Here is a 121,896-nt window from a genome sequence, read left to right as displayed (position 1 = left end):
CGGGAAGGTCGGAGATGAGAACAGAAGGGCCCACAGGGGGGACTGAGGTGGCAGGGGCTGCTCTGGGGGGGGGGGACAGGTGCTGCTCACCCTCCCCAGCTCCGAGTATATACTTACCTTGACGGTCCCCCTGCACGCACCGAGCACCACATCAGATGGTGCTCTGCTTCAGCACAAACTCGAAGTACAGACACCCGTGAGGTGAGCCATGGTCTGTTAGGCACAGCTCTATTTTTAGCTGTTCTGTTGCTCCTTTTCCATTACTGAAGGTCCCAGCCTGCTGCTGTTGCCTGGTCTCTTCTGTCCGGGGCGCCGCGCCCCTGCTGTCGTTTTTGCTGACACGGAACATTTCGTGGGGTTGCGGGTCATCCTCGCACAAGGCCCCGTTGGGGTCCCTACCTGGCCTCTGTTGAGCTGCTCCTTTCCTGTTGGCCACAGAGTGGGCTTTCCTTGTTTTCGTCCCGGCCCCGCTGACGCCCCGAGCACCCCGCCTGGCACACAGGGGAGGGAAACGCAGATGCGCGGCGTTTTTAGAACCTGGATGATAGATTTCAATAATACGTCTACCATGTGTTGCCATTTAATGAGGTGGGTTTTTTCCCCTGGAAAAACAACCTTTAAGAAGAGTGGATTTCTCTGCATGGCTTCCCCGGCTGACCCCTAGGCTCGAGGTGGGCCAGAGGGCAGGTCGGTGTGGCACCTGGAGCCCCCGGGAGTCCCTCCTGGTGGGCGTGGGGCTCTGGTTCTGGAAGCTGCGCTCCCCAGCTTCCTGACACTCTGATGGCACGTACGGGATAGGATTTTCTCCTTTCAAGAAAAAGAGGCAGCAAGTGCATACACACACTTGCAGCTCCTTTATTTTTAACCTTTCCTTCTATTCTTAGCAGTTTTTGACGTTTACAGTAACAGCCTGTGTGTTGAGAGGTCAGATTTCGGTAACTTCCATTGGTTAGAAAGGCAGGGAACTGACTTAATTGGACTCAAACACTGTGAGAGATTTGGGGCCCATCCAGCCAGGAGGAATATACCAGAAGGGGATTCACTGTGTTGACGGAAGGGAAGATCGTCCAAAAGTTAACTCAGAAAGGGTCACTTCGCAGACCCAGAGAAAGGCCCGCAGGTCAGCAGGCTTCGGAGAGAAGCAGAGGCGAATGGCAGGTGAGGAGGAGGAAAGGTCCACTTTCAGGACCTCAGGGATGATGAGAGCCAGAGCTGAGCCGTGGGCTGGGTTAAGCAGGCATCCGGGAAGTCTCCCTGGCAACAGACCCCCTGATACTAAGAGTCTTAGGATTTGATAAACTCCAAGCAGATGAAATGAATGGTATCAGGAGAAGAGCACCCTGGTTCCAAGCCCCTCAGAAGGGGATGATGCAGGAAGCCTGGGGGAGACAGGACAGGGAGGAAGGGGAGTCCCTGGTGCAGACCTGTAGGTGGAGGCGGTGGACTGGGGGGTTTGTGGTGCAGGTGGTGGGCTAGGGGGGGTTTGTGGTGCAGGTGGTGGGTTGGGGGATGTTGTGTAGGTGGTGGGCTGAGAGTTCTGGAAGCCATCTTGGCTCACTTGTCTTGTGTTTCTTGCATGGAGGTGAGGGGGGACAGGCTGGGAGTCTGCCCACTCACATTGCATTCATGTCCCCTTGAGGCAAAAAGCCCTCCAGCAAGGTGGGACTGCATCCTCATTATGGATGTGGAGTCAGCCCGGGCAGGTCACTGCACATGACCGCCCAGACAGCCAGCAGTGGGACCAGGGCTCCTCCAGCCCCGTGGACCTGCCCGCCTCTGGACAGAGATGACCCAGAGAAGAGAGAAATAATGTGCTTAAACTCTCTTCAGTGTTCTGTGCTATAGGGGCAGCCCCTTGGTCTTTCTTTTGAGCCATGGATTCAACATGCAGAGAGGTCCAGGCTGGTAACTGAGAGGGTTGCAGGCTGCGAGGATTGCATAGGAGGAAGAGGGGCAGCAGCTGGAGACATCAGAGGGTTTTTACTGTGTGTTCCCCATACTGTTACAGAAGACGGTCTCCCCCTTTATATATTTTAGAAAGATTTGCATCCTCAAAGATGAAGGACAAAGTAGGTGGGTCCATTATTCACACTGGAAACATTTCCCCCCGTTATATAGCTCTTTTTGGATACATGAAAAAAGAGTCCATTTTCTGCTGAAAATATGAGAGCCTACAGCAGTAAAGTTCCCAGGAACCTGTTAGGAATGTCCAGCTAGTGTGAGAATGTGGACTTGTCCTTACAGAGGTGACGTCCTAGAGAGCGCTGTGTTGGAAGAGTAGAACACCCAATGTCACTTTTCTGCCATTCTATAACCATCCTACTCTATCCATGGGGTTAGCGTGGCACTGGTCCCACCTGGGCAGAGTGCCCGCCCTCTGGCCACAGTGATTGGCTTAGAATCTGGCCATCACTCATACCGGACCAATCATCATCTTCTCTGGAAAGTAAACTGGGAAAACCCATCATTCTTTCTGGAGGAAGATGGTTGAAAGGACCCCTTGAGTTAGGAGCCAAAGGACAGAGTCTGCCCCAGAATAAGGGCAAGAACAGCAGGTTGAGAGAGAGAGAGAGAGAGAGAGAGAGAGAGAGAGGGAGATGGAGTAGTGGTATCATTTGAACACCTGGATCCAGCCTTGCCTGATGTTGGAAACACCCCACCTGCTGAGGACTTCCCAGTCACCCGAGCCAACGCATTCCTCTATTTAAAAAAAAAAAAAAAAGGTTAATTTGAATTGGGTTTCTGTCACTTATAACTGAGCAACTCCTGATGAATATTGATAGTGTAAAACATAACCATTGTACCAGAGGGGGTGGGGTCTCAGCTGGGTTGCTCTTAAAGAGATTCCATTAGCAGACTAAACATACAATAAACCTTTCATGAAGACCCTATACTGCTCTTAAGAGCAGCGGGGCTGACTGGCTAGGGACACAATGCCTCTGACCGCTGGCTGACAGCAAGAGGGCCCCTGCCTGCAGAAGGGGTGCTGGGCACTGAACTGTGTCCTCAAAACTGTCTACACATTTGCTTGGTGTGGAGCAAGTGTCGGCAAGCTTTCTCTGTGAGGGGCCAGATGGTGAGTATTGCAGGTGTCACGGGCCACCCGGGCTGGTGTCACTAGGAAAGCGGCCATGGGCAACACGTCAGCAAGTGGGCATGGCTGCGTTCCAGTAAAACTTTATTTGTGGACAATGACATTTGGATTTAATTTGTATGTGTCATGAAATGGTACTCTTCTTTTGATTTTTCCCCCCTAATCATTTATTTTTATTTTTTTTAAAGATTTTATTTATTTATTTGACAGAGAGAGACACAGCGAGAGAGGGAACACAAGCAGAGGGAGTGGGAGAGGGAGAAGCAGGCTTCCCGCTGAGCAGGGAGCCCGATGCGGGGCTCGATCCCAGGACCCGGGGATCATGACCTGAGCCGAAGGCAGACGCTTAACTACTGAGCCACCCAGGCGCCCCCCCCCAATCATTTAAAAACATGAAAACCATTCTGTGACATCAAGAAGAGCCCAAGGAGGGGCGCCTGGGTGGCTCAGGCATTAAGCGTCTGCCTTCGGCTCGGGTCATGATCCCGGGGTCCTGGGATCGAGCCCCGCATCGGGCTCCCTGCTCAGCGGGAAGCCTGCTTCTCCCTCTCCCACTCCCCCTGCTTGTGTTCCCTCTCTCACTGTGTCTCTCTCTGTCAAATAAATAAATAAAATCTTTAAAAAAAAAAAAAGCAGAAACATTTAAAAGAAAAAGAAAAGAAGAGCCCAAGGAGACACGACGACTAAACCGAATACAGCAGCCTGGATGGGGTCCCAGGACAGAAAAAGGACATTAGGGAAAAACTGAGGAAATCTGAATAAAGTGTGGACTTTGGTTAATAATAAAGTATCAATATCGGTTCATTAATTGTGACAAATATACCATGCTAATGTGAGATGTTAATAACAAGAGTGGTGTGGGGTGTATGGGGACTCCGCCTTGCCTTTGCAATTTCTTTTGTAAATCAAAAACTGTTCTAAAATATAACATTTATTAAAGAACAACATTTTTAGCTTATGGATATACAAGAACAGATGACGAGCTGATTTTGGCCTAAGAACTATAGCTTGTCAACTGCTGGTATAAAGAGTAAGATGAACTGCTCTGACAATATGGTAGACCAGAAAGTCTTCTTGACTCTGTCAGTGAAAACAGCTAAAAGTAATGATTAATAATACAACATTCTTAAATCAATCAATGATCTGGAAACAAAATGTGGTTAATTTTGTCTCAGCCTGACGAGGCTTTGGTATACAGGTGTTTGGTCAACCCCTACTCTAATGCTGCTGTGAAGGTATTTTGCAGATAGGATTAACATTTACGGTTGGTTGACTGAGTAATGGACATTACCTTTGATGACATGGGTGGGCCTCATCCAATCAGTTGATGGCCTTAAGAGCGGAAACATCTCCTGCAGAAGAAGAATTCTGCCTCAAGACTGCAGTGTCAGCTCCTCTCTGAGTTTCCAGCATTCCCTACAGACTGCAGACTCACCAGCCCCCACGACTGCACGAGCCCATTCCTTACAGTGTGTTTCTATGTATCTACCTGGCTAGATATATTGTATAACACTATACATATTGTAGATGTATACCTCTTGGTTCGGGTGTTCTGGAGAACTCTGACTGATAACACAAAGTAAGGAATTGTAAGGACAAGAGGGAGTTGAAATGAGGACTCCAAAGAAGGAAGCTGGTTACTGAACCTCGCTCTCTTCCTGAGGGTGTTTGCTGGACCAGGTGTAAGGGCTAATAAGAGAACCTCCCACGTGGAGCTGGGATCCTGAAAGTCTGCTCTATCAGTGCAGGGGCGGCGTGGGAATAAACGTTCCCTAGCACTTGGTGAATACAAAGAGAATGGCCGGCATTCCCTTAGATGAGGAAAAAACCTCCCCAAACATTTGAACTACAAGCCAGTGTTCACATAGACATTCAGCTTGAAGTCCTACTGGGATGACATGAAATGCCTGGAATTTATTTTTGACTGGGTCTCTAATTGACAGCGCTCCCAGGCCACTTGTGGGAATAAACTCACACCCTTTCTGGAGAAACCTAAACCCTATCCCGAACATCAGAACACTCTCCTACTTGAAGTTAAGGAAAGAAGGGGAGCGGTCCTCAGCTAGAGCTCACGTAGAGAAAGAAAGAAGCTACCTTGGGTGGGACAGAAATAGGTCCCCGAAGTCCTCCAGTATTGGAATTTTTAGACACAGGATACAGAGTAACTACAATTAATACATTTAAATAAAATAAAAGGAAGTTTGAAAACAGAATAATGAACAAGGAACTATAGAGTGACCAGCGCGTCTTGACCTGCTAACTAACGTCAGCACCACTCGCCTCTCTCCGAGCACCAGCTGGAGCCGGAGGCCCGAGGTCCCGCGCCCGCCCCGCCCACGGCAGCTCCGCGTGTGGACGGTCCCCGGCCGCGCTGAGTAAAACGGGGAACTGGAAATCTCTTCCTTTCACATGTGGAAGGGCCACGACTTAGAAGGGAGACACAGGCTGTTCCGTGTCGTGCGTACCTGGTTCTCTTCCCTCGTGAAATATGAGTTTATCAGGTTGGATGCACGTCCTGAGGTGACTTCTGAGTGGCACAGAGGACCCAGGGCACAGGCAGAGCGCAGGGCGGGCTGACGAGGGATTCTCAGCTCCGCAGGCACACGTACCAGCCCCCAGGAGGAGCGGAGCGTCCCAGGACGGCGCCTCTTGCGCAGACTGGGATGGTTGGTCACCTGAGGGCCAAAGCCGCTCTTCTCCAAACCTTGCTTCCCTGCCATGTGTGGAGGGTGTAGGCGGGGTCCGGGTGTGGGCTGAATGCTGTGTCCCCAAACCCACCCCCAGTGGGCTGGGTGTCTGCAGGGGACCTTTGCGGGATAACTAGGGTAAGATGAGGTCATGAGGCTGGGGCCACGATGGGGGAAGAGACACCAGAGCCTGGCCCCCCCGGCTCCACCACGTGAGGACACGGCGAGGGGCCCTGTCTGCAAGCGGGATGAGCTCTCACCGGGTCCCCGCCACGCTGGCCTCCAATGAGAGATGAATGCCCATGTCCGCGCTGACCGAGAGGTCCGGAAGTAGCTGGGAAAGGGTTTCCTATGGGACCTCAGGAGACCCCGTCTTCACACCCTGCTGGTATGTCCCCAGCCACCCGGCCTTGCCCCGACCAGCTCGGCCGCCTGTCCTGGGATTCCCCAGCCCAGCCGGGGTGTGATTTGGCTGGTGCAGAGTGTTGCAGCTGGAACCTGGTTAGCACACCGTCTGCTGCCCGAGGAAGCGGTGGGGACTTAGAGGCTGGGGTTCAGCACGGCCATTCCGAATGGGGGGTGCCAGGTGGCTTGGACCAGCTCCTGAGTTCTTCCAGTTGTGCCGGGCCCATGCTGCGCGAGGTTCTCAAGCCCCGTTTTAGCCAAGGACAGCCACCTTGGTGCCATCAGAAAGGTCCTCCTCGCATGCAGAGCTCAAGAGCTAAAGAAAAGGGAATCAAGAAGCTTGGACCACTTCAAGGAATTATCACTTACAACAATAAAACTTACCCCCACAAATAAAACATTCAATCAAAATTGGCTTGATGGAAGATTCTGGATTCTGATCAGGATTCTGATGAAATGTTACAATCTGCCAGAATATAATTTCACAGACATTGAAAAGGAAACTTCAAAAATATTTTGATTTGCTTCATTTGGGGCTTTCTAAATATTTAATGTTTAAAATCTTTCAGATTATTGATTCAAAATGATGTTTATTTCCTACAACTTATGTTTGGTTTATATTTGGCATTTATAAACATTCAACAAAACCAGTCTCATGTGGCACTGGTAATTGCTATTATTGTTTTTCCTTAGAATTCTGGGGTTTAAGTCACAGGAGGGTGGTGAAAAGGAAGGCCAATGCGATCCAAAGAGCACAGAAGCTCAGAGGCGACCCCAGGAAATATCTACCCTTCTCCCTCCCATGGGGACGGCCTCTAACACTTTCTGCTGAATTCATTGTGAGGATAGGAGGGAAATGGCCCTAAATTAAATCTCAATATTCCAGCCAGCCCCACTGCTCAGGCTAACCGCATCTCAAAGTGCAGATAACTCGCTGATGCTCATGGGTCCCCCTTAGCAACTGGGTTGCCATGGAAACACATTGTCACTCGCTGAGAGGGAGCAAACAAGAGTTGGAGGAGTTTGCAGGAATTTCTCATTGAAATAATTACAGTAGTTCTCAGTGTGTTTAAGAAATGAATGCGCCGTGACTTTTTTTTTCATTTTCCTTTTCAAAGCATGTTTGTGACAAGTCTTGCATCTAAAGAGTTCAGCTCAAATGCTTGTTATTTTAAATCTTATATAATATTTCTTTTTTTTTTAAAGCCATGTTTGGGAGGCACTTGGTGGTCAGTTATTTGTTTTAGGGTACGGAATTTCGTATGCATTTAAGTATTTGTCCAGATGTGAAAATGCCATGGAGGGGCTTATGTATGTGAGGGGCAGAAAGGGTATGGGCGCAACCCATTTTAATAACAGGGTCATAACAGATTTGACCTGATTTTGTGTTAACTGAATGATTATGTGCCATTCACGCTTTTGTCCAATATTATTCATAATGAATTATCATTTATTTGGGTTGGATCGTATCGGCACTATAACCAGTACTGAGCCTTCTGAATGTCTGATCTTTTGGGAAATTTCTAGGGCTGCTATTAGAGATTCTGTTTCTATTTAGAACACATAATGTGCTTCTCTGAATCAGAACTGGTAAATCGTTCTCAATGATTCTTTGTAGTGAGGACCTGACTTTTATTTTAAAAAGTAGCCTTTTATTCTGGTGAAAAATAGCTCTGTGTTCCTGATAGGACTGTTAGAAATTATAGGGAAAAAATTATAGAAAAGCCCAGAGACAAATAGATTCTCCAGAAATCTCGCCTCTGAGAGAGACTCATCATCAAGGTTTGGCATCCTTCCTTGAAGTCTTTATTTTTAGGCGTTTTGGGTTGTTTTTCAGTTTAGCGATTGTAGTCAGGACAGTATTTAGGAGACATGCATTCAACCTACAAAGCAAAAAATGCTAAGCTCCTCAGCTGAGAAGAAAACCCAAAGCACAAACCACGCAGGTTACTTGACATACAGAGAGGTTCATTCTTTACTGGAGGAAGATGGTACTCCATGGAGAAATTAATTAGAGCGTTCACTATGGAAACACTATTTTAAAATCGATGCTGGCTGTCATGTTAACTTCTGAAGGCGATTTTGCAGGGCCCCTGTGCCCGGGGAGGCGGTTGCAGGCTGAGCTGGGCTCAGTTGGCTGGGGCGGGTTCCCTGTTCTGCCACGCCGGGGTTGGCACTGAGCCAGGAGCCCTGACACATCTCTGTGCTCATTTATTGACTTATAGTTTTCATCTATTTTGATGTGCAAAAGTCCAGATTTTTCTAAGGCAGAGGACCTTAGAACCAATACATTCTATGAAGACAGTAGTGAGTAAAGCATGTAACAAGGTAACCCCCTGTAATAATAGCGTCATTTACACTCTGTGCAGAAAATACCATTGGATCGAATTCCTCCCTCATCTAGGGATCCTGGGTGTGGGGCTTCTGTTCATTGCACTGACCAGAGCACGGCTAGTTGGCGGCGGACGCTGAGCAGTAGGCATACCAGAGGCTGAGGGTGTTACGTCCACTGGCTTCTATGGGCTCTGTCATCAGAATACAGGCCTCAGAACACAAAATAAGGAGACCCCAATCCAGAAACCAAGGCCTAGGAGAGAGCCCCACAAATCAGGTAATGATGAACCGTCACATTAATAAGAGCTTGGGGTCCTTTTTCTTTGAAGAAACGTTGGAAGTGGGTTGCATTGCTATGACATTTTATTGGAGAAAATCACTTAAGCCACTATGTGCCACAAGCAAAGTGTTCAGGCCACATCTCTTCTTGTCCCATGCTTACCAGCAACAAGACAAGGGAGGAACTGAAATATGTACTTTTTTATTGTGGTAAAATATACCTAACATGGAATCTGTCATTTTATCCATTTTTAAGTGTACAGTTAAAGTGGCGTAAGTATATCCACAATGTCGTGTATCCATCGGCACCATCCCTGTCCAGAACACTTTTATCCTCCCAAACATAACCTCTAATCCATTAAAACGAAGTCCTCACTCTCCTCTCCCCCCAGCCCCTGGCACCCACCATTCTACTCTCTGTTTTTATGAATGTGACTCCTCTGGGGACCACATGTAAGTGGAATTATAGAATATTTATCTTTTTGTGACTGGCTTACTTCACTTGGCAGAATGTCCTCAAGGTGCATCCATGCCGTAGCAGGAGTCAGAATGTCCATTCTTTTTAAGGCTGAGTAATATTCCATTATATGGATATGCCACATTCTCTTTATCCATTCCCCCACGGATGCACAGCTGAGTTGCTTCTACCCTCTGGCTAGAGCAAATAATGCTGCTATGAACATGGGCATACAAACATCTGCTCCCATCTTTGGGGGTATATACACCCAGCAGTGCAAGTGTGGGACCAAAATAGTAAATTTTGCTTAGTTTTTTGAGGAATCACCTACTTATGTCCCCCAGGCGATGCATGAGGTTTCCAAATGCTCTACATCCTGACCAACCTTGTCATTTTCCTTTTAAAATATTTTTTGTTGATAACGGCTGTCCTAATGGGTGTGACTTACCCTACCGGGTCATTGGAGCAGGGAGCCAATCAGCAGTGTGGCTTCACTCATGGGACCAGCTCTCACTTCCGCTGGGAACTGTGCTCCCTGGCGGGGGCAGGGGCGGGGGCAGGGGTGAGGGGCGAGGGGCGGACAGTCGCTGCTCTGAGGATGCACATCACCTCCGGTCCCACCCTCGGCCCCTTCGGGGAGGCCTCACCACCTTCCCTAAACACTGTGTGCTTTGCTGGTTTCATGAAACCCGTGAAGAAAGACAAACAGAATCAGTTTGTAATTCTGAGATGTTTACACAAAAATGATTCAGGTTTTTAAACAGATTCTTAGAAATGACTTTATAGTAGGTCATAGTGGATTGATATTGGGCACCAGTGCTCACTAATTGTGGAGCGAATTACTTCTCTCAACTTTACACCTCTGTGAAGGTCGTTCCACATTCGTGGGCTCCAGCACCCCCTCTAGATGAGACTCAGGGTCACTGCCCTTGACTGACCTTCGATGTTGACAAGTGCCCTAAGTTCTTTCATCGCAAGACTTAATGTCACGGGCACAACTCTTAGGAGGAAACAACGTACAGTATGCCCCATTTTGAAAACAGGCAAAATTCTCTTTTGCTAAAATTGCAGATCCTTTCTTTTGCTAGATATCCACTGTTTTGGCTGTTATGAATAGTGATGCTGCGAACATCTGTGAACATATAACTTCATTTCTCTGGGGTGGATTCTGAGGAGTGGGCTTGCTGGGTTGGCGAATAAGCTGCAGGTAACCTTGTAGGAAACCAGCCGGCTTGCATTCCTGCCTGATTACATTTCCATATGGGTGCGCTGTGTGCCCTCCTGCCTCAGCAAACGACAATGGACGGGCCCTGAGGATGGACGGGCACCGTGCAGGCTGCCCCAGGAGTGGCCCAAAGATGAGCCAAGCCGGTGACTGGCAGAACTACTTGGTACCGAGTGCCCTGAAACCAGCCATCCGCCCTGGTGGACACCCACGGTCACGGGAAATTTCGTCCCATGGGCCATTCGCTTCTATCACTGGAGGCCTATTTCGCAGCCAGGTCCTCTTGGCAGGACCATGAAGTTACAAAACTCTCAAAATCAGAGGCTTCGGGGTGCACACGTTTTTTTCCCGGTGGGGTTTCTGATCGCGACACTCGATCTACAAACCTGCGGGTGGAAGTTCCGTGGGCACGAAGCTCTGGAAGGCACGTCGGGAGACACGGCAGCCCCCCTCCCTCTTCCTGCTGCCCACACCTCAACAACAACGGGGGCCCCCTCCACCCCCTCCCTCCCTTCCTTTCTTGGTATCTTGTCTTATTTCACAGTTGCAAACCTTATCCCTTTGAGGATATTTTTAATAGATTTTTGGGGGTAATGTTTTCTTTTCTCTGTAGAGCCTGCTTCTCCAAGTTGTTTTTCCTGTTTGTTTCGATCCCATTTCACTGTCCGCCCCCATATCCTGCCTTTCCTTTTCCCTCTCGTGGGCTCCCGCTGAGCTCTGCCTTCAGACACATCTCTCCTCAAGGCCTGATAGGGTCTTGAGGCTTCTACACCTCGCCCCTGCCTCATGGATGGACCTGTTTCCATGATGCAGTTCAACAGACCCCCTTCTCTTGCTCCCCACCAGCTCCTGGCCTGGTACTGAGATGGAGAACTCGGGGAGCAGCCCCCCTCAGTCTTGAGCCTGGAACAGAGAGTCCTGTCTTTGCCAGAAATGCTCCACTCTTGCTGTGGGGGTTGCGGAGTTGTAACCTCCCCTCTGCTGATCGCTACACCCTGAGCCCGGCAGCGGGCTCCCACCCTGAGGTCTTGGGCCTGGAAGGGAGGTGGCCTCCCGTCCCTGACCCATGACCAGTAGCAGGCACGTGGTTCAGTCCCTGCCCCCAGCATCCCTGCCCTTGTCCTTGTCTGGCTTCCAGGCTCCACCCCTGACCCCAGCCCCAAGGTTGGTAAGGACCCAGATTCCAGGACAATCTCGCACAAAGGAAAGCTGGTGGGGCTTCTTAGAGTCTGTGGTGGCTCGGATCCTCACCCTATGATCATGATGATACTAACTGTAGGGCTCAGGCTTAATTGCATGGGAAAAGTTTCTCCCCTGGCTTTCCAGGGGAGTATTAGCTGGTGAGGGAGAGAGGGGAGAGAGGCGGCAGTATGCAGGGTCCCCAGAAGTGTCCCCCTGGTTTCCTCTTGGCCAGAGAACCTTACTGGAGCATTCTTGCGGGGAAAGAAAACAATGTCTCTGTAATGTATTAAATTTATTTTTAAAAATTAGCCATTGTTGTATTAGAGTATAAATGATAAAAATTTCTGAGCGTACCACTTAACTCCATCTCAAAAGAGATCAATTATATTTTCTTTTTCAATGATACACGCTCAGGAACAAAGTTGCTTTGACTCACGGCTTATGACGATGGTCGGGAAGTCCACTCTAGAGAAAACATCGCAATTGCCAGCTAAATGTCTTTATCGATAGACTGCGTATATTTTCAAATTTTAATGCAATATTTAAACAGAGAACAAAATGTAAATGGTTCACTTGTAAGATTAATATATAAATAATATTCACCAAAACTGCTTTGAAAAATGTGGTTTAATGACTCAAATTCAGTAAATGATTAGTCTCTTCAGTACCTTTCTCTTGCCGCTAATAGGAGAGAATCCAAACATTCTGTGAATATAACAAAAGTCTCCCATTTCTTGGTGTGTCCTGGGAAGCCTAATATTGCTTAGATTTGGAGAAGTGGTCCACGAAGGAGCTCACTGCGGAGCCCAGCACACGGAGCTCGAGGAACGCCAGCGCAGGGAGGGGCTCCCCTGCACCCACTGGCCTCAGGGACGGTCAGGTGCGGGTGGGGGTGGCTGAGGCAGCCTGACAGCCGGGAGCCCAAGTCGGGGGGAGGGAAGGGACCGGGCAGGTTAGGAAAAGCTCCGTGGGGTGTGGCGGTTCTCAGGACCTCTTCCAGGGACTTCACACTTCCGGCATCTTTCGCATCTATCTCTGGCTGGGAGTGTCGGGCTCTCTCTTCGTTCTGTTCTTGAACCACAGAAGTTAATTCGTCCAGCATCGAGTTGGCCCTCCCCACCTTTCTGTAAGCATCTGCAAGACTGGGTGTATTTAACGGCCCTTTCCCGCCTCTGGCATTCCCTAGAGACATCTCAGCCCCGCATACTCCTTCTTGGCCGCACAAAGCTTGTCAATGAGTTGGCATTTCTCCGCGATCTGTGCAGCCAGGGTTTTTGCAAGCTGCTTTTCACGTCTTACATAAAGGCGACTTCTAACGGACTGAATGAGTCTGAGCATAAATAGAAGACCCATCCATAAGCCCATGACAGGCGGACACATCCCAGTCTCCCACTGGAAGCTGTGCAAAGTGGGTTGTACACTCAGGTCCCTGGCAGCAGCTCTACCACCCCTTCACCCAGCTGCCCAAGGAGCAGCCCAGAGCCACGCTCCATGGAGGACAGCAGCTCCTCGGTGGCACGGCCCCACACAGGCTCTGCCCAGTCGCTGTGGAGTCAGCAGCCTCCACACACCCCGCAGAACACCCGACATTCCACCCGGAGCCCAACTGGCAACTGGCATCGCCGATAGGTCAGTCATCTGGTAGAGATCTACAAATAAATGTGGTCATCCCATTATGATGCAGAGACAATTCTTCTTCACCTCTTTGTCTATGTTTGTGCATCAATATAAAATTAAAATACAGTGAAAACCCGCAACTTAAGTGTATGACTTGACAAATTTTTGAAATGAATAACCCCTTACAATTTCCAAAAACTCTATCAATATACAAACTATATTCATTAACACAGAAAAGAGCCCTCTGTAAGATTTCAATTGAAGTGTGACCAGGCTGGGCCCTGGCAACCTGTTTTTTTGTTTGTTTTTGTTTTCATTTTTAGTTGCAGAGGTAGAATTTAGTGATGCATCAGTTGCATATAACACACAGTGTGCATTCCATCACATGCCGTCCTCAATGCCCATCCCCCAGTGACCCCACCCCCCCAGGAACCCTCAGTTTGTTTCCCAGCATCGAGAGTCTCTCATGGCTTGTCTCCCTCTCTGATTTTGTCTTATTTTATTTTTTCCTTCCCTTCCCCTATGTTCATCAGTCCACGTACTTAGTATATGTTCTTTGATCCTTTCCTTTGTACAGAGTTGTGTCTCAGTAACAGTTCCATCTTGGAACAATTCTATTGCAGTGAAAAGATCCCCCCGTTTCCCATGTGGGCTCCATTGGACACAGTCTGCCCGTCTCTCATTGGAATACGTCCATCACTTCATTTCCAGAGCAACGCACTCTACTGTGTTTACAATTGTATGCTTCGGTTTTGTTGCTGTGTGTGTAATCTTCTGGCCCCACTGGCCTTTCCTGTTCTGTTTTTCTCCCAAACCTCCCGACATCAGTTGTGACCCAGGATTTGGTCGTGGGACCACTTTCCTTCCTTAGCATCTCATCCCCTTGCTGAGTCACCTCATTAGTGTTGTGGCTTTAGACATCGAAACATCCTGACTCACATTCATTTGTCCTTTCCAAACCTTTCCATACAGTCCAGACTCACTCACACCCAGCCGCCTGCACGGCATCTCCATGGGACATCTGTCGTGCTGGAACCCAACCAGAATCGCCCCAGAACCTGCTGTCCCTCATCTGTCCCTTGCCGTGATGCGGCTCTGTTCTGACAGGGCAGCACTGAGGTCCCCCGGGAGCCGCCCCTCACTCACCGGGGCAGAAACTCTGGGCTGTGACACTGGTCCTCTGCATGGTGACAAGTCCACCAGAGGATCCTGGAGTCTGAGACCCCTGGACAGACATGGTGTGGCCGCTGGTGGATTTGCTTCCAGCCTTGAGAGATTGGAGGCCATTTGGGGTTCTAGTCGTCTTCGTATCGATGTCCCTGTGTTGTCACCGAGTGTCCACATGAAGGAGAAGCAATACATAGAATTCCTGTGCATAAATACTGCACCAACATAGGTTGGATAAATTGTCAGTATATCTAATTATGTACAAATCACAAGACAATGCATCCATTTGAAAGAGCCATAATACATATAATTAACATATATAAACATTATACAAATACAGGCTACATATTTATGTATAAATCAACACATACGCATATGAAAGGAACAGTACTTATAATTAATATATATCAATATTATACCAATAAAGGTTATAGAAGTATATTAGTATATATAATTATGTGTAAATCACAATGCATAATATAGTAGATAATATGTAAATAATTACATAATATAATATCCTACATAATTTTATATATGCTAAAATATTTTTGAAAACGGTTAAGATGGTAGACATTTGACTGGTACAGTGAAACCCACACGGAGTCTGGCAGAAAAAAAATCTAAGTTAAAAATAGCCAAAACTATCATGTGAGCCCTGAAGGATGAGTCTGAGGTTCCAAGTGAGCCTCTGAGGTAGAGGCACGGGCCGAGGTCTGCTCAGGCTCAAGTCCGCAGGCAGACCACCCCCACTGAGGTCTGGGCAAGTCTCACCACTTTCGGTGTGGAGCCAACCAATCAGATTGAAGGCAGAAGTCTGGTATGCTCTCCACCAATCTAGACCCAGATCCTCGAGGAGCCGTTTGCAAAGTACCAAAACCCAACACTGGTGAGACTGCTGTGAACCTGGTGTGCTCTTACTGATGGCAGCTGGCAGGGATCCCCAGGAAGCCACTTGGCCGTACCAGTCAAGAGCTCAGAAGTCCGCATTCCCTTGTGATTTCTACTGGGATGTAATTCAGGGAAACAAAAGGAGCTGGAGGTCCAAAGTCTCCCATCATGGCACTGTTCACAACATTCCTAAACTAGAAACAACCAGAGTCCATGGATGGGGGAGCCTGAGAGAATTACATCTTCTCAATTCCATGGAACATTATTCAGCCATGAAATGCATTTGTGGAGATCGTGTGATAAAATGAGATGTCTCTAAAAATACATTCTTTTGGGCGCCTGGGTGATTCAGTTAAGTGTCTGCCTTCGGCTCAGGTCATGATCTCAGGGTCCTGGGATCGAGCGCCACATTGGACTCCCTGCTCCACGGGGAATCTGCTTGTCCCTCTCCCTCTGCACCTAACCCCGCCTTTGCTATCTCTCTCTCTCTCAAATAAATAAATAAGTAAACAAATAAATAAATAAACTCTTTAAAAAAATAAAAATACATTCTTTTGAGGAAACATGAGCACGAAATAGTTTCCATGTAAAACCTGACATGCATATGGTCAAGGAATTGATGGGAATACAGAATCCACTGAAATTTTTCTGAATGAACGATTCTTCAGGAAAAGCTACAATTTATTCTACAAGTGAAGTAAGGCTCTCACATATTTTAATTGAGCGACTCTCTCCAGCCTGCGGTGGCCTCCCAGCCATCCCTTCGCATGCCAGTACCGGAAGCCCTCTCTCTCCCCCTTTCCCCGAGGCTCGGCCCCCAGACTCCTCTCTCTGAAGTGAGAGCTGGTTTGCTTTCTGCGGGGTCCATTTTCAGCATGCACTGAAGCCTTCCCGTTCCTGCCCCATCTCCCCCACCTGGGCCAGCACTTCCACGGCTTTCCCACCGAAGGAGAAGTTTGCTTCTTCCCCTCGCTGCATGTGCAGTAGATGGTGACCTGCCATTCTTACCTCGGCAGTAATAAAACACCTTGATCTAGCCCTGCATGGACTTGTGGTTTGCTGCCGGGTCACCATGGCAACGGTGCACTGTGTTCCTGTGCTCCTCCCACGGAGAGGGACTGAGCAGTGGCAGGGCTGGAATTAGGATCCCCTTGCCTCATTGTGGGATTGTGTTTGTGGGGTGCTGGGGTCAGACAGGCCTCCCTGCTCGCCTCCCACTAGCCAGGTCACCCCGTAAAGTCATGCAACCTCTCCTGGTTTCAGGGTCCTCACCTGTCAAATGGGGCAATAGTTGGATCTACAGGACAGGGTCATCAGGATTGGACGGACCCACATAAAGGGCCCTCGGTCCAAGGCCTGCTGCATCCACTGAGTGGCCCTCACCCCATTGCTCCCACGGGTGTGGGCGGCTGGAGCAGCCTGGATGGAGGGGCAACATTTGGGGCTTAGAAGTGAAGAGATAGCACTTGTGGAGAGATGCTGACGCCCTGAGAGCTTTTCGGGAGCTGGCCACCATGCAGCCTGCCTCTGGGACAGGAGCCTCTGGGACGGGAGCCTCTGGGACGGGAGCCGCGGCCAAGCTGGGGGGAACTGTCCGTAGTGCTGAACTGTTGGGTTCAACAGTTTGGGCACCTGGTTTCCACCCTCTGGGGACCTGTTACAGAGTACTCTCCTACCATAGACATTCCTACACCCAGCAGGTGGAGGGTGTGCACCTGAGGGTCCCTGCAGAGAGCACGTCTGCCACCTCAGGGACCCTCCCCAGGCTCTGGCGCCCAATGCTTCTACTAGTTCTAGGTGTGGCTTGCATTTCTTGCCAACTGAGCATCCCGTGCACTCATTCCCCTTTTCCCTAGTGTCTGGCTATCCACCCCTTTCCACATTGTCATCAGCAATAAACTCCCTTCCGTTTCCAGCCTCCTCACAGGATGACCCCAACCTCTGGCTTTAGTGAAGCTGAGACCCACCCCCTCCCCTGCCCTCTGGTGTGGCTGCTTCCTCTCCCCACCTATGCCTCAGGGGCACCACCGGGGGACCTGCTTCCATCCACCTCCCTGGGCTGTGCATCCCTAAGAATCCAGGCTGCCGCCTCCCCAGGCGTTTAAGGCCACTGGGCCTGCATTTTCTCCGCCTTTGGTGGCCATTTCCATCTCTGTCCTTCCTCTCTCCAGCCTCCTGCCCACCCCTGTTAGCCTGCCTTCCTCTTGCCCTCCCTCCCCCACCTGCATCCTTGGATGAGTCTCCGTCCAACGATTCACTTTGTTTCCAGCTCATGTGTAGGCAGATGTGCACTATCAGAGAAGACCAGCCCTCTGCCCTGAGGGACACCGCAGTTTTTGTTTTTTTTTTTTTTAAGATTTTTTTATTTATTTGTCAGAGAGAGAGCTTGCAAGCAGGGGGAGTGGCAGGCAGAATAAGCAGGCTCCCCGCCGAGCAATAAGCCCTATGCAGGACTCGATCCCAGGACCCTGGGATCATGACCTGAGCCAAAGACAGACGCTTAACTGACTGAGCCACCCAGGCGTCCCCCCTTCTCACGTTTTAAGTACAAACTTCACTTTCATGTTGTACAGAAAATCAGGTGTAATAACCAAATCAGGCATAAAGATCTTCTGGCTTCTTACCGTGGCCACAGAGAGATTTATCTTGGGTCCAGCTCCTCTTGCCCTGCCCAGCTCACCATTGCCAGGCTCCTGCACCTCTGGCTTCCCATGGGTTTGGCCAAGAGGGGGCACCTACAGGAGATGAGAGAGTGGGTTACAGAGATGGGGCATTTCCTCCCCGCTCCTTCCTATCACTGGTTCTGCCTTCCCATCAGCTCTCCTCCAAAATTCCAGCTAGAATTCCACTGGCTCCAGAGATTCCATTGTCCTCCATCAGTCCCAAAGGTGGGGATGGTAAGAACCCTTGGTGAGAAAGTAAGGTGAAGGGAAGGAATCCCGGTGCTCACCGTTCTTTGGACTCCCTCAACCCTGTCTCTGGAAGTGTCTGTTTACCCAGGTCTCTTCCTTAGAATACCTGTCTCCTACTCAACCCCGATGATCAGCTCCCCAGTTCCTCCCTCTCTCCCTTCCCCGCTCTGGGGTGACAGTTCTGCCCACCCTTCTGGCCCTCCCCCTTCCCTGGGTCTCCGTCTGTCCCATCCTGTTTTCCCCTAAACGCACCCTTCATTCTTCCATCACCCGCTCTACCCTCCGTGCTGTACCTCCAGCCATGGCCTCAGACCCTCCCTTGCATTTCACTCCACCTCCTGGAAAGCATGATTTTTTTTCATCCATTTTCTCATCTCCTGTGTGGTTGGCACCATCCTGTGACCTACGTCATAGCCCTTCCATTCTCCTTGCTAAAGTGTCATGGTTCTCAGTATACACCTGACTCAAGCTCTCTGAATTAGGTGAGGTTCTGGCCATAAACGTGGATTTGGAGTCAGGCCCCCTGGCCAGTTCCTAACCCTGTGTGCCCTGGCTCACTTCATAAACCCCTCTGATCCCCAGGTTCTCTCGTGCAGAATGGGATGTAGGTGCTATCCCACAGGCCACGGGAACTGAAGGGCATGACAGGTGTACACTGCTGAACACGGGATGCGTCAAGTAGTTACAATTGCCACTGGTGCTCATGTTAACCATTACTGATCTTCTCTTGAAACCAGGGTGGGTCCCCCGACCCCCCAATTCATATGTTGAAACTTAGCCCCCAGTGTGATGGTGCTTGCAAGCAGAGCCTTTGGCAGGTGAGTAGGTCAGGAGGGTCCACCCAGAAATGGGATTAGTTCCCTTATAAAAGGACCTCCGAGAGCCCCCTGGCCCCACATGAGAAGACAGTCCCCTAGGAACCAGGAGTGGACTTTCTCCAGACTCCCAATCTGCTGGAGCCTTGATCTTGGGCTTCCAGGCCCCTGAACTGGGAGGAATAAATGCTGTTGAAGCTGCCTGGTCTATAGCATTGTGTTATAGCAGCTGAGCTAAGACACCAGGCGTCCATCCAACCAGGCTTCCACACGTGCCTCCAGCTCCTGGTCATTTTTTCTCAGCTCCCATCCTGGACGCCTGGCATTTCCTTGGGATTCCTCCTCATCCCTCCTCCTTCCTAAATGTGCATCAGTCACCGAAGAGCTCAGCGCCACTTGCACGCCAACGGCCTTCAAGGTCCACTCCTCAGCGCTGAGTGGCTCTCCACGGATGTGCCACCACTCCCACACACCCAGAACCCAGCCCTCACCTTCCTTCCTCCACCTGCGCTCTGCATCCCAACGGATGAGACTCACTCAGCCTCACCGTCCAGTCAGAAGCATGGCCTTTGTTCTGCATCCCTCTCCCTGGGGGATGCAGAGGACCCTGCCCAGGCTCCTACACAGCAGTCCTCCTCCTCACCGCAGGGGTGTGGGGGTCTCCATGGCCCCCTCCCTCAAGAGCTCAGCTACAGAGGGGCTTGGTTGGAGGGCCACGGTCTCGGAGCTGCTGAGTGAGGATGAGTGAGGATCCAGGAAGCCAGGAGGGAGCTCTGCAGGCCCACCTCTCCCTCTGCCCAATCCTGTGGCCTTCCCTGCTTACCACGGGGCATCTGGCACCCCAAACTCTATCTCAGCTCTGCCTCCACACAAGCCGACCTGCTCACTTGCCCTCATCGACCCTTGACATGTAGATCATTTAACCTTCTGACCATATCTTGAGCCCACCCCCTCCTTTCCAGCCCACTGCCCTTGCCTTCCTTCAAGACCCCATCATGTTTCACTGTACTGTTACCTGCTACCCTCTCAAATCCCCAGAACACCCCATGTTACTGTTCAAGGTGTCCACATAAAATACAAACCTGCCCACACTATGCAGTCTCAAATCCCGCATCGCGAGGGAGACACCCTCCATGTCCAGCTGTCTTAGTGACCTGGCCTCCCAACATTGGGACCATCTACACGGGGCTCTGGAAACACTGCTCCTCACATAACCCCTCTTCCTGAGGTGTCTCTTCGCCTCCATGTAACTGGAAGAGCCCAGAAATCCCTCAAAACTCTGCTTCGGAGTCACCCCTGCTGAGGTGACATCCTTAGGCCAAGGTCAGTAGACTCCCCTGCGCAGGGTTTTATATCCCCCATATATTTAAATTGTTGCATAGCATACTGGGTTATTGTGATAATGTCAGATTTTCTGCTTCTCGGGGTAGAATGAAACCTCGGGAGCAAAGCCACTGTCCCCAGGGCCCATCTTCAGGCACTCGAGGCAGTAGCCTCTAGAAGCAGGAAAAGGCGAGGAGAGGGGTTCTCCCCTAGAAACTCCAGAAGGAACTGGCTGCCACCCACCCTGGGCTCTATCCCCGGGTGACCCATGCCAGACTTGTGCCTGCAACACTGGCAGATAACCCAGTTGGGTCATTTTAAACCACTAATCTTGGGATTATGACATCAATAGAAAACCAATACACTTTTAAGTTAATAGATTTAAAAAGGGGAAACCACAGTATTCTGGAAACCACGATATTCTGGAAAAGCTACTGTCGATGACCCCAGGCATTCTTGAGTCTGAAGCCTGATTTTATAGTGGTTTCCTTCCTTCGCTTTCCTTCTGTGCTACCAGACTACGAAAATCTCATCGGGCATCGATCTCTACACCATGACAGTCTGAGAGTGCCTAAACTAGGCAAGACAGGCCCTGGGTGAGGGCCCCGGGCATGATCTGGGAGGGAGGGCGTGGGTTTCCTGCTGGGCTTACAGAGTTCTTTGGTTACAGATCTCACATGCAGTACATTTATATTACTGTGATAGTTTAAAATGGCCAATTTCCCTCCCCTCGGCTCATGATAAGAGGAATAAAAAATCTCCTGTTGGCTAAAGGGTTAACTGTGGAGCTTGAATTTTTTTTTTTTTTTTTCCTCCTTGGAGACTCAACTTGCACGCATCTTTGATGATCCTTTCACAAAAAGAATCAAGGGCGAGATGCCTAGGGCTTGAATGTGCGTTTGCTGTACATTCATGATAAATGCTGAACCAAATGGCACATTCATGGCTGCTTCTTGCTTGTAAATGAACTGCTGAATGAAAGTTTTGGGGCACAGCTCACCTCCAACAGAGGCCGTCCTGTGCATACTGGGAGCTGACCAACGGTTTTTGAATTTTCTTGAAAAACTAGTTTTTCTGCTCTCCACGACAGCGGTGCCTTCCTCCTTGCATTTTGTAATCAGGCTGGCTTTTTTTTTTTTTCCCACACTGCCGTTGGAATAAAGATCCCGCCTTTGATTGAAATGGAATCTTCCACTATTGAGCAAGCCTTCTTCAATGAGTCATCGGGGCGGCCGCTCATTGGCTGAGGCCGCTGGAGCCAGGGGATTGCCTGGCACCGGCTTGCAGGGCCCGGCTTCATTCACAGAATCGCTGGCTCGCTGCTAGCCCTTCCATTCACACAAACAGCCTCTCATTCACATTTTGCTGTTTTTGTCTGCTTCTAATGAAGAGCGGGGTTTGGGAATGATAGGGCGTTTTTGCTTCAGATTTGGGGGGAGTTCCGCTCACCATCACCATCGTCGATGGGGTGTGCACTTGCTGTTGCTAAGCGAGCAAGGGGAAGGGCGAGAATGAGTGCCTGCGCCCAGGGAGGGCCGCTGCGGCCCCGCGCTCCTGCACCCGGGCGGCCGGCCTCACCTGCCGGCCAGGAGCCGCCCTCTGGCCACCTGGTCCATAAAGCTCTGCCAGGCGTGGTGCCCCCTGGGGCACATGCCTAGTCGTGGGAGGGAGAAGGCAGGGTGCTAGGGGTAAATTCATTTGCTTGCACAGAGCCTGGCCATTTGCACAGGGAGGTTTCTCTGTGTCAGGTGGGTTATCTCTATGCACGGCCCACCGTGCCAGGGCTCAGCGGGTTTGAGTCTCTGCCGACCTTCTGGGGGCCGCCAACGCCCGTGCCCCTGGCTGAGAGGAAGGAGGCCTGCGCCCGTCCCCTGCAGCCAAGTCTGACTCCTGAAACGGATCTGCTGTGTAACCAGAGCAGCGGCATGTTTTTCCTCCTTAATGCAGGGTTGAAAAGCAGCAACAGAAGGGACACTGAAATGTATTTGTGACGTGTGGTAGGCATTTTTCCAGACCTTGAGCACATTCAGTTGGGATAAAGCTTCAAGCCCAGCCCCCTTTTTGGAATGGATTTCTGGAGCCGGCTGCCATTCCTCAGAGAAGTCCTCTTCTTTTTTGGAAGTAGGTTCTCAACCTAACCCCGACTGAGGAAGGCTGTTGTCCTTAGCAGGGAACACATCCTCACTGGCTCTGTGCAGATCTTTCTTTCTTTCTTCTTCTTCTTTTTATTTATTTATTTTTTTGGAGGAACTGCATTGCCACAAAGACACTTGTCATGGCTGCTCTTTTGCCTTGAAAAAAAACACAGAAAAACCCAGGAGATTGGTATTTTATGTTCACCTGGGAGTAAATATTCTTTTCTGTTCTTTCTTTTCTTTTTTCCTGTTTTTGGCTGTTTACCAATTTCTGTCGCTTTCCAAATCAGAATTCATGAGGATCCGCTGAAGATCTTATTCTTAAAAAGCCTCCGTCACATTTTAACGCATGGCTATGAGACACTTAGGGGCTCCCACGGAGGGCTGAGCGGGGGGACAGGAAGCCCTAGCACAGAAGAAGGGGCTTCAGAAAGTTCATCTGGCCGTCCGAAGGGACTGGACTGACCTCTGGCACAGACGCTGAGTCGGGGGGATGGGGAGGCGAGCAACCCAAGGTTGGAAGGAAATCTCCGGGAAGGTAGAAAAAGGCAGTTTGAGAATTGATTGGCTCTAGTGAGCTGTCAGTGGGTGTATGTATTTTTTTTCTTTTTTCTTTCTTTCTTTTTCTTTCTTTCTTCCGTGTGTGTGCGTGTGTGTGTGTGTGTGCGCGCGTGTGTGCGCTACAGGAAGTGATTTGCAGTGCTCCCCGGGCCTTTGTTGAGAAGGGTCTCCTCTGGAGTGAGTCACGCTCTCGCTGTGCGCAGCCGGAGCCGCGGGGCGCTCCCCTTCGGAAGCGATGCCTGGAGCGGCGCGAGCGTGCAGCCCTCCGCAGCCGAGCGCGGGGCCGGGGCTGCGCGGCCGCGGCGGCGCGGGCCGCTAGCGGGGAGGCGGCGCCGCTGTCCCCCGCTGTCCCCCGCTGTCCCGGCCGCCGCGTCCCGCCGGGCCGCGCTCGCCCCTGCAGCGCCCGGGCGGATGCGGCCAGCCCACGGAGGGGCATGCTTCCACGCACCAAGTACAACCGCTTCAGGAATGACTCGGTGACATCGGTCGACGACCTTCTGCACAACCTGTCGGTGAGCGGCGGCGGCAAGGTCTCGGCGGCGCGCGCGGCCCCGGCGGCGGCCCCCTACCTGGTGTCCGGAGACGCGCTGCGCAGGGCGCCCGACGATGGGCCGGGCAGCCTGGGCCATCTGCTCCACAAGGTGTCCCACCTGAAACTCTCCAGCTCGGGCCTCCGCGGGCGCTCGGCGGCCAGGGCGCGGGCGGGCGCGCGGCTCTCGGGCAGCTGCAGCGCGCCCAGCCTGGCCGCCCCGGACGGCAGCGCGCCCCCCGGCCCCGGCGCCCCGGCCATGCGCGCCGCCAGGAAGGGCCGGCCCGGCGAGCAGCCGCCGCCGCGCGCCCCGCACGCCAGCGACCAGGTGCTGGGGGCCGGAGTCACCTACGTCGTCAAGGTGGGTGCGGGCGCGGGCGCGGGCGCGGGCCGAAGGGTGGGTCGCCGCGGAGGCCGGGAGGCGCGCGCTCCTCCTCGGCCGGCTCGCGGGGCCGCGGGGACGGGGCTCTGCGGACGCGCCCGCTGCGCACCCGTGGGGAAAAGCTTTGCCATGGGTGACCTCACTCTGGCCTGCTTTCTCCTTGGCTCCACTCCCCTGGCCGCTGGCTGTGCCATGTGTCCGGCCAGTGGCCCTCTGGGCATGGGCCGCTGTCCCTGGGAAGTGGGCATCAGGCCGACGCAGTGAACACACTTGGAAGGACTGGAAAGCCCTGCCCCGAGAAATGCAGGCGGGGTGGCTACTTCTAATGTGTCTGCCCCAAGAGGCAGGGTGGGTGGTTCGGTTCCCGCGGCTTCCAGCATGCAGGCCAAGCGCTGCCTTGCTTTATGTAAGCCGCTTGTACTTCCCACCCAGCAAGGTTTTCTCTGGTGTGTCTGCCTTTCCTTCCCTACCTGAGGGTTTTGGCTCACAGCAGCAGAGGAGAATTTAGGACTGCTTTTCCCTGGGGCTGTAGCCTTCCCTTTAAATAGGCTGAAAGGGGCTGAGCACGGGCCTGGAGCTGCCGGCTGGAAAGGAGGTTTTTCCTCCAACACAAAGAATTATACAATCATGCCCAGTGTGGTCCATAAAATTCCTCCTTTATACCAATATTTCATGATGTTTAAAGAGCCAGCACGCAGCTCCCGTCCACGGGCCTGCCCCACACTCCTGTCTTCCTGCCTCTTGGACAGTAGTGAGCTGTCCCTGGGCCCTGCGGCCGGGCAGACATGTGCCAGACAGGGGGAAGGGGTGGGAGCTCTATTATTTGTCAGGTCACTCCAAGGCATGGCGATGTGTTTAAAAAGAGATGAGACGCACACAGTATCCCCACTGCGCCGTCAAGCACGCTGAGAAGCCTGCAGGGCGTCTGGCCTCCACGGATTGGCTGCAGATTCAGTTTAGAAATTCAGCAGACACATCCTCAGGTGAAATGCTGTCTCTTGGCAGTGTGGGGACCAAGATATTAAAAGAAGCAGTTAACTGTGGATTATCTGTAACTGTCTAAACAGGACTGACAAAGGAATGTGATCCTCACTGTTAAAAATGGGGCCTCTCATCCGATGGAGGCTGCTTTCTAATTGAATCTTCATCTTATCTTCCGAAAATGGATTCATTTGTTTTACAGAAGGGACGGAGATGGGCATAAAACATGCACGTCTGCTTGAGTTTTTTATAAAAGAAAGTGAATATCCTTCCTGTGGTCCTGCTTTAAATTATATAACCAGGAGCCAAAACAAAAAGAAAAAAAAAAAAAAAAAACCAAGCAAAAACCCTGACAACTTTCAGGTGAAATCGTGGCACTGGAGTCGATGACTTCTAGTGTGCTAATATAACTGCTATCTCAAAAAAAAAAACAGAAAAAGAGCCTACGTTTAAAATAGACAGACCTTGGCAAAGCTCGCTCTCTATGCCTGTCATGTTGAACATAGGAGCTAGTTTTCAAATGGAGGGAGAATTCTCAAACTTACACCTTTAAAGTTTTCCTTTAGAAAAAACATCCCTCCCTTGGCTTAGAGCTTTGCTGTTGCTTTTCGAAGAGCGATCCAGTTTAAAGGTCAGTTGGGTTGGATTCAGAGCAGAGCGAAGCGAGTCAGCACTGCGGGGCCACCCTGTTGGTGTAAGGTTGTGAACCCGGGCAACAGCACAACTCATGAGGGCAGAAGCTGGGTCTGCCCGAGCCTCTGGGTTTGGGGGTCACATGATCGTGCCTCCAGTAAATGGTCGCTGTGCCCGGGGGGCACCTAGCGTGCCTGCTTAGCGTTCGGTGCCATGAATGGTGGTCAGGTGAACATCAGCTCAGGCTTCCCCAGAGAAGTGTGGAAGCACATAGCAAGGAGGTCGGACGCTGAGGCCAAGGTCTCGTGCACACGCTTGATTCCCCGGATCACACGGCGCTCTGTTGGTGTGCATTTCCGCGTTGCCCGTGTTGAGTTGAACATCATGGACTTATTCTCTGGGAAAATCACAAAACTGAAAAAAAAAAAAAGCAAGAAACCTCTTAACTTGGTATTATTTGCTGATCTGTGAATAGTTTTACTAGTATCTTGGCTTTTTTCTCTCTGGTAGAGAGAAAGAGGCAATGTTTATTACATGACTGTACATCAGCTGTCAATCTAAAGGCTGAGGGTTTGGGGAAGAACTAATTATTGCCTTGGATTTAAATTTATTTCTAAATTAAGGAGCCCCCCACAATGTTTTCCTATTTCTAAACTCATATGCTGTATAATTATAGGTTTTCCCCCTCGTAGAAATACCTGCTATGGCACTATGAGGACGCCGTCTGCAAGATTTTTATTGAAAAATATTTCAACTCCATCTGCTTACATGGGAGTAGAAACTGTGAAGTGCGGGAGTCTGGTGGGGTTTGCTCACCTAGGAAGCATCAAACTATTTGAACAGCAGGTTGTAATCTTAATTAACGAAGGATATGAAGTCTAGAGACGGAGAAGGCTCCTGAGCAACAGGAGAATTCTGAGCTCAGCGGGTTTGACTCATCCCACGTGCCACCAGCAAGTCTGCTCTGATAGGGCACCAGGGCCCTGGGCTCCCCCAGATGCAGATTCCAGGGCTGGATGAACGTCAGGAGCCCTTCCTGGCGGGACTTTTGTACCCTCGTAGTGTTGTGGGATTGCAGGGTTCTTGTCTCATGGAGCCGAAGAATGAATCTCACTGACACATAAGGGTGAAGTGAAGTGAAAGTTTATTAAGTGAAGGTGAGAACAGAAAGGAAAGAAAAAGCTCTCTAGAGTGAGCGGGGTCCCGAATGGGTGGCCACTGTGGGGTTTTAGGGCTGGTCTTTTACAGAAAACTAACTAGGGAACTTAAGTCTTCTTGAGGTCACCACCAGTAACACCATGATCACTGTCTCCTTTGGTTACTTTCAGTGGTCAGTTTGTAACTATCATGAAAATATCTTGTCTATGACATTTAAGACCAAGGAGGGGGTCTCCTTATGTTCCCTTGTCTCTGGCATTTCTCCACATCAGGGATTTCTGGGAGCCTGGTCCCCTCGCCCATTACCCATCTCTCGCCACCCAGCCCCTCCTGTCCCTTACTCACTAGGTATGCTTGACCCTCGTTTTTCTCTTTTGGTAACACAACCGCAAAGAACGATGAATATTTCCATGACAATTCCATCTCAAAACCACATTTGGACCTGGAAGGTGGGTAGAAATTGTTTTGATTATACTGCTGTCCACCTTGAAATTCATTTGCCTTAGAGTCCAAGGCGACTACACCCGAGTGTCCATGGGGGCTACGGCCAGTCTTCGGCGGGTTTTGAGGGCGATGTTGGGTGCTCCACGCACAGGCCCGCAGAGTGAACAGCTTAGGAAGGAGAGACAGGCATGGACATGCCACTGGCCGAGGTAGGAGGGCCATCTGAAGGCCGGCATGGCCTTGAGGTTCAGCCCTGACCCCGACGGATGGGCGCAGTAGTGTGGGGGCTGCTCGGGGTCCCACTGCTGGCCCCGGGGTCCCCAGAAGAAGGGCTTCTCCTAGAGCACATTACACCACAGACTCAAAACCGGCAAGGAGGTGACCTCATTTAGGGCTGACCCCAGCGCCCACAGCAAGAATTAGGAACCGAGTGAGGAGCGGTGACCTCGGGTGCTCACTGGTCCCTCTCAACACAGACAGGGGTGGTGACCTGCTGCTAAATACTGTGGTGGCCCCTTCGGACATCTGCAGATGGCCGTCTGCTCTTACCCCAGTCTCGGTTAGGGGCTATTTGCAGGAGATTCTATCAGAGAGCTACGGACTTTTCTCCTGATACGCTGGACTGTTTTTCTTTGGGAATGAAGTCTTCTTTTTACAAAAACTCTTTTAAAAATTATTTTGTTTCTCCCATTTGTGAATCTGATGATATTTGGGGTGGTATAAATTATTCGTTTTAATTATAAATGTTCTATTGCTCTTTATAGATGGTCTTTATAAACTGCACTTACTCTAAATATTATTTTAAATTGGTATTTTATCCGCTTGCCTCAGGTTCATTAAAAATACCTTCAATCCTCCGTGTCTTTAGTGTTGTATTCCTGTGACACCATGAGCAAAGGTCATTGCAGACTTATTCCGCCAGGAGACGTTATCATGATGGGATTGATTGAATTTTGTTTTTGTTCTGGATGAAAAAAATTGTTCTTTGATGTGGAGTGGAACTTGCAAAGTTGATTTAAATTTTTTTTTTGAAAAATCTCATAATGTGGGTGGCTTACGTGTAAATATTATCTAAATGGTTTGAAAAAGTTTAAGAAATTCTTTTGAGATTAATAGACAAAATTATTAGTTTAATCTGGAAAGTGTATCAGCTCTCTTTTTATGTGACACAGTAGAGCAAGTGTGTTAAATGTGTGTGCACTGTACACACACACACCACACACACACACACCACACACACACCACACACACACACGCACCACACACACCACACACACCACACACACACCACACACACACCACACACACCACACACACACGCACCACACACACCACACACACACACACGCACCACACACACACACGCACCACACACACACACACACACACGCACCACACACACCACACACACGCACCACACACACCACACACACACACACGCACCACACACACCACACACACACACACGCACCACACACACCACACACACACACACACACACCACACACACACACGCACCACACACACCACACACACCACACACACACCACACACACACCACACACACCACACACACCACACACACACACACGCACCACACACACACACGCACCACACACACACACACACACACACGCACCACACACACCACACACACACACACGCACCACACACACACACACGCACCACACACACCACACACACACACACGCACCACACACACCACACACACACACACACACACACATACCACACACACACACCACACACACACACACCACACACACACCACACACACACACACACCACACACACACACACGCACCACACACACACACGCACCACACACACACACACACACGCACCACACACACCACACACACACACACACACCACACACACACGCACCACACACACCACACACACACACACGCACCACACACACCACACACACACACACACACACACGCACCACACACACACACACGCACCACACACACCACACACACACACACACGCACCACACATGCACCACACACACACACGCACACACACACACACACACCACACACACACACACGCACCACACACACCACACACACCACACACACACGCACCACACACACACACGCACCACACACACCACACACACCACACACACACACCACACACACACACACCACACACACACACACACACCACACACACACACACGCACCACACACACCACACACACACACACACGCACCACACACACACGCACCACACACACCACACACACACACACACGCACCACACATGCACCACACACACACACACCACACACACACACACCACACACACACGCACCACACACACACACACACCACACACACACACACCACACACGCACCACACACACACACACACACACACACACACCACACACACCACACACACACACACACCACACATGCACCACACACACACACATACACACCACACACACACGCACCACACACACACACGCACCACACACACCACACACACCACACACACACACACCGCACACACGTGCAAACCCACGTGAGAGGCTGGCTTTCCAGCCAATAGGCTCGTCCCGAAGGTGTGCAAAGCCCACAGCCCTCGCTTGGATGTGGCGCCTCGGCGCGGGGACGTGGCCCAGCAGGGTGGCCTGTCTCTGGCGGTGGCTGGTGTCACGGCGGGACACCTCGTGCTCCCAACAGCCCCCCGGGGCTGGTGGAGAGGGGCCTGCTCTGCCGTGCCCGGGCCGTGCCGCTCAGGGTCAGGGCCAGACTGCACGGCGCTCCTGCCCGCGATGTTCGGTGGGTTCAGAGGAAGTACGGTGAGGACCCAGCCTGTTAAATGAAAATCGTCAAGGACTGATGAAGTCAAACGGAATTGTTTAATTCAGAAGTGAGATGGTTTCAGATGATATGGAAAGAAATGGCCAGTCATGCATATTTGTAAAGAACAGAAAGAAAAATTTGAATTTAGCAAAGAAGATCTACAGTATGCAGTGGATGAGGAGTGTCTTTATGGTGGGGGCACTGAGCATGGGGGTGGCCTCCTGAGTGGGTGGGCCTCACATGGGTACTGATTTTCAATTGTGCTAAAACCCCCACAGACCAAGCCGTGCCCGTGTGGTTTCACCTGCCCCCCTCCCCACCCCAGGGCTGGGCCCGCGGCCCGCCGATGTGCCCAGCTTGCCCCTCCCAGCACGAATACAGGTGGAACCCACGTCAAGAAATAATTCCTATAACCCTAGTTTTCAAAAAAAAAAAATTCTGAAATGGTTGTTGAATTTCTTCAAGGGCTTTTTCAGCATCTAGTGAGATAAATAGGTATTTTTCACCTTCTTCTGTTAATGTGGGTGAATCATTTATCTTTGTGACATACGTGTCTTGGCTTCCTGTTTGAACGCTCTCTGCTGCCGGCCTTTGCAGGCAGAGGTCTGTCCAGCTGCTCGTCAGGAGACACAGTCGTTCACGGTCTGGCCCTTGTCTTGTCCTCTGAGCCCCAACACTGTGGCCACAGGAAAGAGCTGGTTCCCCCCAGACCTGCTGCACTTCTGGCCTTCACTCACGTTCTCCCCATCTGGGCCCTTCTCTCTGCCCCGTCTTGGCCTTTATTCTAATAAAGCTCTGTGAGCTAAGGATCTCTCCGTAAGGGCCCTAGGCTCCCAGTTTGCCTTTGTAGTCATCACTTCCATCCCCAGCAGGTGCGTACTGCTGGGGCCCCTGAGAACCCAAGAGAAATCAAATGGCCCCCACTCTCAAGGAAGTCACTCCCTATGGGGGAAGTCATTCCTTGGGGGGGTTCCATGTGTGATGAGGCCAGGAGCTGTGGGGATGGTGGTCCTCCAGGTATTCCCAAGACCCCTCTGGGCGCAGAGCCTCGGGTAGGCAGACAGTGGCAGAGACCGGGGAGAGAGGCGGCTGAGGGCCAGGGGGGAACCGGACAGAGCAGAGGGGACCAGTCAGGGGGGTGACCTGGGGCCTACTTACATGTACTTGGCTGTTAAGAATGTAACTCCGAAGAGGCACATTTTGGATTCTTTTCTATTAAAAGATTGCTCGATAATTCCTCTTTCTGTGAACAGACATGTGTGCAGGGTCCAGCCAGAGTCCTCACAGGCTGTTCTGTAGATGGGAAGCATGATTAGCAGACCCACGAATTCTCTTTAAAGCTCATTATGGGAAGGTTTCGGTAAGAGAATCAGCTTTAATGAGAGCCGTGAGTGGTCATTATGAAGTTAAATATTGTATAGCCAGATTTCACCAGGACATTTCCACCCAGAAAGCTAACCTCCTGAGCACTTCCTGGTGCCCCCACCTCCAAGGAAAGCACCGGATTTATGAAAAAGATGAGGGAGGGTGAGTGGATGCAGGAAGTGTTTTGTGGGGCCATTAGTCCCCCGTGGAGGGGATTCTAGGTTGTGAAGGAGGTTCAGGACTATTTTCCAAAAGGAGTGCACGATCCCGTTGAGCAGGGAACGATGCTCCATTGGAAACACACAAGCAGGTTCATGTCCAGTAAGCTGCTGGTGGCCTGGGGAGGGTGGAGCGGGCTTGGAGCTGGCAGGAAGGCGTCACGGAGGGCTGGGCGGGTGCAGGTCCTGGGAGACGGTCAGGTCTGTGCGGGCGGGGGGCTGGCGGATGCTCCAGGCCGGGGAGTCAGTGCCGGAAACCCACTGGAGGAGCGAGCGGCCCGGCGTTCGCTCAGGGGTGGGGCCGACCTTCCACCGCGCTGGCCCGGCTCAGAGGGCAGCCAGGCATCAGCCGCCGTGTGTCAGTGGCTCAGGCTGCGGCGCCTCGGAGTCGGGGGAGGCTCCCCCTTTACTGGAGGGGCCCGTGTGCTGCTGTCCCCGGGGGATTGCCGGCGTTGGCAGGGCGGATCTCCTTCCTCACCAGGCGGGGTCCCCGAGGGTGTGTGTCCGCTCCTCAGCTTCTCTAAGCTAACGTTTCTTCCTCCGCCGCCGACAGACTCGACCTCACTGTTTCTTGGCTTCTCTGATCTGCTCCCATCCCAGCCTGTAGATTCCCATGTAAGATTCTACCCATACGAGGAACCTGGTCCAATCACCATTCAGGCTATCATTAGAGTTTTGCCCTGTCCTGAGGATAATCTGGGCCTTAGTTCATGTGCCCACACAACGGGGGGTGAGTTCCTCTTTGCCTGAGACCCAAGAAAGGGCGGTAGGGCTTTCCTTACAGCTGGCTCCTTGTGATCTCCAAGCAGCATTATCCATGATTCTCGGAGTCACGCTTCCTTTTATTGAAAGGCTCAATGCACACTCACCTCTGCCACCCACCCTCCACGCCCACTGCCTGCTGCAGGCCACGGGACTCCTACGGGCCTCCAGCCACAGCCTCTGCCATCGGGGCTCAGAATTGCAGTGGAGAAGGCCAGTGCAGTGGCCCCTGGGGATTGTGCCGCCTGTCCAGCAAAGCGAATGCCCCGTCCCAGACGGGGTGGGGGTGGGGTGGGCAGCGAGTTCTGATGCGTCCACACCCTGCGGCCGCGTGCAGCCATTTAAGACCGAGCCTGAGAGTCCTGCCATGGTTGACTGGAAGAGATCTTCACGAGGGATGGTCAGGCGAGCAGAGAGCATGATGCAATGATGTGTGTCATCGGCGCCCATTCTCGAGACGGGGACAAGCACAGTGCTGGTGGGAGCCTCCGGCAGCCTACCCTGAGCCGCCGCCGGGCTCTGTGCAGAAAATCAGCAGGGCCACACGGGACCGAGCGACACTCAACCCCACAAGCCAGGGCCACGCATAGAGTACCCGGTGAAGCCAAAGCAGAGGAAGTGGGTTTATCTGGTGCCCGTGCGGCGGCCGACAAGATAGACCCTAGCTGGAGCCGAAGAACGAGTCTAAGCAGAATGATTGAAACCCAGAATGGATTCAAATTAGAAATTCATGAAGAAAGACAACGGGAAAATCTCCAAACACTTGGAAATTAGGCAACATGCCTATAAATAACAAAGGACAAAGGCGACATCTCAAAGGAAATTTAAAAATACACAGAACTGAACATGAAGGCACCACATATCAAAGTATGCGGGACGCGATGGGACAGAGCAGGGAGGGACGTTCGCGGCACCAGGTGCTCGCACGGGAGAAGAGAACATTTCTCCCACCAATAATCTAAGTGTCTTTCTCAAGACGCTAAAAAGGAAGAACAAAATACATGGAAAGAAAGCAGCAGGAAGGAAATCACAAAGGTAAAGGCAGAAAGCAATGAAATGAAAAACAGAAAATCAATAGGATAAAAATCAATGAGATGGATAAACCCAGCAAGATGAAAAGAGAGAAGACAGAGATCAGCACGGCAGGAATGGGATGGGGGCTGTCTCGCAGATCCCGCCACGGCTCCCGGCCGGCCCCGTGCTCTCCAGAGCAGGCACAGCCCACGGCTGCTTCCTCGGGGCGAGGAGAGCCCGGCCGGCTCCGTGCAAAGGGCCTGTGGTGCAGAGCATGCTCCAGTGTGGCAGAGGTCCAGGACTGCGAGCGAGCGGGGCCCAGGCCAGCTTATTTTAGGGGGAAGGAGGGCTGAAGAAAAGCAGTGCTCAAGGGGACAGATGGCATTTTCTAAGACCAAGCAGCTAGTGCGGGGTCCGAGTGGGGACCCTGGTGGTAAATGGGGACACGCCTGAATAGAAAGGGCCGGCTAGCTCTGCGTCCTTCGCACATCAGCTGTGACGGGGCTTTAGCAGCAGCTCCGGTATGTGCTTCTGGAGTGTTGCTCCGCTCGCCCCCTTTGACTTTGAAGAACAGATGTGGCCTCTTGCACTGCTGTGATTTTCGGTTGAAACGGAGCTCAGTGGTTTCCTTTTACCCGAGCCCTGGCCGTCCTTCCTCCCTCTGACTCAGCGTCCCCGCCATACGTGAGGCGGATGACACACGCCACCAGCCAGCACTCACAAAGGCTTCCTGGTTGCTTTGATGAAAGCCGAGATGGCACTTGTGTTAATATAATCTTCTCCGTGAGATGAAAGACGGAGAGAGAAGGAAGCTTGGATGCAGGGTTTGCTGAGCCCAAATGGCCAGCTTCCTCCCTGTCTGGGAGCGGGAGGAAACCCGACAAAGAACACGGGCAAGCCGAAAGTGGGTCGTCACCTGTTTCGGTGGCCAGCCCTCGTGTCCCCCCAGGCTGTCCTGCGGTGCCGTGCCCACCGGTGGAGCGCGTGTCTGGCTCTGGGTGCCCCGGGCCTCTGGACAGGAGGACGGCTTTACTTAGCTCTTCGCCTTCCGCTTCCCGGGGGCGCCTCTGAGCCTCAAGTCCCTCGTCTGACGTGGGGCAGAGCACGGCGGAAGGGCGGCTGATACCAGGCCTGGCGGGTGGCACGTGAATGCTGGCTATTTGGGCCGCCCGTGGCCCTTGAACCTGAGGCCGGGGCTCAGCTCTCCAGAGCTCCAGGGGTCAGGGCCGACCTCTGCCTTCTCTGTGTGAGCAAGGTCGATGACTCCATTACTGGAGGAAGAGTTCTGTCCTGTGACGAGACTGGTCAGCCCACCTCCTGACTCAGGTGAACCTGCTCCACGGGGCAGGTGTGGAGGTCCAGCCTGGGGGGGGGGGACGGTGGAGGGGACCGATGGCCTTCCTGGCCCCTGCCTCGGGCTCTCAGCTTCACAGCTTCTGCAGAGGGTCTTGGGGCCACAGCAGGAAGGGGCACGGGCCTATCTTGGGGGGGGCAGCGAATGGCTGGGTAGTAACCTGCAGCTGGTGGGAGGAAGCAGCCTGAATGGTGGAGGCAGACGTGGTCGGGGTGGGCAGGTCTGTGCGGCCGCAGCTGGTGCCTCGGGGTCCAAGTTGACCGGTGTTGGTAGAGAGCTTGACATCCACCCTACAAGGAGGTGAACAGACTGAGCTGTCCCGGGGCTTCAAGCGGCATTTATCGTCATGCCAAGTTGTTGTGGAGGGTGGATTAGAAACGATTTTAGTTTTTTGATGCTGATAGTATTTTCCAAAGTTTTGTAGAATGAACACACGTTATTTATCGGAAAAAGATGAGCATTAAAAATAAAATCATTTCAAAGGCTCTCTTAAAAGCAATGATCTTTTTCAAAATATTTTTTTGGTCCGTGTGTAGCAAACCGTGCCACCTTAAACATTTGGGTCAGTGAGCACATATATACGCATGTGACGCCCGCGCAGACTCCTGACCGTATCCCCAGGCCCTGCTGGGCTCCTTCATTCCCCAGCCAGTCAGTGCGGGGCTCCAGTATTCTGGATTAGTTTATGTCCCTGACCTGTTAAATGAAAAAAAATACTTAGCAATATTGGCCAAATTGGGGCTGTTAGGTATGGCCATTCCTTTAACATGAATAGTAACTTCTCAACAAATTTAAGGCTATTTTTGTAGGAAATTTTGTTAAGTATATACCTTTAATGATCTGTAATCCTATATAAAGTAGATGAGGCAAATTAGTGAAATCTAGAGTTAGCCTATTCTCAAATATATATAAACAGTCATAACAAAATAAGTATCCCTAAATCAAGTCATTTTGGAGTCTCTGATTTTTCAATAGTGATTGCAGACAGAATTTTACTTGAATTTAAAGTTGCCACACTGTAGGCTGATGACATTTGAGCTCTGATTGGGTGGGTGGTAGCACTTGCACGTGCTCAGGCTCACTGGTCCCCACTGGGGGTTTGGAAGAGGCGAAGTTCACAACCTGCCCTGGCCTTGGGTTCTCATAGGTTGTTGAGTGACGATTCACCACGTCATGGATGAGACTGGGGCAGAGGCTCGTCTATACTGATTTTACAACCCACGGCTTCAACCCTGATTTCACATGTGGCCCCCTCCATGATAGAATTTGAAACCATTCAAGTCACTAGGGGTCAGCTTCATGAACAACAAAATCCCAGCAGGGGTATCACTATGACTGCAAATCCAGATGTCCGTGCAACAATTGGATGTCTATGGATACTTTTAGTTAACCATGCTTAGCTTTCTTTTATGGAAGCGATACATGCTAATTACAGAAAAAAGTCGAAAATAGTGAAAAGCAAAAGAAGAAATTAAAATCAACTGTAATCCCAGACTTCCGTGATGACTTCTATTAAAATTTCCATGACTTTTTTCGTCCTTTATTTTCACTTATGCAAAATTGAGGTCAGGCTCAGTGATTCTCCAGATCGTTAAATATTATTGGAAGGCATGGTTTTTAATAGTTGCACGATATTCTACCCCATTAATTTTTATAACTTAAACATTGTCCTATTTTTGTTTTTTTAAAGATTTTTTATTTATTTATTTGACAGAGAGAGACACAGCAGGAGAGGGAACACAAGCAGGGGGAGTGGGAGAGGGAGAAGCAAGCTTCCCGCCGAGTAGGGAGCCCTACACGGGGCTCGGTCCCAGGACCCTGGGACCATGACCCGAGCCGAAGGCAGACGCTTAATGACTGAGCCACCCAGGCGCCCCAACATTGTCCTATTTTTGCATATTTAGGCTGTTTCTATTTATCATTATAAAAATTGAGTGTTTGATCATTCATTCATTTAACAAATTGCACTGAGTTTATATTATGTGTTAGGCCCCATATAGGTAATGATGGCACATTTGGGAATAAAAAAAGGAGATGTGGTCTCTGCTGTCCTTCAACTTATGTTCTGGTGAAGAAGTCAGACTCACCAAATAAATAAACTAATCAAATAGAGACTTGATTAAACCACTAATCAAATAGTTTATGCCCAAAATAGCCAAAACCATCTTGATGAAGAGGAACAAAGTTAGAGGACTCACATTTTCTGATTTAAAGAACTATAATATGGGCCTAAGTATAGGCACTTAGATCAATGAAACAGAATTGAGAGACCAGAAGTAAGCCCATACATTTTTTGGTCAGTTGATTTTTGACAAAAGTGCCAAGGCCATTCGATGGAGAATTGTCTTCAGTAGATTGTGTGGGACAACTAGATGTTCACATGGGAAAGAATGAAGTTGGAGCCTTTCTCACATCATATAAAAAATGAACTCCAAATGGATGAAAGCCCTAATTGTGAGAGCTAAAACCATAAAACTCATGGAAAACACACAAGGGTAAGTATTTGTGACCTTGGATTAGGCAATGGTTTCTTAAATTATGACCCCAAAGGCACGGGCAACAACAACAAAAATAGATAAATTGAACTTATCAAGATGAAAAACGTTTGTGCTTCAAAGGACACCACCAACAAAGTAAAAAGACAACCAAAGAATGGGAGAAAATATTTGCAGTCGTGTGTCTGATGAGGGACTGGCATCCAGAATATATGAAGAATTATTTCACCTCAGCAATAAAAATAAAAATAACCTTATTAAAAAATAAGCAAAGGATTTGAATAGACATCTTTCTGAAAAAGACATACAGATGGCTCATAAACATGTGAGAAGATGCTCAGCGTCATCAGGGAATTGCAAATCGAAACCACCATGAAGTCCCACCTCACGCCCACTAGGTCAGCTAAAATAAAAACGATGGGCGATGACAAGGCTGTGGGAAACTGGGACTCCTCCACCAGGGACAGGGACGTAGAACACTGCCGCTGCTCCTGAAAAGGCTAAACAGAGTTGCCACGTGACCCCTGATTCCGCTCACGGGGGAATGCCCAAGAGAACTGAGGACACATGTTCACAGGGAGACTCCTTCGTGGATGCTCACAGCAGCGTTGCTCGTAATGCCCTGATGTGGAAACAACCAGGTGTCCACCAGCTGTGAACGGAGAAGCAGAATGTGGTCTGTCCATACAATGGATTAGTATTCAGCTATAAAAAGAAGTGAAACGCTGACACCCGCTCTAGCATGGATGGACCCTGAAAAGCTGTGACGGGTGAGGAAGCCAGACACAAAAAGACACGCACATACCGCCTGATTCCTCTTATAACGTCCACAACCACCAACTCTGCAGAGACAGGAAGTGGATTAGGGGTTGCCAGGAGTTGGGCGTGGGGAGCGACTCCTGAGGGGTCCCTATCCAGGCTTCTTTTTAGGGTGATAATGATGTTCTGGAATTAAATAGTTGTGGTGGTTGGACCGTACTGTGAATATCCTGAAAATGAGGGGGTTGAACACTTCAAAACGATGAATTCTGATGGCATGTGAATTATATTTCAATAAAACATAATCACAAAAAATGCAGCCATGCTAAATAAAATGAGCCAGAGGTAAGTGACTTCGTGGAGGATCTGAGGCCCGAATGTAAGCGGCAATTGTCTGGAAGAGGAGGGAGGAAGGTGCTCTGGATAACAGGGGCAGTGAGAAGGGTCTTGGGAGGGCAGAGGGGCAGCCCCTGTTCTGACTGCACCCCTCATCGTTGCCCTGCATTAGACGAAAGAGATGGGGCATTGAACTGTCAGCAAAATCTCATTTCTGAAGCAGTCAAGTTTACTGTAAAAATTATGATATTCAGATAAATAACAAAATGAAAATAAATCACCCATAATGGCATCCTGCAGAGTTGGCAAAGACAGAGGGGAAACGTGAGCTGATGTGCGCGTTGGCGCAAGTTTTATGAAAAGCCAATTGGAAATGCTTATCGCAGGAATGTGCTGTGGATGAAGAGTCAATGCTCGGAGTATGGAGTCCAGTGCTTGTGTTGATGATCCGTGGCGTAATGCTGCTTGTTTAAAACCCATGCCGTCTTGGGTATATCTCACAGTCATCCCATTCTACAGATGGAGAAACAGGGACTCAGAAATGTCCAAGGATTCGCTGAGGCTCACACAGGTGGTCAGCCATGAAGTGGCTCTGTAACCTAGGGCTGTGTGCGTCCAAAGTCCGCTCTTGCCAGACTAGCCAGCAAAATGCACAAATACATGCACGTTCTTCAGGACTTTGTCATTTGCCAGACCAGCAACTGTTGTCTCATGCTTTTCATTGAACAGAAGACAGGTGTGAAATTGGAAGCCAGGGGTCTTTCTTGTCCATGTGTATACCCCATGCTTGGCACATAAAAGCCCTGGATAAGTGTTGAATTGTGGAATTATGGTATACTTGTCTTCAAAGCCACAGGCCAGTTAACACGCAGATTTAAAGATTACGTAGTTAACTCACAGAATATATATTCATCTTAAAATGATAAAGAATCGTTGGGAAACTCTAAGCATGTGATTTAATTGGAAAGATGTCAACTTACTGATCTTTTAGGGAATATACCTGTAGTCCCAACTGAGGGTGACCTGCAGTCGTTTGCAGGTTGCTACTCTAGGTGGGGAAAATAGGCACCTAGGTAAACTGAGAGCAAATGTTGAATTTTATAGCAGTAGTGTTACAGTCTACGTTTTTTTCCCTGAAAAAAATTTTTTTAACTTTTTTTGAGATAATTACAGACCTACTTATTGCAAATATAATGTACTTTTGCTTCTCTCTTCCTTTGCTGAGATCAACATCCCCCATTTTTCTGTCACTGCTAATGACCTGCAGATGCACACCCTTGATCAGTCACTTGGACCAGTTCACTAGGGGGAAAGGCCCACAGAACAGTCAGATGTCTGAATTCCAGAGACGCAGAGAATGTTCAGATACATTACGTATCACAAACCAGCACAAATTGGTGCTAATAAGTGAAATAAAAAGTTAATAGAAAGCTATGGTTCACGAGATTCCTGCATGATCGAGTAAGTATTATAAGCCCTCTATTTCTGGTCACTGGAGGATGCGCAGAGCAACTCTAACTTGGTTAGCTCATGGTGAGTGCATTCAACAAACATTTATTTGTACCCATTGTGTGTGAGGCATTAGGAAAGTGGACAGGGGTGAAGACACGGCCCGGCAGCGTCCTCCGGATGACATTATGTGAGTGGTGCTGGAGCCCGCAGTAGATTTGCAGATGATGGCACGGGCGTTAACTCCACATTTTGGAGGCGAGCTGGGGTCTTAGGGAATTGACCAGAAGGGAGGGATGACAGGTCTAACTTTTCTCGGTCTTGAGTCCCGACATTGTCCCCACTGAGCACCGTGAGTTGCCAAACGGTGAGGAGGCACCGCGGTCCCGGGCGCGAGTTCTGTGGACGCACAACACAGTGCGTTCACGGGCTCAGGAACGCTGCTGCTCGAGGCGGGGAGGGGCCCTTTCTCGGGTCTGATCTTCGGTGGGAATCATTAGGGATGGGCAGGGTTCGAGAAGGGGAGCAGAGGAGGGGATGGGAGAGGAGACGAGTTTGCAGGCAGGGGAAATCGCATATGTGGACACAGGCCGTGGGACCCATGAAAAGCTTGGTGTGGCCGGAGCGTGGGTGGGGACGCGGCATGTGAAGCCCAAACGGCAGGGGAACAGCAGACCGACCCTTTCTTCACATCGATTCACCTGCTCTCCCCACTAGAAAGGATCCTCGGTCAGTGCACAAGCTCCCTGACCCTGTCCGCTGGCGTCCGGCTGGTACCTGGATGAGCATCAGCCACGGGTGGGGGCTCGGTCCACGTGACGTGGTCGGAGTGAGCCAGCTGCAGAGAGAGCTGTGGTGTGCAGTGGTGGCTCTTCTGTCCTCATTGCTGTGTCACCACCACCTCGCGTGACTATATTGCTCTTGGCTTCTTCATCACGCTGCGGATGGATACTGGGTTGTGTCTCCAGTGTTGGGGTTTCATGGGCAGCACTATGTGAGTGTGCTTGCACATTTGTTTGGAGGGCAGATGGACTCATCGCTCTCGGAGTGGAGGTGCTGGGTCACAGGGGAGGCACACATTCGGCTTCGGGAGGAGAGGCCACATGGTTCCCCAAGAGTTTGCCCCCATCTTCCCTTGGGCCAGCACGTGCACTCACCCTGCCGCTGATGACAGGAGTTGCCTTTCCTCTGTGTATCTGTCACTCGAAACTACCTTAAAACATAACACACAACTTGAACCACTAGTGTTTCTGTAATACCAGCTCTGAGGTCTGCAGCTAGTCAGTGTCCTTGCCCAAAGGAGACAAGAGGCTCCGGTCCTTCCGTTCCCCACCATCACCACCCTCCCTCCTCCAGGCGTGGCCCACCCGCCAGACCAACATGGGGCTTTAGATTCAGATAATTGTCATATTAATGTCACACGTCACATGTCACAACCCAAGACTTAGCGTAGACTTAACCATTTCATTGGTAATTACACGTAGCTTCTTGCTTCCCATTTCTTTGTCTTGGCTTCATTTTAATTCCTGCTTGAGCACAACCTCAAGGAATTCCTTCAGAGAGAGTTCCTGCGTGGTACACCGTCTGAATCTGAGCATATCTGAGTATTCTCTACTCTTCCTTCCCTCCTACTGTATAGTTAGGTGGGCATTGAAGTCTCACTCAGGAAATTATTCTCCCTCAAAATTTGGAAGCTATGACTCTATTGTCTTTTTAAAGATGCCTCTAATAGTCGCTGAGGGTGGAAATCACCGGGGTTAATGATTCATAAAGTCTCCTAAGGTTCTCCAGCCGGGAAGGTTTGGCGGCTCAGGAGCAGTTCCCGTTAACAGTCGGTTCTCAGAAGCTGCGCTGGACCTTGCCGCTCCTGGATGGTAGATGGTCCAGGCAGTTCCTGCCAGAACCCTGGGACTGTGACTCGTTGGCCTGGCTGGGATCCCACACCCATCCCTGACTATAGCTGAGGCTGGGGGATGGAGTTCAGTGAGGCCCATCTGAGAGGTGTGGCTGGTTTCATTGAGCACCTCCCTTCCCCTGGCACATCCGAGCGAGGTGACGCCCCAGAGGCCCAGGAGGGAGGTCCCAGGTCCCTGTAGTTAGAGTCTCCAGATGTCCGTGGGGGACGCTTTGTGACCAATCCTGCATCATCGCATCGAGGTCCCATGTTTATAAGCATGGTCTTTTTTTGTTTTGGTAGAAAGTACTTACAATTTTTCATCATTTTGTGATTGTACAAGTGATGGATGTATATGTTCTTGTCATAAAAAAGTTAAGCAATGCAGCAGCATCAGAGGTAGGGCCTCCTTCCCACGGCTCCTCGTGGAGCACCGGCTCCTTCTTCGTCTCTGCTCTCCTGTCTCCAGAGGTGGACCCAGCGGACCAAGCCCCTCCCCTTGAATCTGGGCTGACCCCGTGACTTACTTTAACCAGTACAATGTGGAGGAAGTGACAGTGTCTCCTGGAGACTCTGAGCTTCAATCATTTAAAAATGGCCGCATTTGGAATCATAGTTTGGATGTGCCCTAAGTGTTTAGCCAAGCATTTATGGATGAACATTCGAGAAGGGGGTTCACATTGTAGCTATGCAGGCAGTGATGCAATGAATGTTTTGTACGTACAATTTCACGCACTCACACATGAATAAATGTCTACAAATGATGCTGCTGGGTCAAAGACAAGTGCGTTTTCCATTTCCATAGATACTCCCAAAGAGTCTTCCAAAAAGTTTTCACCAAATTATAGGAACATAAGGGAGGGCCCTTTTTCCTGCTTCCTCACGCAGTTTGACCATTCAGCTGGGTGAAAAATGATCTCTCTGTTTGGGTTTAATTGCTCTGATCTCTTGCCCATTGTTTTCTCTTGAGTTGATGGGCTTACTTAATGACTCACAGAAACTCTTGGAGTGGCCTGGTCATTAATTTTTTCCCTGTTAAATTGATTGCCTTTTTCTTAATCTTTCATTTGTCTTTTTATGGTATTTACATCACTTGTCTTTGCTAACAAAAATTATTAATTTTCATGAGTTACCTTATGGCCTTTGAGTTCTAGGCCTTGGTACAGAAATAGTATTTTATATTTTCTTATAATGTTTTTGTACGTTTGTTCCTCAGCCTTCACTCTTTAATCCTTTCGGGATTTATTTTTGGGGGTGGGGTAAGGTGAGCATGTCATAGAGGCCGTGCCAATCCTATGCTGCGGTGGGCACGGCACACACCTCACCCAGCCTCCCTCAGCCGTGTGGTCTGGATGTGCGGCCCGTCACGTACTCATGTTCTTCAGAATCTTCCTGTATCATTAAACTTTGGAATTAATTTTTCAAGCTCTAGGAAAAAATCCTGTTGAGACTTCAGGTGGCATCACAGTAAAATCATAGATTGATTTGGCGGAAAATTGACATTTGTTTAGTATTAAATCTTGCAGTCCAGAAATCATGACACATCTTTCCACAGATGCAGGTTTTCTTTAATTTATTTATCCTTCATTAAAAATTTTTTTCAATTTGATCTTGCACGTTTCTTAAGCTTAATTCATGTTGTGTTTCCTACAATCGGAAACGAGATAATGACCCCCTTCAATCCCTGGTTTCTTTTGCTGGCCTTTGCCTGGTCGAGAATCTGCTCTGTCTTGTCAGCCTTGTCTTTGTCACCCCATGTAATGCACCTTATTTTTAACCAGGGTGAAAGCTTTGACTTTTAATTGGTGGGTTTGATCGATTCGCGATTATTATGATTACTGAGATGTTTGGACCTGTTCCTGTTGTTTTGATTTCTATTTTTCCCATGTCTTTTATTTGTGCATTTCCGGCTTTCCCCCTTCTTTCTGTCGGCTGGACTGTCTTTATTTGTTTCCTCCTCCTGTTCTCTAGCAGTTTGAAGGTCAGTCATCCTATTCTTATTGCTTACGTGTTTTACAGCCTTTTTACAGGTATGTGATTGAACATTGTCTTTGCTGCTGCAGTTAATCACTTCTGTGCTGCCTCCAAAAACGCAGCGTGTCCCCCCAGCTCATGATTCCCCAGCTCCAACCTCTTCTTTCGGTCTGCCCCGACCAGCCGCGTTGGGGTCTTCTGAGATGTAGCTCCCTGTCACTGTAAAAAAAATATTTAAACTTATGCGTCAGAAAGTATGAAGCACCAGGCGTACCGGTGACTTTTGTTGATTTGTTCCTTATTATTTTTCTCCTAGCCCACATCCTCCTGTTTTTTGTATTCATTGTTCTTCTGGAATAATTCTTTCAGGGAGTGTCTGTGGGTGGTTAGCTTTCTGAGTCCTCGCTTTGTCCTCCCACCTGAATGCCAGTTTGGGTGGATCTAAGATTCTTGGCTCGATATGCTCTTCTTCAGACTTCCAACAGTGGTGTTTGTCTTCTCGTACTGAGTGTGCAAGAGAACTTGCTCTGTGAGTAACCCGTGTCCCTTCCCTCACGGAACGTTTGCAGGATGTTTCTCTCTGGATCCTTTTGTCCTGAAACAGAGCTGCTATGTTTCCACAAGTGGGTCTTTTTATATTTCTTCTGCCTGCCTTAAAAATATAGACACTCCTGTTTCGTCCAACACTCAACATTTTATTCTCTTTGTTCTTGAATATTTCTTCTCCTCTGTTTCTTTCTTTCTTTTTTTTGGAATTCGTATGAGGCAGGTGCAGGAACTTTTGGATCCAAACCCCAAGACTTTACAGTTTCTTTTGTATGTTGGTCTTCTAGCCCCGCTGGGATGTTTTCTGGGTCCCATTGTCCAGTTTCCATAGTTCTTTGTACATCTCTTGGGCCTATTGATTGAATTTTCTGTGTACATCCTAAATCAATAGACTTTCTCTCTGCTGGTGAAAGCCAGATAGACGTGCAAAGGAAAAAATCAAAATGTCATACCTAATAGTAACCAAAATAAAAATAAAATGCCTTGGAATACATTGGAGAAGAAAAGCATGGGACATATGTCATAAAGCCACAGAGTCTTACTAAAGACAATAAATATCTAAAATAGAGACAATACTCATGATTAGGGATAAAAAATTTAATAGCAAATATAAGTTCTTCGCAAGGTAAGAGGAAATCGCCATTAGAATCCAGTTTTTGAGGGGTGGAGGAACTTCACAACATGATTTTAAAGTTCTTAAGAGGAAATACACACAAGAGACGTGGAATTGACTCAGGAGGTGTAATAAGATCAAGCTCAGGTAAAGGTCCATACAGAAAACAGAATTTAATATACCATGATGTTGGCGTGTCACTGCAGGAAGACGTGGATCAGTGGCAGGGACTTAAATAAGAATCCATCTGGAGGCTGACTTTGTTAACTCATGCCATGTCCTGTACAAGCAGATGAACTCCAAATAGGTTAAAAAGCCAAATAAAAAACATTAAACAAAACACGTAAAGAAGTGGGGCACCTGGGTGACTTAGTTGGTTAAGTGTCTTGATTTTGGCTCAGGGCAGGATCTCAGGGTTGTGAGATTGAGCCCCACATCAGGCTCTGCACTCAGTGGGGAGTCTGCTTGAGGATTCTCTCTCTCCCTCTGCCCCCTTCCCCCACTCGTGCCCGTGCATGCCTCCCCTCAAATAAATAAATTTAAAAAAACATGTAAAGAAGTTAATGCATAAGTAAGTAATAAAATATTGTTAAATACAATTTAGGAGAATATCGTGACCTTCTTGAGCAACACAACACCCTCCAGAGCCATACAGAACGTGATAGACATGTGATTACAGGAATTACTACAATGTTCCTGCAGTAACAACTTGCATCAGGTAAAATGTAGAAACCATCAAAAAAAAAAGGATTGAATAGGAGATTATCATCCCATTAATCTACAGTAAAAAGATAAGGAATATAATAGGAATCCGGGCCAAAGGTAACAACAGTTAGCTAACAGAAAAAGGAGTGAAAATGGCGAATACACATGCGAGAAAAATCACATATCTTTATAGATATCAGGGAAATGCAAATTAAAAAGAAAAAGAAATACTTTCGCCCATGAGAGTCAAAGATTCAGAGATGAGTGCCCTATAGTGTTATAAAAGATAGAAATTAGCTTAGACATTGATGGTAAGAGGGCAAATGGCTGCAGACCTTGGGGTGTGATTCAAGTCTGTGACGTTAGAAGTGGCCCTCACCTAGCACTCGAGGGTGGCGGTGGTGGTATTCCTATGACTCCCTGGAGCTCGTCGTGGTCTTCGTGTAACTCTGGGACAGCGGTGGTGGCTGTATTCACACAACTCTCTCAGCAGTGGGGGTAATGACACGGCTCGTGGGGGTGGTAGTACCTACATAACTCTGAGAAGTCAGTTTACACACCACTGCAGAGGTCGTGGTGGTAGTTATGTAAGTGTGCTGGTCACGGAGATCACGGAATTCCATACTGGTGGTGGTGGTACATATGAAACTGTGATGGTGTTGGTGGTGTTCACGTAATTCTATGACATTGTGGTGTCCGCATGACTGTGGCGGTGGTGGAGGTATGCACATTTGCCGTGGTGTTGACATAATCCTGTAGTGGGGTGGCAGTATCCACATAACTCTGCAACTTTGGTGGTGGTGGTGTTCATGTAATTCTCCTACCGTGTGGTGGTATCCACATAACTGTGTAATTTGTCATGGTAGTCACATAAGCCTGCTGTGGTGGTCATGATGTTCCATACCCGCGATTGTGTGGTGGGGATGTCACTGTGGTGTTGGTCATGGTGTCTCCATAACTCTTCAGTGTTGGTCATGGTAGTCACAAAACTCTATGGTCAGGTTGGTTATGGTGTCTCCATAACCCTGTGGTGTTGGTCATGGTAATCACACAACTCTATGGCTGTGTTGGTTGTGATGTCTCCATAACCCCATTTTGTTGGTCATGGTAGTCATGTAACCCTATGGTCATGTTGGTCATGGTGTCCCCATAACAGCATTTTGTTGGTCATAGTAGTCACATAACTCTATGGTTAGTTTGGTGGTAGTATTCCCATAATTGCATCATTGGCTATCTATTCACATAGCTCTATGAGTTGGTCATGGATCCACATAGCCCTGTCATGGTGCTGGTGTTTGTGTACATCATCTTCAACTGTGGTGGTTGTATTTCTGTGACTCTATGATGTTGTTGCTGGTGTTGTTCTGGTGACTCTGTGAGGTTGGTCATGGTATTCACATACCACGAGGATGATGGTGGAGGTGGTAGTCAAATAACAATGTGATGGTGGTCTTGTATTCCCACGACCTTGCGATGTTGGTAGAGGTTGTGTTCACATGGTCTGTGAAGCTCATCATGGTGTTCCTACCACCCTGCAGCATTTGTCATGGCATTGGCGAGACTGAGCAAAACTGATGGTGCTAGTCATGTATCTTGTGACTGTGCTGATGGTATGATTCAGACAACCCTGTGACGTAGTCATGGTGTCTACACAACTCTGTGACGATGGTGGTGTTGGCATTAATGCATCCCTGCAAGGTGGTGGTATTCATGTAAATCTGTGACTTTGGTCAGGAGAGTCACATAACTCTCCTGGTTGGTGGTCATGGTATTCATAAGTCTCTGCAACAGTGGTGGTGGCAGTGATGATGGTTGTGGGGTTCATGTGTCTCTGGGATGGCCATGTGGTGGTATTCTCCTAGTTCTGCCAGGGTGGTTGTGGCATTCCAATAAGTCTACATGGCCGTAGTGGTGACCTTCACATAGCTCTGAGATGGTGTTGGACATGCTAATCCAATACCTCTGCAAAGTCATTCATGGTCTTCACAGGACTCAGAAATGGTGGTCATGGTGTTCACACAATTTTTCAGGGCTGGTGTGACCTTCACATAACCCCCTGTTGGTGGTCATGGTATCCACATAACTGTGAGGCTGTTGGTTGTAGTCACATAACTCTGATGTCGGTGACAGTATACACAGACCTCTTCAATTACTTTGATCGTCTTCCCATGAATCTGAGATGCTCTTGGTGGTGTGTTCAAATAACTGCAGTGGTGCTTGTGGGGATATTTGTGGTGTTGGGTAGTTGTTGACATAACTCTACAGTGGTGGTGGTGCTATATTTCCATAACTGCAGTGGTGGTGTGGGGATACGTTTATTGATGTGCAGCCAGGAGGGTTATCCATAAAACTCTGTGATGATCGTCATGGTATTCATGTAACTCTGCAGTGTTGGTGAATTTGGTATTCCCATAGCTCTGCAACGTTAGTCGTGGTAGTGCACAACTGTGAGACCAGATGTGGCATTCAGATAATTCTGTGATGACTTTGATCACTTCAATATCACTGCAGTGTTGCTGGTGGTATTCACATAGCTATGGTGGTGTTCACAGTATTCCCATTTCTCTGTGATGGAGAATAGTTGTGTTCACATAACCACAACTTTGGTTGTGGTATTCAACAGCTCTCTGATGGGTGGCGTAATATTCAGATATTTGCAGTGGTCCTTGTTATAGTCACACATCTGCAATGGTGTTGTGGGGTATTCCCATAAGTTGGCAGTTGTGGATGTGAAATTGCATAACTGCGTGGTGGGGGTGATGTGTTCACAGAACTTTGAGGAGAAGTGGTGTTGTTGTTGACACCATTCTGCCACTTTGGTCATACTAATTACTTCACTTGTAACGCTGCTGGTGGCGGTATTCACATAGTTCTGGGATATTGTCGTGATGTCCCCATGCTGTGGCAATGATGGATGCGGCCATCCCATCACTCTGCAAGGTTGGCTGTGGTCTTCACATAGCCGAGTGACAGTGGTGGTGGGATTCGTACGCCCCTGCCATGGTGGTGATGACGTCCACACCACCGTGACAGCAGCGGCACCCCCACCCCCGCACTGCTGTTCCTACTTCTCACAGGACTTGTGGCATCATGGTGGGTGATCAGTGGGATCGTTCATGGAACCTGTGATGGTGGATGCAGTATGTGTGTAACTGTGATGCTGGTGGCGCTAGGCGTTGAATAGCCCTGCGATGTTCGTCCTGGTAGACACGGAAGTCTGTGATGTTGGTCACTGTGATCATGGGACTCTGCAGTGTCAGTGGTCGTCTGATCTGTGTACCCCTGCGATGTGGTTCATCACATCCACGTGGCCGTGGTGGTGGTGTTCCAGCCGCTGTCTGACGTGATGCTGGTGTTGCGTAGCTACACGAGGTGAGAGCGGTAGTCACGGTGTGTGGGTGTAGAGGCTTCCGTCCAGAGAACGTTAAAGTTTGGCTTAAAGTTACATAACAAGATACGACAGAGTCAGGCTCCAATTCAGGTTTTCTGAATAATTCAAATGCAGGCTCTTCTGTACTACAGCAGAGGCCTCTTCCTGCAAAGTCTAAATTTAAAGGCATTGGTATAAAACATCTGTCCTTTAAACTCCCAAGGGCTTTGGCACACAAATATTGTATCTCTACCGTTCTAGTTGTTTATCTACAGCTCTCGCTATGTCCGTGTATTTACATAGGCACACACACTTAGAGGTGTGAAACGGGTTAAAGATTTAGCTACAAATTTAGATGTGTAAATGGAAACTTCCGAAAGTTTGTGTTACATAATGCACAAGAGGGTTTTCTGGTAAACCAAAATAAAGCAACTATGAGGGTAATGGATATAGAGTTTGTTGAAACTAAATACATTGGTTAAATAATGAATATTTGGTCAAAATGTTGGTATTAGAGTGTTTTCATTCTTTCTTTAGAAATTATAAACCTCTAGACCCTTGTAAAGGAATAGAAATACGATGTTGGGATGTTGGGGTGGTTACATGCAAGTACATGTTTAAGCAATTATTGAATTATGCACTTAAGATTTCTGCACTTCATGGTACATGTTATACCTCAACAAAAGTTTTTAAAAATGTACTTCTGAATGAAATGCAAATACTCGTGGATCTCGGAAGAGTCAAGTCTGGTGCCACGTAGGCACTGAGGATACTTACTCATGGGTGTGAGTTACTGCTTTTACAGAAAGAGAACAAAGCCTCACAATGTACGTAAAGTTAAAATGTGATTTAAGAAACGTGTGTGGCTTCCAGGAACACCCTTGATGCAGTTAAGAATTGTCTCTTCATCTCTGCCCCCAGGGCTCATGATTTACGTTTTTTTCCCCTTGCAGTACTTGGGGTGCATTGAAGTTCTCCGCTCAATGAGGTCTCTTGACTTCAGCACAAGAACACAGATTACCAGGTAAGCCCTCTTGAACATGGACTCCTGTGATTTTACTTCGGAAAGGAATGATTGCAGAGTTAGCAGCCTAGAAATTTCCAGAGGGAAAGTCTTGAGCCCTGGTGACGGTGACAGGGAGTCAGAACCTGGTGCATTCAGGGTTTCCACGTGTTCGTCCATGTCCATGATGCGCGTCTCTGACATAAGAACCTTGGGGACGCTCCCGCTTCCAAGTTCTCTTTATAATGAAGCTGCAGACACGTGTAGTGCTGGTTGTTTCTTTATACGCAAACTCTAATACCAGATTGGTATTTCAAAATGCACTGACCTGTGCGATTTCTTTCTAAAGAGAAAATGAAGGTGTCAGGAGAGACATGCACAGAGAATAAAATGCATGGATTGCAGGCAGAGATATTCATGGCTGTAGTAATTTAGGAAGCAACCAGTTGTTTAAGGGGTCAGTGATGTTGAGCAGGTGTGTATGGTCTCCACCATCAACCAGATTCTAAACTCCTTGAGGGCCAGTTCTGTAGTTAAACATAGTTTTTAATAAAGTCATAGCCTTGTAGGGCTTAAACCTTTAGAAAAACTCCCATTTCAGGTCACCTGGAAGAGGAGAACTGGAAAGCCAGGAGGGGTTCATGAAATAGCTCATTTCTGCGGGCCACGCGCTTCGCTTGCTTTCGCGTTTGTGGAATTATTTGGTCTAAATAGTGACCTCAGAAAATGCCTCATACTTGGGGCATTCACATCGGCCTGTTGTATATCTTTGGGTTAGCAAGCCAAAGTCTAATGATCGAACTTTAGAAAGCAATTATTTGTGGTAATGAGCTGCTAAATAATGTACACACTTTAATTGTGGTAAACACTGCAGTGCTACGTCTTCCTCGCTGAAGAAATCTGTGTTCAGAAGAAGTGCTGTTTCTCTTCTCTCTGAAGCGACCCCAGGCACACATGGTGGGAATGCACCAATGTTATAATCCGCGCTAAGGGAAGAATCCATCTCCACCGATTTGTACAAAATGGTTTATGGAAGTTGCCAAGGCAAAGGAACAGTATTCTGAACAGAGAGCATTCCAAAGGGAAGTGGGAAGGTTTATGCAGCCAGTTGTTTGTCCTGGGCATGAGGTGGCAGGTGCGGGGCGGTGTCGGTGGGCAGAGCGCTGGGCCCCCTGTCTGGGGGCACGGGGACTGCATGACTGTTTACCTTCTTGTGTGCGCTGGTGGTTTCGTTAAAGAGAATTGTCGGCCGTTTCTGCTGAATTCCCTTAATAGCTCCTGTCACTTCGGAGATGGTTTCATTTCACTTACATTCTCCTGATGTACCGATCGAACGTTTAATGCCTCCTGTGCACGGGCTGGCCCACGTGGGCTGTCCTGCTTTGCCGGGCCCCTGCTCCTAGGGAGACGGATACATAGGCAAATGACGGAGGGGCGCGGGGGGGCACACGCCTGGGGAGCAGTGGTGGGCAGGGGCACGAACAATCCCGGTGCTCCCTTGATCAGGGTCCCGGTGCTCTCGGGGGCGGAAGTAGCGATAACATTGTAGAAGGAAGCCGTAGGACAGACAGTGGTGGATTAGGCGGTCTCGGTGTCCATCCCGTTCCATGCAGGCTCCAGCGAAGGTGGCCCACGTAACGGGCTGTGGGGGAGCGCCGTTCTCGGACTCAGGAAACCTGGTGTTGAGCTCTGGCTTTGTTAGGCTTTTTGAAAACTCTGTGCTTGTCTCTGCATGCTTTCTGCTTCTTGCCTTGTTTCTATCACGTGACCTGGTCCTTATTTTAGGTAATAGCTGGAGTCCGCTCGTAGGAAACAGTTTGACACACCAAGGTCGAAAGAAGCCTTTGGCTCGAGGAGAAGAAAGCCCAGCACTGCAGGGGGGCACGTGGTGGAGCTGCCGAGGCCGCTGTGGTCTCCCAGCGCTAACCAAGCCCGCCCTGCCCTTACTCCTTACACTAAAGTTTGCCGGGAAGTGGGATGTGGGTACATTCAATGTGATTAATGTGCAGTAAACAGGCTCTGGGAAAATGTGTTTCCAAAGGCTCCCCAGCCGTACCGTCCATAAAAACCTATGTGTATTTCTGTAAGCAGGTAACCAGCGCCTACTCCTCTGTTAGACGGTTTCACGCTGTAGATGTGTCTTTTGGAGGCCACCCACGTGTCCTTTCGTGGGGTCAGTTTAGTGTCGTGCTGTCCTTGGGTCTGACTTTAGGTTGACTGTCAGGCTTTCCATAGAGCCCCCTGTGGATTACCGATCGCTCACTAGCAGGTAACTCACAACCGCCCGGGAAGCTGGCAGCGACTATAACTGGTGGCAGTTAATCACCTTGCACCCCTAACACTTGGAGCAGAGCAGCTTAGGGGCTGCCCACCGCGTGGAGGGACGTCCTGTGTGTGGGGCCCTGCTCTGCCGTTTTCCACCTGTGTAAGCTTGGCCCCAGCTTGCACACCTGTGAACAGGGTGCAAGGATGATGCCCACCTCAGTGGTGGTTGTGGGAAACCTGACGCCCATGGGGCGGGGCCGGCAAGGCTGCAGAGCCCCAGAGGGGCGTGAGGGAGGGTCTCCAGTTGGCGTCACCCGGGGCGATGGGCAGGGTGTTGGGGAGAGAGGCCTAAGCAGGGAGGACCGAGCTGGGTTTCCAAACGACGCACTGGTGGCCAACAGTGCCCCCCAGAGTGGTTGCCCGTCCGAGTGGACCACACCGTGCCCCTCCCTGAGACGTCCTCTCTCCGGACTGCTCTCCTCTGCGGCCGGGGGTGGGGGTGGGGGGCTGGACTGTGTTACGGAGGGACGAGCCACGTCAGACGGAGAGAACTTGGGGGAGAACGTGCGCTCTGCCGGTCGGGCCCGCCCTGTGCACGGTGATGGGAGGCTGTCCATGTGCCTTTGGTCACTGGACCAGCGAGTCTTTCCTTCTTCCCTCTGATTTCCTCGTCTGCTCATTTTTATGTTATTTATCATGTTAAATTGTATCTATTATTGGAAGTCATCTTAAGCCATTTTTAGGACATGGAGGGCTATAAATGCATACACAGTTAACCCCGGAGTACTCAGCGAGGTGGCCCTTCTCCAGCCATCAGTGCAAACATCTGACACGTGTTGTTGGCTCCAAATGACCCCAGCTGACCTCCTGCACTGCTTGGACTCGCCAGATGACGGTCACGTAGACAGGCGGACTCAGCCATGTGCGACTTTGCCACTCTTCCCCGTGAGCTCCCGTGGATGTTCGACACATTGTCCGGATCCTAAAATAAACTCATTCTTCCAAATTGTAGAGTCAGCAGTGTTTTCTAGTTTCATTATTTTGTTTCCCTTGTTTTAGGAGCTGCTGTAGCTTCCATGGGCCCCAAAGACCCTGGTTAGGCCCAGACCTTCTCCAGCACCACCACATGGATGTGACCCACTCCCCAGCGTGCCCCCTGGCGCGCACACCCAATGGTCTGCTCCAGAATCACCATGTCTGGAAGATTCTCCAGAAACATGCATAAAGCCCCTTTAGTGTGAAAATCAAAATCAAAACCTGGGTAAGGAAAACACCTCTCTTTTGGGAAGGTATTTCCCTTTCGTTCTCCTCCAGCATCCGAGTGGGGGCTCAGGAAGAGTGGGGGCTCAGGAAGTGTTCATGGCTGATGCGGTCTGTCGTGGTGCTGGAGTCCATTGCTGCCCGGCCACACGCTCCTCACATCGTCAGCGCCGGGCGGAGGGTAGTGAATGCGGGACTGGCCGTCAGCCTGCCGGTGGGAATACCGTGACGTGGCCGTCTTTTCTGTCTGAGGTTTTCTCTCTGCTGGGCAGTCTCTTGGTGGCTGCAAGGGCTTGAATTTGAACAGAGTAGTGGGCTCGCCCCGGTGACGTGATGACCGGGGGCAGAAGCCCGGGGACGCGGCACTGTGATGGGGGCTCATGATAGCGGAGGATGCCGCCTGGCTTGCAGAGTGGTCTCTCGCTCGTCCTGTACATGGAGGGGCCCATTGGTAACCCCAAAGTCAAGCCAGATGCCCGCAGCCTGGCCTCGAGATTCTGTCCACCGTCTCTTCTCCAAGTCGACCTGGGAGGCCGGGCAACGCTGGCTTCTCCGGGCACGTCCGGCTCCAGCGTTCTCTACATGCCCTCAGAAAACCAAGTCCAGGGGAAAAACCAGCCCCCGCCTTCCGTCACCCATGTGCATTTCCTGATTGGAGCAAGCATACTGTGCGGTGTGGGGCAGGGCTGCACCTGCTAACGGTCTATCGGGCTCTGAGCAGCGGCGGCCGGAGATGGACACGGAGGAAGGCGCGGGGCTGCCGGCCGCTGGGGCAGCCGCCTGTGGTCCAGGGACTGACTCACTCCGCGGGGTAGGATGACGGAGACACCGGGGCCGTGGGCCCCGGACATCTGCTCAGGTCTGAGAACGGTGGTGTGATCCCCGCATGCCGCGCCGAGTGGGCGGGACTTGCTTCTGTTGCTTTCTCCCTTTGCAAACCCAGAGGGAGTAACTCGGAAGGTCCTGTATTTGAAAATCCACTCTACCCGAGGTGTTAAGACGGGTGCGTTTACACGTGGCGCGTGACACAGAAAGCGAGGCTGGCTTTTGCTCGGGCGCCTTGGGGCTGCCGCATCTTCCCAATTAGAAACACTCGATGATGGCACTCCCGGGCTCCTTTCTCACTACTCAACAAACACCTCTAATGTTGACTGGAGCTCAGCGAGCCAGAAGAGGAGCAAATCCGTAATGCTCTTCCCCGGGGCGGGCTGACTGTCAGAAATAGAAAGGCGACGGCGGGTGTGACAGTCTGCCCACCTGTCCCTACGTATTTGGGGAACGCAGAGCCACTCCCTTGTGACTTTAGCCTGACCGCTTCGTTCTAAATTGACTTGTTCCCAACACGTGCCACGGGCTGAGCCTCTGGCAGCCCTGTGCCCCGAGGGGCGAGGCCTGGTGGGGAGGGGCTAGTGGTTTCCCACTTTAGAAGTCTGTCTGACAACACCAGCTCTCCCTCGTGCAAGCTCACCGGGCTCTGGACAACAGCTGAGTCCTTCTCCGTCACCGTCAGGACAACTCCGTGCCCCTGTCTCCTGCGTCGGCATCTGCGTATGAGGATGTACGGGCACAGCTGCTCAGTGGGCCACACCCCAGGAGAGGCCCGGAGTCACAAGAAACTCCGACAAGCGTTCAGCGCATGCAGAAGTAGCACAGACACTCAGGAGAGCGTGCCCAGGGCCTGAGCAAGTCCGGGAAGGCTTCCTGGAGGAGGGAGCATTTAAGCCAGTAGATTCTTCCCCTAACTATGTGGCAGATCCAAAGGAAGCATAGGACGGAGGCCATTGCTTTCACAGGGCTGGGCTCTGAGGCCAGACCACAGGGGCATCTGGGACGTGGGCGGTCACCCCTGAACACCCCTCAGCTGGCCCCACACGGGGTTCTGTCCATCTGAATCTGCAGTGATTCCAGTGCATGCTGCAGGGTAGGAGCTGAGCCAGACGTGCAGGGAATACGGGGGCAGTCTGTACCCATCTGAGGTCCCGCCTAGAGCTGGCTGCTATTTGGACACCAGGAGGGCCCCGAGGCAAAGGGTCGTGGGGTCTACTTTCCTATAGGACTCATTTGTGTGTTCAGTCTGCATCCATAATGCTAACGGATTCACTCACTTGGTGAGCATTAAATGAGACATTACTTCTGGAAACATCTGGCTTAGGCCGTGCACAGTGAAGGTGCCCAAGATCGCTCCCTTGACCAGACCCGCATGTGCTCGTACCTTATTCTGTGCCCTGGGCGGACCCTGAGACACAGTGTAGGGAGTTATTTTGGAGGGCGTTCTAGGGAGGCCGGTAGGAGCAGGGGAAGGGATCACTGACAGAGGCCCCATCACTGGCCGGCCTCCTTCTCCCATGGAGGGATGGGGACTCTGGCACATTTGCCCACCGACTGCCTCCTGCTAAGTTAAGTGAAATTGAGGATTGTCCTGGGCAAAGGACAAGGGCACCCTGGCCGGGCTGAGGATGCCTCAGGAGCCTCCATCAGAGCAGCCTTGCCAGAGTGGACCCCTGAGGCAGCAGGATGGGGTCACGGGCACCGCCCATGGACCCCAGAGTGGGCTCGGGGCATCAGGATGATGGCTCCTGGCCTGTCCATCTGAATCGGACTTTTCAGTTGTAACCCCTCTGAACAGCTGTGCTGGTCCTGATCCCTCCTAGCAGAACCCTACATACACCAGATGAGGCTCCTAACCCAGTGGGCAAGTCGGGGGACCCTTGGGCACCAGCCGAGCACCGCCTCCCACCCACTTGCTACCTCTCTGGGCTCGGGTTCCTCTCTCCAATTTTCTGTGCGGTATTAACACTGATAACATAATTATTGTAATTATAATTGATACAATGATTAGTCTGTAATATTATTTGCTGGTTGATATTATTAGTAATTACCAGTATCAATTCGATCCAGGGTATTTTTTCTAGCTGAAGAGAAAGACCGTAAGTTACTGAAAAGGGTGAAATATTTAGTAATGTGGCTTTATTTTCACTTGAGCCAATATTGTCTAGTATTTTGTTCTGTGTCCCTGCTTTGTCAACCGCTAATAGTAATTGATAATAATACTAATCATGGCTCTCGTACTGAATACTGACTGCATGCCTGGCCTTGCGCTGAGTGCGTCATTCATTCGTTCAACAAACGTGTCGATCACATGCCACGTCTGGCTGCTGTTTGGATATTGAGAACAAAGCATGGGGAAAGAGCTCGCCTTCACCACACGACTTTGCCGTTTTTGTCGATGAAAAGGTGAGCACGGTCGAGTGTCCGCGAGTGATCTCAGAGAGCGGCGTCTGCGTGCAGGGCTTTGCGCAGGAGCCCTGGGCGGGCTGTGTGCTCCCAGACGTGAGGAAGCGGGATTGGAAAGTTCTCGCGGACCGAGCTGTGCAAGCTGGGGAGTGGCCGCGGAGATGTGAGCCAGAGCGGCGGCGGCAGACCGTGTGCCCCCAGCAGAGCGGCAGCCCCATCGAGGGACGAGGGATGGGGACGGGTGTGTCCTTTGGGAAGCACGCGATCGCCTGGGAGAGCCCCCGAGGCACCGCCGGGAGAGGGGACGCGCTGCGGATCGCAAACGCCCCTCCTGGCCGCCGCGGAACAATGGCCTGAGCCGACTCAGAGGGCAAGGACCCAGAGCGCTGGGTCTGTGGGAGGCCCCACGGTCCGTGAGCATGCGGGTCCGTTTGGAGGCAGCGTGGACTTGCAACTGGGGCTCTGCCCCTGCTCCGCTTACTCTGCCCTTCCCGGGGCTGTTCATCCCGTGCTTCAGCCACCCTCGTTAGCTTTCTCCAAATAATAGGAGGAAATGTAATGAAAGTGTTCTTAACAAAAAATTTCATGTGGATGGTTTAGAGAAAGTGAGACCCTCACCACCTCAGCTAGCTCGAAGTGAGTGGGGGGCGGCATGGGGCACGGTGGGGTGGGGCGGGATGGGGGTACAGGGTCAGAGCAGGTGAGGACGGGCGAGCAGGGTGGGTGGGCTGGGCCCGGCTGGGGGAGGTGGGCAGAGAGCCACGCCATCGTTGTCTCCAGGAGGTCCCGGGACAGGTGTCTTCCTCTTCTTGCCCTGAACACCTGCGTAAACCAGGCTGGCTCTCGTTTTCTTCCCACCTGGACAATCCAGACATCCTTCTACTTCCATGTGTCCCCTGTCCTCTCAAGGCCTGGCCAACAGCACGTCAGGCCGGCCTTGCCGTGCTAACGCTCTGGTAAGCGGCTGCAGAGCAGGGATACATGTTCGGCTGCAGTCACCGCCCGCGGGCGTGAGCACGTCCAGCCAGGGGCCTGGCTCCTGGCTGGGAGGGTCGGGGTCAGCTGGACCAGCGTGGACGGGTGCGGGCAGCCACTGGGCCGCACGGGTGAGCCAGGCTCTCGCAGGATGTGTGGCAAGGACGGGCAGGTGACTAGGGTAAGCCCAGGTGACACGGAAACGCAGAGAAGGGTTAGACACGGTCTGAGTGTTAGCAAAGAGGATGAGGACGTCGCAGAGCCTCCGGTGCAAGCCTCAGGATTTGTTTGTTAGCTTACTTCTTTGGCAGCCTACTAAGCTAGCTCCTGATAGAATTTTCTTCGTGGTAGGCATGTCACACTTTGCATGCTGAGGACGCAGGGGCTTTCTTAATGGCCATGATGTCCTCCCGTGGAATTCTGGCCGGCGGGTTGGGGTGAGACCTGGGTGCAGGTGATCCTGCTAAGATCTCTGGTGAAGGCAGCGGGCATGGAGGACGTTTGTGTTTTCTCTACCATAGTGCACCAGAAGGAGGGGACCGCCCCACCTGACCTGGGCTCCCCTGGAGTCTGATTCCTTTCAGAACGCAGCAGGCTAGACAGAGGGGCCGTAGGGACGGTCTCCGTTCTGTCCGCGCTCCGACCCGGGGCAGGAGCTCCAAAGATTTGATGCACAGGCATGGATCATCTTATTTTCTAGAGCAGTTGTTCTCAAACTCGGGCGTACACTGAAATCACGTGGACAGCTTGTTCCGGCAGGTGGCCGGGCCCCGCCCCCAGAGTTTCCGATTGAGCCGGTCTGGAGTGGGGGCCGAGAATTCGCATTTGCAACAAGTCTTCAGGGGATGCTGCTGTGCCCGGGCCAGGTACCAGCCTTGGAGAAGCGGTGCTGCAGAGCTCTATCTTTAACTTCCGAACCATTTGCAACTCCCATCTATGAAACCACAGCTTTGAAAATGAGTCCATTTATTTTTTTTCAAGTGATCCCACTCATCCAGAAATTTTAAAAATGGAGAGCATAGTTGACTTGGTGGCTTAGCATGGTTTAAATAGAACCTATGAGATGAGTATATGGCATTCACTCTATGCTCTCCTTAAGGACCATCTGGTGTGGTGTATATTTATAATCCTCGTGCCAGAAGCACATTTGTGTCAGGATGTACCTCTCTGATTGCTCCCTTTCTGTCTCTTTCTCTGAGTTCACTTGCCCCCCAAATATATCCTTCCATAAGGATCTCCTTGCCCTTGTGGAGAACAGTCTCGTGTTACAGGTTCTGGAGTCAGACGATCTGGGCTTCTGTGTGCGCTGAACCACTTTCCAGCTGTGCCACCGTGCTAGTGACTTAAATTCTCTGCATCTCTGTTTCTCCATCTTTAAAATGGGAACCACTGTGGTCCCTCCTTCATAGGGTCGAGAAGTGATTGAGTTAATATCTGAAAAGCACTTAACACGCCGTCTAGTGCACGGAAGAGCTCGAGACATGTTTGCGGATATCGACATTTCCACATTCATGATATTCTGTCCAGGTTGGCCGTCTCATTGCCTTAAATAATACAGATATGTAAGCCACGACCCTGTGTCCACACCCCTGAATCTTCTGAGTCCTGCACTGAGAGCGGCCAGACCTGTGTCTTCCTGGGCCAGGTGCCGTGCATTGGATCTCTGCCTCCTGTTCTCACTTCCCCCCACCTCACCTGCAGTACCGTCGGGCCCAGCTCACAGCTTCTGTAAGTACAGCCCACACCTTCTCCCAGAGTAAAAACCAGGACTGTTCTACCTTATCTTTCTCCCTTGTTCAAACACTAGTGCTTGTTGGTTCTCCCTGGGCAGCCTCCCTAGTACTTTCCTTCCTTCTGCCCTCTCCTTCAAGTCCCTGGGCACCTGTTCATGGGTTAGTGTGCCTGAGACATACTACTCCCCATTGATCTTTATCCATTACCTGCAGAATCCAGTGGAAAATTGTTAATTTAGCAGCTTGACCTGTCCAGCTACCTTTCCAAATATATTTGTCATGACGCCCCCTTAGGCTTCCTTTGCACAACCACGCTGACCTGCTACCGCCTCATTCTCCTGGCCCGTGGTGCATGCCTCAAGGCCAAACATTCAGCTACAGAAATGTCCACTTTAGCCCTGAGCTATAAGATCACATTGTTTGAATTGCTCTTACCTCATTGGACATTGTGGTAGACTTCTGAAGACATAGACCGTATTTCATCTATCCAAAATACCATTTCCTGTTTTAAAAAAACTCATTATTTTGAAACCACTGAAAGAAAATATTAAAAATATTAAAAAATTAAAAATATTAAAATATGACACACTGCTTCAATTTTTACATATATTAAAAATCATATCAATTTTTACATATATTGAAAAAGCTATTTTGTATTTTTGAAGGCACAGATTTCTATCATTATAACTCTTGTACATCTGTTAAAAGGAAAATATAAGCAATATGATAAAGGTATCCCTAAAACTTTTTTCCAACTCGAGTCTGAATTTCATGAACCATTTCTTGACTCAGAATCATTGCTATGTTTTCTCTAAGTTTTATTGTTCTTTAAGCCATTTCAAGAGCATTGGAAATCAATGAAATTGAAATCATAGTAAAAGAATAGAGAAAATATTCGAAACCAAAAGGTGGTTTTTTAAAAAAAAAAAACAACACTAAAATTGATAAACTATTGCATCAGTCATGGAAAGGGAGAAAATTTGGATCACCAACAACGGGAATGAAGGAGGGGCCATTCCCACAGGTACTATAGACGTGAGAGGATAATAACAGAACATCACGAACAACTTTATGCCAATAAATTGAATAACTTAGATGAAGTGGACAAATTCCTTGAAAGTTAGAACTACCAGAGTGGCTTAAGGAAAAAAATAACCTGAATGGACCTATATCTATTAAAGAAATTAAATTCATCATAAAACAAACAAGCAAAATTTCCCATGGAGAAAGCTCTAGAGCCACATGGTTCCACTGGTAGAATCTACCAGACATTTAGGAAGAAATAACACCTGTTCTTCACAGTCTTTTCCGGAAAATATGAGGGAAACTTCCCAGTTCATTCTATGAGGCCAGCATTATCTGCTATCAAAACCAGGCAAAGGCATTAAAAGAAAAAAAAAAACCAACCTTGTGAAATAGACACAGAACCCAAACAATATGGTAGCAAATTGGATCCAGCAATTTATCAAAAAGATAATAATACATCATATACTGGAGGGGTTATCCAAAGACTGTAAGGTTGGCTCAACATTAACAATTTAATCAATGCCATTCCCCATATCAGCAGATTAAAAAAGAAAAAAATATACGAAAATCTTAATGTATGAAGAAAACGTTTTGACAAAATTCAACATACATTTATGATAATAATTCCCCCACTAGGATTAGAAGGACACTCCCTTAATCTGATAACAGGACATCCACAAAACCCTACAGCCAACATCATTGTTAGCAGCTCTTTTTTAACACTGTACTAGAGATCTTAGTGTGATAAGACAAGAAAAATGTAAAAGTCATACAAATTGGACAGGAAGAATTGAAATCGTCTCTATTTACATATGACACAGAGGCCATCTATACAGAAAATCCTGAAGAATCTACATAAAAGCTTCTAGAACTAGTGAGTGAGTTTAGCAAGTTTGCAGAAATGAACTGCAAAATGAAATTTTAAAAGGACCATATGTGATAGCATAAAAACATGAATTAGTGTTAATTTTAACAAAACATGTGAGATTTATATGCAGCAAACTACTAAACATTGATGAGAGAAAGGTCTAAATAAATGGAGATATATATATGTGTGTGTGTGTGTATATATATATATACTGTGTTCACAGACTAGAAAACTCCACATTGTAAAAATGTAAAATCTTTAAAAACTGATCTATACATTTAATACAATTCTAATCAAAGTCCCACTCAGCTTTTTGTAGAAATCAATCAGGTGTTTTTTCAATGTACATAGACTAGCCAAGAACCTAGAATAACCAAAATAATTTTGAAAAAACAATAGTATGTTGAATAAAAGTGATGAGAATGGGCATCCTCATCTTGTTCCTGACTTTAGAGGAAAAGTTTTCAGTTTTTCACCTTTGAGTGTAATATTGGGCTTGCCCCATATGTCCTTAATTATGCTGAGATGCGTTCCCTGCATACCCATTTGTTGAGAGTTCTTACCAGGACTGTATGTTGAATTCTGTCAAGTGATTTTTCTGAATTTATTGAGATGATTGTATGGCTTTTATCATTCATTTTGTGAATCATGGTGTATCACGTTGCTTGATTTGCAGACTATCCTTGCATCCCTGGAATAAATCCCACTTGATCTTGGTGAATGATCCTTTTAATGTCCTGTTGAGTTGGGTTGGCTGGTGAGATTTTTGCATTTGTGTTCACCGGGGACGTTGGCCTGTAATTTTCTCGTGGTGTCCTTGTCTGGTTAGGTATCAAGGTAATGCTCCAGCCAGAATCGCACGTTGTATTTAGTTGTCATGGCTCTGGGCTCCCTTCTACGGCACAATGGTCAGCCTTTCTTTGTCTTTCTTGACATTTATAAAAAGTACACACTAGGTATTTTGTAGAATCTCCCTCAATTTTAATTTGTCTGTTGCCTTTAGGTTATGTATTTCTGGCTGTATAGAAATTGTGTCCTTCTCAGCACTTGTTAGGATGTGCATGATGTCACCTTGTCTCAGTAGCGATGATGTCACTTTTGATGATTTAGTTAAGGTATATTTTTCATATGTGTCCTTGATATAATGTTCAGACTGCATAAAAAAGCTTATATTCATGGATCCTCCCTTAGAGTCATAAGCATTTTCCCATCATCAAAATCTTTTCATATTTGTTGGTCATTATTGAGAAAGGGCAAAGTCTAAAGTGTCTGAATGCAGTGGGGCAGGGGGATTGAGCCATGTGGCCTTTGAAACACAGGGTTTGGGGCGCCTGGGTGGCTCAGTCGGTGAAGCTTAGGTCATGATCTTGGAGTTCTAGGATCGAGCCCCGTGTCGGGCTCTCCACTCAGCAGGGAGTCTGCTTGTCCCTCTGCCCCTCCCCCTACTCATGCTCTCTCTCTTTCTCCTTCTCTCTCAAATAAATAAATAAAATTTTAAAAAATAAAAATAAAAAAAGGGACACCTGGGTGGCACAGTTGGTTAAGCATCTGACCCTTGCTTTCAGCTCAGGATGTGATCTCAGGGTCGGGAGATTGAGCCCCATGTCGGGTTCCATATTCATTCAGCACAGAGTCTGCTTGAGTTTCTTTCTCCATCTCCCTCTGCCCCTCTCCATTGCGCTCCCACATGGGCTTTCTCTCTCTCTCAAATGAATAAATAAATATTTAAAAAAATAAAAGAAAATAAACACAGGGTTTGAGTTTCCTTGATGAGGTCTGGGTGAGATGCTGTCAGAACCCACCGAGGCAATGGGACTCACAGAAGGGCACTCCAGGAGCTCGTGGCCCAGCACATTGTCGGTGGTCAGTCAATATTTGTTGAAATCTTAAACTTGCAGGAGTCTGGAGAAAATGGCTAAAAATGAAGCATCAGAAAAAGCAGATTGTTAATAGTGGCGGCCCAGAGGATGTGATTAGTGAGACAAACTCTGTGTGGAAAATGTGTTATTAAATCAGTTCTCCTTCCTTTCTGCCCCCCAGGGCCTTTTCTCGGAAAATTAGCGTGGCTGCATGTGATGAGCAGCATGAAAGTAATTTATTATAGAAAACACAGCTTTCTTTGAGGGTGACATGGTAGCATAATGTCCTTTCTCTTCAAGTTTTTATTTACTGCTTACAACCTGGAAGAATGAAGATGTGGGTAATTTCCGGATTAGCCATTTAGAACTGCTTTTGAATTACAGCCTTTAACTGCTGGGGAGGAAATTCCACGAGCCAATCTGTAAGTTGCTCTCTTTTATTCAAATGGGCTAAAATATCAGATGAGAGACACGTGTTGCTGCGCAGTGGGTCCGACCCTGCCTTCGGAGGTCCTGCTTTGTGGCTGGTGTTCTTTTAAGGCAGTGAACCTTCTCTGTTAGATGCCCTTGGTACCTGGAGGGGTGGGCAGGTATCCTTGCCCTGGGGCATCTCCCCAGGACCCGGGGTCTCTGCAGCGCCCCCTCTGGTGAAGCTTCTGACTCCACCTGTCCCACTGGGGGGGGGTCACCTGTGCCAGGAGACCGCCCTTCTCACCGACACCCCGTGCGGTGTCCTCGTGGTGCTTTCTTCTGTTTGAGCAAAGCCTCTTCCCCTGCTCAAGCCCCAGCCTCACGCAGGTGGCTGCCAGACCTCTTGTCCCACCGGCATTCTGTCCAGAGCCCAGGCCCCTTCTCCCTGGGGAGGGCAGCCAGCAGGTGGCTCCCAGGACTCTGGTTTTCAGACCCCACGAGGAGGTGTCCGAAGTAGCAGCAGACCCTCCCTGCTGCCTGTGACCACATCCTTTGTGGACCCCTGGGACCTGCAGGACAGCCAGCTGACGGTGAAGGTGGGGCTGTCCCCGCAGCCTGCCTTCCAGAGACACCCTTCTTTGGTGTGAGTGGCGCATCACGGGCCATCCCTGTTGATGTTGGTGGTGTGGGAGCTGGGCCCTGGGGGCCAGGGCCCTGGACAAGAGATGAAAACTGAGCTCCACGCCAGGGCTCCTTGGCCTCGGCATCACTGACATTTGGGGGTGGGTCATGCTCTGTTGTGGGGCTCTCCCATGCATTTTAGGACATTCAGCAACTCCCCCCACCGACCTCCACCCGCTAGATGTGCCCCCGACGTTGTGACGACCAAGAGTCTTCAGACTTTGCCTGGTGTCCCCAGGTTACAACTACTGCACTCCACTAACCTGCATTCCCCCAAACTGAATTCTGTGTCATGATAAACATCGTGTGCGTCCACTAGAGAAATGTTAGAAAGCAAAAGTACAAAAAAAGAGAAGAGGCAGTTTTCTTTCACGTTTCGCGAGCATGTTTTAGGCAAAGTTTTGTGCTCTTCCTTTGATCCAACGGGTACTAATGAGTCATCAGGCTCCCAGAGTAACTGAGTTGTGTGTTGTGTGGACATGTGATCTCTGGGTTACTCCGTCCAGTGGATTCACTCCTTGGTGATGGCGAGGAACTCAAGCCTCCACATCTGGGGGGGCTGAGTCCAGCACAGACCTCTCTAAGGGGTGGGAGGAGTGGGGCTGGCCTTGCGGTCTCCACCCGGCTCCCCGAATCCAGGACACAAGCAAATAATGATGTCCCGGTTCTCTGGGAAGCAAGAGTCCTCTTATGCCCACTTATTAGCAGGTCCCATCTTATATGCTCGGTGAAATTCTTGTTTTCACCTGACTGTGACTCTCGTCCGTATTCGACATCAGTGCATGTAGTGGAGTAGAACCCGGTCCTCTGAAATGTACGTGCCCAGACATATGTTATTTATGATTTCTTAGCTGGGGTTTGTTTATATCTGAGGCAGCGCATTCTGACGTGTGGCCAGACGCCCACAGAGCCTTTTCATAGCGGCTGAGCAAGGATGTGCTGAGGGATGTCCCGCAGAAGCATATGATCGTGTAAGCTTGAAAGGGCCTTAGCTCAATTATTTAGAGCCTCAGGCAAGAGTTCTGTCATTACAGGGCATGAAAGTGCATCGAAAACACGGGGATGCACTTGACGGGAAGTACTGAAGATTTAATCATGCCCAGAATAGAGGCAGAGATTAACATTTGTTCGCACGTCCGCCGGCCGTCCGGGCCCCGTGGTCGGCCTCCTGCGGGCTCGGGCACCCAGCCTATGGCGTCGGGCTTGGACCGCAACAACTCTGTGCTGGCTTCTACTTAATTGCCACTTTTTAAAATTTTACCATTTTAACCATTTTTAAGTATATAGTTCAGTGGCGTTCAGTACGTTCACACAGTTGTGCGGCCGTCCCCACTGTCCAAATCCAGAACTTTCTCATCTTCCCAAACTAAAACCCTGTCCCCATTCCACACCAACTCCCCCCCGACCCCAGTCCCCGGCGTCCACCACCCACGTTCCGGGCCCGTGATCTTGATGACTCCAGGGACCCTGTGTGGCTGGGATCACGCAGCACGGTGGACCCTTGAACATCGGTTTGAACTGCACGGGTTTGCGTCGATGTGGATTTTTTCAATGAATATAGTCCAGTCCTGTAAACGTACTTTCTCTCCCTTATGATTTTAATGACATTTTATTTTCCCTCACTTACTTTATTGTAAGAAGACAGTGGATAATACATGTGACCTACAAGATTCCTGTGCATCCACTGTTACATTACTGGTAAGGCTTCGAGTCCACAGTTGGCCGTTAATAGTTAAGTTTTGGGGGGAGTCAGAAGTTATACACAGATTCTCAACTGTGTGGGGGTTGGATCCTAACCCCTGGGTTGCTCAAGGGTCAAGCGTATTTGTCTTTGTGTGACTGGCTTGTTCCGTTTAGCGTAATATCCTCCAGGTTTGTCCTTGATAGAGCAAGGGTCGGGATTTTCTTCCTTCCTAAGGATGAGTAGTGTTTCTCTGTGTGGACGGACCACGTTTTTATCCATCCTTCTGGTCAGTGGACACTTGGGCTCTTGCCACTGTTAGGCTGCCGTGAACGTGGGTGTGCAAATACCTCTAACGGATGTGACAGGGTGTCTCCTTGTGGTTTTAACAAAATCATCATTTGCATGTGGATAGCATTCACCGTTTTATCCAGAGCTCCGCTGCACCTGAGTTCACACCTGGGGCTGTAGGGGGTGGGTGTTTGCGGGTGACTCGCGTGCCAGGAGTCCCGGTCTGAACTCTGCAGCTTTCCACCGCACACAGGGCTTATGCCGCAGAACGACCCACACGCCCCTCCCCCGTCCACCTGTAGGGCCCCAGGCAGGCCACCTGGTCCCAGGTTCGTACCTGCAAAATGGAGGTCACACTGACCCCTTCCGCAGGAGAAGATGCACACCCTCACGGTGGTAGAGCAGGGCCACATGGTCGATACTCCGGAAGCGTTGGTTGTGGCTTCAGTGTGAGTTCTACGGTCCTCTCTCCCGTGGCAAGGACGTCACCCCTCGCTGGGCACAGAGTCATCGCCTAAAATGCTGTGCGCTCTGCTTGGAAATGCCTCTTGGGTCCCTTCCTCCTTCCGCCCCGCCCCCCCCCAGGGCTTCCCGGGACTCTCCACCTCAGGGTCTCACGTTCACATCAGCCCCCCGAGGATGTGCCCAGCAAGCCCTCCCTCCTCCAGGTCTCCCCTAAAAATACCACGTTTCTGATCCCAAATCACTCCCCACATGTTTTCCTGGAGCCTCAAGCTCCTCGGGACAGCAGGTCCTATCCTGATCCCGCGGGCTGGTTTTCTTCTCCTTTCTACGCTTGTTTTGTGTTTACACATGAGCTTGCTGAGGTACGACATGCCTCTGTCGTGTGCCGAGTGCACAGATCTCAGGGGTACAGCTCCCTGGCATCTGCACACACTGGGTAGCCGTCAGCCAGCCCAGGACTCAGACGGTTCCCTGCCCCAGAACGCACCCCACACCTCCCCAGGCCCGCCTTGAACCGCTCATAGCCGGGGGGTTGCCATGTGCCCTGGGGCCTGCCTTTTCCCTCTCCCTCATCCTTTTGTGTGCGACCTTCACTCCTGCTCCTGGCTGCCCACTAGCGTGTTCTTCCCTGCGGCTCGGGCACCCAGTGAGGGCGAGGCCACAGAGTGCCATGCTCACTCTTGCGCATATCTTCCGGTTCACACAGTTGTGCGGCCGTCCGCATTTCTCCTGGACGTGGCCCTCGGGTGCACTGATGGGCAAAGGGTAGGCTATGCTTCTTGTCTCATTAAAAGTTTTTTTGTGACAGTGACCTCCCCTTAGTATCATTGAGGTCCGATTTACATAAATAAAATCCAGCATCGTAAGTGTGCCGCGTGATGAGCGTGAGCAGTTGTGTATAGATAGGCACTAATCACCACAGCAAAGCGACACAGAACACGCCCTTCCCCTCCAAATCCCCTTGTGCCGTTGGCGGTCCGCGGCCGCCCCAACTTCACGCAGCTCAGCACCCCAGGGGTCCCGCGTGTCGTGTGTGTGACTGCGGGCGGGTGGGACGCGGCTGCGTGGTTTCTTACAAAGCTAACCGTGCATTTACGTACAGCCCCGCCCGACGACACACGTCACGGACGTCAGGCCCCGCGGCACCCAAGCTGGAGGCAAACATTCTCCTCCTGCGGCTGTGATACACTCAGCTATAAGACAGAATGACTTAATGATGCGTGTGACAACATGGACGAGGCTCGTGGTCTACTCTAAAAATATTTTTCCTTTTTAAAAATGTAATTAAAACTTGCAACAAGTCAAACAATGCAGACGTACAGAACGAAAGATAAAGTCACCCCACAAACACATCCCACATACGCACACACCACACATCGTGCATATGCCGTAAGTACACACGCACATCACACGCACAGGGACCCCCCCGCTTTGTTAACAACGGGAACGGCACCCACCCATCACTCCCCGGGTGTCCTTCTTGGTGAGCAGGTCGGGAGGTTTGGGTCTGACTCATTTTGTGGCAGCTCTGAATCCCGAAGCCTCTGCCTCGCCGTCGCCTGCCCCGTCCTGTGTTGCTTCGCTGGGAGAGCTCCGCAGCGGGGACCCGCAGGCCTCCGTCCCCGTGCGCGGCGCTGGGTCCCGCAGGGCTCCTGCCGTGGCCGCTGCTGCCGTTCCCCCAGCACAAGCGGCCCCTTCTTCACAGGTCCGCGGCGCTGGGCCTTCACGTCTTGCGTTGTAACCAGTTTTATGGTCAAACGCTGTTGCAGCTATTGTTTTCAGCGTGTGGCACCTCCTCCCCGATGCTCGCCGGCCGGTCTCATCTCCTCCGAAACGACCTCCCTGGTGACATCACTTGTCCGCTTTCTGTTGGGTTCCTTTTATTTCCTTATCAACTCGTGGGCGCCTTCCTCACATCGGATGCGTGCTGGAAATCGTCTGCCTTACGATTAAAGGTTTAAATTAGAGCGCGTTTATTCAAGACGCGTTTTCCTGTCTTGTGTAGCTCCCTCATGGTAGGATGATGCTGACGATCTAATATGTTTATTTCCTTTACTTTTTATATTTGGATGTTCCCTGTGTGATCAGACGGCCATGGGCCCAGCCCGGAATCCCCGTGGTGTTGAAATGCCGCCGTATCGTCCCTTCGATTCCCCCAGGCACGCAGCCGTACCTCTGGACTCACATCAGCCTGCTGACGGTCTGTGGTTCCGACCCCGGTGGTGCCGAGGCCGGGCCTCCACCCCCGCGGGACGCGCCGCCCCTTGCTGGGCTTCCCGTCAGCTAAAACTAATCCTTCGTCGCGTTCGTGCAAAAAGCTGTCCTGAGGCTTACAGTTATGATGGGATTAGCAGAGGGCAGTAGTGGGGAGAATTCTCGCTCCATGAAGTCATGACTTCAGGTCCAGGATGAGGCGTGCATTTCCATTTGTCTGGGTCCCAATTCTGTCCTTGAGCACTGCTTCCCGCCGGCTTCTCGCGGGCACACCTTGCCTGGCACAGCGGCCGTGCTTTGGGCCTCCCCACGCACGGGACCCCCTTCGCCCCGTCGCCCCGTCAGTGCCCACTGCTCCTGCACAGCGTCTTCCCTGCTTCTCTCTGCGCCCCAAGGCCTCACACCCATCCCGGCGGCTTTCCCCTGCGTCTCTCCCCCGCGTCTCTCCCCCGCGTCTCTCCCCTGCGTCTCTGCCACAACATAACCTCTCCCAGCACTCCCAGCACCGCTGCCTGGTCCTCCCTCCTCCTCCTCACTCCACGCGTTTGGTGTCACCTGCCTTCTCTCGTCAGCTCCGAGCCCACGGGCGGGGCTGGCTCCTCTCCTCGCGCGTCCCACTGCACGCGGGTCTGGGTTGCTCCGCACACGCTCCAGCCCCACGGAGAGAAGGACCTGGCCGACCCCAAGGCAGTGCTGGCTCCGTGGTCTTGGCCGAAGGAGGAGAGCGAGATGGACGGGGACGATTCTGTGCTCAGCTGTATCTTGTCGTCTGGCGGAGATGCTGCGTCTGAGGCCCTCGCCGGCCTGGCTCATCTGGGCCGGGCGTCCCCACCTCACGCGCGGTCAGATGGTGTGCGTTTGCGACAGCGTCCTCAGCGTCCCAGATCTTGACTCCTCTAATACAGTGTGGTCTGGGAAGACTTACACACCTTCTCTGAACTTAATTCCTTTTATCTTAGTTATTCTTTTTTTTTCTAAATGGGAAGAATGGCTCCTACATCTCAGGGGTAGTGGCTCAGGTTGATGAGGGGCATGAAGACGGAGGTCAACCTTCCCCACCCTCGGGGTGCCGGCTCTTCATGACGTGTGTGTATGCGTGTGTGTGCGTGTGCGAGCTGCCCTCCTACACGGCGGAGTCCGTCTTAGTGAGCCTGGACACTGCCCTCCGGCCCCAGACGCCCCCCGGCGCTGCCTTTCGATCGAGGACACCTTTACCTCCAGCGACTGCCAGACACATTCTCCGAAGGCTGACCGGTGACTCCTGTGCTTCACCGGGGCCCCTCCTGTTCTCCAGTCAGAGGGCTCTGTTCTCACATCGTCGTGGAAGCAGGTATGGACGGAACGTCCGACGCCCCTCTCCAGATAGAGCCGTCTGTAATGAGCAGACTGTGCGGTGAGCAGGAGAGGGAGGTAGGCTTTCCTCAGTAAATACTCCAGGAGTGCGGGCCGCCCACACGAGGGGTACAATTTTTTTTAAGATTTTATTTATTTAATTGAGAGCGTGAGAGAGCACAAGCAGGGGAAGGGGCAGAGGAAGAAGCAGAATTCCCGCGGGGCAGGAAGCCTGATGCGGGTCTCAATCCCAGGACCCCGGGATCATGACCTGAGCTGAAGGCAGACGTTTAACCGACTGAGCCCCCCAGGCGCCCCAAGGGATACGATTAACACGTTGTTCAATGAGGAATGGTCAGACCAGCCTTTTATGTCTTGCCTTGCAGGGGGGCTCTCTCCCTGCAGGGCGCTTCCCGCAGGACTTGGGTGGACGCTTCCAGGAGCCCCGTGCCACGCCCCCAGGGCCCCTGACCCCGAAGTCTGCGGTTCTCCCGGCCATGCGCACCTTGGTGCCGGCTCTGCCCGTCCATCGTCCTTTGCCTGATGGCCCTGCAGCTCTTCGCCTGAGAGTAAACGCAGTTTTGACGACAATCCCATGGCGCCCAGTGCTTATGCCTAGGGCTTTGTTCTGTGGCTTTTTAAATTTCACGTCTCTTGTCTTCCAGAGTTAGCGTGTATGATAACCTGTGGTTGTCGTTAATAACGTGGCGACCAGCAGCACCCCCAGAAGAGGCGGGAGTATGGGGTGTGGCCTGGCTCCACACTCCAGGGGCCCCCCTGACCTCCAGTTGCCCTGAGTGGGGAGCTGGCCAGGACCCCAAGTTGCCTCGAGGCATGAGTGCCATTTGCTGTCGGGAGCGTTTTGTTCTGCTCCGTGTCAGAGTATCTGCACACGGTCCTCCGGACATGAGGGGCCAGGGCGGGGAAATCGTGCCCAAGTGAGGGGGTCTTTTCCCGCAGGACTCAGGGAAACACGATTTCCTTCCTTTGGGGAAAGAGCCTCTGGCATTTGCTGTGCTGACAACCCCGTTACTATTACGTGGGTCCAAGTCTCCTCGACTGGAAAACAGGAAAATTAGTTTCTGGTTCCATTATTAACTTCCTGCGGAATTGTGCAGCTCAGGCAAGAATGGAGCCACTGGATACACGTGTGTCCGTGTGCGTGGAGGGGCGTGCGCGTGCACAGCGGACCCACACTGCCGGAGGGGACCCACCACCCCACCCGCCCTCCATGCCGTCTCGGCGCGGGAGACTAAGGATAAGATGTTAGTACAATTCCAAGAGTGGACTCTTCAGTAGCTCATGCTTACACACGGGTCTACTTATTTTCTTGTAGTTTTCTAGAGACCATATGTTTCTAGGGACCATATGTCTGCAAATGAATCAGATTATGGTCAACGTGAACGTGCGTCGTGTTTGGAGCCAGAATTGGCTGCTGGGACTTTACAGTTGTCTCCTTCTCTCTCTGTCTCTGACGCTCTGTCTACATGTGCACATGTATGTGATTATATGTAGACAGTTGACCTTGAACAACACGGGGGTGTTGGGCACGGATCCCCCGCACAGTCAAAAATCCATGTACAACTTTTGATTTCTCAAAAACATAACGCTAATAGCCTGTTGATTGGAAGCCTTACCAAAAACATAAACAGTCAATTAGCACATATTTTATATGTTATATATATCATATACCATATTCTTAGAATAAAGCGAGCTAGAGAAGATAAAATGTCACTGGGAAGATCTTAAGGAAGAGAGGATACATTTACGGGACTGTGCCGTATTATTTAAAAAATCCACACACGATGAACCTGTGCAACTCCAGGGGTCAACCGTATAATCAATTTTAGGATCAGTTCATGTGCCTCCATCAGTTCAGGCTCCTCTCTCGGTTCCGAAGGAAGATGCGTCCTTGGAGCTTTGACGTGAATACTGCCGATGGCAACATTGAGAGGCATGCTGTGTTTGGCCCATGCCAGGCACTGTGAATGTGAAGATGCTCCGTGGGCTCGTGGATGATCTCACGCGGCTGGGGTGGCGGGGGCAGAACTCACACCTGCGCCCTAACCTCTGCCTGTAAATCTCCTTGGGTGCAGGGATCCACAGGGTCCTATTGGCGAAGAACCACACGTCTATTCCTTGCCGGCGCGGACAGTGCAGGGACTCGGGAGGCATTTCTATCGCTAACAACCTTGAGGGTTGATGGAGCCGTGCATACCTGTTTTGGAAAGTGAGTGTGTGTCTTCGGGAGGTGGGTTCTGTGTTACCTTCTATGGGCTTGTGTCCCTGGGAAAGCCTCGTGGGAAGCCGATCGGAGCTGAGCGAGAGCTGCCGGCCCACCCGCCCGCCCGCCTGCAGGCCCCCAGCCCCTCTCCACCCCAGCTTGCTGCCTGGCGGCTTCTCAAACCCAGTCCTTCAAACCTTCTCTTAATGGGAGTCAGAAGGTGGGAGCAGCTTGGTGCCGTGATCAAGGACTTCTTAGCTTCAGAAGTCAGAAGAAAACATGGGCCCTGAGGAGGCCTCCGTGTGTTGGGACAGTTTCCATGGGAAGGGCAGGGCAAGGTGACCGGCATACGGCTGGCCAGCGTGAATAATCTCAGTGGGCTCAGAGCGAGCTATGCAGTGTCCCTAGTTGCCTGGCCTCTGGCCCCCGGACAATTCGGGAAGAGGAATGTTGCGTTCCGGGTGCGTGGATGGGCCAGACAGAGGAGCGCTGGCTCTGGGTGGGTTGGTTTGCACATCACAGGTGTGCTGGGGCAAGGCCCTTGGCTGAGAACTGGCCAGCCCAGAGGGACATCTCTCCCCAGCCAGGAAGGTTTTTTAAGATGTCCAAACTTCATAATATACAGAAAACGACCCCAGAGGCCATGTCTGAGTGGCACGTGACTGCTGAACAGGGCTGCATTCGGCGTCCTCCCATTGCCTGCGCCTGGCTTTAGCTGTGGCCCTCAGACCTGCGCCCTTGCAGCTGCGGGAGCTCAAGGGGAGGACTTCATGGGGGTGGCCCTCTGTCCCCTGTGCGCTGGTGAGTGGGACAGGACAGGCACGGCCGGGTGACGACTGAGCCACCGTTTTACAGACACAGGAACATCGGAGACCGAGAGGAGGCCAGTGTTTGGTGGGAGGACTGGGATGCAGGCCTGCCCCGAGCTGCGCAGGGCGTATCCGTGGCCTGCTCCTTTTGCCATTGAGCACAGATTCACGTGGTTTCTTTATCCCCCAGGACAGATTCTGGTTTCTGGTCCCCATACCCCAAGCTCCTGGTGGATTATAATGGCATCTAGTGTGTCAAAGATCTCATGATTCTGTGAGGACCACGGGATTCTAAGTCTGTTGTGCATGGCCTTCCTGGGGAACAGGTTGGAGGGCGCCTGGAGGTCCACGGGCTGGAATTCAGAAGAAGAACCATCTCTGTGCACCTGCCATGCAGCCGGGCTTTGTGGATTCATGGTCTCAGTGTCCCACTCCCTGGGCTCTGAGGGACAGGCACTTGCTGATTGAATGCTCTAGGCTGTATGGCTTAGCTCGCCTGCCTCCATTTCCCCAACTGTGACACCAGCATGAATGGTCCTACCTTCCAGGTGTGTGTGGATTGAATGAGGCCGTAGGTCGAGAGCACGGGGAGCAGGGCCAGACAGGGTGTGCCCTGCTGTTATTGGGGTGTGTATCCAAAGGGCCAGAGACTTTGGGGTTAGGTTCACTTGCATCTCTGGTATTCCTGCTCATTCCTAGCAGGAAGCAGATTTCAATGGAATTAGTTTCCATTTGTGAGATTTGATCTCAGAAGATGCATCTCTCCAAACGGGTAAGTGGCTCCTAAAATCTGGGGGGGGGGTAGGGCGGGGGCGTTACGGCTGGGTTTCCACGGCTCTCTGGATTTGTCTCTGGTCGGGCGGCCCCGGTGTGACCCGCAGGGCAGCACTGCGGACCCATCCCGCCGCCTGAGGACGTGACTCCTTTATAAAGTCACATCTGCCTAAAAGAGCAGCCAAGGTGGGCTTCTCTCGCTTGGATTTGGCTCATCAGCAAAGTCGCAAAGCAGTTGGGTTGGAAGTGGAAGACTTTTTCCAAACCAATGGTGAGAATTTTAAAGGGGAAAGGAAGATTCAGGGAAAGCGTTGGTAAGACTAAAGCAAGCCCCCCATCTGTCAAAGACGTCTGCGACCTCCCTGTGACCTTGAGTGAACTTTAACCTTAGTTCTTCTAACCGAACGGAATATTAGCTTCAGTAGTACCGCAGGTGGGCTTTACTCGTGGGTCCGTACCTTCCTATCCTTCCCGGGGGTTCATCTTTCATTTTGTGGGATACTGGTCTGCCTGGGTAAGGATCCTCGTTCCTAGTTTCCTGTGGGGTTCTTATGGGGACTTACAGGATTTGTTGTGTTTGCCCGTGTCTGGTAATCATCAGCCAGTATTTATTTGCACCTACTGTGTGTGTGGGGGGGGGGGCGGACCACAAACGCTGAGAACGTAGGGATCATGATGGAGGGGCGAGTCCAGGAAGTTACGAGCCATCAGTGCGGTCGCTTTGGCACCCCACTGACTTCCCAAGAGCTGCACAGATCTTCAAACGCACGGCACCGCTTACACTTGCAACATACTAATAGTTGGGAAGATTTAGGCAGTTTCAACCCGTTCCAGTGAAATTGCTTTTTAGAAATTAAGTCTGAAGTGCTTTTGACGGCCAAGATTACTGTGTGACTCTGCGTGTGCCCGATGGTTCAGTTATATTTGGATGTTTGGGCAGCAGGCGCCGGGGAATGCGGCTCGCTTTGCCTGTGGATGGCACTGAGCGAGAGCCAGTCGCTCTACCCCTTGACCCCGGGGGGCAGGCTCCTGGCTCTATCCCTGCCGTGTGGCTGGTGTCTGGCTCTGCGACATCACCCACCGGTGTCTTGTGGCTTTTGGGCGGACATGCTGACCAGCTTTCATGTGTCCTTGGGAAGGGAGAGAGGCCATCCCGTGACACGAACACATGGGACATCACTCGCCGTGGCTAGGCATCTGCAGGTTTCCTCCCCGATGGTCGGCTTCGCAACTCCTGCCACCGATGTCTGGCTGGCCTCCCTGCCCCCTTCTCGCCACCTCCTTGTCCTGCACACAGCGGCTGATGTCCGTTCAGCTCCACGTCTATCTTGTCAGCCTGCATGGAGGGCCTCTGTGGTATGTCCCTCCTCAGCCACCCCCAGGTCTGAACCCTCCGCCCGCGGCTCTGCAAATCCAGCCCATACTGCGCGGCCGCACCTCCCACCCCCACAAGCCACGCTCCTCTCTGGGCCCAGATCCAGTTTGTATCGTCTCATGACATCTCCCTCTTCCGCCCTTTGGTCTCCAGCCCCCTTTGCACGAGGCCTGTTTGCCGACGGGCGTCCTTGGCCTCTAGTTTCTCTGAAAGACAGGACTGCGGTCTAATAGTTACCAAAGTGCCCAACGTCCAACAACAGCCATCGTCTTCTCCGGACCATTCCACATATCACTGGTCCTCTCCGCAGGTTTCCTGAAAACACACTGTCTTGCACACTTCTCCTGGGTGGTCGGGGGGGGATGGGTTTGGCGTGGGGGTGGCCATGGGGGATCAAGGACAGCTTATAGGTGTGGGGTGGGGGGCGACCCTATGGAGGCTGGTCCCGTTTTCCCCCACGGGAAGGCCAGGGGCGGAAAGCCCATGGTGGGGCCAGGCAAGGCTTGGTTTAAAGGACGTCCGAGAAGATTTGAGACAATGGGGTGGAGCTATTGGTTGGGTGTGGGAATTGTCTCCAAAATCCTAGCCCTGGAGGAGATGTGGGGGCTTGAGATAAAGACTAAGGATGCATTCAGAGCAGAGACAGTAGGACCCCTTAGGGCAGGAGTGGGTGGAGGGCAGCACAGAGGCCCCAGGGGCTCAGCTCCAGCAGTCCTGACAGGCAAAGGCCACTGGATAGGGCTTGGGAAGACCAGATGGGCTGGAGATGTAGTTTGCTGCTATTTGCCCAGCACCCAGCTGGGAGGACTCACAGGATGAGGGGGGTTATGGAGCTTGTTTCTTTGGTGAGAGCCCTGTGATCTCCCCCCGCCCTGCAGTGGGGAGGGACCGGGTGGTTCCTTCTTGCTTCAGACAGAGTGAGGGGCTTCAAAGGGATGATGTGGACTTTCGCAAATGTGTCACTAGAGTGAGGGGCGCCCGGGGCACTGTTGGTCTCCATTCCAGGAGTGGCTGTTGCTGACGGCCTCCTGTGGATGACCAGGTTCGGGGCTGGAGGCAGGGGGCACTTCATGTGGGCCCTGAGCCCACTGGATCCACGGCGGCAAGAGGGCTACAGCTGCCCTATGGGTGTGGACGCTGCAGAGGACAGATGTGCACACGGATGAAGGACCAACACCATCCATTTCACAGCATGGGCACCCAGATATTTCTGGGGAGAGGAGCCTCCAAAGGAGCAAAGAGCCAGATGCAACCCTTGGCCCTGCTGGGGGACCCTGTCCTGGGACTGGTGGGGTTGCTGCATGTGCCCGACTTCCTCTCTGCGTGAGTTCCCACCCAGCCATGTTGTCAGAAGCTACAGGGAGGCACCTGCTGTCCTTTGCTTTCTGGAGTCTCAGCTCCAGGCAGCTCTAAGCGGGGGAGGATGGCTCTAGTTTTAAGTGATGTTCAGGGTATTTCCTGTTACCTGGGCTGGACATCTTTATTACTGGAACTAGGAAAATGGAGTGACTTGTAAGTGCCTGGGGATACTTTCTTGGCTGAAAGTGGGTGGGTTAGATATGGGGTGTGTCTGGGGTTTCATCCAGAGCCAGGGAGGGGGCCCCCCATATGCATGGAGACAAGAGTTGGGTGCAGTGAGCTGGTTCTCAGATTGTCCCCTGCTCATCCACTCATCCGAATTGCACAGAGGACAGAGAGGAGGTGGGCAGGATAGAGCCCTGAGGCTGAGTCACAGAGAAGGCAAGACAATGGCAAAGAACACCAGGAGGGCAAGGATGTCAGAGCAGCGTTGTGTCAAGGAAAGGGAGTGTGGCAAGGGAGCAAAGGGTCTGCTGGGGGCAGATGCATGCAAGCAGGTTGCCCACCACATTTGGGGCCATGGCCGGTGCAGGCAAATTTGCAGGGGCAGTTCGTGGGAACAAGAGCTGGCTTGGAGGAAGGGGGGTGAGGGCACAGAGGGCACCATCACCAGCACGGTGTTGGTGGTCCACTTTGAGGCGCTGCCTTCACTTATCGAGCTGGCTCTTATGACAGCCACGGAGGGTTTCCCACCCTATTACAAGCTGGCTGCAGTGAGTGGCGGGGTACACATATCCCCAGGCTGTCTCCCAGCGTGCTACAGAGTGCATGCCCAGAAGTGGATCTGTTGGACCGAGGGGTCTGCACACAGTCCGTCCTGCTTGATGCCACCAGTCTGCCCCTCGAAGGCTGTGCTGCGCTGCTTCTCGCCACGTGAAGGGCTTTCTTACGATGTGTCGTCAAGCTCTGATCTTTGGCCGTAAGGTGGCATTTTAACACAGACTTTATTCTTCTTATTTTGAGTAAAGCCGAGAATCTTTTCATACATCCAAGAGCCGCTTGTATTTCTTTTTCTGTGAACTCTTTGTTGGTATCTTTTAACATTTTTACATTGGGCTTTTGATATTTTCCTAATTGAGTTATATTAATTATCTTTTTGAGTATGAAATGTTACCATTTTTTCTTCTGCATAAAGTCTTATTTTTATGCTCTTGAGTGTGTCAGTATTTTCTTTTATGTTCTGGATTTTTATCACCCTTCCACTCAAATAAATTGTAAAAATTCCTCCCAGCTTTTTCCTTTTCTTTTTTCTTTTTTTAAGTATTTTATGGCTTCATTATAATGAAATTAAGCTTGCAATCCATTTAGGATTTATTTGCATATAAGGCACAAGACAGAAACCCAGTTTGATTCTTTTTCCTGGATAGCTGCCCAGACACTGAAACACCACTCATGTAACTCTGTCCCCCTTGGGTATGAATTAGTGTATTTGTCACTCCAGGGGAGGAAAACACTCTTCAATCTGCCCTCCTGTGTTCTCTGGCTAAGGCCCTGCAGACAAAAGGCAGACTAACAGGAGAAAAGCAGGTGATCAGTGCATGCAGTACACACGCACACAGGGAAACTCAGTGATGAGTAACTCAAAGAAGTGGTTAGAACTTGGGCTTATAGCACATCTTAACAAAGAACAAGAAATCCAGACAGAAGAGACAAAGCCCAGGAAAAGAATTTTGGGTTTCCCGGGGTGGCAAATTGTGGGGAGGCAAGTACACGAGGAAATCCACAAACGGGGAGAGCTAGCTGTGGTGTCAACTCCTGTACTGGGTCTTGGGGTTGCAGGGATTGTGGGGGCTGCAGGGGCAGGGCTGCCTGGTGATTCACTTCCATCCTTCCTGCAGACAGGGGAATGGGGCTGTCTCTACAAATTTATGTCCTGCTTTTAGGCAAATGGGGGGGAAGAGCAGAGCTATTTCTTGTGAACTCTTTGTTGGTATCTTTTAACATTTTAACCTGCTGCTTCTCAGCTGCCTTCAGCTCAGAATAATCCCAATGCCAGCATGGCCTGCGTGGCCTGTGTGGTCTGTGTGGGTGGCATGTTCTGCTCCCCTTCACCATGTTTATCTCTCCTTTTTGTTTCTTCATGGAATGGATGGCACTTTGCCATCACATGTGTTTGATGACACTCCATCTGCTAGAATACGACCCCATGACGGCAAAATCACCATTTGGGACACCTATATTTTTTTATGATTTTAGTCTGTAAAATGAGTGTGTGGCGGGGGGAGTGGGCAGCACTAGATGGATGAATGGGGACAAAGGTGGTGCTCTATGAGTCCAAAGGACCCAGTTCTCAAATCCTGTTACACTCCGTGCAGCAGTTATGAAATAAGGGGGGCGGTGCTGACTCTCATGAGAACTTCATGCTGAATGAGGGGAGGTGGTGGGACCATGACAAAGGGAGGCATCAGTTACTTTCAGGTGACTGTACAGGTGCCAGAGATTCCTGTTAGCTGAGCTCCGAGGTCATGGCTTGGCTCACTGAGGTGGGGTCATGCTGAACAGGTGGTCGAGGTGTAATCTCTGTTATTAATGACAGGGGACCACCTGTTACTGCCACCTGAGACTCAAACCAGGATTCGGTGGGATTACACAAAGCGAAGTAATTATTGCTAAATGAACATACTGAGATAGGACCACTCACGCAAATGCACTGTGCTAGACAATAAGGAGGGATGAGGAGAATCGTGACCTCTGCGGTTAGACCGTGGAGTTAGCAGGCATCTGAGGGTGGCAGTTACTACGTTGCATCACAACCCTATTTCAGGTGGAAACGGATGCCATCAGCCTGGGTGCAGAGACCGTTCGCATGCACACAGGTTAGCACATGAGCATCAGAAGCAAGTATGTGCTGGTGATGGAGAGAGGACATTTTTCCCAAGAGCAGCCTGATTTGCAACCATGTAGGGGGATTCTAAAGCTCACAAGGGGATCCTTTGGACTTAATTGGGTGCTCAAGTTCTGAGAAATTTCTGGAATTTCTGACATTTGCAAATCTTAAGGACAAAAGATTGAGTCTCTGAATGCGCCCTGGGATGCTGGCTGACTCTCAGTAGGAGGACTTGCTTGACAGATGGGTTTATTATTTGCACTGCCTGTCCCCAACCCATTCTAATGTCCACGGGTGGTTCCCACGAACCGCACACAGGCGGGAGGGAGGCCTGTGGCCCGAGCTTCATGGCCCACCAACTCAGACGCAGAAGTCATACAAGTTAGACACGTGACAGTTATCCTCTTAGGAAACTGTCACCCAAGGCTGATTTCTTTCTCTCATTGTCCATGTTGGCAGATCGGGAAAGAGATCCAAAGCTTATTATGGATATTTAAGGAGAGACTTACGGGAAGCTTCCTGCCGGGTGATATCTTTATGGCCTGCTGGGACCATCAGAGACTTGGCTGGCTTTGCTCAGCCTAATCTGTCACTTGATATAACAAGCACAGTGCAGAGATGCACTGAACTTTTTTTTTAATTAAACAGATAAAATATAGATGCTGAGGTTTATATAGTTCTCTAAAGAGACAGCTTGACCTTTTTCAATAGGAATTTACTTTTAGAAGGTACTTGGGTGATCATTTTGATAGAACCACAGTTGGAACATTATTATAAAATAAATGACTAAGCATAAACATCAAACACACTCATTCTTTTTAAATGAACTTTTTCTGAGTCACGGTGAATCAGTCTACAGTCTTCATGGCATCTGAACTTCTAGAATAGTCTTTGCCCACTCCCTGCGGTGAATTCAGCAGCAAAGACGAGGCTTACCTGAATAGTCTCTTACCTAATTTAACAAGGACAGATTTCTCTCAGGACCACTGTCTTGTGGTGGCAATTATTTTTCTAGGCGATAAAAAATAATTTCAAGAAGTATTTAGCATAGAAAACCTGCAGAATGTTTCTGAAGAGCCATTGTGTTGTTTGTCATCTGGCATGTCCAGACCCCTGTTTCTTTCTGTGTTCTCTTACTATTTTGTCCTTTCCCCACGAGCAAGGTGAGATATTCATGTTCATCCAGTTCCTTTCTGGGCTCCTGAGTTTAGAACCACCTCTGGCCTGTCCCTGTCACTTCCCACTGAGGCCAGCTCACAGAGTGACCTGTTTGCTTCCAGGCATCTGCCGCCAGCCACATCCTTCCCACCCCCTGCCTCCAGTATCTGGACCAGAGCAGCCTCCATGTGGTCTGGTCCCCACGCTCCTCACCTCCCGAGGTCTCCTGCCTGGGGGACCCTCTGCAGCCGGGCCTCCCGTCACACCCCCATACCGAAAAGTCTCCTTGCCTCCATTCCTCAGGGCAGCGCCCAGCACATAGTAGCTGCTCAGTAAATGCGCGCTTGGGGGAGCTGCCCTGCATAGACCTCATGTCTGGCTCAGCCGTGTCCCACCGGAGTGCCTCCCCTCCCTCGGAGCCCTCTTGGTTTGATGACGCTTACCAACTGCAGAAGCTGAGAATAACACTCAGAGGACCAAGTTTCTTTTGATAACATTCTGACCCACTTTGGAGGGATGCTGACCCGTAGCAGTACTTGTTCTGGTCAGGGCCTGTGCCAGGACCGTGACCTTGAAGGGAACACCAGGAGGCCACATGTCCGGGTCCTGGTTTATTAGATGGCATCCTAACCAAACATACAACAGAGGAGCGTGGCATCAATACCTGTCACACGGTCAGGATGCATCCCCAGCACCAGGAAGAACCAGGGCGCTGCCCGTCAGAGGTTCACGATGACCTGTTTGTTCAAAGGGAACTGGGTGACCCCTGCGGGGCGAGGGGACTGCTGTCTACTCTGAATGCACAGCAGATGTTTTCCCTGGGGACGTGCACGTGTGGTCTCTGGGCTGCAGAATCCTGATTAACGTGACAAATGGATCTCTCTTCCTGCCTCCTTAAGGGAAGCCATCAGCCGTGTGTGTGAAGCCGTCCCTGGCGCCAAGGGAGCCTTCAGGAGGAGAAAGGTATTGTGCCCTGTGTCTTCTCCCACGCGGCACCTTCGTCACACCCCACCCGTCAGGGCCCCGCTAGGGTCCCCCTGCCATGCGCTCGGCAGGACGGTTGGCGGTCACTGGCCCACCCAAGTCAGCACCCCCGTTGCACCCCAGGGGCCAAAACCCACAGACAGTGATGAGAACAGACACGTGAGACAGGGCCCGAGCTCCACTAAGCCTTTACGGGCGTGACCTCACTTCACTGGAGCAGCATTTGGGACAGACGTCCCGCTGCTGTGCTGGTAGATTTAACCAGCGGCTCTCGGGGGGCGGAGTAAGAAGCACCAGATCTGTAGTGTTTGCCAGTTTCCGTGGTGTGTGTACTCCGCTGGCCGACTTCAAGCTCTAATGTGACATCCCTGAAGACGTGCAGCGGCACATCATTGCACGGGTCCCCACCCGGTGCCCAGTGCAGTAGACACACATGGCCGGAGCGCATTGCACGGGTCCCCACCTGGTGCCCAGGTGCGGTAGACGCGCGTGGCCGGAGCGCATTGCACGGGTCCCCACCTGGTGCCCAGGTGCAGTAGACGCGCATGGCCGGAACAGCACAGATGACCGTTAATGTAGCAGAAACAGCTAGAAAGTGACAAGTTTTGAGTATTGTTTTTTTGTTTTTTAAATGTAATTTATTTAATTGCAAGTTTACATAAATTAGTTTTTCACAGCAGCTGCTTTTAAAGCCCAGCTCATAAAATTCCTGCAAATGTAATAATTGTCTCTCATTAGCTGGTATAGCCTGCTCCAGGATGCCACGGATATTCCCGTTTTACAGATGGCATAAACTGAGGCATAGAGAGAGAAGGCACAGTGTGCGTAGGTGGTGGGCTGAGCTCAAGCTCAGGTCACTCCATCTTTTCACTCTGAGGTGGTTAGGTCGGTAGGGGAAAATATGGATTGAAAGAGAGCTCAGAAAAACTCTCTGGGTAGAAGTCCAGCAGGTACGTAACGAAGTGCTCACCATCAGGCCTGTCTATGCCTAGACTCTATCAGGGGGAGCATCTCTGGTGTCTCTGAGTCTGTCCTGAGGCTGAGGTTTGCAGGCAGGTTGCGTGTTTGCCCCTGTCACTTCCTGGGCTGTAGGTGGGTTTTGTCTTCATGGCCTGGGGACATTGGTGAAGCCACAGGGCAGCCGGGTTTCAGGCAGAGAACTTTGGATCTTGAATCTCGCATGCAGTAGCTAGGCGGGAGCGTGAGCACAGAGCTAGGGAAGCTCCTCTTGCAGAGCCAGGCGAAGGTGGTGGAAGTAAGGTGCGTTTCCGGGCTCCACCCCAGGTGTGACTTAATCAGAAGGGGGTGGCGTCTCTATTTTTAAATAGCTCTGTCAGGAGATTAAAAAGCAGTGCATGCCTGGTTAAGAACTAGTGTTAACTGGCATATCTAAAGAGGGCACATTCTCATCTGAAAGGGAAGCGTGGTCGGTGGGCCCTGGACGGGAGGCGGGTTTGGCAGCGTCTGGGGGAAGGTGCGTGGTGGGAGAACGCAGTCCCTCGGGCCTGTGTGAAGGACCTTTAGTTAAGCCGAACCGGGTCGTCCGTCCTCGTGCGGGCCCAGCAGGTTCTAAGTCTGTGAGCTCGGGCCTGGATGATGTTCCCGCCAGAGGGTTTGTGCTCCGTGCCCCTCAGCAGTGAGCAGTCTCGAGACTGCGCAGGATGCTCTTGGCCCCGTGAGCTGGACCCTCCTACTCTGGCCCTGAGTCCTTTAATGAAACCGGTTTCTGGGCCTCACAGCTGTGTGCACTGGTCTGTGCACGTGCCCCAGGCTTAGGAGGGACACGAGACGCGTCCCCCCAGGAGGCATCCGGACTGGGCACCGACGTCCCACAAGTGTCCATGCCAGCGTGCAGCGTGTGCGCAGGAACGGATCCCTCGGCCTGTGCGTGCTGCAGAACTTGTGTGTTAGCGTCGGGCCCGCCTCCCAGCTCCTTCGTGCCACAGTCTCCTTCCCGAGCCCCGGGAGGGCGGGAAGGTGGAGGTTTGGGGGCGTGGCAGACGGGAACCACGGAGAGGCTGCGACAGTGGGAATCCGAAGCTAAAATCACGCTGCTTGATTTCACAGCCCCCCAGCAAAATGCTGTCCAGCATCTTGGGCAAGAGCAACCTCCAGTTTGCGGGGATGAGCATCTCCCTGACCATATCCACCGCCAGCCTGAACCTTCGGACGCCCGACTCCAAACAGGTCTGTAGGCACTCGGGCGCCCCGCCCGCCCACGGCCCCCATGACGGGTGTGCGCGGCAGAGCACGTTCGTCTAAAATCTCCACTCATCTGCAAACTTTAGCTCCTCTGAAGGGTCGCCAACAGAATATAGATGGAATTGGTTTTCTTTAATTCTGCTATAAATGACCTTTCCCTTGAGGATAGTTCTGAAGTCATGGATTTACTCGCAGTGTAAGGAGAGGTGCGTGTGGCTGCCACGGGTTTCATTCCTTTTGAAATCCCGTTTCCTTGGCTCTGCAGCCCACGTCTTACTTCCACATGCGATCATCTCAGAAGTGGATGGCACGTGGCGGCTTAATGAGCCCTGTCTTTTCTGTCTCCGTGGTTCCTCGTCCGGAGCCTCCGGCGGTCGGCAGCAGCCCGTGATAGCGGACATGGCCTGGCCGGAGTGGGAGGTCTGCCGCCGGCCGAGGCCACACAGTAGTGGCGACCAAGGGTGAAGTCAGTGGGGGAGGGCCGGCCCCTCGGCAGCGTCTGTCATAGGCGTCTCTGACCTCAGTTCCTTCAGCTGGAACAGTGGGTAGAGCTCAGGGGCTGTCCTGGGTGCCCACAGGTGCAAACGCTCACACACAGGGGCATGAGTCCTGCTCCGTCCGGGCCTCCGGGCAGTGTGAGCTGGACATCGGACGCATCCACACGGCCAGAGATGGGCCAGCCCCAGGCCTCCGAACGACCCTCCCTGACTCTGGCCGTGTGTTCCCAGGGATGCCTGGGGTTACCTTTATGTCACTACACATATCTTCATATTTACTGATTTCAGTGTTTCCCAGGTAAGCGAGCAGCACCCCAGCTTCACTTATTCATACAGTCCAAGGCAACCCCCACCTGAGTGTTGAAATAAATTCTAGATCCAGCGTAGAAACGAGAGGCAACGTCTGGGTTTGTTTCGACGCCTCGCACTCCCTCCTTTTCCCTTGCCCACCCAATAGATAATCATCATCTTTTCACATTGGTCCACTGACGGGTGGGGGACTGTCATTTAGGTGGTGGGTTGGGAGGGTTCAGCGGGCTCAGCCTTGCTCCGGGGCTGTCTCAGGGCTGGGCACCTGCGGCCCGGGCTGCAAAGGCCCTCACCCTGCCCAGCGGGCGAAGGAGGCAGGTCCCCTCGGCCCCAAACCACACACCCCTATCCACACTCACACGATGTATGGTTGCTCCCGTTTCTGGAGATCCTCAGGGTGGCCCTCAGTTCTGTGGGCTACACCTCCTAGTCCCCCCTTCTCCCTCATTCTCCCTTAAAACAGCAAACAGGAAGAGGGGAAGGGATGCGGCCGTGCTGGGATTGGGGGCTGGTTGGCCGTGTCCAGTCCTCACTGTCTGTGGAGGATGGGCGTGGGGCTGGGCTCAGGGGCGGGGCGCCCTCCCGGACACAGGAGTACAGCCTGGGATGGTTGGCGCGTGTCCCGGCCACATCCCCCGGCTCTCCCGAGGCGGAGTGTACACGGGCTGCCTCTTGCAATCAGTTTAGGAGCAGGCCCGGCTGGACGCTCCCCGCCCCGCGCAGAGCGACCATGAAAGGGCCCGGCCACCCCCGTCTGCAGAGCGCTCAGGGAGGAGAAGCACCATCAGCCTCCCAGGGACGGAAACACCTGCTTTCGGTTCACCATCTCCAGACTTCTTGCTCTCCATTTAATTTCCGTCTTAGCCAAAGGGCTGAGAACAACCACACACTAACGGTCAGGCATGATTGTGGAGACCAAATACGATTTCCATTGTATCCCCCAAGTCATAACATCCGCTTCAGTTTCCAAACCCCAGTATGAGAGCTGCCTTACGAGCAAAAACTAAGCAAAAATCAACACCTTTTAGAAGTTTATCCTCACTTGGGGATTGCTGGTGCTCGCTGCCATGCTGGGGGCTTCCTGGCCCGGGACGGGAGGCAGGAGGGTTCCGGAAGGCTGCACGCGGCTGCAGGTGGTTGGATCCGGCAGGGTCCGCATGGGCTCCAGAGCTGGCCTCCTTGTTTTTATCCAGTTACACACTCAGGTCTTTCTAGATCCCGAGCGGTTTGCAAGTGCCAACAACCCAAATAGGCATTTTAACTGTCTGATTTTCTCTTACAGCTCAGCCATAGTCTTGCTTTGAGGGTTACGGGAGCGTGGCTGGGAGGCCCCTAGGATGGCGGGGTGTGGCCTCCGTAATTTCCCCCTGCCTGTTGCCGAGGGCCTGAGGGGCTGTGCAGAGATAATCCCACACTGGTGGTATTGGGGTAGGGGCAGGACCGCTGTTTCCATCCCTGGAATTTACTTCAGTGTCATTACATTGTCTTTAAAATGATACAAATAGCAGGGAAAACTTACGTAGCTTTTTAAATTTAGGGCAGCTCCTAATTTACTCAGGGTCTCCTGACTCCCACCGCAGGCAGCCGTCTACAATGCTAATGGAAATTTCCCAGTTTAAAATTAACTTGGGATGTCCTCCGCCTTTAAGTTGATCACATTGATTACAAGAGTGCCCGAGACGGCCCCACGTCTGATGCGGGCTTTCTGATTTGTACGCGCCCGGGATTTAAGTGGGTGACACCCCTCGGCGCTCGCTGGGCCTGTGCCGCAAGCCGCGTGTGTCTCTGGAGACGGACACCGCACCGTGGACATGTCTCGGCTTGGGGCTGAGACGCTTTCCTTGTCAGTGAGCCCCGTGTGTGGTCACAGTGCTGCCCACGGCCCGCTGTCGCCCCTGGGCCTCAGGCTCCCCTCCTTCCTCCCCCGACGGCTGCCGTCAGACCCACGTGACATGGCTCGGGCCGAGCGGCTAGACCAGCAGGGCCCATGTTGGGAAAAGCCCATTAACGGTGGGCGGCCGTCATGACTGATCACTGTCGTGTTCGTCGGGTACCCGCTTGGCCCATCTTCAGGACACCTTGCGGGTTCCTCCCACCTGCCACCAAGCAGTTGGTTTTCAGAGCTGAGGGCCGTGTACTGACGACCTGTCTCGTTTCTTGTTCTGGGCAGATCATCGCGAACCACCACATGCAGTCCATCTCCTTCGCGTCCGGGGGAGACCCGGTAAGTGCCCGCGGCTTGTGTTCCTTGCTCCCTGGGAGTCCCCGAGAAGGGGCCTAGCTTCACGACCGGGAAAGGTAACCGGGATGCCGGCTGCCCCCTCCCGATGCCACAGGCTCTTCTCGACGACCATTAATTTCATTTCCTCAGCCCAAAGCTGTCCGAAATCCTTCAAGTGTTGGCCTTCTGAGGAGCTCCTGGGGCCATCCCCAGTCTCAGAGTCGTCAGGGTCGCCGTCTGGAGACTGCGAGTCCTGCCTCGTTCCTTTTTCCTGTTGGGCCTCCACGAGGGCCCTCTGATTTCCTATTTGAAGTCAACTGGAAGGCTGTGAATTTACTTAGTCTGCTTTATTCATAGATGTTTGGAATTAGAATTCTTCTCCCCAAATTTCATGCTGTCGTCTTACTGGTTTGCTTTGCCAGCAGGGAAGGAGTGCAGAGAGAGAGAGCGAGAGAGAGCGCAGAATGAGAATGTTCTATTTTTGTATTGCCTCTTTCGTTAAGAAGGTGGGGTCACAAAGGGATTTGCTCCTACATCGGTCAGGAGCACTAGGAGGTGGTGTCCGTGATCAGTTTCAGGGTCACCAGAAAGCCTCCCCCCTTCTCCTCCTCCTCCTCCCTCCTCCTTCTCCCCCACCCACTCACGGCTGCTCCCTGTTGCCCACCAGCCCTTTGGAGCCACCCAGGCAGCAAATCGTCTCCAGGGAAGGAGAGCCTGTCAGCCCTTCCCGCAGCGAAGGGAGGAAAGCACCCCTCCCCCCAAGACTGTTATCATACCATTTCTCTTTGGCCCCAGTAACATTTTCACCGATCTGGGGAAATATTTAAAAATTAGGACAACAACAGGGTGCGTATTTTCTTGGACCTAAATTGACTCAAAAAGAAGAATTGTTCTATATCCTGGCAAGACGTCCCTTCGCTGTTAAATAATCTTTTATAATCGCAGAATGGAGGTTTAGAAGTGGTGTTTTGTTCTGTAGAAGTTTACGGTCCAAGGCAGCCCGCGTGACTGGTGCCAGAGTCTGGCCGGGGAGGGAGTATTTCCCAGGGTCTGTGTTGATCCCACACGCTCTTCCTCCCCTGCTCCCTTTACCTGGGGAACCTGCCTCTAGCCTGAAGGTGAAATCGAGGGGGCGGTTTCCACTGCTGGTCTGGTCTCCACATTTCCAAAGGACAGTACCGTCCGGGCCCGGGTGTCCGGGCTGCAGACAGCCTGTGCCCGCCGCCCCCGCCCCAGCTGCTGCAGCCCCCTGAGAGGCATCATGGGGCCCAGGGCGCTGGCAGGAGAGGGATTTGCCACCCTGCACGTGGTTCTTTGCCCTCAAACCCCCACCTAATTGACAGAGGATGACAGGGCACCATCCAAGCACCCCTCAGTACTTCCACTGACTCATGCTGTCTCCCACACTTAGGGTCTTATCCTCAAAAGTCTCCCATCATGGTCTCCTCTTTCCCCTCCCCTCCCTTCTACTTTTTCTTTTTTTTAAGATTTTATTTATTTATTTGACAGAGAGAGACACAGCGAGAGTGAACACAAGCAGGGGGAATGGGAGAGGGAGAAGCAGGCCTCCCGTGGAGCAGGGAGCCCGATGTGGGGCTCGATCCCAGGACCCTGGGATCATGACCTGAGCCGAAGGCAGACACTTAACAACTGAGCCACCCAGGCGCCCCTCCCTTCTGCTTTCTTTCTAGTCCCTTCATTTCTTACATTTAATTATAAAGTGAAAGACCTCATTGAGACACACATCTAGACAGTGGGAGTCGGCCACATCAAAGCCATCTGAAGGGCGTCTCTGAGGATGCTGTGTGGAGGGACAGGTGCGCCATTCTCCGCCCGCGCTGCACCTGCACGCCTAGCTGTCCTCACACCTTCCCCTGTGCCTGCATCGGCTCTAATCGACTTGCAGGGGCTCTAACTGCTGACCCAATATGATGCTTGGAGCCATAGTTTCTGAACTTTGGGAGGTAACCCAGCCTGAAAAGTAAAAGGAAGAAAAGGACACACCTGTAGTCAACAGATTCTTCCAAGAACTTCTCTCAAACCTCATCTAATGCTGATTTTAGGAGTGGACATACAGAGATGGAAAATTCTGGAAGCCAAATACATTGGCTAGTGTTAAAATTATGTTACTCTCCAGGATGCACACAGGTCTGTGAGCTGCTTTCAAATTTCCTCATCATCTCATCATTTAAGAAAAAAAAAAAAAGGAAGCATTCAGTGACCCTTAAAGTAATTCATAACCTTTTTATATTTTCTTCTGATTTTCTTTTTCTGATGCTGAAAATGTCACTAGGAGGACAGGAAACCCAGTTACTTTCCATTTTAACCACTCAAATATGTGTTCACATTGTGCATGAGTTCCCATTCCAAACTGGTTTGTCACCACTATAATTGGTGGATATTTAAATAAAACTAACAATTATTCCAGGTTGTATTCCTGGTTCTGCCACTAAGTTTGTATCTATTTACTGCTTTGTGCTTTGGTTTACCCAGTAAGAAAATGGCATTTTGAAATATCAAATAAGACAGTGAAAAACACTGTTAATCCAACTCCCCAAAAGGTGCTATTATTCTAATCTACTGCAGTTAACAGTGTTCCAAGGCCCCCAGGGAGCGCTGGAATGCTGGCCAGGCTCAGAAGGTCTCGGAGAGTGGGAACAGGGATGGGATGGGCACTGGACAGGCACCTGGAAGCCCCATCTCAGAACTTGGGGTGTTCAGTGTGTGGCTGTGTGATGTCTAGAACAATGTTCTGAATAGCAATACACCCCCACCCCCACAGTGTGCCAGAAAATGATCAACATTGACATTAGAAGAGCTCAGCTCTGGGTCCATCTGGAGGATGGGACACGTGTCACAGCTCCTTCCTGGCCTTCCTTTCCCAGAGCAGCGTTTCTCAGGCTGGAGTAAGAATTTAAAAAGAAGAATTTCCTTGCACTTTCCACTCGTGCTGACTCAAATTGATTTTGTACCCAAATATGCACAAACATAAATCAAGTATTGACTCCTTCTGTTTCAACTTCTTATTGAACACTAAACCCCAATCCAGGTCAGAAATTTAATACTGATAAACATGGGAAAGCTGACAGCGTTCAAAGCTACATTAATTTGCTGTGATGGATGGTTTTGGGTCTCTGCTCTCAGCGTGCCTCTGGAACCTGCCACCACGGTGCAGGATCCTTCAAGGTCGGCCTCTCTCCACTACCTTGGGTGCCTGGATGACTCAGTCCTTCCACTAATTTATTCTATTCAAGCAAGCCCTTCAGGGATACATCATTATGTACAAATGTGACATTCATTGCTTGAGTTGGGGCAAAATCATCTAGTCTGAGTGTTCTTTTTTCTCTAATTCTTTACAAACCTGGCACCCGTAATATCAGAAACCCAACAGACAACCTTGGTGCTGACAGCACACACAGAACGGACACCACAGTGGTCCTTCGGGTGGTCCCGGATATTCTTGTATTAATTTTTAAGATTATCATGGATATGAAAACACAAATTAAAAAAAAAATTCTGATGACATCTCAAACAACGGGGACTATACTTGCCCAGCCCCAGGGTTCCATGGATCACAGACTGAGAGACACGAGTGCTGTCCTAGGACCCTTCCAATGCTGTTAGCCCTGAACCCATGAAGAACATCTGTGACTCCAAGCTGCAGATGGCTTCAGATCCCGACAGATCTTCCCTGATGGAAATGACCGGAAGCCGGGTCCACACCCTTCCCAGCTCAGTCTATGAATATACCAGTGGGCAGTGGCCTGAGCAGGAGGATGGAACAGCATAGGCGGGCTGCACGCCAGAGGGACCCGGGTAGCAGCCCGTCATGTCAGAAGCTGCCAGGAGAGCCCTCGCCGTGAACTCTGGGAAACGGCGTATGGATAAGCGCCTGGCACCTGGCACCGCCGGCAGTGGGTGCTTGTGACCCCTGTACGCCCCCACACGCACTGTCCTCCCCCTCCTGTCGGAGCGTTTTCCTGGAGCAGAGAGAGAAGGGGTGGTGTCCTGCCCATGGAGAGAAGTAATGGAGGAACTCACGACACAGAGTCTGTCAGATGCTGAACGCGGTGGGAGCCCATCTGTAACTCTGGAGCTTTCGAAGCAGTGACATTTGGGAAGTATCTGCCACAATGGGGTGTGCCTTTACCAGTTGCCCCCCGGAGACTTTTTTGAATGTTGCAAATGTCAACTTTGCAGGGATGTCTTTTCTGCTTTCAACAACGAGGAGAATTATGTTTCCTCTGCCGGTTTAGAAACTAAAACCCACATGGCGACCCCATCCCACTTCTGAGGACAGAGTTTCCTCCGTGTGGCCAAGCGGACTCGTGTGTCCCCTGTTACAGCCAGACTACTCCACAGAGCTCATGTGTTGGAAATGTCTTAAGGGGATTAAAATTACCGCTTCTGTCCGGGAGGAAAAGCACCATCACATCTCATCCACCCAGGAAGGCGTTTGCCACCCAGCTTCTGGTTTCCCCTCGGCCTCTAGACCAGCAGCACCAGCATCAGTGGGAAACTTCTCGGAAACGCACATTTGGGGCCTCATCTCAGACCCACAGAATCAGAAACCCCGAGGTGGGGGCCCACAATCTGTTTCCACAAGCCCCGCGAGGGAGGCCTCGGCCCGCTCCGATGAGGACCACGGCAGAGCCGAGGGCAGGGGCCTCAGCCTCCATCGTAGCAGAACCGTCTGGGGAACCCCAGACCTCCCTCCCCGCCAGTCCAGCTAGGTCAGGTTATCTGGGAGTCAGGCCTCGAGCATCAGTGTTGTCAGAGCCCCTGGGGGTCCAACACGCAGAGGACGGGGTGCCCGTCACATCCCTGCTGCCGGGGCGCGGGCACAGACAGCAGGGTCAGTGAGAGCTGGGGCGGACGCAGAACTCAGGCCCCGGCCCGCACCTGCCGAGCCAGAGTCCCCATTTCACGAGGCCGGAGGATCCCTGCCCGCGGAGGTCGGAGGAACGCCGGGCTGTCGGAGTCCTGGCCGGGCTGTGTGCCGCGTGTCCAGCTGTGATTAGTGACGTGCATGTCTCCTTACAGGACACAACGGACTACGTGGCGTACGTGGCGAAGGACCCCGTTAACCGCAGAGGTAAGCAGTGCTTGACTCCTGCGGTCTCTCAGCCACATGCAGCCAGGCTTCACGCCGGGCTCCAGACGTTCCTCATTATCTCCGCCCCCCTGGCCGACCCGAGCGTGTGTCCTGACGCACAGTTAGTGACCGTGGGGGTTTGTGGGCAGGCAAGTGTGGCAGCATCCTTGGCCGGGTCGGGAGACGCTGGCGACCCTGAGCGTCAAACACGCACCTGCGTGCGGATGGCTGTAGCTCGGTGCACCTGGCCTGCACACCACAGATCCCACGCAGCCCTGAACGTGGCCTCGGTGACACCTGGACCCTCCGCAGCCCGCCCGTCCTCCTGCCCAGCTCCAGCTCCGAGGCCAGCTCCACCACCCCAGAAGCCTCTGCTGCCCGGCACAGCCCTGGAGCGCGGGGGCCGAGCTCTCGCGCCATCCCCCCACACCCCACAATGCTGCCAGGGCCTCAGACGCAGGCTGGATGGGGGATCTGAGGCACTGGAGCACTCTCCACCCTCCCAGACCCTTTATTCCTAGACCCTACCTCCACACCCACAACCCCATTCCTTTGATCATGTACAAAACCCCAGCCCCACCCATGGGTGCTAATAGCCTGGGTGGGGGCAGGCTGAGTACCGTGCGCTACCCTCGAATACGGGTCATCCCACAGCCCCAGTGTAGAACTCGCCGCCGAAGATCGCGGCTGGGATTCTCGCAATACAAAGCAGCCCTTCTGCCTCAGCCGGCTGGTTCCCCTCCCCCCCACCCTCCACCCCAGGTCCCACCTGTTAACATTTTCTAGTTTGCTTTACAGGACTTTTATCTACATACATACACATATATTCTCTTCTGTTAAAATTCCAATGCAAAGGGGAGCCTAGCGTTCTGTTTCGGCCCCCTCCCCCATTCCGCCTCTTGGACACGTTTCCAAGACAGCCCACGGAGAACAGTCCGTGAGGTGACGCCACGTGACGAGATGCGTCCGCCAGGTGCTCCGACCCCCGGGGGTCTGCGCACAGACTCCTTCCCTGCTCTTCCCCACGATGTTGTGCGGCCCCTCCCAGAGGCATTTGCAGAGGGATTAGATGGTGGATAGGTCAGTGGACCTTGCAAATCATCACCCAGTCTGGCTGTAAACATTTGCACTCCTGTGTAAGTGCTCCTTCCAGGCAACACCGCGAGGTACCGGGGCCTGGAGACGTGGCTTCCGTCTGCATCTGCAGGCTCTGAACCCGCTCTATCTGACCAACGGGCTCGGCCCTCAGCCAACGGGGAGCTCCCCCTGCAGCCCTGCCGCTTGCAGATGTCCCAGGAACCCACTTAAAGAGGGCCCGGTCCAGGCTTCCGGCTCCCTGCCGTGTAGACTAGCAGCCCCGAGGATGGGTCCTGCAGCCCCCTCTGCAGAAACCGTGTTGTTCTGCAGTTCTGCTTTTCAGAAGGGAGGGCAACTGCTCGTTTTTGACCCTTCCCCAGCCTACTCTTCTCCGAAGTACCAACCAGGCAGCTCCCTGGCCGGTGGGGATGCAGGGGTGGGTCTGCGTGCCTGGAAACAGGCAGGTGGGGACCGGGTGTCCCCCTCCCTCCCGCCCAGGCTCCTGCCTCCTTACGGGCTGGAGGGAGACCTCCACTCCTACCGCGTCATGCACAACCATGCACCTCTAACAGCTACGTAATATGGGCTTGCTCCGGGTCTCCCGGGTTGATGTTTAATAAAAAACAATACCAACAATAAAATAAAGTAATAGCAGTAATCAGTAACAAAAATACAGCTGGGCGTCCGTGTCCTTGGGACACACCTCTTGGCCATCCCTAGTGTCCCCAAAGGGCTTGCACTGCGATCGGGAGCCGCTATACAGTCACTCTGCTCTTCTCGGGATATCCTGTGTCCTCAGTGCACCCCCCTCCAGTCTGGGGGCGGGGGAGGCGAGACGCCTGAGGACCCCGGGCCTGGCAGTGGCCGTCGGAGGGAGCTGCACCGTGCCCGGCCGGCTTTGTGCTGCAAGAGGACGGTTTGGTGGTGTTGCGGGTGCACGGACAGCTCCCCTGTGGAGTGCCTCCTCCTGCCACCCGCCCCTGCAATGCCTCTAGGGAACCCTCCTAAAATACAGTGACGTCCTAACCATTGGCGGGAGCCAGGTGGAGTGTGACACCCACACTGGTCCTTTTCTCTGGGGAGTATTCTTTACCCCATTAGTGACATGACCCTGCGGGTCACACAGGGAGGGCTGGGACCCCCGTGGCCCCCGCGGACGTGTGTCTGGGAGGAGACACCCTACTTTCCCACTGGGCCGGTGGGTGCCCTTGCAAATCGGCTAAGAGGTGCTCCAGGCCCCCCGAGGAGCCCTCTTCTGGCCACTGACACCCCAACTTTGATTTACTATTTAGCACAAGCTGCTTTTCTGAGAAGCTGCGCGAATATCTGGGCTCACATTGGAGCAGGTGCAGGCGGCATGCAGCGGGAGGGACCCGCGAATTAATACCCCTTCAAACTCATCTTTAATTTGTTTGAGTTGCCACATTCAGTGAGGACACTGGACTCCCACTGGGAGGTCAGCGAACAAGCTGCTCCCGTCCACGGAGTAGCTCAGGCCTTGCCCCTCGAGAGCTGGGTTAGGTCCGTTCCCAGGCCCACGGGGCCTTCGCGGGGCTCACTTCTTGTTACGATCAGGCTCTCTGTCCCATCAACGTTTCCTTCCAAACCCTGGTTCGCTCTGCTGGGCTCGGTGTTGGTACTTTATAGACTGTTAAGAAATTCCTAAGAGCGATCAACTGGAAATCACAAATGTCTAAATGTATTTACAAATAGAACGGTAGTTTAGAGAGCAGAGCCGTTAAGAGATGCGTCCCCGTGGTGATGCTCTACGGCGGTGGCGCAGGGAGCGGGCTGCGGGTGGCGCTGCGGGGACAGTCCATGAGGGACACGCGCCCCTCCCGTGGCGGAGCCTGGCGGCCCCGGTGTCTCTGACGGGCCCTGCCGCTTGTGCTCACAGCTTGTCACATTCTGGAGTGCTGCGACGGGCTGGCCCAGGATGTCATCGGCTCCATCGGACAGGCCTTTGAACTCCGGTTTAAGCAATATTTGCAGTGTCCTTCCAAGGTGCCCACATTCCACGACCGGTGAGTAGTGCTGTGACACCCTTCGCAGTGGCCTTTCTGTATTTTACAGTCTTTCCTCTTAAAGCCACTCGAGAGGAGAAAATCACGAAACGGCCTCCACGGGGTGTGGTCTGGACAGACATGCTCGATCACAGGGCTCTGGGCTCGGAGGCACCTGGCGGGGCCGGGCTGAGGCTCAGGCGCCCCACAGATGGAGGCCGACATATGGGCGATGCAGTGAGTGTTGAGGAGAACGTTTTCTAGAAACTATAGAGACGGTAGCCAAGGTTACAGGAATGCACTGTAATATGTTTGGCGCCATTTCCTCTGCAACCAGGTGCAGGTCCCACGTGTCTCCTCCTTGGGTCTGCATGGCGTAGGTGCGACGTGCGCCTTGTCCTCGCCATCGTGGTTAGCACGGCCATGACACGGGGCCCCGCCACGAGGCCCTGAGCTGGGTGGCCTGGGGACACCGAGCCTCCTGTGCCCTGGGCACGCATGCCCGTAACCAGGATGAGCCCCGGCAGCTCCAGCTCATTGGTCCTTCAAGTGTCTAATGAAAGAGTAAATATGAGTAGGAATTGTAGGAAACCTTCAGGATGTCGCACCGAGTTTCCTCAGGACAGAAGAGCATTCTGTGCAGCACAAAGCCCCCAGAGAAAGTCACAGGGGGCATGTCAATAGTCTGTCCTTGCTCAGGCTCACATCACGAAAGCCTCTTCCGACGGTGTGTTCGCTGTCAATGAAACCTTATTTCTCCTGAATTTGCTTTCCACTCTTGCTCCAGCGTCTGCAGCCACGTTCTGTGGCTTCCTCATGAAGGCAGTGTCTACCTTCACCTTCATTATTAAGAAGGAGTCTCTCACCCCTCTGAGCTCTGCCCCTTTCGTGACTGAGGCTTTTAGTCCATTGTCTCATCTCCCGGGAAATGGCTTTTAAGACATCCGTTTGGGAGGTGCCTGGGAAGACCCCACTTTTCCCAGCCGGTAGAAGCTTCCCTGAGCTCAGACGCGGGAAGCGCAGTTAGCTACAGTGTGGCAGGGCTTTTATACTCTTTATACACACCCATTTATCCGCACAATGTATACACCGTATGTAAAATTTGAAAGTTTGTTCACTATTCTCCTGCCACTTTTAAGTTTCATATATAATGGGACATAGTCATTAAAAAGAGTAGATTGGTATAGGTCTATTACCAGAATAAATCTCAAAAATCTTAAATGGAAAAGGATAGGAAACATTTATGGAAGTTTTAAAACCAATGAATAAAATTGTGCGTGTAGTTTATGGATAAATGCGTGTGTATGAAGAGTACAAAAACATGTAAGAATATTGTACATTGAAAGGGTCTCAGAGCCGTTTTGCCCCCTCCTATGGCTGTCAGGCTGCTGGTTTTCACTGTGATCGTGGGCTGTTGGTTTTCACGGCTACCATGGAGACAGGAATAGGGCAAGTTAAAATGCCATAAGCCACTGTTCTTACAGCTGTTTGCTTTAAAAAAAAAAACAAAACCACAAACATTAGTTTGCTGTAAGCTTCTGATTAATATCCAGGGTTCTGAAAAAGTTGATTTTGAAAAACATTTTTTTTCTAGTTTTCTTATTTGTTTTATGGAAGAGAGAATTTTCAGAGATTTTTACTCTGTCATTTTCTCCGATGTCACTAAAGTCTCTACTTTTTAGTTGATTATGCTTTGATTTAGGGAAATGAATGTGCCTTGAGGATCTGTCTCTAGACATAAATCCTTTCTTACCTAATTAAATGTCCTTTTGAAAAAGGAGTTCTTCTCTGTTTCAAATATGGTTGGAATTTTCCAGGAGGTAGAACTGCAAATAAGGTAGAAGTATCTGGCCAAACCATTCATCTGCTTTTTAGGGTTGAGATCTAGATAGTGAGGGGACAGTGACTAACTCCCTTTTCTGGGGTAGCACCTCCTCACATTAGGTTTGTTGGTTTTGACGACAAGCTCAGCTTTTGGCTAAAGCTCTGGAAAATCCTCTTCTAACAGAATGCAGAGTCTGGATGAGCCTTGGACGGAAGAGGAGGGGGACGGCTCAGACCACCCATACTACAACAGCATCCCAAGCAAGACACCTCCTCCAGGGGGCTTCGTGGATGTGCGGCTGCACGCCAGACCCCACGCCCCCGACACAGCCCAGGTAAGTCGTGTACCTCTGCCTGGGTCGTGGCCACCTGAGCTTTATTTCCTTTCATCTTCCACTCGATTGACAGGCTGTGTTCTGTCCAGTCTTTGACAGAGTAACTCACCTGTTTTCTCCCCTGGGATGACACAAAGCAGACAAGTAGGGGAGGCTTTTGTTTTAACATCCCAAGGTGTTAATCAGATGTCTTGGAACTATATTATGATTCTGGAGGTACGAGTCTGGGGGTCTCCTCTCCATCCTGGGACAAATCCCATTATACTGGGAGCTCAATGAGAAGAAGAAAGAGTTCAAGACTTAAGAGGCCTGGGGGCGCTTTGTGTTCCCCGAAAGGAGAGTGGATGTGGGCCCTTAAAATGATGAGAATTTTATGAGCCTTCTCTTTTACGCATTTCCCTGATTTTTCCTCCAAATCAACATTCCAGTAAGGCAATTGCTTTTTAGAGTTACAGTATCTCTGTTTCATTACGGAGAATTTTTTGATGTCACCTACTTTGTGCGAATAACAATGACACTAATAAAAGTGGCAAAATAACAGTGACATCAAGAGTCAGGAGCTCTGACGCAGAGATGGACGGGGCGGGCTTGGCCACGTGCGTGTGGTTGTGGGAGGCATGATCTGACACACAGAAACGCACCAGCCGAAGTTGACTTTACGAGTGATGGCGCTGCATTAAGAGGGCTCCATTTTCGGCCACACGGAGGGAGGGTTGGTGGCGGCAAATGAAAACAGGATGGGCGCGTGTAGTGTTGATGTGAAGCAGCCTCTTCCTCACACCCACGCAAACCTATTTCCCAAATCCTAATGCTGACCGGGAGGCCTGAAGGGAAAAGTGGGAGTAATTGGGAAAGCACCCGACCCTCCGTTGGGGCCCCTTGTACTGCGCTGTGGCTTTTAGAGATGGGGAAGGGGACGAGGATGCTTTTTCTCTTTATGTATTTACATGTGTCTATAGTTTGCAGGAAAAGAGCAAACGTACTACCAAGGGAGACACTTAGGAGACCCGTTTGGCGAAGACTGGCAGCAAACACCTGTCAGGCAAGGTGAGAGGCAGGGTGAGGCGGGCCGGCCTCGGGGCACCTTGGCCCAGCTAGGAGGTCCCCTGGAGGCATGCCTGGGGGTAGGGGTCCTCGATTAAGCGCTCACCCTGGGCCTCCTGCGCGGAGCCTGGGGCACGAAGGTCTGCTCTGTTTGTGAGGAAGGGTGCCTGGCACTGCATTGCTAGAATGGAGTCGATTTACAAAGCACCCACTTAGACTTAAAGGCAAAACAGGGCAATTTAAATGAGGCTGTGGTTCTTCTGCTCCGTTCCTTGCTTTGGGGCCTCTGTAAAGGGGATAAGGGGACCCGGGCAGCCTCCCCGCTGTGCCTGCTCCGCTCCTCTACCCAGGTCAGGGCCAGAGTCTCGGCCAGGCCCTAGAGATCACGTGTCCACCCTCGCGGGCTGCCCGGTCGCATTTTGACATGAAGGCTGGGAAATCGTCTGGGCCAGAACACAACAGCGGTGCCAGGGTCCGAAGACGGGCATCAGACCCGCAAGAGGAATTATCTAACAGCCCATAGGATCGTCTCCGTGTGGGGTGGGGCAGCTTATGGGCAGATGCACCCATGACCAGCCTTTCCGTTGTAAGAGAAGAGGGGGCTCGTTTTCTTGTTGCAGGGTCCTTGGACATCTACGGCATGCCGGAGGGGAGAGCGCCCGCGGCCCCTGGAGAAGCCCCCACCTACGTGAACGCGCAGCACCTCCCGCCGCAGGCCACGCCGGCCTCAGGCAGCAGCGCGGAGAGCAGCCCGCGGAAGGACCTCTTCGACATGAGTGGGTTGCCATTCGTCTGGGTTTCCTGTCTTCTGAGGTTGCTTTCTGCCATGCCTTCTGTTGAAACCTGTGCAGTTAGTATGCTTTCTGCTAGCAGGGTTCTGATGAACAGGGACGACCGTCTGCACTTTTCTGGGTTGTGATTGGGCTTTTCAGGGCTTTGAACTCGGCTGACCTCTGCTTTGGGATGACAGCCCTCTCTGAGGTCCGGAGGCAGAGTAAATTCCCCTCTTTTTGGAACTGACATTCCTCTTGAAGAGCTGCCCATGCATCGAGGCAAATGATACACACACAAAGCACCCGCTTATTCACTTAAATATTAGTCAGCTGTTACGTGCCAAATACTATATCAGTTGCTAAGGATGCCAAGGTGAAATGCATGCCCGTGCTTCACAGAGCCCTCGGTCTGTTGAGCAGGACCAACACGTACGCAAGCAAGGGCGATACACCTCGCGTGCACACACTCGCTCGCTCTCCCGTATTCCTGGTATTCACATACCATTCTGCTTACTGGGGTCTGCGGGAAAGCCAAACAGAGGGTCTCGTGGAGCGTAAGTAACCATGGTGTGTTCACGGGTAGCAACAAGTGCCTGGGGGGAACCCCAAAACAGGGTGAGGAGTGTGACAGGAAGCTCCTCAGCGGTGCAGAGATGCGCTATGGACCTTCAGTTTGTCGTGTGGACTGAGACGCGTAAATCATCCATGAACTTGGTAATGGAAGTAGGAGTTGTTGCTAAGGAATTTTGAAGGAGCTTCCCGAGTTGACGAAGAGCTTTACATCTCCATATTGCTTTGTCAGCTCCCTGAGAATTTTACAGGCTGGAGAAATCCCTTGAGAATTTAACAAGTGTCTACCATGTGTTAGGCTCCTGCTACTTTAATTTCTGCAACAGTCCCGCAGGTAACTACCATTATTGTCGCGCTGTCACGGAGGAGAAAACAGGCTCCTAGAGGCTGGTCAGGGCAGCTTGCGGGCGCAGCGCGTGCTCTCTGTGGCGCCGTGTGTGAGTGAGGACGTGCTTGAGTGCTGCTAACATCAGGCAGCCTCCTGACCACAAAAGTCTCTTTCTCCTCGGACACTTTGGTTTCCCACGCAGTGGATTCCCATTCTGACTGGCAAAAATCACCACCGACAGAAGAACTGGGGACTCTCGGGGCTTGGAGCCACCTTAACCGTCATCGGATCAAATCCCGTCTCTTAAAGAATGTGGGAACGGTCTCAGAAGTATGAAGCGACTTTCCCAAGACACGGAGCAAAGTGGTGGCTCTCTGAGCGTCCATTCCAGCTCTAATGAGGTTTCCCAACAGCAGTTTAGAAGCAATATTTATGGTCAATTTTCACTGTTTAATTTAGTCAATTTGCCAGTGGCTCTTGGCCCCAGAGCCTGAGGAGAGGTAGATAAGATGAGGGTTTGAGATGGAAAAGTGAGAACTAGAGCCACCCTTTGTCATCCATCCATTTCCACCTGCTCCCAAACCAGAGAAGGGGAGACAAGAAGAAGAAAGGGCCTAGAGAAGCTAGTTTCTATTGAAAAGTCTGGAAAAAGAATTATGCCAGCACGCTGTGTTGTTTCTCTTAAACCACCAGAGCTAAATAATGATGGTGCTGCTCCTGGTGCTGATGGTAGCAGTGGTGATGATGAGGATGGTGGTGATGATGGTGGTGATGATGGTAGTGATGGTGATGGTGGTGATGGTGATGAGGGTGATGGTGGTGATGGTGGTGGTGATGGTGATGGTGGTGATGATGATGGTGATGAGGGTGATGGTGGTGAGGATGGTGATGATGATGGTGATGGTGGTGATGATGATGGTGATGAAGGTGGTGGTGATGATGATGGTGATAAAGGTGATAGTAGTGATGGTGGTGAGGATGGTGATGATGATGGTGATGGTGGTGATGATGAAGGTGATGGTGGTCATGGTGGTGGTGATAATGATGATGGTGATGGTTATAGTGATGGTGGTGGAGATGGTAGTGGTAACGCTGATGGTGGTGGCAAGGTGATGTTGATGGTGGTCACGATGATGGTGGTGATGGGATCATGAGGGTGATGATGGTGACAATGGTGATGGTCTTCATAGTGATGGTGGTGGTGGTGATGGTATAGAAATGTTACAACAAAACTTTTCAACTACTCCAGGTAATCAGGAAGAAATAGGATAAAAAGAGAAGATCTAATTTTAGGCAATAGTTTTAACCTGCTTTTATTCCCAGATTTGTGAACAATTTAACAAGTATCAAAATGCCCTGATTTGGGTTTCATTTATTCACCTGACCCCTGCCCGTCCTCTACTAACAACTGGTCTCCTTCTAGAGCATTCGTTGAATATTTGTGGGTATGGACTCCGTCCCAGGAGCAGTGTTGGATCTGGGGACGTAGCTGTGCCCAGGAGAGAGCCGACCCGTCCCCGGGGTACAGGCACTGCTGCTTGGCAGCGTGTCTCCACCCTCACACCTTACGCTCTGCGGCACCGTGTGCGTTTTCGAGTGCTTTTGTACATATTACCTCATTTGAAAGTGGAGAACTGGGGTTTCATCAGGTGTCCCTGGGGACTTTTCGTGCTGCTGTTGTCTGTTGCCCTCGGTGGGAAGTGTGTCCTGAAGGGCGTGCAGTCACGCTCGAGCTCAGACACTCACACGGAGCCTTTTTCCACAGAGGAACAAGCAAAGGCCAAGGGGAGGTGGCACTCCTGACCTGGGGCAAGTCACACAAAAGGGCCCCGAAAAATGTCAATTTTCTTCTCTTTTAAAAATCGGCCGGATGCGAGAATTTTGAAACAAACATCTGATGGTTGGATATAGGTTTTGCACTAAATCTAACTTTGCAGATTATCTTCCTGTTCGTGTATTTCCATTAGCATTGGCAGGTTTTCATTCAGAAGAAAACAAATTTATTAAAAGGCTGGCTGACGTTCCAGAAGAAGTAGATGGCCTGCAATACGCGTGGCCTGGTGCCGTGTGCAGAAGTGAAGTCATTCTGACTGGCTAGACAGAGGGTGTGCTTGAATCCCTGGGGCGACGCACAGCGCCCTGCTGTCTTGGGAAGGCAGACCCGTCAGAAAATCATGCCAAGGTTTGGGCTGTGGTTAATATTACCAGCCAGCCATTTTTCTGTAGGTTTGTTTCTGGTGCAAGTTGCCTTGGCGTTTCCATCGATCGCGTGGAGCGTTCTGTCGTTTGTTCTTCTTGGGGTTCACTTGTTTCTGGTGATTGCTGTTGACAGAACCTTTTGAAGATGCTCTCAGGAACCAGTCCTTGGGGCCTGCGCTGAGCAAAGCAGCCTCGGTGGAGTGCATCAGCCCCGTCACCCCCAGAGCCCCAGATGCCAAGATGCTGGTGGAGCTGGAAGGGGAGCCTTGGTACCAAGGGGAGATGAGCCGGAAGGAGGCCGAGGGGCTGCTGAAGAACGACGGGGACTTCCTGGTCAGGAAGAGCGCCACCAACCCAGGTTCCTTCGTCCTCACGGGAATGCACAACGGCCAGGCCAAGCACCTGCTGCTCGTGGACCCGGAAGGCACGGTGAGCACGGGGCGGGACATGACCTGCCTCCTGACAACAGTCTCCCCTTGGTCTCTGTGCTGGGTGACCACACTTTCCCTCCACTACCCACGCGGGCCGGCTGAGGTCTTGGCGGCCACTCCTCCGGGACCCAGGAGCCCAGGCGCAGAGGGCTTGTGAATTCAGGCCAGCACCGGGCTCGCGCTTGGAAAATCACGAGGCGTGAGTTTCCAGCTTTAACGCTGATGTCCTTTACAATAAATAAATACAAATACTGAGAAAGTCTTCCTGTCCAATACATTCTTAGTGGATGCGGAAGGGCAGGGGTCCTGGGCTTTCAGTATTTACCTCAAGTATCTCTAGAAGTTGAGTCACCGAGTTTGTGTTCCTAGAGTGCATGCCGTGATGAGGCCCTACATAAAGCCCCTATTAATCAGCCTCTTGCTTTCCCACTCGGGGAAGGCACGCCGCGTGACAGTGAGTTTGGCCTTTCCTGGCAGCACGGTCACGTCTAAGAGCTCTGTGGGTTTGCCTGCATTTCCCATCCTCCAGCCAATAAAGAGATTCGGCTTGATCTTGGCACAGTCCAAGAATTATTAACTTGAATAAATATAATGACATTAACTGAACCATTAAATAAATTCCAGGATTGTTGTTTAAAACCCGTTATCCAGTGAAAACAAAGATGCAGGTAACGTGATCAAATAGTAGCTAAGAGCGTTGCCTGTCCTGATTGACAGGTAGGGACGAAGCCTCAGTCTTTGGTTGGACTTGAACGCAATTTAATTTAATTTGGTGGCGGGGGACCGGACCTAATTTACGGCTTCAGGTGTCTGCACCTCTGCTCTGTGCCCCCTCTCCCCCCTGCACCTGGACGACCCCTCCCTGGGAATGTAATGTGAATCCTTCCAACCCACCTTCTTCAGTGGTCGTGGGGATTTTTCCCACAGATATACGTCGGGGCAAATAGATACTGTGTGTCTGTGCATCTTAGAAGTTTGCAACCATGATAGTGCCCCTCAAGTCCCATTTCATTTCGTTCGTTTTTCCCTCCACACGTGTTTTTGAGATCTGTCTGTGGTGCTTTCCACAGGTGGAATCGTCACTTGGCTGAGCTGCCGGGCGTCCCCTGTCCGTGGCCACGTGTCACTTGTGGAAATGTCTCGGGAAGGGCTGAAGGCACTAGGAAGCCTCCTGCGTGTTTCCCCACGATGGTCTTTCGGGGGCACATCCTAGGACTGGGGTTCTTGCTCACAGGATGTGCGTGTAGTGTTAGCAGGGGCTTGTGTTTGCTTCCGGAATGGCTGGACTACTGGGGGCGAGGCAGCCGAACACCGGCTTCCCTCTTCCGCCTCCTCCTCATGTCGTCCTCCCAGCATGGCGCATCTGGGGCACGTGGCAAGGAGGAAAGCGTGTCTCCGTTGTTGGCTGTGTCGTCCTTCGACCCCGCGTCCACAGGTTCCTCCTGGAAACGTCACATTCCCACCTTTCCACCATGCTTCTCTTCTGATCGTCTCCCTGGACCCTTCTGCTGAGTTTCTCAGACATAGAATTTCCATATGAATGCTCCCATTTTTTCACATATCTGATCATTTTGTCCGTGATGTTCTCCACCAAATAGAAGTTTCCCTTTTATAAAGGTTTACGGTCTTGAGTTTTAGAAGATTTCCTCACCTGCAGTCACGAACATACTGTGTTCTATGTTTTCTTCGTTTGGCTTTGAAAGCTTTATTTTTCACATTTATGTTTTAATTCTCACTAGAGGTACTTCGAAGATGACCTAAGATAGGGACCCCACGTTGCTTAGATCTCCAGGCAGTGAGCCAACGTTGGGTCATTACGGATGGTCCTTGTGTTACGCACTCTGCGCTCTGCATGTCCGGCTGTTTCTCAAGTGTCCGCCCTGTTCTGTCCAGCTGACCATTCAGTCCTGGCACAAGTACCATGCCGTTTGGTCATTATGGCTTTGAAACATCTGGCTTAACACCTTCCTCTTGAAACTCCTTTTTGTGTTCTCTAGTGTAGCTTTCTCAGACCTTTATTCCTCTTTGTTCTGGTTTCAGAGTCAGTTTATCCAGGCACCGAAAATGCATGATTTTTGTAGGGCTGGCGTTGAATTTACAGATGAGTTTCAGGGGAGTGCTGATAGTTTTTAGCATTAAATCATCACGTCCACGAACATGGCATGATCTCTACTTATTTAGTGTTAAGATGTCCTTTGTTAGAATTTAAAAATTCTCTCCAGGAAGTTCTTGTGCTTCCTCTGTTTGGTTCCTTCCTAGAGTGTCTGGTTTTAATTTTGTAAGTGGTGTGTTATTTTGGTTACGTTTTCCCAACGGCGATTGCTGCAGGGAGAGGAATGTGGTGTGATCTCATGCCCAGAAATCTTGCTGATGGCAGCAGTTTTTCCAGAACGGTGGTCGTGCCATGGCAAACACCAACAGCCATGTCTCCTGCCTTCCAGCCTCCGACCCTGCGGGATGGTCTCGCCCCACCATGCTCACCGGGCGCCCTTGGGCGTTGACCGGGAGAGGGCGCCCTTGTCTTGTTCCCAGCCTGTAAGGGGCTGTTGGAGGCTTTGTTCCATTAAGAATGATGCAAGCTTTGGGTAGATTGTCTTCATCAGCCCAAAGGATGTCATTCCCTCATTCATTCGCTCACTGCACAACGGTGCACCGAATAGCTACCAAATCCAGACACCTGGGCTATGGCCGAGAACCTGTTACAAAACGCACCCTCTGCTTGTGTGGAATTTGTACGTATTAATTTCTTAATTACTTTTGTGATATTGGATTTTATCAAATGCTTCTTCAGCACCGCCTGAAATAATGTAATAGTAATGTTTTTTCTTGAGTCCGTGAACATGGGGATTTGCACAGGCAGGTTTTTCTGATGCTACGTCCTGGCACGAGCCCTGCTTGGTCCTGACATGGTCTTCACGAGCTGCGTTGCTGGATTTGGGGATCTAACACTAACTTTAGGGTGTTTCCAGCTGTGCTTCCTAAGTGAGGTTGGTCTTCGTGGTCTTTGCTGCCTTTTGCTTGTGTTACTCATCTGGTTGGGGTGTCAACATTATAGGGTTATGTTCACCTCTTACAACAAGCTAGGCTCACCCCGGGTCAGAGAAGCCTTCCCTCCCCATCGCATCTCACATAGAATCCCCTGGAGGGCCCCTATTTATGCACCGTGATTTATTTTCACCTTGAAGCCCTTATCACAAACAGGCGCTCATTTATTTGCTAACCTGCTTACTAAGTGGTTTTCCCCCCTGGATTGTCATCTCTGTGAGGCGAGCAGCCCTAGTTAACACGCTACCCCAGCACCTAGAAGAGCGGGTGCTCGACACGCATGTGGCAGGTGAAGGAGGCGCAGAGGGACATGGGGCTTTCGCGGGAGCTGAGAGCCCCAGAGTCCACATGGTGCTAAGGGGCCCGAGCTACTGATGGGGATGTCCTCACAGATAAGCTTTTCTAAACAGAATCCGTGCAGAGCGATTTCCATTTGCAAGGGCTGCTACTAATGCTTCTCTGTTTTCTGAAAGAAAATACCCAAGCAAATCTGTGAAAAGATAAAAATTGTAATTGAAACTTCAGGTATTTTTTAAGGATGAGAAGTTCATAGTTTACCTAAGTTGTACCGTCTCATAGAGCGAAGACAGTTAATGTTTTATTTACTCAGTCCTTACAGACACAAGGATGATTAAGGAAGGACAGGTATGACCACTACCATTCACACGCGCACGGGGGGGCAGGAAAGTGCCGCAGGTGGGGGGGCCAGGCTGCGGCCGTGAGCTCACACCAGGTGCTGGAGCGAGCCCCGACCCCAGGTTGTGCTGTCCACGCGGCTTTAATTTCGGAGAAGTATGTAGTGCCGCTGGGAAAAACTGTAAGTCCCACCTCCTAATAACTGTTCTTTTGGGAGGCTTTTTGCTGGATCTGCTGATCTAGTTTAATTGATCCAGTGGAGGAGGGCTTCAGCTGAGAAAGACTTAATCACAAATGTAATGTCGCTTCCTTGCTGTTAGGACACTAAAATAGACGATGAACACATTCTCTTCAATATTTATTCATCTGATTTTCATGGTAATTGGTTGGTCCCTGACTATAAAGGGGGAAACTTGGCAGAACAGATTACTCAGAGAAAGAAGGATGCAAAACAGTTCTGAGTCTAAATTTACTGCAGAGTACACCAACCTGTGCGCCTTCCCACTGCACACTGATCGTGCAAGACGGGGGCTCCTGGGGTCGCTGGAACCTCGGGGCACGAGGAGGGCAGTGGCAGGACTCCTGAGTCCCCGGGCAGGTGTGGGGCCGCAGCTGGGCTGATGCCGGCGCCAGGCTCTGCGGGAGCGGCTCCCGAGGTGGAGTCTGGAGCGCTGGTTTTTTCTGCGACATCTTCACCATCATTCAGTCGGCCCTCTTGAGCCTAAGATATTCCCTGAGGCCCCCGTCCTGGATTCGTCCCTTTGGCGGGAAGGGCCAGCAGAGCGGGGCAGGCACGTGCTTGCATTTGAATGAGAGGCACCTGCACCATGGCTGGTGTTCCGTGGGCTTCCCGAACGTGGTCTCGGGGCGTGGCACCTTAGAAAAGCACAAGCCGGCTTTGCATTTGGGAAATCACAAAACAATGCCAACCATCCAACACCCCACATTTATTAGGATTTTATTTTATTCTGAGAGTAATTAAGAAAACAAATCCGCCCTATCCCTCCACTTAAAAAAGCCTTGTTATTTTAAAATTCCCTTTGTCTCAGGCCAACTAGGCTATGCTGAATTGACAAATGACTGGTTTGAGCTGGGTGTGTGTCAGGAGGCTCTTTTTCCCCCCAGGTCCTTGGTTGCATGACTCGGGTCCTGGGGGGCCTCTGTCTCCCGGGTCTGCCTTGTTAACCTGGGGGCTCCAAGGAGGAGAGAGGGGTGGAGAGAGCAGGGCTGTCGGTGGCCTCGCCGGGGACTCTTCGGCCCACACGGACCTGACTGCAGGGGACACGAGAGCCGTGCAAGGTGCAGCTGGTGGGTAGGGCCGTCGTGTCTTTTAACTTTGTATCATGTAACACCTGCAAAGTATAACTGAGCAAGATGTTACGAGACTTTGATGGGAAGCGACAGCCCGGGCCGCTCACCCCATCCGACCCCGATCCCGAGAGGCAGGTGCACCAAGTTCTGTCTGCAGGTGCCCTCCTGGTGCTCAAGAGGCTCTTCAGAGATTTCATATCTTACGGTGTCATTTCTTGATGTTGCCTCTGAAAAAACGAAAGGTTAGCCTCTTTTTCAATTTTTGACAAGTGTTTCCATTTTTCCAGGTCGTCTCTGTGCATGTAAACATACAGAGCCTGTGTTGGTCCAGAAGCGTCCGTCCCTTCCGTCCCGCCTCCCCATCCTCCCGCTCTGTCATCCCCACCTTCTGTGTTTTCTGAATGCACAGACGTAGAGACAAGAGTACTGACCTCCTATGTACCTATTACTCACTGCAAAGTTTACTAGTGTTGTTCTGATATCGCTTCACCCCATCCACTTGCGGGGAGGATATTTTCTGAGAGGACAGCTCTCTTTTCCGGAATGATCTGAGGCTACCTTGCTCCAATGCGCCATCGCCCCGGGTACAAATGGGAGTGTCGTGCACTCACAGCCGGGGTCCCGTGCAGCTACCAGAATCGGCTCTCCACCCCGAGGGGCCACCGCCACCTGCTCTGCCTTCCTGCACCCCTCCGCCCAGCTGCCCCAGGAAGTGGTGTTCGCGAGCGTTCACCTGGAGGCTGGACGAAGGGGGCCTTGGGCCGGCTTCTCCTCTGCAGACTCTCTCCTTCCCTTGTAATTATTAAATATTTGGGGGGGAGGCACAGTGAAGCTTCGTATACACCCTCTATCCAACCAAACTTTCACCCTGCTAATGAATTTGTTTTCACCCGTGTGGATTGACGGCTCCCTGTGTGGTTCGGGGGTTAGCACCAGCTGCCCTATCTCCTTCCTGCTCCTTCGAGCGGGTTTCAGTGCCCCTCTGACGTGGCCTCATTCTTTTGTGCCTTCTTCCTTCAAATACACAATGGCCTCTGCTGCAGTCCTGGGAACCCCGGCCTGGCTCTTTTTCATGGGGAGACCAAGACCTGCACTTGGGGGTGTGGAGCACCTGCAGCTCAAGATGGACAGATTGGTGCAGACACGGGCATGCATGCACATGTGCACATCTGTGTGCATTTCTGTGTGTTAGAAATCATATGTTCACAATAATTCTTCCAATTCCACTCTGATATTGCAGGGTTCATCCTACTTTTTTCTTTTCCTACATTTGTAACTCTCTTCTCCAACAACGAGAAGCCTGACCCCTTAGCCTTAGTATTTTCACCTCTCTTTGGTTAACTCACCTGTATGACATGCCCCCCCCACCACAGCCGCTGCCCCTCCCCTCGCGGACGCCACCCTCACCCTGTGGGGCGGCAGCGTCTCGGCGCAGCCATTCCCCGTGGGCTCCCTGTCCCCCTGAGCATGCTCTGACCACCCCCTCCCAGCCCTGATGCCCATCGGGCCTCTGACAGCCCGCACCTGCCTCGTGCTCGCTCCTGACTCGGCCTGGACTCCGGTCTTCTGTGGGGGGCCACTGGGGGCGCCCCCACCCGAAGCACAGACATCTGTCTTCCTTGGCGTTTGGACTGATTGTTCATTCAGGAAGGAGAGGCGATGGAGAGCGAGGGGAGGGAGGAGATCCTCAGAGCTTTCGACAGCGTATCCAGGCGGCCTGCCGTCCCTCTCACGAGTACTTCAGCGTGGTCTCCTACCACAACAACACGACAGCATTGTTATAGCCGACGAAGCTAAAGATAGTGACTTCACATATTCAAATTCCCCTGAGTATCTCAAAGACGTTCTTTGTATAGTACGTGTGTTGGAATCAGAATTCAAACGTGGTCCACGTGGTGCATCTTATTCTATTTTCTTTCCGTTTCCCCCGACACCAGTGGTTTGTTTGAGTGACTAGACATGTTATTTGCCTGTAGAATATCCCACATTATGATTTGGGTTGTTGTGTCCCCCTGTGGCTTCATTTCCCTGCTTCTCTGACCCCCAGATTTTCTATAAACTGATAGACACAGAGGCTTTAAAAACAGCCTCAGTGGGATATGATTCACATGCACACCCGTTTCAAGTGTATGATTCAGTGCTCCTCAGTATATTCACAGATGTGTGCATCCATCACCGAAGCCGACTTGGAACACGATTATCACCTGCGAGAGGAACGTGACAGCGTCCGTCCGTCACCTCGCCAGCCTCGAAGCCCCTAGTCCCTTAGCATCTCCGGGTTCTCCCTTCTGGACTTCCCTCGGAATAGAATCATGTAACTGTAGACTTTTGTGACTCACCTCTTTTCCCGAGTGCGGTGTTTTCCAGGTTCATCCATGTCGTAGCATGGGTCAGCAGCTCGTTCCTTCCTGTGGCCAAATAACGGGCCACCTACGGACAGACCACATTTACTTGTGACGGGTCTGCCGATGAACATTAGGCTGTTATGAGCAATGTTGCTGCAAATATCATGTCCACGTTTCTGTGGGGACGTGTGTGTCCATTTCTCTTGGACCTGTACCTCGGAGTGGATTTGTTGGGTTGTAGGGTAACTCTATAATCTGTCACTTGAGGAACCGTCAGACGGTTTTTCAAAGCAGCTGCACCATTTTCTGTTCCAACTCACGGCGTGCAAGGGCTCCGATTTCTCCACAGTGCTCCTACCCTTGTCATTGTCCACCGTTTCGATTCTGGCCGTCCTTGTGGGTGGGAGGTGGGACACCATTGTGATTTTGACTTGTGTTTCCGTGATGACTAATAATGTCACGCATCTTTTCAGGTGCTTATTGGCTTTTTATGTATCTTCTTTGGAGACACGTCTATTCAAATCCTTTGTCAATTTTTTTTCTTCCTTCTTTTCAGATTTTTTTTATTGTGGTAAAATACATAAAACATAGAATTTACCACCGAAACCAGTGGTGAGTGTAGAGTCCAGTGGTATGGAGTGTGTGCGTGAGGGATACAACCACCCCCACCAGCCATCTCCAGAATGCTATTCATCTTGCAAAACTGAAACTCTGTCCCCATTAGATAACTCCCTGTTCTCTCCATCCCCCGCACCAGGCATCCTCTGTCCTACTTTCCATCTCTATGAATTTGACTCCTCTAAGGACCTCACGTGAGTGGAATCACAGTATTTGTCCTTTGGTGCCTGGCCCATTTCACTCAGCATTGTGTCCTCAGGGTTCATCCTCACTGTAGCAGGTGTCAGATCTCCTGCCTTTTCAAGACTGCGTATGGTTCCATCGTGTGGATGGACCGCATGTTGCTTACCCATTCGTCATTTGATGGACACCTGTGTTGCTTCCACATTCTAACTAATGTGGAAAACGCTGCTATTAACACAATATACAGATACCTCTTTGAGACTCTGCTTTCAACTTTTCAGGTAGCCTCCTAGAAGTGGAATTGCTGAGTCATATGATAATCCATTAACAAACATTTTTTGAGAAACCATCAGTTTACAGTGGCTGCACCATTTTCACCAACAGTACGTGCACGAGGGTTCCAATTTCTCCTCATCCTCGCCAACACTTGCTGTTTTCTGGTTTGGGGACAGTAGCCATCCTAACAGGTGTGAGGTGGTATCTCATTGTAGCTTCGATTTGCATTTCCCTGGTGATGAGTGATGTTGAACATCTTTTCATGTGCTTGTTGATCATATGTAGATCTTCTTTGAAGAAATGTCAATTCAAGTTCTTTGCCCATTTTTGAATCAGGTTGTTTGTTTTTCATTGTTGAGTTTTAGGAGAACTTTATATATTCTGGATATTAATCCTTTATTAGACGAGATGCACAATTTACAAATTTATCCCCCCATTCTGTGGGTTGCCTTTTTATTCTGTTGATAGTTCTTTTAATGCACAAAACTTTATGATTTTCATGATACCCAATTTGTCTGGCTTTTCTTTTGCTGCCTGTGTGTTTGGTACCATATCTAAGAAACCACTGGAAATTCAGTGTCTTGAAGCTTTTGCCCCGTGTTTTCTTCTAAGAATATTAGGTCTTACATTTAGGTTTTTGATCCATTTTGAGTTAATTTTTGCATGTGGCATTAGCTCTGGGTACTTCATTCTTTCGTATGTGGATCTAGTCTTCCCAGCTCCATTTGTTGAAAAGATTATCCCTTTCCTATTGAATGGTCCTGGCACTGCAGTTAAAAATCACTTGACCATATATGCCAGCGTTCATTTCTAAGCCTCTCTGTTCTTTTCCACTGGCTTATATGCCAATCTTTATATCCATTCCACACTGCTTTGATGACTGTAACTTTGTAATCAGTTTTGGAATCAGGAAGTGTGGGTCCTCCAACTTTGTCAAATTTGTTGGTCTTTTCAAAGAACCAGCTTTTGGTTTCATTGATTTCCTGTGATTCCTATTCTCTGTTTATCTCTGCTTTAATCTTTATGATGTCCTTTTTCCTGCTTGCTTCAGGGTTAATGTGCTTCCTTTTTTTAGTGTCTTAAGGGAGGTTAAGTTATTTGTGAGTTTCTAAATTTTCCTCCTGCTGTTGGGGAAAATGAGTGCTCATGTGGGATGAGGTATTGATTGGAAGGATGTAAGTAATTGGCATACAAGGTCGCAAGGTTGATTCTTGACATTGCAGCCCTTGGGGGCTGATGTGAGCCTGGCATTCTCTGGCACTGTGTCCACTGGGTCTAGGAAGGACCTGAACTTCACCTTAATTTCAAATCTGGGGGAGGCCAGGCTATGTGGCTAGGTGGGTCTATATCCCACTTGGGCTAGTTGTATTTGGGCTGGATCCTCTGGGGGTGGAGGGTCTACCGGTGGATCCAGCCCAAGCTGAGCCATTGGACAAAGGGCAGCAGGTCTGAGTGTGCAGCCTGTTCCAATGGAACCAGACTTTAATTAGGAAGCATCTCTGTCGGATGGCTTTGCCCGAGCCAGTGTGACCTTTTGGAAGAGAACAGATATAATCATTCTGTCGTTGGTGGAGTGTACTTGTTAATGTACAATCTCTAAATGGTATTTCTAACTGCCAGGCACCTACTTTAAATGTTCCCCAGGCAACTCGAGCCCACCATGCCTAAAGCAGAAAGTATGGGCTCCACCCCCTCGCCCACTGCCCTGTAGACTCCTTCCCACGGCTCGCCCCGCCCCCGAGCCTCAGCCACCAACGCCTTCCTCCTCACACATGTTTAATTTTATAAGAAACCACCAAACCATCTTCCAAAGTGGCAAGTCCCACCAGCAGTGAGGAGAGCTCCTCCTGCCACACATCCCCACCAGCATGTGGGGTGGTCAGTGTTCTGGATTTTGGCCATTCTAATAGGTGTGTAGTGGTGTCTCATTTTAATTTGTGTTTCTCTGATGACGGGTGATGCAGAGCATCTTTCCATGTGCTTATTTGCCATCTGTACATCTTCTTTGGTGAGATCTGGTTGTTTGTTTTCTCATTGTTAGTGTTAAGATTTCTTTGTATGTTTTGGATACCAGCTCATGAGATGTGTCTTTTGTGAATATCTTCTCTCAGTCTGTGGCTCGTCTTCTCACTCTCTTGACTGTGTCACTTGTGGGGCAAAAGTTTTTAATTTTAATAAAGTTCAGCTTCTTATTTCTTTCATTCATGAATCAGGCCTTTGATGCCATATCCAAAAGGTTATCACCAAACCCACGGTCATCTAGGCTTTCCCCTGTGTTATCTTGTAGGAGTTCTGTAGGGTTTTTTTTAAAGATTTTATTTACTTATTTGAGAGAGAGAGAAGGAGAGACTGTGAGAGAGTACAAGGGGGGAGGAGAGGGAGAAGCAGGCTCCCTGCAGGGCAAGGAGCCCGATGTGGGGCTCGATCCCAGTACACTGGGATCATGACCTGAGCTGAGGGCAGATGCTTAACCGACTGAGCCACCCAGGCACCCCAGGAGTTCTGTAATTTTGCATTTTACATTTAGGTCTGTGATCCATTTTGAGTTCGTTTTTGTGAAGGGTGTAAGGTCTGGTCTAGGCTCTTTTTCTTTTCTTTTCTTTTCTTTTTTGTTTTGCATGTGGATGTCCAGTTATTCTAACACTATTTGTTGAAAATGCTATCTTTGCTTTTATTTCCTTTTTTTGTTTTATTGTATACCTAGGACTTCCACTGTGGTGTTGAAAAGGAGTGTGAGACCAGACATCCTGGCCTTGTTCAAGTTTCTTTTCATGAAGGAGGATGTTAGTGGTAGGATTTTTGTAGATGTCTTTATCAAGGACCAGCTTTGAGATCATCGATTTCTCTATTGATTCCTGTTTCCAATGCCATTGGTTTCTACTCCAATTTTTTTTATTCTTTCTCTAGTTTCTGAAGTTAAAGCTTAGATTATTGATTTCAGATCTTTCTTCTTTTCTGAACCACATGGCAGGGGGTTCCGTCCATACACATAGCTCTGTGGGCTGCAGGTTCTCTGGGCAGGAGCCAGACTGGAGTTTCAGCAAGTATTTATGGGAATAGAGTAAACTGGCCTACTTCTTTAGGCAGTAAATTTATATCACTTACCTCTTCCGCATGCCTTTATTTGTGTGTGTTTATGGCGGCCAGCCTACACACTCCAAAGATGCTGAGCAGTGAGCTCTCAAGCTTGGGCGGCATGTTGGAATCACAGGATTTTTGTGAAACGCCCTGGTGGCCGAGCCCCACCCCGAGCTCCTGGTGGAGTTGGCCTGGGCATGGGGCTTACTGAACGCACTCAGGTGGTTTGGATGTGAGCCCAGGTGGATGCTACTGTCCCAGACACTTCTCATCATAAATCCTCATTCACCCCTGCTGTCCCAGAACTTAAATGAGTATTAGTTGCTAAAAAGTGGGAAAAAGAAGTCAACATCAAGACAACACCCCAACAGTAGTCTCAAGCTGAGTTCTTAGTGTCCCTCACCCCTAAGAAAGGGGCCTGCCCATGTCACCCCGGGGTCTTTCTAGGACGGGAATTCTAAGGAACTTGGGAAGATTAAAGAACCTCAATGAAAAAATGCCTAAAAGTCTTGCAAAAATATTTCTTTCTGAACATGCCCATCAGGTTGCCTCCTCCATGAGGCTCAATGCCCAGCAGTTGGGAGCCCCATGGACCAGAGGGTCCCTGCCCCCTGGGTGCTTAGAGAGACTGGTGGCGATGGGGGCCTGCCTCGGAGTGGGACCCCAGGAGAGGAAAACATCCTCATTCCAAAGCTTCTGCTGTTGCCTTTGTTGGTAGAGCCCAGAGCAGATGGCCTGGGGGCTTCAGTGGGCCCACCTGGAGTATAGACTGGGGGCGGGAATGAGGTCAGGGCTGAAGGCCCAGAGACAGACATCCCATTGGTGGGTTGGTAGAGAGGGAGAGGCAAGAGGGTCACATTAGGAGTGGGAGTGAGAATACTGGGACAGATAAGGAAGGAGGAGAACAGAGCGCCCTCAGAGTCCCCGAGGGAAAGGTGGGGAGAGCTGATTGCCCCCGGGCAGGGATGGCCTCTAACAATAAGGCTGGAGAGAGAGGCCAGGCCCCCAGGGCATCCCAGAGCCATCATGAGGGTCATCTAAGGGCCTGGAGGGCCAGCAGGTGTAGCCACGCACCTGCCCCCTGCCCCATCTCTCACCCCCCGCCAAAAGAGCCGGCTGCGAGGGGGATGGTATCCAGAGCAGACTGGGAGATTGCTCCGGGCCAGGCCTCATCTGCCTTCTTCAAGGGTGGTCTACACTGGGAGTGTAGCAGCTCAGGGACCAGGGCACAGGCCCAGTGAACAGACGGAAGTGGTGGAACCCGGCAGATGTGTCTCTGAGAGTGTGGGGGCCCCGGGGAGGCGCCGCTCGGGTCCCCGTGGTCTGGCTGGCTCCGAACACGTGTTCTCTCTCGTCTGCCTGTGTGTCACGCGTTCCTGCCCTCTGTGTCTCTCCCAGATCCGGACGAAGGACAGGGTCTTTGACAGCATCAGCCACCTCATCAACCACCACCTGGAGAACAGCCTGCCCATCGTCTCAGCCGGAAGCGAGCTCTGCCTCCAGCAGCCGGTGGAGAAGACCCTGTGACCCGCCAGCCGCCCTGTCCTGACCCCGCGCCAGTGCTCAGGAGCCCTGAGTCTTCCCGGGAGATGGGCATGGAGGCTCCGGAAGCTCGGGCCGCTGCCCGCAGGCTCAGAGCCTCGTCCAAATCCCCAGGAGGAAGGTGTCCGTCAAGTGCAAGTTTCATAAACTTGTTCTGATTTTCTCATGTGCATATTAAAGGTGTACATACCTATACATCCTGTACAAATTATCCCTCTATATTTATATTTTTTAAGACTAAGAAAGATGTAAGACTAACGTTCTGTGCTGTATGTTTTTAATGGAAAAAAAAAAAGTTTGACTGTAGTTGTCCGGGCAAAAATTTAATTCAGCTGACCCATTCTCCTGAGAAATTCCGCTAGGAAGGTGTCACCTGCGGGTTTTACCTGGTAAGCCCCACTCGGGGAAGAGAAGCAAGCAGGAGGGCTGGAAATCAGCGTGGAGCTGTAGCGGAAGAAGGCAGGATGCTCCCCAGAGCGGTTTAGCTCTGCACGTATCGCTCCATGAACGGTTGGTCCCGGCGGCCGCCACCCCGCGTCGCCGGCGCCCTTTCCGCGGTGATGCCGCCTCCCCCGCTGTCGGCCCCGCACCTGTGTGCTCGCGGCGCCCGACAGCCGGGGCCGCCGCGCTAGGGAGCAGGGGGTGGCCCAGCTGTTTCGGGTGGTGCCGAGCACAGGAATGCTGTCCGCCTTGACCGCTGTCGTCCAGGGGTCTGTTTGACGGCCAGATGTGGCACAAAGTGAGCCTCAGGGACCAAGAGCATGCTTCCCTCGTTCTCATCTGTATAACGACAAACCGGTACGTGCGGACGGCTGGTGGGGGCAAAACCTTGGTTTCTGTGTCCTGCTGGCCAGTAGGCTGACCTCAGGCTGCTGGGGTAGCTGCCAGGCAATTGCCCCCCGTTACGTCCAGCAGAGAAAAATGCACGTGTACGTGCTCGAGACATTCGCACATCGGCCGTTGTTCCTGCTCCACGTTTGCCTCAGGCGGGGGACTCGGGCGTCTGGGGGATCGGTTTGAGGTTTTGCTTCTCGAGTGGTTGGTGGGTAAAGTGGCTGTCTCTGCAACAGATTTCCCAGTTGCTCCCTGGAAAGGGCCCAGGATTTCTTACTGGGTGTTTTGGTGTCCAGAGGTCGACAGTGTTTCCAGCTTTTAAAAAACACCTGGGTTGAGGTTACCTCGTGATTTAACAGATGCCGCCTTTTAAAAGCGAGAAGGACTCACCCGTTGGTTGGCATCCTGTCAGCAGGGCCACAGCCCAGGCTCCCGTCCCGTGCCGTCCCACAGCCCGCGGCGGCCCTGGATCAGGGCAGCGGGACTTTCTGCACACTGGCACGGGGCAGGAGTAAATTCGATGCTTCAGGAACGAGGAGTTAAGGGTGGATTTTGAAAACTCTGATGAGTAATGATTCTGCAAAGTTCTAATGTTAAATGAGCCCCATTTCTGTTTTCAGGGGTGGGTGTGTGTCCAGGATGGTAGATGGGGTGGAGCTCGTGGGTGAGGATGGGTTGGGCAGGTCCGAAGATCTGTGTGGGGACTTCTTAGGAGTTTTCGTCCTTTGAGGATCCCGTGAGTCCAAGAAGACAGTGGCTTCAATCTTCTAGAATGTTCTGCCATGGATTGGAACTAATGTAGGACCGCCGTCTCTTCCTGGTGTGGTTCTGGTTTCAGTCACAGTGTGGATACCCCACTCCATGTTACCCAGAAGCAGTGAGAGCTGAACGGGGCTGGGGCAGCAGCTGGTTCAGTGGGGGGCCGGCTGTGGGAACCCCCCTGCGCCCCGTCCTCTGGAGGCCCGCATCCCTGCAGACATACACAGAGGTCCCACCCGTGTGCCAGTGTCCACACATATAAAAAAGTGGGTAAAATGACTTTTCTCTGGACAGCCTGCGGGGCCCAGCTGGGTAATCTTAAGGGCACGCCCCAAATGCTAGTGTTTAAAGGCAAGTAGGCTGGTTAGGGACCCTGAGCCCCTGGACGGCTCACCGGCTTTCTTTGCCCTCCTGGGGATATGAGAAACAGTCATCTGCGGGGTTTAGAGCTCTCTGCTGTGAAGTCAGTGATTATCTCAGTGGTGATAAGCAATATATATCCTGTTTTTTTGCATGAGAATCAATTTAAAAATTAGAAATATTGAGGGGAGATCACATTTGTTTCAATATTAATTCAAAATATGTATTTTTAAGTTCAGATTCCAGGATTGCTTACAACACAACAGGGCCAGTGGGAACCCCTACAGCCGCTGGAGCACCAACAGGCCCGGCAGATGGCTGCCATACTCTCGCCTTCCTCCCTCCGCTGTGTGAAGCGGGTTGGGACTCCACAGGTCACTGCAGCTCCCCTTCAAGGCCGTGGGATGGGCATCATGGGGAGCCCCACTCACAGGGGGAGAAACTGAGGCACGGTGCCCCCCCCCCCGTTCTAAGCCACACGGTAGGTGGGCTCTGCTGCACCTGGAGCTCAGGATTCCCAGGCAAAGACCGGCCACTCCCTGCCCAGCCTGGGTCCCCCCTTCGCCTGGACCTGGACTGCACCTCTGCCAGGCAGGGCTGTGTTCCCGGACCCCCGAATCCCCGGGTACGCTCGCTGCTCACTGTGCCCGGCCCCCCAGAGCCCTCGGTGCACGGGGCCTGCTGCCTCTCTGCCCACAGTGCACGGGGCCTGCTGCCTCTCTGCCCAGGCCTCTGGGCGTGCTGGGCATGCGTGGCAGGTCTCACAGGCCCACGATGGCCCCGCTGTGGTGTGGCCCTAGAGACCCCCACCCACTGCCCCTCCCACCCACACCACGGCGTGTGAATGAGCGGGACTTCCAAATGACCTTCTCGTCCCACTGGAGCCTGCGGGTCCCTGCGGGGCTGCCCACCCGTGGTTTCAGCGAGCGCTGATGCTCGAGGCCCCGAACTGCCCTGTGCACTGTCTGGTAACACATTCAACCATCTCCCGCCCCAACTCTGCGCGGACGCGGCCTCTCCCAGGCTTTTATACCCGAGAGGCCACAGGGCCCAGCGGCCGCGTGGCTGTGACCCGTGTTCACATCTCGGGTGTTGGGGTGGGTGGGTGGACCACGGCCCAGGCGCAGGGATGGAGCGCTGCTTTCAGGCGGTGCCAGATGCCACGTGGCTCCTTCTCATAAGTGACACATTGAGACGGATGTCCTGGTCCTTCTTTCTCTGAATCGGTCCCCAGGTGAAGGCGATTCCCACGAGATCACAGGCCGCCCCTGGCAGCGCCGGCGTCCTCCCCCAGAGCCGCGTGGCCTCACGCTTGTTGCTGGGTGTCTCTGAGCGGTGGCCCAGCCCCCGCACCCCGCCCCCCGCCACGAGATGGAGCCGAGGTGCTGGTGAATATACGGAAACAGGAAGGACAGCTGCTTCCTGGGACACTTCATGAGCACGTGTGATGGGCTCCCTCTCCGTGTTCACGCACCTGCGGTCCATCCGCACCTTTCTGCAGGTGGTGACAGCCCGATAGCAAAGGGGACGGGGATTGTGGAAATATTGCTCTTAGGTCACTGTGTGTCGCAGACAAATCTCGGGCCTGAGTTTTAGAATAATATCTGGGTCTGTAGTGAAACTTTAAAAATTGGTCCTGAGAGAGATGAATTGGGAAAACCACTTTACAGGAAGGTGTCGCAAACCTGGGCGTGCCAGGGCCCCCCAGAGGTAACAAGCAAGGAAGCATTCTGGGATCGTGCTGCTGCAGAACCCCCTTTCTAGTGCGGGAGCTGGGCCAGGTGACTTGCTAGAGCGTGGTGACAGTGGCTGAATCTCGGACAGAGCGCAGGACTTATTAGGGTCCTTTACAGTTTGGGTATAAAGCTCAGCCCCTGATGGAAAATGGCACATAGCTCTTCCCTCCTCCTTGGGTTTGCATTTTTGCTCGTTCTTTTTGCAAAAGGCATAAAGACGGGAGTCTTACACCGACAAGGAAGTGTTTCTGTTTGAGGCCCTTCAGAAGCAGACCTCAAGGGGTCTGACTGTATGTCAATTCTGTGGGTGATACCCCAGGGGTGGGGAAGGAAAGGAAGCTGCGGAGGAGGGCATGATCGGGCAGGTCACCGTGATGTGGAAGGCTAATGGCGCCGAGGGACAGCAGGAAATGGGGCCAGACACACATCAGTGCTTACCCAGCGGCATTTAGCCACCGGCCCATCCCAGGTAGAAAACAGGCCCTGTGCACACCTGTGCACACTCCCGGGGCAGGGGATCCGGCAGGGTGCCAGGCCTCCGGGCTACGCAGATCCAGAGTAGACGGGCAGCGAGGTGCCCCCAGGGCCCCACCCCTGGAGGTCTGCACAGGAACCAAGAATTTGCATTTCTAGTAAATTGAGCGATGCTGGTGGGGAGCGTGGACTTGGAGAACCACCATCAGGTGTGAGCTGCCGGCCCTTAACCCTCCCTTACTGAGGGCTTTCCCCGTCCAATTTATGACTCTGTTTTCCCACCATCTCATGTCACAGATCCCAGAGTCCATGCTCGGAGTTTTAAAAGTGGAGGATTAATAAGCATTTAGAACTCCATACACTCACTGCTGGCGGATAAAATGCCATCTGCCAGCCACAATTTATTTATAATGGGGTTTATACATATTTATAAGTTTGCAAGCAACAAATGCACAGTTTTAAAACTGGCACACTTTATAGCAGCCAGAAAAACTGCAATTTTATACCAGGACTTTGAATGTCAACCCACACTGATTAGGACGGATGCACACATGTGTGTGTGTACGGCAGGCTGGCTGTGCACCTCGAGACTCCTCCCTGCGTCTTGGCGTTTTAACCAACAAGGACAAGCAGAAAGTTAAGCAGATGTGAAGAGTTTGGCATCTGCAGACACACGGGGGAGGGTCCTGGATGCTGCAGGATGTGGGACCCGTGTGCAAAGGGAGCAGGGCCCCGGGGGGGTGCGCACTGTGGAAGTGACAGGCCAGGAGGGAGACAGTGGAGGAGGATGGAGGTAAGAAGGGTTTCCTTCGTCAGCGTGCAGCGTCTGTCAGAGGCCAGGGGGGAAGGACAAGAAGGGGTAGGTGTGGCAAGGCTGTCCCCCCCCAGGTGTGCTGGGGGTGAGCTCGCTGCCCAGCACAGCTGTATGTGCTGCCCGGCTTGTAGGATTCCCAGCCAGACTTCTCTTGGCCTCATCGGTGCGTTGGTTCCTATTAGCAGGCACGGTGCTGGGCTCCTCGTAGGAAACAAGCATGCACGGGGCATGAGAGTGTGACAAGCCTGATGGCTGACGTGGGCACGTTCCACAGGACAGTGGAGGCGGGGGCTCCCGGGTGGATGTGGAAAGTGTGAAGGCTTTACAAGCTCGAAGACAGGTGGGAGGCAGGTGGGGTGGGCATGCCAGAGCAGGCGGACAGGCTGGGGGCCCCGGGGGGGCGGGACACCCTCACATACAGGGGCTGGTGTCAGCAGGGACACTGGGGGCTGGCGGTGCCCCTCAGGCCTCCTCCTGCCTCCCCCATGCCCTGAATGAAGGAGACCCTGGAGCTCCTCCTGGAGGGCTGGGAGGACCATTCTCATGGACGAAAGTGCCAGATTACGTTGCAGCTCACCTTGCAATGCTGTAGGTAGAGATCAGTGTGTAAGGAGAGCACGCGTGGTCCTGCGTGTCACAGCCAAGGAGCTCACACTCACCTGGGATCTTTCTCCCACCACCAAATTTTCTATCCAACCGAATCAAGCAGCAATCAACACAGCGGAAATAAACGGGCATATCCATCTTTGAACACTGAGTTACCTTTTTCTGTAATGACTGTGTTGGTGGCAAGTGGAATGTTCTCTGTTCATTTGCCTTTTGAATAAAATTGGTTCCAGAATAAATATTGTAAAAAATTAAGTATGTGAATGTTTCTTTGCATTCAGAATTAAACAAGAATTAAACATCTGATGTGAAAATCCAAGGATTAGGAGAGAACTCCATGTAAATTTCATGTGTAATAATGAGATATTTATTACTTTTTAAAAAGCATTTGGATGGCAAATTATATATATTGATAAATATTATCTGAGAGCGCTGTGTTTTGTTTTCCATTAAGTTTTGTGGAACAACGAGGGTTGCCGTGAAGGTCTCCGTCTGGGTGTGTCGCCAGGTCGCCATTCTCTGCTTTGATGCCACGACGGCGTTTGGACTCTGGGGAGTGGAGTTACCAAACCAATCTGGAGCTTTCTGAGCTCTGTTCCGGGAAAGCTGGGAGCGCCTGAGCAGCGCGGGGGACACAGGGAGGCCCCCAGCA

General features: G+C 51.3%; 1 protein-coding gene and 1 long non-coding RNA gene across 2 annotated transcripts; one reads left to right on the top strand and one right to left on the bottom strand.

Moving 5' to 3' along the window:
- Positions 1-4,370: 4,370 nt before the first annotated feature.
- On the bottom strand, positions 4,371-8,706 carry LOC144379986 (uncharacterized). The gene is made up of 3 exons (XR_013443615.1): positions 8,545-8,706; positions 5,560-6,502; positions 4,371-4,446 (listed from the first exon to the last, which is right to left on the bottom strand). It is a non-coding gene; the product is annotated as an uncharacterized LOC144379986 (long non-coding RNA).
- Positions 8,707-23,368: 14,662 nt separating this feature from the next.
- SHC3 (SHC adaptor protein 3) lies at positions 23,369-115,919 on the top strand. Its single transcript, XM_078062181.1, has 12 exons — positions 23,369-23,971; positions 49,865-49,935; positions 81,635-81,698; positions 83,787-83,906; positions 86,898-86,951; positions 91,992-92,043; positions 95,018-95,144; positions 97,132-97,282; positions 98,242-98,329; positions 98,947-99,102; positions 102,330-102,625; positions 115,518-115,919. Exons 1-12 carry the CDS (start codon positions 23,516-23,518, stop codon positions 115,644-115,646), a joined length of 1,764 nt encoding a protein of 587 aa, XP_077918307.1. The 5' UTR covers positions 23,369-23,515; the 3' UTR covers positions 115,647-115,919.
- The last annotated feature ends 5,977 nt before the right edge of the window (positions 115,920-121,896 follow it).

Source organism: Halichoerus grypus, chromosome 14, assembly GCF_964656455.1.
Source record: "Halichoerus grypus chromosome 14, mHalGry1.hap1.1, whole genome shotgun sequence".
Classification (NCBI taxonomy): Eukaryota; Metazoa; Chordata; class Mammalia; order Carnivora; family Phocidae; genus Halichoerus; species Halichoerus grypus.
Note: the sequence above shows the minus strand (reverse complement) of the source record. Positions and strands in the feature narration are given on the sequence as shown.

Bases quoted from the DNA above. Each gene is read 5' to 3' on its own strand.
- SHC3 (XM_078062181.1), top strand. From the start codon at position 23,516: ATGCTTCCACGCACCAAGTACAACCGCTTCAGGAATGACTCGGTGACA. The intron at 86,952-91,991 runs GTAAGTGCCCGC...GTCTCCTTACAG, and splicing joins TCGCGTCCGGGGGAGACCCG to GACACAACGGACTACGTGGC. The intron at 102,626-115,517 runs GTGAGCACGGGG...TGTCTCTCCCAG, and splicing joins TCGTGGACCCGGAAGGCACG to ATCCGGACGAAGGACAGGGT.